Source organism: Arvicola amphibius, chromosome 12 (assembly GCF_903992535.2).
Source record: "Arvicola amphibius chromosome 12, mArvAmp1.2, whole genome shotgun sequence".
NCBI classification, from domain to species: Eukaryota; Metazoa; Chordata; class Mammalia; order Rodentia; family Cricetidae; genus Arvicola; species Arvicola amphibius.
The window spans coordinates 24,693,916-24,813,892 of NC_052058.2; the positions used below are offsets into that span (position 1 = coordinate 24,693,916).

General features: G+C 49.9%; 4 protein-coding genes across 8 annotated transcripts; 2 read left to right on the top strand and 2 right to left on the bottom strand.

The window, feature by feature from the left end:
* Window positions 1-4,665: 4,665 nt before the first annotated feature.
* Window positions 4,666-65,983, top strand: Dnah1 (dynein axonemal heavy chain 1). The gene is given in 93 exon segments (XM_038349101.1): window positions 4,666-4,752; window positions 4,755-4,910; window positions 4,912-4,959; window positions 6,094-6,166; window positions 7,883-7,911; window positions 7,914-7,944; window positions 7,947-8,002; window positions 8,004-8,027; window positions 8,029-8,060; window positions 8,385-8,534; window positions 9,439-9,526; window positions 9,528-9,579; window positions 13,134-13,269; window positions 13,271-13,293; window positions 13,823-13,896; window positions 13,898-14,086; window positions 16,157-16,228; window positions 16,230-16,305; window positions 17,128-17,213; window positions 17,216-17,251; window positions 17,253-17,350; window positions 17,885-18,048; window positions 18,051-18,139; window positions 18,141-18,177; window positions 19,079-19,251; window positions 20,365-20,469; window positions 20,471-20,518; window positions 20,520-20,560; window positions 20,771-20,996; window positions 21,515-21,634; window positions 22,041-22,123; window positions 22,490-22,631; window positions 23,071-23,226; window positions 23,604-23,802; window positions 23,982-24,235; window positions 25,600-25,812; window positions 26,867-27,031; window positions 27,446-27,567; window positions 27,705-27,810; window positions 28,275-28,454; window positions 28,698-28,838; window positions 29,264-29,427; window positions 29,643-29,756; window positions 30,069-30,257; window positions 30,492-30,597; window positions 31,134-31,247; window positions 31,874-32,023; window positions 32,363-32,449; window positions 32,567-32,753; window positions 34,311-34,402; window positions 34,527-34,681; window positions 39,730-39,907; window positions 40,646-40,840; window positions 40,922-41,041; window positions 41,281-41,439; window positions 41,530-41,637; window positions 43,086-43,226; window positions 43,367-43,527; window positions 43,966-44,123; window positions 44,662-44,835; window positions 45,665-45,703; window positions 47,827-48,005; window positions 48,979-49,209; window positions 50,330-50,526; window positions 50,963-51,098; window positions 51,907-52,115; window positions 52,327-52,498; window positions 53,171-53,362; window positions 53,715-53,825; window positions 54,643-54,828; window positions 55,116-55,307; window positions 56,173-56,340; window positions 56,420-56,611; window positions 56,790-56,921; window positions 57,388-57,513; window positions 57,713-57,832; window positions 57,942-58,091; window positions 58,175-58,335; window positions 59,089-59,314; window positions 59,446-59,641; window positions 59,951-60,102; window positions 60,733-60,929; window positions 61,143-61,287; window positions 61,515-61,673; window positions 61,752-61,883; window positions 62,448-62,618; window positions 62,894-63,073; window positions 63,147-63,323; window positions 63,843-64,013; window positions 64,119-64,249; window positions 64,601-64,952; window positions 65,207-65,441; window positions 65,862-65,983. Coding segments are annotated over 93 exon segments (12,771 nt in total).
* A 486-nt stretch (window positions 65,984-66,469) lies between these two features.
* Window positions 66,470-75,174, bottom strand: Bap1 (BRCA1 associated protein 1). Its single transcript, XM_038349051.2, has 17 exons — window positions 75,014-75,174; window positions 74,890-74,919; window positions 74,709-74,763; window positions 73,574-73,706; window positions 73,053-73,172; window positions 72,510-72,571; window positions 72,295-72,437; window positions 71,952-72,030; window positions 71,408-71,531; window positions 70,963-71,110; window positions 70,349-70,530; window positions 69,843-69,973; window positions 68,807-69,285; window positions 68,531-68,691; window positions 68,038-68,130; window positions 67,871-67,943; window positions 66,470-67,709 (listed from the first exon to the last, which is right to left on the bottom strand). Exons 1-17 carry the CDS (start codon window positions 75,048-75,050, stop codon window positions 67,576-67,578), a joined length of 2,184 nt encoding a protein of 727 aa, XP_038204979.1. The 5' UTR covers window positions 75,051-75,174; the 3' UTR covers window positions 66,470-67,575.
* Window positions 75,175-75,227: 53 nt separating this feature from the next.
* Window positions 75,228-91,211, top strand: Phf7 (PHD finger protein 7). Of its 5 annotated transcripts, none has more exons than XM_038350079.1 (11): window positions 75,228-76,002; window positions 77,066-77,175; window positions 78,050-78,102; window positions 79,220-79,311; window positions 87,332-87,433; window positions 87,817-87,941; window positions 88,395-88,554; window positions 89,069-89,175; window positions 89,543-89,659; window positions 90,244-90,365; window positions 90,675-91,211. In XM_038350079.1, the coding sequence occupies exons 2-11, from the start codon at window positions 77,135-77,137 to the stop codon at window positions 90,899-90,901; spliced, it is 1,146 nt and encodes a 381-aa protein (XP_038206007.1). In that variant the 5' UTR covers window positions 75,228-76,002; window positions 77,066-77,134; the 3' UTR covers window positions 90,902-91,211. The 5 variants fall into 5 exon arrangements, with proteins under 5 accessions (XP_038206007.1, XP_038206009.1, XP_038206012.1 ...); XM_038350081.1 differs by having other exon boundaries at window positions 78,053-78,102; XM_038350080.1 differs by having other exon boundaries at window positions 75,991-76,098.
* A 9,610-nt stretch (window positions 91,212-100,821) lies between these two features.
* Sema3g (semaphorin 3G) lies at window positions 100,822-113,074 on the bottom strand. Its single transcript, XM_038349311.1, has 16 exons — window positions 112,943-113,074; window positions 110,933-111,093; window positions 110,764-110,826; window positions 110,411-110,530; window positions 110,046-110,136; window positions 109,815-109,931; window positions 109,509-109,654; window positions 109,205-109,319; window positions 109,025-109,094; window positions 108,607-108,751; window positions 108,127-108,358; window positions 107,947-108,038; window positions 107,065-107,106; window positions 105,398-105,632; window positions 105,005-105,138; window positions 100,822-103,368 (listed from the first exon to the last, which is right to left on the bottom strand). Exons 1-16 carry the CDS (start codon window positions 113,055-113,057, stop codon window positions 102,904-102,906), a joined length of 2,343 nt encoding a protein of 780 aa, XP_038205239.1. The 5' UTR covers window positions 113,058-113,074; the 3' UTR covers window positions 100,822-102,903.
* Between the last annotated feature and the right edge of the window lie 6,903 nt (window positions 113,075-119,977).

The window sequence follows — 119,977 nt, forward strand, 5'->3', positions numbered from 1 at the left end:
GTGACCTACTATCAGGGAGGGTGAGGCAAGTGCAGCTACAGAAGGCAGATGCAGTAGCGAGCTGGGGCTGGGAATGGGGTCAGAGGAGGGAGGTGACCAGCTGAGCCTCCAGAGACCCAGAACCAGTGCTGTGTGCACGGTGCCCTGTGGCCATCTGTCTGAAGCAATGGCTTGAACGCCAAAATCCAATTCATAATCTCACATCCTTTTCGTTGATATTTAGTTGGTTATTGTTGATGGCATTTTGTTGTTGTTGTTTAAGATGTTGTCTCTTGCATCCACAGCCGGGGAATGACCTTGAACTTCTGGTCCACTCACCTCCACCTCCCCACTGCTGGGATAACAGATGTGCGCCACTAGTCTGGAGACAGGCCAACACTCTACCATCTGAGTTAATCTGCAGCCCCAATGGCTTTGTTTGTAACAAGGTTTCGGGTAGCCCAGGTTGACATCAAACTTGCTATGTATTCGAGGATGACCTTGCCTACACCTGCTGTGTGTTTTCACCCCCATTTCGCTACCCATTATTCAAAGTTTCCACGCTGCATTTGGCTGTTTTGCCAGCGAGCCCTAAAGGAGGAAGTAGGGGACGCAGTCTGAATTTGAGAACTAGACGCCCACCTCCACCTTGGCGTAGTGTTAATGATCTCTGCTGTGACTAGGCCTTGAAGAATTCAGACTTCTCTCTGGTGATAAGTTCGTAGCCGGAAGCTCCCGCTCCGCGGTTCCGGATGGTCCCGCCCCTCGCAACGGGCCCAGCGTCCCTGCCTAGAGACAGGAGCGACTGACGACTTTGCTGTACAGGGGAGCCGGTAGGTCCGTAGGTCCTTGAGGCGGCGGGATGATTGGGTCGGGGAAAATTCAAAAAGGCACACAAGTGAGTGAACACGGAGAAGGCACTTTTGCCCACTTAAGAATCACCTTTCCACTCCCTCAAGTGTGGGTCCCCTTACCGAGGCCTTGCGGGTCGGGGCTGAGGCAACAGACTACAGGAGATGCACCTTACCAGCCTTACTGTTAAGTTCTGTAGTTTCGCACACCGTTTGGGGTGCGGATCCCACCCCTGTGAAGGGAGTGCGACCTCAATGCCCTCCTCCCTAAGGCAGGGCTCTGCTAGGATCCCTGCAAGGAAGGAGCCAAGATTCTGGGCCTCACAAGACACCATTCTCTCTCCTTACCTGGACCACAGAGTTCTGTAGAAGATCGACTCTATTCCTTCCTTTACAAACCCTATTCAGGTATTTATCGGTTTGCACAATAATCAGCAAGTGCATTCTGGGGACGTACTGCATACCAAGCCAGTGACTATCCCAGGGAAAGCACCCTGTTTGCAGAGATCAATGTTAGTTGAATATCCATTCGAGAGGCATCAGAGAGCACAGCACCATATAATTTCTCACTATGGCCAATGGTGCAAGAAGCTGTGGGCACAGAGCTAGTTTTCCTCTGCCAGACACATCAGAAGGATGAAGAAAACCCCAAGCCTGTGAGAGAGCTGACCACTTAACTGTACTGTTTGCCCAGTGTTCTCAGCAGAGGCAGAGACTCCCAAGATCCTTCAGAGGATGTTCAAAGCGGTAGAAGTGCGGGGTTCTTTTTGAGTTAGGGGGAATGGGTGGACTCGGAAGTGCAGGTCCCTCCCAGGGACACCTATTTTGCACGCACCTCAGGCTTCTCCAGAAACTTCTCTGGACCCTAGTTTCCTGTTTGTAACTGTTGATAGTCCCTCGGGCAGTGGCTGCTTTGAGGGCCACATTCCTCCCTTCCCAGCCCCACCCTCCATTTATCTGTATCCATTCAACCAAATGGTTGAGCGTGTGCGTGCCTCTTTCGTGAAACCTTGGCCAGGTCCTGGAACCTTTTGAGGGCTCATTTTTCACATCTCTGAAAAAATAAAAGTCGTCTCAATTTCCACGTAAGTTTAAATGGAGATCTTGTATGAAATGACTCTGCAACCATCTCTAGTTCTGGGCCTGCCAAGGACCAAACCTCGCCACCTCTCTTCCTTGTTTCCCCCACCAAAAGAAAGGGAGGGAAAGGAGTTCCCAGGGTGACCAACACTGGAGGCCTCACTGTGAGGCACATGCTCTCTCTTGCTAGCCACATTTCATTCCAGGTAGAGGCCACTGTCACCCACAGAGCTGTGGAAAGAAGACCAAAGTTTGTCTGTCTGTTAAAATTCCTGCACACACTGGGTTGGTATAAGATTCCTAGGCTGGGACAGGACTGGAAGGGATTTGTTGTGAGGGTTGGAAAGCAGAGGGAAATGGGATTCTGCGTCTACAGCCCACCTCCCATCTCCCTTTCTGGGCTATGTCTTGATAAACTCCCTCCACTATCAACAATGCATTCCCCTTCTGCAGCCTCCTCAGAGAAAAACAGCTTACAGAAGAGGGACAGCACATCCACTCAGTCAGACTCCGACCTCCTGCACACTGCAGTTTCCCCAAGCCGTCATTGTGTGTGCTAATCACCCATGCCCCAGCAAAGAAGGCCAGGCATGCTGAAGATACTGGATAGAGACCCAAGGACAGAATGCTTTCCTGTGGAGATGGGACCCTGGCCTCTCCAAGACCAGCTGTCTGTTTGACGATTTTGTTCAAAGATTATGTCCATGGGTTTGCAGAACGAGGAAGCTAGAGCTCAGGGAGTCTTCTTGTCCACTCTGTTGTCCTGAAAGGGGCAGTGAGTGTCACACAGGTAAGCCACACTTGGTATCATCTTTAGTATCTGCCTAGGAGGCATCTGGGTCACCAGGAATAGGTTCAGGTAGAGTTTCCCATAGGGAGGCCTGTCAGGTTTACCTACTTAGAAGATGGTGAGCCTTCACACTGGGTATCTGGGGCTTCTACCAGAGTCCCACCTGCCTTTATTTGTCCTTCAAATGGCCTTGGCCCTTCCAACTCACCATCTTCTGCTTAGGAAGTGCTCAGCTAATGCAATTGTCTTCTGGGCTGCTGTACAACTTTAGTATGTATAGCCGCATCCCGCTCCCCATGGTAATGTAGATGAGACCCTCTGCTACTGTGTAATAAGGAGATGCGAGCCAGTCTCACTGAGAATGCAAGACTCCCAAGACATCCCTGTGTGTGGAGGAGCTGAGCAATGCGACGAGGGCTTTGCCAGCTCAGCCCTCTGGTTTTTGTTAAGATGTCTTTTGTGCTGGGGAGATGGCTCAGTGGGTAAAGTGCTGTGGCACAGGCCTGAGGACCTGAGTTCAGATCCCGAGAAGGGCATGGAAAACCAGGTGCGACGACACATACCCGTAAGTCCAGCACTAGCAGGTAGCAGAGACAGGTGGATTCTGGGAGCTCATTGACCTGCTAGCCTAGCTGAACTGGTGTCCTCTAGGTTCATGAGAGGACCTTGTCTAAAAAATAATAATTTGGGACGGCGGTGGTGGCACACATCTTTAATCCTAGCACTGAGGTGGCACAGGCAGGTGGATCTCTGTGAGTTTGAGGCCAGCTGGTCTACAAGAGCTAGCTCCAGGACAGGCTCTAAAGTTACACAAATGAAACCCTGTTTTGAAACTCAATAATAGTAATAATGTGGCCTATAAAATGCCTTAACAAGTATTTGTCACCGAAACTGATGACCTGAATTCAATCCTCAGAACCTACAGGGTGGAAGGACAAAATGACTCCCAAAAGCTGTCCTCAGACCTCCACACATAGGCTGTGGCACGACACACTGAGTACATGTATAAAAATGTGGAAATGTCTTGAGGAATATAGCTGAATTAAGCCCCTGTCCTCCACATGTGCACACACAGGGAGTACACCCAAGCACATGTGCACACACATGCAAAACAGACATAATAATTTTTCACTCTTCTTTGTTAGACCTCCTCTTATCTCTGTACCCTTACATGAAACCTCTTCTTCACTACACATTTATCTAACTTACTGTAACATTTCTCCTGCTTAAGGATTTCCCCTGGTTGATAATGATTTGAGGTAACTAAAAGGTAGCTGTGGTATAGGAAAGGCTTGAATAATCACCCTGCAAACCCTTGTTCTCAAAGTGGTGGATGTGCCCATAGCCCAGAGACACCTGCTACTCCTCTGTGAAGACAGGAAGGCTTATAGGAAGATCTGTGGGCCCATGGATGGTCCAATCTCTCATCATACTGGCAAGATCATTGCATCTCCTGACCCCTGGGATATGGGGAAATGAACTGGGCAAGCATGGGTGTGGGTGGGTGTGGTAGCCTTGTGCCCACATGGAGCGGGAGGGGGACTAGTCCAGTAGGCCTGAGCTAGGGTACTGGGACTACTTTTGGCTGTATTGAAAGCCTTTGTAGGGAAAGTCCCTGAGGTGAGTGAGCTCTGGTCTCCCCCTTCACCTCCTACAGCAGGGAAGCCAGGCCTTGCTGGCTAAAAGAAGGGGGCAAGTGGGAAGGTGAGGAGGCACAGAGCTGGAGGCATCTACAGTTTCCTTCCCTCAACCCTTGATTCTCCAGGAAGGCCATTGTCATCTGTGGGACTCTTGGCATTGTCCTCTTCTGTTAGCCATGGGTAGTAGACTTGGACTTGGATGTAGAGAGGCAGTCTGTCAACCCACGAATCACAGTGTTACCTGGCCGAGACATAGGTTGTCAAAGTGTGAATGATGTTTATCTTTCGTAGGCGCTGTAGCCGGGACAACTCTCTGAAGAGCAGCATGGAACCGTGTGATAGAGAACAACCAGGAAGGAGCTCTCAGGGCTCAGGGTGCTGCCCACTACCGGCTCTTGGACAACCAGACTATGACCGGAGAAGATACTCCAAGAATCATCTCATCATTTAGAAAGACTATCTCTCATTCCTGACCCCAAACCCCCACCTTTGCCCCTCTCAGATTTAGGGCAGCCCCGGAAGTCACCTCTGACAGGCACTGATAAGAAGTACCCCCTAATGAAGCAGCGTGGGGTTCTACTCTGACATCCTCAGTCCTGGAACCTTAGACCAACTTGGGGTGAGTGTGGCTGTCCCTTGCCAGCTTTAATCCCTTCCAGGTGGGTTCTATTCACTCATCTTTTTGTCCCACTCAGTGTCAATCCATTGGTCCATTTAGCTACGTGACTGTACCTATGTATCTGTCCATCATCCATTTGCCCTACCACCCACCTAGCTCATCCATGCTTCAGGTCACCATTATCAGTTTATTGCTATGCTCTTCCTATACGCCAGGACCCAGGGCTAAGCACTGGAGACAGAGTAAGATACGACATTCACATCCCCGCTGTGATGGCCTTCGGAAGTTCCCCAGTACCAGCTCTGGTTAAGAAGGGGTTTGTGAGCCGGGCAGCGGTTGGCGCACGCCTTTAATCCCAGCACTCGGGAGGCAGAGGCAGGCGGATCTCTGTGAGTTCGAGACCAGCCTGGTCTACAAGAGCTAGTTCCAGGACAGGCTCCAAAGCTACAGAGAAAACCCTGTCTCGAAAAAAAACCTAAAAAAAAAAAAAAAAAAAAGAAGGGGTTTTGTGGACGAGGCAGCATTCTGCTGAGATCTAAAAGCTAGCAATTTACTTGCTGGATATAGATAGGGGCTGAAAGAACATGTCGAGCAGGGAGAATGCAGGTTGGAAGACCCTGGGATCTGAGAGAAGGCGCAGCCGGGGTACAGAAAGTGCATGTAGAATGTAAACAGAGAGATCAGGATGATGCCTGGGGCCTGGAGGGAGATGGGAAGGAAGCTAGAAGAGGGTTCCCAGAGCTCTGTAGGCTCCAAGCAGCCTTAGAGAGATTTTAGGCAGGGAAAGACTGGAGAAAGCAGCGAGGATGCACTGGTACCCGGCTCACCAGTAGTGCCAGAGGGCTCCTGGGAAAGGAAATAGCCAGCGACAACTCCTGGCTTTGCAGTTTCGACACATGCTGCGGTGTTCTCTGGAAGGAACTATGCTGGACTCAAACAGGGCAGCCAGGGTACCCCAGGTGACCTCAGTCTGTCATCCACCATAGAGTTGAACAATGTGTATAAGCTCACCCCCATACTTCTGGGATGCTCTCTGGTGGGCATTTGGGAAACACCCAGCCCTTAGAATCACCCCTGGGTCCTGACTGTCTGTGGGATGTTTGTACACACTCAAGGTTTTGTGCTTTGTTTCAGAATGTGTGTCGTGGCCCCCACATGTCCCAGAATTTGATTCGTAAAGCTGACCTTGACAAGTTTACCCCCAAAGGTCAGTACTGGGAGGTTTGGGCATATAGTGTTAATGGACATTCAGACTATCTCAGGCCTCAGGGGAATGGTCTCTTCCTGCAGAAAAGTCTTAGCTTCTTCAAGGGTGAAATAATATTAGTGAATTATGGAGCTTTGCAAAGACCCAGTTCACAGTAGTGCTTTGTCCTGACCCTCAAAGAAGCTGAGGGAGAGCCTGGCCTTGGGCTCCTGAGGGTCACAATTCTCTCTACTGGTCTAGTTTCAGTAGGGGTTTGAGTTTTCCTCATCCCTCAGAATGACTGTTGGGAAGCCAAGATCATGTTGAACTTTATCTGAAATGGAGCCTGGCACAGGTAGATGCCCGAGAGATCTTTCCTAATGGAGAGAGGACTGTCTGTGGGCTTTCACGGCAATCCTCAGAGCATGCCTGGAAGCAGGGAGAAGATGGCCTTAGCAGAGTCCAGGTAGAAGAAGGGATTTGTCCCCATTGTTTTCCTTCTTCAACAGACAATATATCCCTTCTGTCACACCTGATACCCCACAGTCACAGGCATCCATCCCTATATCTACCCCAAGAAAGGGCTTTGCTACTTCCTAACACTGTTCAAAATAGCTCTGTCAGTCCCCAAGTCTGTGAACCCCTTAAAATGGCCCAGAAATATATCACAACCATGGACATAATGTGTGTTCGTGTAAGGTCTAGCTCATTTTCAACCATCTCACAAGCACTTGGGATTCAGGAAATGGCGCTGAACCACGGGTCTCAGCCTGCAAAGGATGTGAATGGTGCCCCTCCCATCCATGTCAGAGTGGGCCATAGGGAAGGCCAGTGGCTCAGCAGCCTACTCACAGAATGAGAAGAAACATCCCAACAGGCCCCAGGGTGTGGTCAGGCACTGATAGAAATCTATTCAGTGACCCGAGGCCTCAGCAAATCTCAGACACTAGCCCAGGCTTCTGTGCGATCCCAAAGGATACCCCTAAAATTAGCTCATGTCTCTAACTGCTTTTTTACTCCAGAGAGGAGGTGGGGTCCCAGGAGGGAATCACCAGGGTCACACGAACATAGGGGAGAGTGGTAACCACATGGTTTTACTTTTACATTCTTCACCCCCTTTCTTTACCTATATGGTCTTGGTTCATCTGTGTTTCAGAATACCCCTGTCCTGGCTAGGATGATAGGCCAACCTACCTATGACTCTCTTCCCACTGTCTCCCTCTCCCAAAGGTATAGAATGGAAGCCTCTGTCTGTCATTGTCTAAATAGGGGCAGCAACCATTTGATGGTATAAGGGTTCCATAAAGGCCACTCCCTACAGTATCTGAAATGCCTCAGTCCTAGAAACAAGTCCAAAGAACATGTGGGGTTCAGGACTCTGGACATGTAACACACCGTGGGTGCCTGGGATTGAGTAGCAGGAAGGGACCCCACTTTATCTTCCTGTCCAGCCGTAACTGTCACTGTCACAAGGGTTTGCAGCTTGAGCATTGGTCCCCGGTATCAGAATAATTGGTAGCTTGTGAGGGAATGGGCAATGCTGACCTTGGACTGGCATAACAGCCCGCAGTTTCTCATTTCTCCCGACCCTGCCAAACACCAGGCAAAGCTAAGCACTCCACATGGCAGGACATGCCACCCTGCATCCTGTCTGAGGACATGCCTATGGGGTGGCTCAGAGTGGAGCTGTTGGTCCTGGCCTGAACCCTCAGCTGCTCATGTCTCCTCTACCCACAGTTGAATCATTCAAGGTTCCTGAGGGACTTCCCAGGAGCGCGTGGAGCAGCAGCGCATTGGCACCCCACGCGGCAGCATACTCAGACGGACTTCCCGCACCAGGCCTATGAACCCAAGGTTGCAGGTCCCATTCCATGTGCTGCCGGGGCCAGTGCCCTCGGAAGACTGAGATCGAAAGGTATGCCTTGAGGGCTGCAGAGGGGAACCTGTCCTGGAGGGGCAGCATTCGCCAGTCTCGAGGGGTGGGGCACTGCAGACCATGAAGTGACAAGCACCGCAGCAGGTGTATGTTAAGGGTGCGAACAACTCTCTCTTTTTTTAAAAAAAAAAAATAGGAACAAATGGCTTTCCTTGCTGTGGAATTTGGGAGGGTAGCAATTAAGTCAATGAAATGAAGCTGCCAGGGAAGCTAGAAGGGGCAGTTGGGGCCCGGGGGTCTTTACTGACATGCCTGAAGCTACCTCATAAGATGCCATCCCATGACTCTCCCTGCTCTAACTAGGAGGAAACAACAATATTTGCGCCTGGACATTCAGCAACTGTTGGCCAATGAGGGCATCGACTCCAACAAACTCATGCCCAGACATCCAGACCTGCAGCACCCGCAAACCATCGAACAGGGCCATGACCCACTCTTCCCCATATATCTCCATTGAAGGTGAGCTGCACTGCCATGCTTGCTGATATGTGGTGGTCCTGAACCCCAGGGGAAGCTCAAGGAGTCACATGACAAGGGGGACTCTCAACCTCAGCCATAGGCACTCATTTCTCACATGATGGAATAATCACAACTCACCCCAGTGTTTGTAGATCCTGGGTTGAAGCAGAAGTAGCTCCCAAACAAGTAAGTCATCATCTCCTCACTTCTTCCCTGGAATTGTTTACAGCCCATGTGCCTGCTCTGTACCCCCAGCCCTGGGCCACAGGCATCTGTAAGAAGCCAGGATGAAGTGTGTAGTAGGATCCCTGACCCCCTAATTAGAGCCCCTGATGATGGGAGCTTACAAAATGGGGAGAGGAGGATGTAGGAGGGATTTGGTACCAATTTCTCAAGATACAAACAGGGTAACTGAATCTGGGAGGAGGAGAAAGAGGGAGCATAGCCAGGCCCAGGCTCTTGATATCTTCTCCTCCCTTCCTCTGTGGCCCTGTGTATCCCTTGGCTGGAGCCCCTGTGGGAAGCAGAACTGACCAAGGTCACCCTCTGATAGCACCGAGTCTCTGTTGTTTCTGATCAGCATGGATTTGTCAATAAATCCCAGAGCTATCTCTCCCCCTTGGACCTGAGCTCAGTGTTTCCCCACAGGAGTCAAGAGAGCCCACGTCCTCCTCTGAGACCCTGGTCACCCTTGGACCGAGCCTTGAGTGATTTGGCTAGACATATATCCAGGGCAACACCCTTCGTTCAAACACTGGGGGTCAGTGGACGCAGCAGAGGTCTTACAGATCAGTCTAGTACTGCCTATAGCTAGCTACTGAGGCTGCAGAAGCCTCTGACATGCTCAGTCTTGCTTGGCCACTAGGGGAAACTGCTTCATTGGACAGTTGTCTGTTTTATTCAAGGTGTTTGATAATGAAGAGTTTGATTGCCGAACTCCCAAAGAGTGGCTCAACATGGGCTTGGAGCCAGGATCTGAAAACAGGAAAGCCTGTCCCTGGAAAAGCCCTTCTTCCCACCGATGACTTTCTGGGCCATGGTAAGCAGGACTACCCTGGGGTTGGGAAAACTGTCTTGTCCCAGCAACCCCTTGCCAAGACACTCAGTCTGCCCCGGGACCAGGTAACCAGGAGAGCTAAAGTCTCTGTTGAAGTTCCCCAGCTGTGACACAGACCAAGAATCTGGACATATAAGGCAGGGACGCAAAGACCAAGGACAGTGCTGTCAGGAGGACTGGGGATGGACAACAAAGAAACAAACTTTGGGAGGTTAGGAAAGATGGCTCAGTGGGTAAGACTGTTTGTTGCCCAAGCATGAGGACCTGTTTCAGATCCCCAGAATTCAGGTAAAAAGCAAAGTGTGGTGGGCACACCTATAACCACAGTACTAGGGATGTGGGTAGAGAGGGGGAGATCACATGGGCTTGCTAGTGCCAGCCTGATCAAGAGATGGTGAGTTCTGGGTTCAGTGAGATATCTGCTATCAAGGGGAGCAGGCAGAAAGCAACAGAGAAAGACACCTCTGTCCCTCGTGTATACACACACACTCACACACACACACACACGCACACACACACGCACACACACACACACGCGTGCGCACATGCACACACACACACACGCATGCACACACACATGGAAATGTTTAAGGGCACAGTTACAGACCATCCATCCATCCTCCCTGAAATCACTGTTCTTCTGCTCTCAGCAACTTCTCTTCCCTCCTGGGTTTTTGAGACAAGGTCTCTCCGTGTAGCCCTGGATGCCCTGGAACTCACTCTATAAACCAGGCTGGCCTAAAAATCATAGATCCACTTATCTCTGTCTCTCAAGAGCTGGGATTAAGGTGTGCCACACCACCCAGTTTCTGCTCTTTCTCTTGCGTGAACAGTACACTGTCACAGAGTTGCTCAGAGAGGCATGCATACACAGTTTGTCACATACATCCATGGTCACATTCACTATGTCCACACACCTTCCCCCTTCCTGGCAGGTGGTTGTATTCAAACACATTCCCTCCACACTGTCACACATCCACCCCACATCCTCATGTGTCTACCCCACGGTCATATCCTCCACGTGTCCTCATGTGTCTACCCCAGGGTCACATCCTCCACGTGTCCTCATGTGTTACCCCACGGTCACACGTCTACCACAACTGTCACACCCTTTCCATCATATATCCATCAGATGCCACCCACATCTGTTTACTGAGTTTCTGTCCGGGTTCCCACAGTCATTAAGTCCCAAAGAATCACACAGAGGTCTATATTAATGATAAACTGATTGGCCCATTAGCTCAGGCTTCTTATTAACTCTTATAACTTACATTTAGCCCATTATTCTTATCGGTGTTAGCCACACGGCTCAGTACCTTTTTCAGCGGTGTAGTCACATCTTGCTTCTTCACTTCTTCAGTGTCTGCACAGGACTGGGAAGGAATGGGCGTCCTTTCTCCTGTTCTCATTGACCCGCCTCTACTTCCTGTCTGGTTGTCTTGCCTATACTTCCTGCCTGGCTACTGGCCAATCAGTGTTTATTTAAAACATAATTGACAGACTATAGACAATTGCCCCCGCACCACACATCTGTTTACAAAATGCCTATGGTACCTCCATTGGCCTCTAATCTGTGGCCCAATGGGCACAGAAGCTCTCTTCAATTGCCTGCTGTTAGGAGCAGTGGCAGGGTGAACATACATGCACTGTGGCCTGCATGACTGGTCCTGTGCTGCCTTCATAGGAAGGTTCCTCAGGCTGCTCTGTCCCCTCTCTGGGGTGGATGGTGATGTGTGGAGTGAGTAGTTCCAGTTATCCAGGCATCAGGTGGAAGGCAGGACTAGATGAGCAAGAACAGGGCTAAGTGTGTATCCTCTGGGAGGCCCATGGCCATTCTCTGAGCAGGCTACAAATATGTTTCATTTGAAAAATGAAATAATATATTAATACTGGAATCAATTTATCTGAAGCAGACAAGAAGCCCTGAATGTTCCCTTTACTTTGGACTTAAACTACAGAAATGTTTAACTAAATTGATTCCAGTTCTCCAGTTCCTGGCAATTAAACCATAGAGAATGGGACGAATTAACCTTAAATGTGCTGATTCCAGCCTCCTCGCTTCACTGGGGCCTGGCCTTGAGCCAGGTACACTAAAGCAAAGAGGGGGCTCACAGGGAGCATCTGTCAGGGACCTCATATTTTGCCTGGTAGTCTCTTGGGACAGATTTTCCTATAAGTTGAGCCAGATAAAGATTATTTTTTCAAAAAGGAAACATCCCAGGAAGAGAGAAAAGCAAAGTAGAACCAGAGAGGTGAAGGGCACACGGCGGTGGCTTCCTTGATATCTGATGTCAGAGGCAAGTGCCATCTTTCTGGAATTCCAGCCTTCCTTCCTTAACCCAAGCTGGAGAACCCATCAGCTTATTTTAAGCCATTCCATGTGGAGAAGTTCTCTGCAGGCTACTGTGTGTGCATCTTACTTCTTCAATAACGTATTTAATACCAACTATGCTCCAATCTCTGTCCTGAGTTCAAGTCTTCAGCTGTGCTTAAGGTGGGACAAAAATGGCTCCTGGACTTGGGGAGCCGACAGCAGCATAACCAAGAATAGCTGGTTAGAGAGCATGTCGGGCAAAAGATGCTATGTGCAGTAGAGGTAGGTGCTTCTCCAGGGACAAATCATCAGGTAGAGGTCATGGCCGGTGCAAAGGGCCTGAGGTAGAGCAAGCCCAGAAGTTACATGGATAGGCAGATACATGGTATATGAGCAGAGCAGACTTCTTGACCCTGCCCTGCCCTGCCCTGCCCTGCCCTGCCCTGCCCTGCCCTGTCCTGTCATATAGTGGTCAGTGGCTCTATATCCAGAGGTGTCTCGGTCACCTTAAAAAGGTCATCTAACTTCACCCATGATGACCACTTGTGGTCCTGAACAGTTTTATTTCTGATTTTTGTTTTATTTTCTTTATGAATATTTTGCCTGCGTGAATATCTGTGCACCATGTATGTGTGTGTGTGCACCTGGTGCCCTTAGAGGCCAGAAAAACATGTCAGATCCCCTGAAATCAGCGTTACAGACAGTTGAGAGTTGTCGTGTGGGTCCTGGGAATTGAACCTCAATCCTCTGGAAGAGCAGCCAGTGCTCTTGGCTGCTGAGCCGTCTCTCCAGCCCCCAACTCCCTTTAAAAAGCTTTTCATTTTGAGGCAGGGTGTAACCGAGTTGCCACACCGTCCTTGCAGTCACATTGTAGCCCAGTCTGGCCCTGAACTTTTGGCATACCAGTGTGTCCCAGAGTGGCTAGGACTGCAGGCATGTGCCACCTGGCTCTGCACTCCACAGGACAGGTTCTTGTTTGGCAACACCTTTCATGGTTCCCCATTTACCTGTGTCTTTCTCCACTCTGGTAAGGGTTGTACCCCAAGGCCTAGTCTTTCTGGAACCTCCTGTGACTGAGGCTTTCTCAGAGGTCAGTTCATCTGGGAGGAAGCAGATGAAAGCTGGAGCTAGAAAGGGTATCCTGGGAAGAGACACCAGTGTAGCCACCTCTGAGCTCTGCTTCCAACATTGGCTGCCACACTCAGAAATCCTTCTCTTTTAGAGGACCCCAAGAATCAGAACCTGGACTATAGGTGGTGTGATGTTGGCGTCCTGGACTACGACGAAGAAAAGAAACTGTACTTGGTGCAGAAAACTGACAAGAAAGGCTTGGTGCGCAATGATATGGGATGCCCATCATGATGGAGGCGTCACCCCCAACGGTACAAACTCCATGCCTTTCCCGGGTAGATCCCAGCTCAAGCGTGGCCCAGCCTGTGACTATAGCCCAACCCCACCAGCTCAGTTTTACCTAACTGAGTTTATTAGCCAGGTCCTGTCCCCTGACCAGTTTGAAGCAGAAGACCTGGAGAAGGCAGGGGGCCACTCACTAGCCTGTGGGCTGTAAGCAGCTGGCCCAGTAGCTTTCAGTGTAGTATCATAAAGGAAACCAAGTTAGTCATGTTTGCTCTGGAGCATGGACGAAGGGAATAGCCACCTGGATGGCCACCCCTGTGTAACTCCTGCCAGGGCATAGCTCTTTACAATTTACAAGTATTTTCACATGCATCCATTATACCTTATGAGGTGGGCAGAGCAGGAAATGGCATTTGACTGCGAGGAGCGCCAGACCCTATGATAACAATGACAACTTGCTCAGAGGCAACAGCTGAGGCAGAGCCAGCCAGAACCCAGTACTGCAGCCCAGAGTGCCTGAATATGTGTCCCTTTCACCTTCTCACCCACCCTCAGGAAGGCCACCTCTTCTGGTCTCCCAGTACTGGGTGCCGCGAATCCAGCTGCTCTTCTGTGCTGAAGATCCTCGGCGTGTTCACACAGCGCGTGGTCCAGGCCAACGCTCTGCGCAAGAACACAGAGGCGCTGTTACTGTACAACCTGTATGTGGACTGCATGCCGACTGAGGGCCGGCGGGTCATCAACGAGCAGAGCCTGAGCAAGATAAAGCAATGGGCTTTGAGCACACCGCGCATGCGCAAAGGGCCGCAGTGAGTCCGGGTGCTGCAGCCTCCCTGAACGTTTCTATGGGGGGTAGTGTTGCCAGGGCACAGAGTAACCGCTGACATATCTCTGCGGGGGTGATGTCTTAGTTGGTTGCTTCTGTTGCTGGGGTGAAACGCCATGACCAAAGCAACTTGGAGAGGAAAGGGTTTGTTTCATCTTGTCCTTCTGAGCCCATCACTGAGGGAAGTCAAGGCAGGAACAGGAATCCGGAGGCAAGATTGCTGCTTCCTGGCTTGCTCTCATTGGCTTGCTCAACCTGATTTTTTATACAGCTTAGGACCACTTGTTCATGGGTGGGCGAAATTCACTCACAGCAATCATTAATCAAGAAAACATCCTAAACCATGCGGTGGTGGCACACGCCTTTAATCCCAGTACTCTGGAGGCAGAGGCAGGCGGATCTCTGTGAGTTCCAAGGCCAGCCTGGTCTACAAGAACAGTTCTAGGACAGGTTCCAAAAGCTACAGAGAAACCCTGTCTCAAAAAACCAAAATAAAACATCCTACAGACCTTGCCAACAGGCAGTCTGATGGAGGCATTCTTCAATTGAGGTTTTCTCTTTGCATATATCTCTAGCTTGTATCAAGTTGGCACAGGTGACTTGCTGTCCAGTTCCCTCACTGTAGATAGAGCCATACGGACTCATGAATTCTTGTTATGTTTGAAAAGGTTAGAGCTCACTGACGCTTTCTTTCTACTGTCCATGATGACGCATGACCTCCTCAGGCTAACCCTGTGACTTTTTGCTATGCCCTATCAATACTTTGAGTATGCTCCTACTTCCTGGCATAGCAGGAAGTCCTAGGCTTAATTTGTATCTTCCCATATCCAGTCTTGAAACTGCCTTTAAAAAAGAAAAACCTTTTTAAATGTTGTTTTATGTGTGTGAGTACCATGCTCATATGTGTATGCCACATGTGTGTGCCTGGTGTCTGTGGGGACCACACGTGGGAACCAGAGTCCCTAGAGCTGGAGTTACAGACAGTTGTGACCTGCCATGTGAGTGCTGGGAAGTGAACCAGGTCCCCAAATAGGCTCTTTCTCCAAGAAGCCCCTGTTGCTTTTAGTGGGGGAGTTCAGAAGCCAAGACTTAGGCATTAAATGTATTGCCGCAAGTTCCTTAGAGCAGACATGGTCAAGGGAAAATGTTTTTCTGGACACAATTAATCTTATATCTAGCACCTCTACCTCTCCTTGTTTTCTCTGTGTCGATCTGTTTTCTTCAAGCCTGAGCCCAATGATACCTTCAGATTGACTCAGATGCCACGTGGCTCATTCTCACTTTGACATACTTGTGACTTTCTTCACCTGAAGAAAATTGGTTCCCATTGTTTAACACAGTTGGCTTATATGGCCAGTCCTTGACTACACCAAAAGCAGCTTTGAATGGGTCGTGCCAGTTAGGAAAAGATAACTCAGTACAGTTTCTAAATTTCATTTGTTCTGTTTTGAGACAGTCCTGAACTCATCATCCTTCTTCTACAACCACTCCAGTCGTGGGGTTACAGGCATGGGCCCATCACTGCAGTCCTGGGGTTACAGGCATGGGCCATCATCACTCCAGCACTGGGGTTACAGGCATGGACCATCACTCCCAGCTTCTCAATAGACATCCTGGCACTTGTATCCTTTTTCTCTCTTTAGGATGGGAGAATATAGTCAAAGTATTGTGTTCAAAGCTGATTTGATTTGATTTGATTCTTTCTCACCAATAGGATATTTATATATCTTATCAGATGTAGTTTAGCTTGATTATTTAATTTTTTAAGTTAAGATTTGAGAATTACATTTGGAGGGAGAGAAAGGGATGTATACATGCCACAGTACGTATAGGGGTCACAAGATGACTTTGGGTGTCTGTTCTCCTCCTTCTGCTATGTGGATTCTGGGAGTCAAATGCAAGTCATCAGGCTTGGTGACAACACCTTCACCCCCCGAGCCTCCCCACGGGCCCTCGGTTTATTTCTCCTACATATAAGCTATATTTGCATTCATAATTTATACTCTGTGGAGTGTATGAACCCGCTGACCTTCCTGTCTCCCTCTCTGTGGCAGGGTCCTGAGCACTTGAGCAGCCTGGCCAGAGAAGTGAGCCTGGACTATGAACGAACCATGAACAAGATCAACTTTGACCAGGATTGTCTCTTCTAAGCCAGACACATTCTCTTATGTGACTCTTCCCCAGAAAGAGGAAGAGAAGGTACCAGATCAAGGTGAGAGCCAGCGGACTCTGGCTGCCCACCCAGCCAGCTCGCCCACCCCTGCCTCTCTTTCTGTTCAGCCACTAAGGGCCTCATAAACCTAGTACTCCCTTGTGCTCACCCTGTCCCTAGACTTCATTTTTTGGCCAGATACCCAGGAAATCTTGTCCAAGGAACAGTGTGTCTGTCTGTCTGTCTGTCTGTGTGTGCACGCGCGCACGTGCGGTGCGCATACATGCTTCCCAATAATACAGAAGCCATAAGGTAAATCTGTACCAGGAAGCCATTGTCAAAAGTAGACATTAGGATCATGATAGTCAGATCCCAAAGGTATATAAGCCTTTCTTCCTTCAGTAACAAGAATAGAGTTGGCATTGCTACGGCTCCATGGACATGTAGAAGATCAAGTCTCAGAACAAACCCAAGAGTTCTCCTTGCTTTGAGCCCAGCCATACATGTGGAGTACATTTCCTGGTCACCAATTCCTGTGTGTGTTGTGCCTAAGATACAGGCTGGGATGTGGATAGCAGTCAATATCTTCCCTCTTTGGGGTCCCAGGGTAGGCTCCAGACCAGCCTCTGGCTTCATATATCATGGATAGAAGACAGGAAGGGGTCCACTAATGAACCTGGAGTGACTCTCAGGGCAGGTGATTCACTGTGGGCCTTGGGGGCTACTCCCAAAGGCTAGAGCAGGAAAAGACTGGTTCTGGGAATGAAGTGACTCCCCTGGGAAGGAAGCGGTTGTGTCCCCTCCATCAAGTACTCTAGATAAGTCCTGTCCTCAGTTTGTTCCAGGCAGGTCTGATGCTGGCTTTTGCCCCCACCTCTGCAGGGCTGGTGAGTATCCCTAAGTACCCCTTCCGGGAGCAAAAAGAGGATTTCACTTTTGTGTCCCTGCTCACTCGGCCAGAAGTCATCCACTAGCTCTGAGCAAGGTGCGAGCTGAATGCAACAAGGGTGACCTCCATGTCCCTGTTCCATTCAAGCCTCTCCAAGTACAGCCGCCTGGAGGAATTTGAGCAGATCCAGTCTCAAACCTTCTCCCAGGTACCTGAGCATCAGAGCATGGAGGAGTGGGGCCTTGAGCCCTTATGGGAACAACACAAGCATCAGGGCCTGCTGGAGTGGGGCAAGGGTGGAGCAAGGATGGAGCAAGGGTAGAGCTCGTCTTGCAAGGCAAGGAGAATCAGGGTGGGCTTCTGTTCCAGTCCCTCTGAGCCAGCCCTGGTGGCCTTAGGGCAGATCTCCTATCTTAAAGGAGCGCAGGAACCACACCCCAGGGTGTGAGAGCAGGCTGCAGCCTCTCTCCACTCAGTTCGGTCTTCCTTTCACATCTGTGTGCTCCCTGTCTGCCTCCTCCTCCTCTATGTGTCTGCCTCTTTGCCATGGCTGTTTCTGAGTCCCTCCAAGCAGCTCTGGACCCCCAGAAGTCACACTGAGGGTATTGGTCCACAGAGCTTGGCCACAAGCTGTAGGGGATTCCCCCTCCATTGTCATATGGGTCTCGAGTAATCTTTGAGCATAGTAGTTGTGGACGATGGGTCCCTGAGGTGGCTTTTTGATGGCATCTGTGTCTACTTCAGGTGCAGGATGTTTCTCAAGGATAGCTGGATCAGCACACTGAAAGTAGCCATGCGAAGCAGCCTCCGAGACATGAGCAAGGGCTGGTACAACCTTTATGAGACCAACTGGGAGGTCTATCTCATGTCAAAGCTGCGCAAGCTGATGGAGCTCATCAAGTACATGCTACAGGACCGCTGCGCTTCCTGGTGCAGGACTCACTGAGCAGCTTCTCGCAGTTCATTGGCGATGCTTGCTGCAGTGTGCTTGACTGCACAGATGACATTGCCCTGGGGCGAAGACCTTGTCAACAGCCCTACAGGTGGGTCCTGGTGGGCAGAGGCACTGGGGAGATGACTTCGTTGGGCAACTAGTGGCCGGGTATCCAACTCACCAGGTCTTGACATCAGAGTTTGACCTCTCTAGGTTACCTAGAAGTGTTACACTGTGAGCTCTGGCTTACATTCTGGTGATGATCATTCATGCAGTCCCCTTTGAGTTGCTTTGATAAAACTAACCACTTACCATGAACCAGATGTTGGTCTTAGGGGGACTCTGAGATGCGTTTTCACTGTATCTTACTTCAGCGTAAGGCAGGCATGGCAAGATATCTAATAGTTGCTATCATTGCCAATTTTTATGATGTACTCTGGGGGAAGGGCCTTTGCCTGGGGTCAGGGAGGAAGTAGCATCTGAGGCATGAGGACACTAGAGGCAACTGAACAAAAGCACCAGGAGTAGAAAAGACTTGGGACAGCTGAGGAAAGACAGGCTAGCAAGTGTGGCTGGAATATGGAAAGGGAGATAGGCCTGGTAAGAGGAAATGGAACAGGCCAGGGGGACCAGTCTAGATCACCAAGAGCTTCTCGGGTTGTTACTTATTTTTAGTAAGTTGGAAGCTATCAACAGAGCCCTCAGTGGATCAGCAAGGCTTTGATGTGCCTCAAACTTCTGAAGCCGAGGATAGCGCGGGCTCTCAGAAAGAACATGGGGCTCTAGCAAATGCCTAGGCCTGGACAAGCTGTCCAATGACCTCAAGACCAAGGTAGGATGGTGTCACCTCTGTAGTGGCCCAGGATTTCTGGGGCGAGAGCCAAAGGACCTTTCTAACCAGCCCCAAGTTTTCTTTCTAGTTCATTGGGGTTTCTGTAGGGAAAGAGGAACAGTGTTACGTAAAAGGAGCTTGAGATCCCAGTTCTGGCAGGAAGGCCAGGCCTTCTCAGTGAGCCCCAATTATGCCTACAGGCCTCGGAAGAATCCCCTGTTCATCGTAGACTTGGTGCTGGACACCTCAGGGGTACACTACAGCACGCCCCTAGAGCAGTTTGAAATGACTCTGCTCAACCTCTTTGACAAGGGTATCCTGGCCACCCACGCTGTACCCCAACTAGAGAAGGTATGTGCTGCAGGCTAGGCCTAGCCTAGCCGCTGAGAGCCACAGTGCATTCCAAGGGCCAGAGTAGTGTCGTCACCACTCATGGGCAGTAGCTGTGGCTCTGAAATTCATAATATCTCCTTTCATTCTCGCCACAAATGGAACTACAAACATTGCTGCCTTGTAGACCCTGGAAAAGATGAAACAAGTTGTAGTGAGGAGCTGAGCAGGCCTGCTTTTCATCCTGCCTGGCTCCCGCATAGCTAGCTTAGCCCAGAAATAACAACACACACAACTGTATTCATTTAAACACTGCCTGGCCCATTTAGTTTCAGCCTCTTACTCACATCTTGACTAATCCATATCTAATAATCCATGTAACAACCACAAGTGGTGTCTTACCGGGAAAGATTCAGCAATGTCCTGACCTGGGCGGCTGGCTCCATCGCGTCTGTCTCAGAGGAGAGGCCATGGCATCTGACCGAGCCATCTGCCTCACTTCCTTCTTCCTGTTCTATCTACTCCACCCACCTAAATCCTGCCCTATCAAAGGCCAAGGCAGTTTCTTTATTAACCAATGAGAGTCCTCCATCACAAGTTAACCCTACTTACTACCAGGCAGCTAAGTATTAGGATGTCAGTTTGATTCTTGCACTTACTGGGTAATCCTGGCCCCAGCCACATCTGCCCTGTATCCCACCCTGGGTCTTCTCCACCTTGAGTGTCAAGCTAGATGGAGTTCCACAAACAGCTAGTATCCAGGTGCAAGTCCCACAGCTGCACAGCAAGCTGCACACAGCCCACTCTCCAGGCCCGAGAGCCTCTGTAACCCAAGTCCCTTCCTGTACCTCCTGCCGTCGGTTAGTGCCATCAGCAGCCTGGTTGCCTCTTTTGCTCCTATCCGTGGCAAGTCTGAGTCAGGCCAGGAAGAGGGGATATGGTCTCACAATAGCTTCTTCATTTGTTTTCATCCATGGTCATTCCTCAGGGCATGTCATTGCAAGCCTTACCTCACTCCTATGCCCACATTGCCTGTGCTTGCCCACACTGATGCCCATTCAGTCTTTAGGCCACTCTACCAACCCACTCCAGGGGCTCATTCAGCTCTGCTTTTTCTTGTCCTTTTCCTTAAAGCTGGTGATGGAGGACATCTTTATCAGTGGCGACCCTCTGCTGGAGTCAGTGGGGCTTCATGAGCCACTGGTAGAGGAGCTACGGGCTAACATCACCAATGCCATGGCGCAAGGCCATGATCCCACTGCAGGCCTACGCTAAGGAGTACAGGAAGGTACCTGGAACTCAACAACAATGACATTACCGCCTTCCTCAAGTATGTGCGTGAGTGCATGTGTCAGTGTGTATGTGTGAGCATGTATCAGTGTATGTGTGCATGTTCAGTGTGTATGTGTGAGCATGTATCTGTGTGTATGCATAGGTCAGTGTGCATGTGTGCAGGTGTGCGTGTCTGTCTGTTTGTGCATGCATCTCCTCCCATCCTGCTAACCACCCTCTGCTCTCTGCATGTGTTTTCTACCTTCAGGACCTATCAAATCCAGTGTCCATCGGCAGAGGAAGTTCGGGAAGTGGTCATCACCCACCTGAGGGAGAAAGAGATCCTAGACAACTCGCTGCCCAGCAGCATCGTCATTGGGCCATTTTACATCAATGTGGACAATGTGAAGCAGAGGCCTGTCCAAAAGCGCAAGGCCCTGGCCACTTCTATGCTGGACATCCTAGCCAAGAACTTACACAAGGAGGTAGACAGTGTAAGTAACAACTGGCCTGGCCCCAACGACCACGGCAACACACAAGCAGCCTTGCATGCATGGTGCACGCCCACTAGTAAGATGCTCCAGGTGAAGACTGGGGTGTCTTCGGGGGCCTGGGTCAAAGAAGGGACCTGGAAGTCACCCTTGCTTATGCCTGTCTGCATTCATCTGTCTCCATATGCTAATAGAAGGTTGATACCGCCGTCCCTAGACTTTTAGAAACCTTCTGGACAGCCTGGGCTGAACTGTTCCGTAGAGCTGAGGGTTTGCAAGTACAGATGTGTCCTGGGTCCTGAGGAGACTGAGAAGGTGGAGCACACAGGTGACGCCTTTGCCTCAGAAGAGAGCTCAGCAATCTAGTGAGCCTGTCAGGAGCCTCTCTCTTGGAAGCATGGCAGAGTGTGGCCATGGTAGAATGACTGACTTCCAGGTCCTGGGGTCCTTGAAGAGAAACAGGCCCCAAGGTAGGCAAGGCACAAAACTGTCCCTAGAGCCCTCCAACCCTCGCCCACCAGATCTGTGAGGAGTTCCGCAGCATTAGCCGCAAGATCTATGAGAAGCCCAACAGCATAGAGGAGCTTGCTGAGCTCCGAGACTGGATGAAGGGCATTCCTGAGAAGCTGGTAGTGCTGGAGGTAAGGCAGGCCCACCAGTGCTGGCTGTCCAGGAAGCTGGGGGTGGATGATGCATTAGGGGCCCAGGGGCTGAATGCCTAAAACTACTGATCAGAACTTGGGGGCTGGGACAGGCAGAGGCTGGGGGAGCAGAGCCAGGTAGTGAGGTAAAGCAGGTATCCAGGGACTGGTAGGAGCCAAGGGTTATGTTGGGGTTGCTGTGGAGATTTGGGCAGTCAGGAGGTCTGAAGGCATAGGTCAGAGGATGGGAACCAGAGATATGATGGCCATGGCTCTTAGAGCCCTGGGCCTGGCTTTAAAATCTGTTGAAGCTTGCCCTCTTGAAGAAAGCACCTTCTCCCTGCCCCACCCCGGCCACTCCAAGTAGCCCCTCCCCAGCACAGTTCATCATCCCCTGCTCATACAGGAGCGAATTGTAAAGGTCATGTCTGACTACGAAGTCATGGACGAGTTCTTGTACAACCTCACCACAGACGACTTCAATGACAAGTGAGCAGGGACCATTGTTCCTGACCCTGGAGGGTGGGCGGGCAGCAGGAGCGGCTAAGCCGGTAGACGTCAGACATCCCAGTGCGCCAGGTCAAGCCAGATCCAGCTGATAGCATGTTTCTTTCATCCTACTTCTGCTCACACCTACCGCAGCTCACGCCTACCCCAGCTCACGCCTACCCCAGCTCATGCCCACCCCAGCTCATGCCTACCCCAGCTCACACCTACCCCCAGCTCACGCCTACCTCTGCTCACACTCTAGCTGCTTAGGTTTGGGGCCTGGGTGCCTGCAAGGGTGGCCCTTTCTTTCTAGCCTATCATTTCAGCCATGGCATTTTCCCAAGTCCTAATCCTCTTCCCTGCCAGATGGGCTGCCAGCAACTGGCCCTCTAAGATCCTTGGGCAGATAGAGATGGTGCGGCAGCAGCACATTGAGGATGAAGAAAAGTTCCACAAAATCCAGCTCATGGACCAGAACAACTTCCAGGAGAAGCTGGAAGGACTGCAGGTGGGGCTTGGCTTAGGGCTCTGCTAGGACCTGCTCCCACGCATGCATGCATGCACGCACGCACACACACACATAGTTGTCCTACGTCTTGCATTTAGGAGATGCCATGTCAGTACATGATGGATGACTGGATGGACAGATTTGCAAAAGGGCTGGGAGAATGAACTGAAAGGCAGAGATGCCTGAGTAGAACATTCAGGAAATTTAGCAATAATGGACACAATGTTCTCGATTGTATGACTGGCATCCCAGTGGGCAGGAAGCACAATGTTCACAGAACCACGTTCATTCCCCAGTCTTGTAACAGCCTGCCTGTGGCTCTGGCAAATGGCTCAGCACAAAACAAATGCTCTGGGCCAGGAGTCAATACCCTGGGTGTGTGGAGTGCATGCTCGTGGTAGGACTCAGATGCATTTGACCTTTTCTCCTTGACCCACAGCTGGTGGTGGCTGGCTTCTCCACCCACGTGGAGATTGCACGAGCACACGAGATTGCCAACGAGGTGCGGCGAGTCAAGAAGCAGCTGAAGGACTGCCAGCAGCTGGCAATGCTCTACAACAACCGCGAGCGCATCTTCGGCTTGCCGATCACCAACGTAGGCCTACAGTGGGCGCCTTGCCCCACTTCCCAAGGTTTCAGGAAGCAACTTAGATCTGTAGCCATAGCAGAGCCCAACTGCTCTAGGGCGATCCTCGGGCGTGCTGGGGTAGAACTGAGCTGGCCAAGGGATAACGGTAACCTTCCCTGGCTCTCAGGATGGGAGAGCCAGTAGAAACAAGCAGGAGGCTTCTAAAGGTCATCCTAGGCCTTGGAAGCTCAGCATCCAAAGCCTAGATTTGGCAAGAGAAGGGAATGGGTCCATGGTGCAAGAATGGGAAAACAACCAAGAACAAGGCAAGGAGGACCTGACTGGTAGAGATGGTGTGGAGGAGTCCCTGTGACATCCTGACAGCCTACCCTCTGTCCCTGTAGTACGACAAGCTCACAAGAATGGTGAAGGAATTCCAACCATACCTAGACCTCTGGACCACAGCCTCAGACTGGCTGCGCTGGTCTGAGAGCTGGATGAATGACCCGCTGTCAGCCATCGATGCCGAGCAGCTGGAGAAGAACGTCGTCGAGTCCTTCAAGACCATGCACAAGTGTGTGAAGCAGTTCAAGGACATTCCAGGTATCTGAGGACATTGGCCAGTGGGACCCGTGCGAAGTCGGGGCTTGATAGGGTTTGTTCTTCCCTGCCCAAGGCTGGTCAGATGGCATGATATTCAGCCAGCCCTTCCCCGGAGCCCCCGCCAACCTATCCGCTTCCCTAGACTGGCTAACTTACATGTCCTCCCACCTACCCCACAGCTTGCCAGGATGTGGCTTTGGACATCCGGGCACGTATAGAGGAGTTCAAGCCATACATCCCACTGATCCAAGGCCTGCGCAACCCTGGTATGCGGAACCGGCACTGGGAGATACTGTCCAATGAGATCAACATCAATGTCAGGCCCAAAGCCAACTTGACCTTTGCCCGCTGCCTCGAGATGAACCTTCAGGATCATATTGAGAGCATCAGCAAGGTGGCTGAGGTAGCTGGCAAGGAGTATGCTATTGAACAGGTGGGTACTCAGCCCCCAGAAGGCCTGATCCCATCTGGCCCCTGCTAAACAAGCTGGTCTCGAGTTCTTGCAATGAAAGCCATTTGGGAGGATAACAGCAATGGTTCCATCCCTAGGGTGAGGGTACATCTTATTAAAGGTTAATAATACAGGTGGAGGGCTTGGCATAATACCCACCACTGCTATAGTACTCATAATACCACCACTGCTACAGTACTCATAATACCCACCACTGCTATAGTATTCATAATACCCACTGCTACAGTGCTTAATAATACCACCACTGCTACAGTGCTCATAATACCCACTGCTATAGAGCTCATAATACCCACCACTGCTACAGTGCTCATAATACCACCACTGCTACAGTATTCATAATACCACCACTGCTACAGTGCTCATAATACCACCACTGCTACAGTGCTCATAATACCACCACTGCTACAGTGCTCATAATACCACCACTGCTACAGTGCTCATAATACCACCACTGCTACAGTGCTCATAATACCACCACTGCTACAGTGCTCATGATACCACCACTGCTACAGTACTCATAATACCACCACTGCTACAGTACTCATAATACCACCACTGCTACAGTGCTCATAATACCACCACTGCTACAGTGCTCATAATACCCGCCACTGCTACAGTGCTCATAATACCCACTGCTACAGTACTCATAATACCACCACTGCTACAGTATTCATAATACCCACTGCTACAGTGCTTAATAATACCCACCACTGCTACAGTATTCATAATACCCACTGCTACAGTGCTCATAATACCTGCCACTGCTACAGTATTCATAATACCCACTGCTACAGTGCTTAATAATACCTGCCACTGCTACAGTATTCATAATACTCACCACTGCTACAGTGCTCATAATACCTGCCACTGCTACAGTGCTCATAATACCACCACTGCAACAGTGTTCAGTTTCCCTCTTGGGAGTAGCAAGAAGCTAATAGCATTATCATCATCTAACAGATGAGTACAGAAGTTGAGAATGTAGCCAAGCTTGATGCATGAGTTTAATTCCCCACACTGCTAAAAAATTAATTAATTACAGAACCTTAAGGCTCAGGGAAGTCCAACAGTGGCCAAAGTAACACATTCTTTAGGAGTGACCACACTCCTAATGGCACCCAGCTGCCTCCCATGCTGCCTGCAGCTGTATGAGCTCCAGTCAACCCTGAATTCAGGCAGAGGCCCACTGGGAACCTGCTGATTTGCCAGTGGGGCCCATACGAAGGCCATGGCCTGGCAGGGTCCATGATTCCCTACCCAGTGCTGTCAGACAGCATAGCCGCAGCCCTCTCCAGACACACAGCTCTGACTGTTCCCTATCTCAGGCTCTAGACAAGATGGAGAAGGAATGGTCATCCATCCTGTTCAACGTGTTACCCTACAAGGAGACAGACACCTATATTCTCAAGAGCCCAGACGAGGCCTCCCAGCTTCTCGACGACCACATTGTCATGACCCAGAGCATGTCCTTCTCGCCATACAAGAAGCCCTTTGAGCAGCGCATCAACTCATGGGAGACCAAACTGAAGCTGACCCAGGTGGGCCTTCTTCCTTTGGTGCCCCCACAAAGGAACACTGTCCACCAAGTAGCACTAAACTATTTGGGTGTAGCCCATTGCACCTTCTCCCCCAGCTCCTGGCTCGCTCGCTCTGACAAGCCTCCATCTGGAAGAGGGTGCCAGAATGGCTCCAGTCATGTACAGGTCTAGCTACTGGAAGAGGCCGTCAAGGCTGTAGAAAGCGTGAAGCTTAATTAAACAATGTGGCTGCCTAAGTTTGGGACAGTCTGGTCATTGGAACTTCATGCGTGGACACTGTGAGGCCCCCGGGCGCCTCAGGATCCTTTTCCAGTCTGTCCTGAGTCTCATTTCCATCCCATTTGTGATACTTTGAGGAGAGAGGCCAGGGTGCTTGGGACTACAGCTCTCTTGGGCTTTCAAGACCAGAGGCAGGGGCTTCCCACAGAGCCCTAGAGAGTAGCCTCTTCCTTCCGTCCTTCTTGGATGATCTACATATGCCAGTGAAGGGCAGAAGTCAAGTCAGGTGAAGGGAGACTATCTATACAGCATCCATCACAAGCCTCCCTGCTGGCTCACACTCTCCCCCAACCTGTAGTTCCAGCTCCACTTCCCATGTCCGACTCATCCACACCAGCCTGCAGGGTATTTCCAATGAGACCCTTGCTCAGCGCCCCTTAATGGGGCTTCCCACATACTGGGCCCTTAGTGATCCGGGAGCAGAATGACCACTAGTGTATTCCTCAAGAACAGAAGGCCCTGTCCACTTGCCCTGATCTTGGTGCCCATTTAAGCCTGGCAGGGACCTGAAACAGAGCTAAGCATGGTGCTAATCATCCATCTCTCATGAGCAGAGATGAATGAATCCGTCTGCACTGATGGGAGAAGATGAGGTAAATCCCAGGTGGGGAATTAGGAGGGAGAAAGGAAATGGTTCCGTGTGATGTCATCCAGCAGACACTGGCTCTGGTGTGGGGTGCTCTGCCCTGCACTCTAATGGGGTGAAGTGTCTCCATCATGAATACTAACTAGAGCCCCCAGCTCTGACAGTGCACACCCTGCCCCGTCTTCCCAGGAAGTGCTGGAGGAGTGGCTGAACTGCCAGCGGTCCTGGCTCTACCTGGAGCCCATCTTCAGCTCTGAGGACATCACCCGGCAGCTGCCTGTGGAGAGCAAGCGCTACCAGACCATGGAGCGCATCTGGCGGAAGATCATGAGGAATGCCTATGAAAACCGGGAGGTGAGCCCCAGGGGGCTGGGAGGGCAGCTAGCATCCCTAGGGGACCCTAATTACATTGCTGGGTACTTCTCAGTCTTTTCCTCCCTAAACAAGAATTAAGGACCAATCCAAAGGCTTCGGCTGTGGCTCGTGTTCTTGGAAGTGGACTCCTGGTACCACAGATGCCCCTCAGAAACAGAGGTCTTAGCATTTTAGAGATCCTGCCCAGTCATGCAGCAAGACAACTCCTTACCCTTATTACTCTTCTTTCTTTTACTATAGCATGGTTCCCGGGCTGATGGAGGCAATCACTAGCCCAGGGATCCATTTCCTGCCCCTTACCCTCCCTGAGGGTGCCTGGCTGGCATGGGTGCTGTCTGCTGAGCCCATCCTGCTCACTCCTACTCTCTCCCCGGCTGGCTCTGGTTCCTGCAGGTGATCAATGTGTGCCCTGACCAGAGGCTGCTGGACAGCCTGAGAGACTGCAACAAGTTGCTGGACCTGGTACAGAAGGGCCTCAGCGAGTACCTGGAGACCAAGCGGAGTGCCTTCCCCAGGTAAACACCACAGCCTAAACCACTTGGTGGGCCCACTAGTGCTCCGCCAAGCCAGTCAGCACCAAATCAGGCTATTGGGGCGGCCAGGGCCCAGCAAGTCCACCTGACCTTTTTCATCACCCCTGTTCCCCTGGAAGATTCTACTTCCTGTCAGATGATGAACTACTGGAGATCCTGTCGCAGACAAAGGACCCCACAGCCGTGCAGCCCCACCTGCGCAAGTGCTTCGAGAACATTGCCCGGGTGTGTAGCTCGGCCTGAGGCTTGGCCAGTGCACTAGAGTACTCTCCGGAGGAGACCTCTCTCCTCTCGTGCCAACCCCTCTTAGAGATAAGCTGACAAGCTGGCCCTCAGAGACTACCTGGGGCTCGTGGGAAGGAGGTTATAGCTAAAGAACCCACCTCTCCCTTTGAATCTGGGAGCCCTGTGGCCCTAACTCAGCCAGAAGCTCCTGTCCTTCAAAATCCTGAGATCTCTGAGGGGTGGAAATGCAAAGGGAAGCTTAGCCTCATCCCCAAGGGCTTAGACACAACCTGGGAAACTGCTGTTGGAGAAGGCCCACGGAAGGCCACACACTAGGGCTGCCCCTGCACAGGCGGAGTTAGCTCCACAAAGGGGCAAGGGTCTGGCCAGGTCAGCCTAGGGCTGAGGCCAAGACCTCTGGCACATCAGAGTAACCCGCTCCTACCCACCCCCGTTGCCCTCAGCTGCTCTTCCAGGAGGACCTGGAGATCACACACATGTACTCAGCAGAGGGCGAAGAGGTGCAGCTGTCCTTCTCCATTTACCCCTCCAACAACGTGGAGGTGTGGCTGCTGGAGGTAGAGAGCAGCATGAAGGCCAGCGTGCGCGACATCATTGAGCGGGCCATCAAGGCCTACCCCACAGTAAGTGCAGCCTTCCCGCTCCAGCAGCCTCCATAGCGCTCCCTCATCCACGCCTCTCTGCCCCAGCCCACCTCCACCTGCAGAGGCTCCGTGCCTGATAGCTGCTGCCTTCCTGAGGGAACACTGCAATCCAGAGCTCCACAGGCCAAGGCACAGACGACAGTTCACGCGAAGACGAGGAGACGGGGGGGGGGGGGCAGGGCTGGCAGCGCCTGAGCCAGGCTACCGATATTGTCTTTGCAGATGCCCAGAACTGAGTGGGTTCTGAACTGGCCAGGCCAGGTGACCATTGCTGGCTGCCAGACATACTGGACATTGGAGGTAGGCCAGGCGCTGGAGGCTGGCGACATCAGTAGCAAGCTGTTCCCCCAGCTTTCCAAACAGGTAGGCTTGAAGAAGATCAGTGCCCCCCCCCCACATCCCAAAGCCCCCCACCAGTTCTCCAGCCTGGAAGAGGGGAAAGGTGAGGTCCACGGCGCAGATCAGATTCTGTGGCGCCAGCAAGAAGGGACCTAAGGAGGGCTCCAAGACTGGGCACTGCCTCTCTCCTAACGGCCTTTGAGGCTGTCACTGGGCTTTGCCTGTACCGTCCCTTGGACGACCCATGCTCCATGCCATAACTCCAGACTCCCTTCCCAGCCCTGAACACACTGACAGCACAGCAGCAGGTGCTTTGTGCTCTCCCTTGGCACAGTCCTTGCTCTCCTCCCATCCCAGACCAGCACAACTCCCAGAATATAGAAGCTGCCTGTGGCCGAGGGGCTCCCTTCAGATCTCAGATCTCTATAGTGATTTCCCCATTCTTTCAGCTCAGTGACCTGGTGGCTCTGGTGCGGGGGAAGCTGTCGCGTATGCAGCGGGCAGTACTTTCGGCACTCATTGTCATTGAGGTCCATGCCAAAGACGTGGTGAGCAAGCTGATCAGTGAGAACATAGTCAGTGTACATGACTTTGAGTGGATCTCACAGCTCAGGTGAGGGCATGGAGGGCTACCCCAGGGCCAGAATGGGCAAGGCTGGGGCAGGAACGCTGGCAATCAAATGACATGTGTCCTTGCCCTCGAAGCAGAGAAAAGATAAACAGGGATATTTTTGTGCCTTTATTCTCTAAAACCACCCCTTTTTAACTGTATACCTCCTCAATGGCCTTTGGCTCCAAGTCCAGAAATCCATGTCTCTGCATTGCTAGGTACTACTGGGCAAATAATGACCTGTACATCCGCGCTGTGAATGCTGAGTTCATCTACGGCTATGAATACCTGGGCAACAGTGGGAGGCTGGTGATCACACCCCTAACTGACAGGTGAAGGCCCCTCCCCAGTTGGGCTTTGAGTAAGGGAAATGGATAGCCCCAGGTCAGCCCACCCAGGGGGTCTCTGAACAAAGTGTGGCCAGGTGTAGCCATAGGACAGGAGAATTACACACAGGTAGCAGACCCAGGCTCCAGTCCTGACCCCTGGCAGTCAGGGCTGGCACACCTGCCCCTGAGAGAGGAGTGAGAGCTACTGATCCACGGGGCCCTGACGGGGGAAGTGCCTCAGGTCTGTGGAACAGCCCAGGAAGGGAATCACCCTGGATGGGTGTAGCCTGTGCCCATCTCCTTTCACTCCCACAGGTGCTATCTGACCCTGACTGGAGCCTTGCACCTCAAGTTTGGAGGTGCACCAGCCGGCCCAGCTGGCACAGGGAAAACAGAGACCACAAAGGACCTGGGAAAGGCCTTGGCCATACAGACGGTTGTATTCAACTGCTCTGACCAGCTCGACTTCATGGCCATGGGCAAGTTCTTCAAGGGTCTGGCCAGGTGAGACTGGGGACGAGAAGGCACAGGGAGCAGCATGGGAGAACACCGGCTAAGAGGAGCTCACGAGGGACAGGGTGAAGCAGCAGGAGTCAGAGGATCAGCTCAGGGGGCTAGGGTTGGTGCAGCCAAGGAGTATAATTGAGCTTCCTCCCCAGTGAGATCAGAGGGTTGTTGGAAGGAGGTACCAAGTGTGCACTGAGCGCATGCCCTACCCAAATGCCTTGTTTGGCTTAGTGCTGGGGCCTGGGCCTGCTTTGACGAGTTTAATCGGATTGACATCGAGGTGTTGTCTGTGGTGGCACAGCAGATCACCACCATCCAGAAGGCACAGCAGCAACGGGTGAGCATTGGGCACCCTAGAGGGATGGCACTGCCCCCCCCCCATCACCCAGAGTGCTTTGTCTAGAAGGGTTTTATAGTCAGTTCCAAACCCCACCTCCTTACCTCAGCCTGTGGTGAGGTAAAGGGAGCCCTGTCCTACACCCTGGCTCGTACGGAAAGTCCAGGGCCCAGCCTTGTTCAGGGTAGCCAAGGATCTTGCCCAAAGGACAAGAACTGAGAAGCTGACACACCCCCACTTGAAGTCATGCCCTAGGTTCTGTTCTGGGCTGAATCTGAGTCAATTTAAGTAAATCTTAAGGGGCCAGTCATAACTGAATAGTGGATGTAGAAGACGAGCAGCTGTGTGGAAACCCCTGAGGAATGGGGCCAGGGCTTAGGGGCCCATGGGGAATCATTGAGACCTAAGGTCTTAGGCCAGATCCCAGGAGATCTAACCAGGTCAGTGGCATGTGGGAGGAGCCCAGTCAGAGGAGGGGAAGGTCTGTGCATCTTTAATCTCTTTAACGTGGGCCAACCCCTGAATCCCACCTACAGGTAGAGCGCTTCATGTTTGAGGGTGTTGAAATCCCCCTTGTACCATCCTGTGCCGTGTTTATCACCATGAACCCAGGATATGCCGGCCGCACAGAGCTTCCTGACAACCTGAAGGCAAGTTCAGGCCCAGAGTGACCAGAAGGTAACAGAGCTCTAGCCTGGACCCCCTTGGATGCTAAGCCTCTGGTTCAAGAGCACATAGCTAGCTGCCCGGTATGAGGAACTGGGATTCTCTGTGGTGGCTCTCCTGTCCCGGGAACCCATTGGACCATACCCAGCTACAGAGTGGGGGCCCTGGGCTCGTCTTCAGGGCATGGGGGGAAGTCTGGGATTCCTTTCGGGTAGAGGGCAGAGCATCTGACAGAAGGTGATAAGGTGAATGTGTGAGAAATGCCATGGAGAAGGGATTCATCCATACAAAGCAGTCATTTCTTTTTTTTTTTTTTGGTTTTTTGAGACAGGGTTTCTCTGTAGCTTTGGAGCCAGGCTGGACTCAAACTCAGAGATCTGCCTGCCTCTGCCTCCCCAGTGCTGGGATTAAAGGTGGCAGCATGCACCACCACTGCCCGGCTGCCATTTCTAGTAGTAAGCACCGCACAGCCACTGTAGAGAGGAACCCTTGATGTGGCAGGTGTGGCACAGAGGAGAACCCCAGCTATGGATCAGATAGTTCAGAGAAGGACGAAGTCCCTGGGTGGACTGTGATCTGTCTGCCTTTTACATGTGTGTTGTACATCCAGGCACTCTTCCGACCTGTGGCCATGATGGTCCCCGACTATGCCATGATTGCTGAGATCTCCCTCTACTCCTTTGGCTTCAATGAGGCCAATGTACTGGCTAAGAAGATCACCACAACCTTCAAGCTGTCCTCTGAGCAGCTCAGCTCCCAGGTAAGGCCCTGGTTAGTTCCACAATCTCAGGCTGAAGCATTGCCATCTACTCCAACCTCCAGAGCTGTTCCAAATTCACCTTTTGTGAGGGAGAGATTCAGAATGGGCACTCCTATATGCTAGAGGCTTGTAGGGCTGATGAAGTAGAAGGCACCAAGGCAGCCCAAAGAAGGGGCACCTAGCCCAGGCTCCATGTGCAGACCTGTGGGGAAAAGGACATCTCAGCTACAAGATAGGAGACGAGGCGTGGCCAGGTTCCGTGTGGGAGGAATGCTGACGACAAGGCAGAACACCGAGAAGGACAGCACCCACACGTGCCCTTTCCTGTGGTGCCAACAGGATCACTATGACTTTGGGATGAGAGCTGTAAAGACTGTCATCTCAGCAGCTGGGAACCTCAAGAGAGAAAACCCCACCATGAATGAGGTGAGCTCTATCCACAGAGCTCCCATGTCTTGAAAGGGCTTCAGGAGGGTCCTAGCCCTGGAGAAGCACACAGCCCACAGCCCACCACCCTGAAGCCCTTACCATCCCCTCCTACAGGAGCTGATCTGCCTTCGGGCCATCCGGGATGTGAATGTGCCCAAGTTCCTGCAGGAAGACCTCAAGCTCTTTGCAGGGATTGTGTCTGACCTGTTTCCTACGATCAAGGAAGAGGAGACTGACTATGGCATCCTGGACCAAGCCATCCGCAAGGCCTGTGTGAAGAGCAACCTCAAGGATGTGGAGGGTGAGTTCCAGTCCCGGGATTCCTGCAGACCCTGGTGTTCCAGTCTGAGCAAGTGCTGGCTCCAGCCACCGTGGAGTCCAGGGTTCAGAGACAGGGACAGGGTGGTGCTGTCTCAGGGTCCCTCACCACTGACCAAAGTACCCCTGGACTTGTCTTTACTAGTGTTCTCCAGGTGATGGGCAGCATGCTTCTTTACCAACACCCCACAATTTAGGTCCTCTACCCATGGCAGGAGCCATCCCAACCCAAAGTCCCCTCTCTAGCCTTGCCTCGTCCAGCAGTGAATGTTTGTTGACTGTCTTAGTTAGGATTTCTATTGCTCTGACAAAGCAATGTGACCAAAACAATTTGGGGAGAAAAGGGTTTATTTCATCTTATAATTCTCAGGAAGTTAGGGCAAGCGCCTGAAAGCAGAAACTAAAGAAAAGGCCATGGAGGGCGCTGCTTACTGGCTTGCTCCCGTGGCTTGCTCAGCCTGCTTTTTGTTTGTTTCTTTTGTTATTCGAGACAGGGTTTCTCAGTGTAGCCCTGACTGTCCTAGAACTCACTCTGTAGACGAGAACTGTCCTTGAACTCAGACAATCCACCTGCCTCTCCTTCCAGAGTGTTGAGATTAAAGGTGTGCACTACTAGCGCCCATCTGGCCTCAGCCTTGCTTCCTTAGAGCACCCAGGACCACAACACAGGGGTGACACTGCCCACAGTGAGCTGGAGCCTCCTACATCAGTCATTAATGTACCACACACTTGCCCAGCCTGGTCACCACATGTCTATGTAGCTTGTACTCTTGATCCCTACAGTTTCCTGGCACAGCTGCTCCTTCTCCTCCCGGTACCTCCCAGAAGGTCCTTAGGGGTGGGGACCCTCTAAGGAAGGCATGTCTGGCCACACAGCTCTCCACTAGGGTCTCGATCAGCTGATTTGCTCGTCTCAGCCCACCAGGGCCCCTACCTCTGTGCTTCCTGTGGCTTTCTGTTCCTTGTGTAGTGTAACTCTCTTCCTTGGCCACCTCCTGCACTTAGATGCAGCAAGCTTGTTAAATCAAGCCCTGGGCTCTTCTCTCCCCCCACAACCTTGGGCCAGCCCCCATTGTTTGCAGCCTGTCCTTTTGGCAGGAACCCCTGGGCCTGACAGAGCCACAACCACCCCAACACCTTGGGGAAATGTGCTCTTTCTGAAGGCTCCAACCAACTGGGATTCTGACCCTTGCAGTTTACCTCACACTGGAAAGCACTTGCTCAGGCTGGTGCTCTCAAGAGGCTGGGTAGTCACTTCAGGGAAGGAGTTCATTCTGAGGCCCATAATGGCTGACCACCCAACTAGATGATGTTAGGCAATGGTAGCAATGATAACACGGGCTGGCATCTAGAGAGGTTCTTCTGTGTGCCCTGTAAACCCTGTGCTTGGGGCTTCCCATGCCCCTACCCAGAGGACAGGTGTTACTGCTTTCCCCACTTTGCAGGGAGTCAAGTGGCACACCTAAGGCCACACAAGCTGGCCTCAGAGACACAATTCAGTCCCATCCTCTAAGCCATGTTCCCCCGCCTCGTCCCCTAGGTTTCCTGATCAAGTGCATCCAGCTCTATGAAACCACGGTGGTACGGCATGGCCTCATGCTTGTGGGGCCCACAGGCTCTGGCAAGAGTAACGTAAGCAGAGGGCCTGGGAGGGTGTCTCCAACAAGGGCATCAGCCTCTGCCTGTACCCCATCAGCCTCTGCCTCCCCGCCCTCTGAGAAGCCTGGAGGTTCACTTTCTGGTGGTGACCCCACAGTGCTACAGAGTCCTGGCTGCTGCCATGTCGTCGTTGAAAGGGAAGCCATCCATTAGTGGCGGTGTGTATGAAGCTGTCAACTACTATGTGCTCAACCCTAAGTCCATCACAATGGGCCAGCTCTACGGGGAGTTTGACCTGCTCACCCATGAGTGGTGAGTGGCCCCCAAGTTGCTCCAGGGATACACTCTCAGGCTGCCTGCAGTGGCCATTGGGAATTTAAGCTCTCAGCAGAAAGCCTGGGGTGATAGCCGGCATTGCACTTCCTCCCTCAGCGACTTTCCTCGGTTACATCATTTGCTCAGTGGGGACCATAATGGCAGTGTTGCTGTGGAAGGAAAGGAACCTAACACATGAACTGTGCCAGGATGGTGGTTGGCATGGATGGACGCTCAGCAGATGGCTGTCTTTACCCTGAGAAAGGTGAAGAGGTCATCCAGGCCCTGCTCCCAGGCTAGGGCATGTATTTTTAGGGAGAGGAGTGTAGTGAGGAGCTGTGGGCCGGCTTCCCGCCGCCCAGCTCACAGCCACCGGCTAGCTTTATCCGAAATAATTACACGGAAACTGTATTCTTTTAAACACTGCCTGGCCCATAGTTTCAGCCTCTTATTGGCTAATTAAGCCATATTTAGTAATCCGTGTAGCACCACGAGGTGGTCGCTTACCAAGAGATATCTTAACCTGCGTCCATCTCAGAGAGGAGAAGCATGGCGACTGCATATGGTGACTGCCTGAAGCGTCTCCCCAACTCTGCTTCCTTTCTCCCACAATTCTGTTCTGTCTACTCCGCCTACCTAATTTTTTGTCTCTTAAAGGGCCAAGGCAGTTTCTTTATTAATAATGAAAGTAACATATAGACACTCCTCCATCATTTCCCCTTTTTCTGTTGAAACAAAAAAGAAAGGCTTTAACTTTAACATAGTAAAATTACATGTAACAAAAGAGTTATCAAGCAAGAATTACAGTTACAATATTTAAATCTATTTTATCTTTTATCATAACTAAGGAAAACTATAGCTATTGAACCATTCTTCAACTCCATCAAAGACTCCAGAAGGATATAATACTACCTAAGTAAACAAGAAATAAGTAACTTTTAAACTCTAGAAATGACAGAGATAACTCGCTGCCTGGACAGTCACCCAAAGTTCCTCTGTACTGTTGGGGCATCCATCTTCGGCCTTCAGGCCCATAGTGTCCAGCAGACATTTCCATGAAGCAGGAAATTCCAAAGACAGTTCAGTCACTTTCTGCTGTGTCCAGCAAAACATCTCGCAGACTCCCTCATGAATCAGGAACCCCAAAAGACCATCTCACCTTTAGGCAAGTTCAGCAGTCCTCTCTCTGCCGGTTCTTTGTGTCCAGTTTGTGCAACAGTCCAGGCAAGAGCAGTTTCTTGCCCAAATGGCTATCAAACTCCATAAGGAGCCTCTTCGATGCCCATCCTCCTCTTGAAGTAGATTGGTGCTACCAGGAGCAGACGTGTCTCATTGTCATGAAAAACCCTACGTTATTAAAACATTAAATGCCATATTCTGCAGTCTTTGAAAGATATGAAGAATGTCTATCTGAAATATATCTATGCACATCTAGAAAATCTAACTAACATGACTACAAGCTTGACTATTATCGATGATTATCCATTAACAACCTATATTTCCTAATTATACATTACATTCTTAAATGAACTACACAATCACAATACCTTAATCAAGAACAGAAATACATATACATATAACAAAATTGACCTTAAAATCTATACCAATGCAAATTATTCATATCTATATCATCTCCCCCTTTAAATGTAAAAACATTTATAAACAATATTTGGGAAAATGGGCGCAGTTATTTCTCTCCAAACTGCTTCCTGCTGAGTGGGGGCGCTGTTATTTAGGTCTTTCATGGTATAACCTGTCTGCTAGGTTCATCTCAGTTGGCAGTTGAATGAAGTAATTTTTTGAGGGTGTTCTCATCAACCTATCAGGAGGGCATGGTCTATCATACCATATTGGGATAGAAGCAATCCACAGGGTGTCATCCTCTGTGAAAACAAAAGAAGAAACTCTTTTCCAAATCATCATGTTCTTAGATCCAAATTATGAAGTCATACCATTAAGATGTCCATTCTGGTCTAGCCTGGCAGCCCATAAAATGAAATGTCTCTCTGTATTTAGCTCCTTTACAGTCAAAAATTTCAAAGAAAACACAATAAAATATATGATCCAGACTCTCTGTGAATTTTCCATTTTTATGTGGCTTATTTTTACTCTATCACTTTACTTTATTCTATCTCTTTAAAGACTTTACCCTTTTTTTAAAGGCATTAACTTTATTTTCTATATTTTTTTCTTCTCTCTCAAGCCTACGTACATTCATCCAACATTGTGACTCATTTAAAAGTCTTTATGTCTAAATCTGTCCTATTGTGAATCTGTAACTTTTTTACTATCCAGGAGCACTTTTGATTTGGACCTTTAAATCGCTAAGCACTTAAGAATCTAAGCTGTGACACTACACTCCTGGGTCAAAAACAGGAACTGCAGGTTTGCCCTGCCCAGTCCAACATGGCGGAGCCACTTGTGCCCCTGAGCTGCAGAGCATCAGGCTGCTCTGAATGTTGGCTCCACCTCTCTCCAATTTCAAAATGGAGGATGTACCATTTTGTGCTAGCTCTGGGGCCGCCAGGTAGGAGCCGCACTCAGCATTTTAACTCTGAGACTGAGTGTGCGGCACAGAAACTCTTTTCATCCAAGTTACAATAAAAGCTGACATGCAGAGCACCACGCAGTCTAAAAACATCTCTCTGTATGGCGGCAGGAATCCGCCATGCTCTTCCGCCTGCCTAAGCCTGTAGTGAGGAGCTGTGGGCCGGCTTCCCGCCGCCCAGCTCCCAGCCACCGGCTAGCTTTATCAGAAATAATTACACAGAAACTGTATTCTTTTAAACACTGCCTGGCCCATAGTTTCAGCCTCTTATTGGCTAATTAAGCCATATTTAGTAATCTGTGTAGCACCACGAGGTAGTTGCTTACCAGGAGAGGTCTTAACCTGCGTCCATCTCAGAGAGGAGAAGCATGGCGACTGCATATGGCGACTGCCTGAAGCGTCTCCCCAACTCTGCTTCCTTTCTCCCACAATTCTGTTCTGTCTACTCCGCCAACCTAATTTTCTCTCTTAAAGGGCCAAGGCAGTTTCTTTATTAATAATGAAAGTAACATATAGACACTCCTCCATCAGAGGAGTGGGTCTGGGCGAAGGGCAGCTGAATGGAAACCTCCTTGAATGCTAAAAACCGAGGATCTTAAAAAAAAAAAAAAACCACAAACAACCAAAAGTCCTGAGCATCTTTTCCATTCTGTTTCTCCAAAGCCACCACTCTCCTGCTGGAAGTATCTCCTTAGCTGTAGTGCTCCGTAAACCCGGTAAGGGGTGGGCACTAATGAGGAGAATCACTTCCTTTTCCGGTGTGCACCTGCTCCACTTCCCCAGTTCTGTGCAATGGTCTTTCTCATGCCTACCCCAGACTCATGTGAGCCGCCATGGGGTCCACAGGCAAGCCAGGGAAAATGCCCCATTGAAGACAAAAGGTTATTATTGAACTATATCTTCCAAAGAATGCTAAAGAAGATTTTATTCAGGACCATAACCATAAGTATAGGGACTGCTGGGGCGTCATCTCAGGGTAGGGACAGAACAGGCTCAGCTCCAAACACAGCATGGGCCAGTGTTCCTAGCAGTGGGTAGAAAGCTTCTAAGAGGGCACGTGAGGGGAAGGGTGTTCCTGACTAAGCTGACCTCACAGGATCCTTAAGATGGACCAAGTGGTCAGACCTCACCTGGAGAAGGAGAGGGATGGGGACCGTGAACAGGTGTTGAGGTGGGCAAGTGTGTGGGGTAAGGACTTGTCTAGATGACTTAGCAGGGCTGACTGCCCAGGCAGAGTTTATGGACGGTGCACATGTGGGCCTCCGGGACTCTCAGGGACTAGAGCCTCTTTCTCCAGCATATAGACCTTCTGAAAACTGAGCCTTTCTTGGATTCTGAAAACACACTTGGCCCTTCTCCTGTTCTTCCCACCTTCCAGAACTAAATGTACCCCCACCTATGCTGTTGTGCCCCACCATTGGGTCTCCACCACTGACTTCCATTTAATGTGACTTCTATGGGACCTCAGCAGGGAGGGAGGGATAGAAACGTTTTCATTATACCATGTTACACCAAAAAACCAGTTTTCTCATTGTAATTTTTGAAGAAGTAGAGATATGAAAGTGTTAAAAAGATAAAAACCAATAATCACAATATGTAAGTAATATCCAAAAAAATTAAAGATAGCTTTAAGGAAATCAATTGGCAGGTCATAGATTTGTAAATACATTTGTATCTATATGTGACTTTAGAGTTTTGTTCAAAACATAGTAGAACCCTGGCTGTCCCTACCTCACGCCATCAGACATTTCGCTTTCTGTAGATTCATTTCCCTGAGGTCAAGCGCAATCTGTAAATATTAAATGGAAAGTTCCAGATATGCAGAATGCATTTTAGATTGTACGTCATTCTGAGTAGTGGGAAGAAATCTTGTACTGAACCATTCCACCCACCATGGGAAGTGACTCAGCCTTTGTCCAGTGTGGCCACGCCGGGTGCACTGTCACCCCGTTAGCACTTATTAGGCACATCAGTTATCACATTGACTCATGGTCACTCTCCTTAGATTTAAATAACCCCTGTTTTAACTATGCCCCATAGTATAAATTTTTACTACAATATCCTGTTAACAATCGTTCTGTTCGTTAATGTACCTAAATTATAAGTCAACTTTCTCATACTTATTTATAATAGGATGAAACAGTTTATATATAGTATTATGTACTATACACAGTTTCAGATAGCCACAGTGTAGGGGTAGGGAGGATCTTGGAATATAGCTCTTGAAGATAAAACAATGTTTTTAAGTAAGAAACCTGCTTGTTTGTTTTTTTCAAAATTGACCAATGCTTCAGTAACTGCTTAGCAAACACTCAAAAACTACATCATATCAGTGTATGAAGACAATATGATGAAACCCATTATTAAACATAACTAATATATGCTAATAACTTTTTTTAAGATAAGAGCCAACTGGGTGACCAGGTTTCCCTGGGAGCCATTTATGCCCACACCTCTGAGTCCCTGGCACCTACAGCTCTCTCCTCGATGGTTACAGGACAGACGGGATTTTCTCCTCCCTCATCCGAGCCGGGGCCGTTGCTAATGACACCAACAAGAAATGGTATATGTTTGATGGGCCAGTGGATGCCGTCTGGATAGAGAACATGAACACAGTGCTGGATGACAACAAGAAGCTGTGCCTCAGCTCTGGGGAGATCATCAAACTCACAGAGGTATGCTGGCTGCCCACCCACCAGTCTTTTCGGCAGCTAGTTGAGCCTGGATGGCAGCATGCCCCTCCCAACCCCGAATTCCCTCCTCTAAGCCTTGTCCTATGCAGCTATCTTTCAGAAGACCTGCTTCCTATGGTGTTTAAAGCGTAAGGCCATGACAGTTGCCCTACTGTCCCCTGGATTATGCTGCTGCAAGCCTCCCAGGTCCACTCCACTTTTGGCCTTGTCTACCCCATCTGCACTATGTATTAACCCAGTTCTAGCAATGTATGCAGGGGCTGAAGACTTGGTAGCACAAACCTGGCCACAGGGACCTGCTTGTTCTGTGTAGCTCAGCCCTGAGAAAGCTATGGCCAGCTATGGCCTGGCTATGAGAACATTTCAGAATGCTCTGACTCCTGAGAACCTGTAGCAGCTTATGTGAACCCATGTGTAACGGGAGCTCAGAAACAGAGGCCATATGGGGTCTTATGGGGTCCCAGGCCTCGAGGAATTTCACACTGGCCAGAAAGTCTAGGACTCCCCAACTCCGGCTCTCCCTCAGGACTCTGTGGATGGCCACATTACCAGATGAGGATCCAGGGATCCCTGAACCGCAGCCCCAGCCCTATTCCATTCAACTGCTGCCCACAGAGCCTCCTGGCACGGTGGGCAGACAGCTTCCCAAAGCCCCATGTCCCTTCCCCTTACTTGGGGGCAGGTAGCTGGTCCACTTAACATGTTGTATCTTGACACCAGGCAATGACCATGATGTTCGAGGTACAGGACCTGGCAGTGGCCTCACCTGCCACAGTTTCCCGTTGTGGAATGGTATACCTGGAGCCCAGCATCCTGGGGCTCATGCCATTCGTTGAGTGCTGGCTAAAACGCCTCCCTTCCATAATAAAGCCCTATGAGGAATATTTCAATATCCTCTTTATCAAGTTTCTGGAGGTAGGTGAAGTTGCCCAGCCAAAGGGGTGGTAGAGTACTGGTCACCGCTAGCCATGAGAGCCTGGCGCTTGTTCCCAACAGAGTTCCATCACCTTCATTCGAGCCACAGGGAAGGAAGTGATTGCCTCAACCAACAGCAATCTGACCATGAGTCTCCTCAAACTACTGGACTGCTTCTTCAGACCTTTCCTTCCCAGAGAGGTACAGTCCAAACAGTGAGGCTGCAGGATTGGTCCCTCCCAGCCCCTGTTCTCCTTGCTTGGGCTGCAAAGAGCCTATGAATATCATCACCAGCTTCCTGGAAGAACACAATTGACTCCCCACAGATCATGTGCACACCCCATCCAATGCGTTGTAGGGAAGCAAACTACATGATATTCCCACTTAGGCTTCCCACTACTGCCCCCGACTTAGCCTGATGCTGTTCCCTTTGTTCCCAGGGCCTCAAAAAGATACCCTCTGAAAAGCTGAATCATATCCCAGAGCTGATAGAACCCTGGTTCATCTTCGCGCTGGTCTGGAGTGTAGGCGCCACAGGGGACTACCTCAGCCGCCTCAACTTCAGCCAGTGGCTAAGGATGAAGATGATAATAGAACAGGTGAGAAGCGGTAGGCCCAGGCCAGGCCTCTGGGGCCAATGGCAGGCCACTCACCAAGACTCACGAGGCCGCCTCCCTGGGTCTTGATAGGCGAAACTACTTTTCCCAGAAGAAGGGTTGGTGTTCGATTACAGACTGGATGACGCTGGGATCAGCAGCACCGAGGATGAGGAGGATGAAGAGGAGGAGAGCAAACAGGTGGCCATGGGCCTGCCCAGGAATGGGGGAGGGTAGAACCCTAGCCCCTCAATGTATAATGGCCACTTCGAGAAAACCACATTGAGAGTCACCAGGTCTGAGGCCGTGGACTGTTTCTATCACCGCCCCGAACTTTACAGTCTACTGGGTGTTCACTATTATGTTCATCTTAAAGACGTGGGAATTGAAACACAAAATAGTCCTAATCAGCTAGGCAGCGGTAGAGCTGAACTTGAGCATGGAGTTTGGAGGCTCCAGAGTGCCCACTTCCCATACAAATGTTTCTTCTGCATCGGTGCTAAGTCCAAGGACCAGCCCACTTTTCTAGTTAGCAGCCCCCATTTTCCCCAGAAGCAAGCTTCCTAAGGGCCCAGGAGCATGCCTGGTATCCAGCTTTAGTGTCTCCATCTTAACTGTCAGCCAATCCGAGCTTCTGAGTCCTCTATTATTCCAGGGAGGTGACAGAAAGTCACTAAGTAGTGTCCTGCTGTGGAACTTCAGGGTACATTTGGGTCTAAGAGTCAGAACTGCCACCAGTGGGACATGTTGGTCTGGCCAAAGTGAGCCCTCCATCAAAGGAGTTTTGCAAGGGCCATGGATAAGGGAAGTCATGAAGCAAGGACAGCGAGGAGATGGGGTGAGGTAGCCCCTCCGCATCCAGCTGTCAGTGCCCTGGGATCTGGTGTCCCCACTCTATTAGCTTAAAAATAAACAGTGAGCACCTTTGCATCCCTGGGTTAATCAATTCCCAGAGCATCTTCTTGCCAAGACCTAGGGACTGGCTGTGTGTGGAACACCACCACTCAGCGTAAACAGAGACTTGCTTGTTTATTCCTAGCCACCCAGACCCAAATAATCACACAGCAACTATATTAATTACAACACTGCTTAGTCTATTAGCTCAGGCTTCTTATTAACTAACTCTTACATCTTAAATTAACCCATTTCTATTATTTTGTATTTTACCATGAGGCTTGTGGTTTATTACCTCTTATTTCTTGGACAGCTACATGGTGTCTGCCTCCTTCAGCAGTTATATGGCATCTCTCTGACTCTGCTTACCCTTTCTATATATATCCCTTCCAGCCTGGTTATATTCTGCCCTGACATAGGCCAAAGAAGTTTTGTTCATTAACCAGTAAAAGCAACACATATACAGAAGGACATCCCACATCAACTCAGCAGCTGCAGTCAGGGAGTCCCCACCTGCTCAGCTGTGTTCAAAGAACCTCTATTTCTGGTCGTTTGTGTTGGAAGCCTCCCAGCCCATACAAAGAGCAGACCACAGTAATTCCTATCTCTCTCGGCAGTAGCCCTTCCCCTAGATGTCCTTGCCAAGACCCAGAAGGACAATACCTCGTCCTCCTGCTGTACTTAGCAATGGGGCCACAGTCCGGAGTGGAATGGGAAGGGATTTCAGACCCAGCCTGAACCAGATGTGCTTCCAGGTTGCCTGGGTAAAGTGGATGGACTCCTCGGCTCCCTTCACCATGATGCCAGACACCAACTACTGCAACATCATCGTGCCCACCATGGACACCATGCAGATGTCCTACCTGCTGGGCATGCTGATCACCAACAATAAGCCTGTAAGTTATCCCATCATGCCCTGTCCCAGCCCACCCAAGGCTCAGGTTAGGGCATGGCTAGTCTTCCACACCAACCAGGTGGTGGTTCCCTCTGCATTAGCCCTGTATGTGCCCCACCTTCCCGATCGCTACTCTCCCAGGTGCTGTGCATTGGGCCGACAGGCACAGGGAAGACACTCACCATCTCCAACAAGCTTCTCAAGAACCTGCCACTGGAGTATATCAGCCACTTCCTCACCTTCTCAGCTCGCACTTCCGCCAACCAGACCCAGGACCTCATTGATAGCAAGCTGGACAAGAGGCAGGACACCTCTGGTTCCTTCCCCAGCCTAACTGAACCAGCTGCCTCACCTCTCCCACCAAATTCTGCCCCTGGCTTTGCCTGAAATGACCCAGCAGAAGCCAGAAATTCCACTAGGGGTCCTAGGGTGCTTTTCTGATCTCTCCTTGCCTCTTTTGGGATCCTCCTAGTCTTTCTGTGGAGCTTTTACTGGCCACTAAGGCTGGGCTGTGAACTGCCTTAGAGATAGCTATTATCCACCTTTCTCAGAAGTAGGACGCTTCTTAAAGACCTCAGATACAGATCAGCTGGTTCCAAATGTCCCAAGACAGAGGGCTGGTCATAAGGTTTGGCAATTTAGAGAAGGCTAACATTTAATAAGGTGCCATTCAGCTGCCTCTTGGATTCTCAGAAGACCTGGTGCCCATGGGTTCTGGGCTCACACAACCCCTCCCACAGGCGAAAGGGTGTGTTCGGGCCACCCCTAGGGCGCAACTTCATCTTCTTCATTGATGACCTGAACATGCCTGCCCTGGAGACATACGGTGCACAGCCACCCATCGAGCTGTTGCGCCAGTGGATGGACCACGGTGGTTGGTATGACCGGAAGATCATCGGTGCGTGCTCCCCTGGGGCAGCAGGGAGTGGGCTGCACGTGCTGGGTGAAGAGTACAGGAGGTGCAGGGTAGAAAACGTTTCAGAGGCCCTCCCAAAATATTTTAATTCCTCTTAAAACTGGAGGTCAAAGAAAAGTTTCCGTGCCCGTTAACACATTCCTTATATCAGCGCTGCCATACATTGCATTTTTGGATGCATATGTGTTTGCATATGTTTGCACGAGTGTGGGCACATTTGGGCGGCTTTGTGATGAGTCTTTCCCTTGATCGCTGTCCACTTAGCTGAAGGATGGTCTCTCGCTGAACTCAGAACTTTCTGACTCAGCATGTCTAGCTAGCCACCTTACCCCTGTCTCTACCTCCTAAATTGCTGAAATTACAGACACACTCACACCTACCTGTCTTTTATGTGGGTCCTGGCATGTAACTCTTTGGAGCCATTTCCCCAACACCATAAATTACAGTTTTAACAAACATTCTTACCATGGGCAAGGGGCTCACAGAAGTCATGTCTGACTGACTTCCTACTCCCACTTAGGAGCCTTTAAGAACCTGGTGGACATCAACTTTGTCTGTGCCATGGGTCCCCCAGGGGGAGGCAGGAATGCTATCACTCCAAGACTGACACGCCACTTCAACTACCTGTCTTTCATCGAGATGGATGAAGTCAGCAAGAAACGCATCTTCTCTACAATCCTGGGATGCTGGATGGGTGAGTATAGGGTCAGGGCAGGAGAGGCCATGGACAAAGGCAGAGACCACACCAAGGCAGTTGTCACACCACAAAGACAGCAGGATAGCACTGGGCAGGAAAAAGGCACTGAGCCACTGAGTGCAGCCCCAGCTTTCCAGATTTAGTAGGCAGTTACGGCTGGCAAGTTCATGAACCTCTCTGAACCTCTGCTTCTTTACCAATGGGTGCTAATATTAATACCTACCCCTCCAAGTCTTGAGAGTTAAGGTATGGCACATAGAGCCGAAAATAAAGCCATGGAGCAATTCTGCATATTGCACACGTGATAGATGCATATCTCCATATATGCATCCACTGACATAGAGACATGTGCTAGTGTTTGCCCAGAAGCTCATATGGAATGACTATAACTTTTTTTTTTTTTTTTTTTTTTTGGTTTTTCGAGACAGGGTTTCCCTGTAGTTTCTAGAGCCTGTCCTGGAACTAGCTCTTGTAGACCAGGCTGGCCTCGAACTCACAGAGATCCGCCTGCCTCTGCCTCCCGAGTGCTGGGATTAAAGGCGTGCGCCACCACCGCCCGGCGACTATAACTTTTGTAGAACAAGAAAACCCATAAAGACCAAAGGGACAAAGTAGTCCTGCTCCATCCTGGGGCTCCCACCCAGCACACCCCACCATGGAATGCCACTTGGCACCATGCTGGGCAGAGAGTGCTGGAAGTCAAGCCTTCCATCTGGCCTGCGCCACCCTGCCAGAGCAATAGGCCAGAGCTCTCCTTCATATACGACTGGGACAGCGGGAGCCTCCACCTAACTCTGAGCCTTGTATCTGCCCCTCAACCCTGCAGATGGACTCCTTGGAGAGAAAAGCTATCGAGAGCCCGTGCGTGAGTGTGGCCTGGGCCTGGGAGGGTGTGGGAAGAACGGGACAACCCTGGACGGCTCTAGCTGCTGTGTTAACACTGGCATCGAGGACCAGGGCGGGCCCTCCTGGGGCTCACATGCAGCTAGAGCTCGAGTCAGCATTGGCACTGACTGCCCCTCGGGTTCCTCTGCCTGTCTTAGAGCCATTCCATCCCTCAGTGCCTAGTTAGTGTCACACTGGTAGCAGGAAATGGAAGACGAGTCGACAAAGAAAGGAGTCCAGTGAAATCTGCTGTCCAAACGAGCCATGGTCAAAGAAAAGCCCGCCTTCTCCAAAGAGCAGGCGTGAGCAGGAAAGCGGGTAGTTTGAAGTTAGGAGGCAGGCATCCCCCTGTGGCAGCCTCAAGCAGTTCTAATCTGTCAGTCATGGCTCCTGTCACTTTGACTAGGAGGGAACTTCCTAGGCTAATGCAGGCCAGACTCCTCCTCTTTGACCTGGTAAAGGATGAGTCACACATCCCAATCCCAGTATTCCCTGTTCTACTGGGCCACTCTGTCAACATATAAAGATGTGGATGTGGTGCCATATGCCTTTCATCTCCACACTCAAGAGGCTGGTGTGGGTGGATCTCTGTGAGTTTGAGGCCAGTCTGATCTACTTACTGGGCTTGAAGACAGCCAGAGCCACATAGTGAGACCCTATCTAAAAACAAAACAAAAACTTATAAGCATGTTCCAATTTCTTTTGTCTTAACCAAAACACAAAATTATCTATACCAGCCAGACCCCTTCATCATTGTCTCGCCTCTCCGCTCAGCCTTATAAAAAACACTGAAGCGCTCTCCTCCCACTGGCACTTCCCTATCCTCCCTGTCTCCCATCCGGTTACCTCTCGTCAGCAGTAACAAGAGTGTAGCCATACCAGTAGTCAAACCTCAGGCCTCTTCTTCCAGCCGCGTCTCCCAGGCCCTCCTCCCTCCCTGGGTGGACCAGTTGGCTTTGTGCTGCTCTCTCTGATAAACTAGCCAAAGGAAGGAACAGCTTCTTTTTGCTCATCCTTCCAAAGCTTCACCCATGATTGGCTTGCTCTTTGCTCTGAGCCTGTGGTGAGGAAAGCACCATGGCACCAGGAGGACATGGTACAGCCAAGTTGTTCACTGCGTGGCAGCCAAGAAGTGGAGGCAGATGAGAGGATTTCAGGGCAATGTATACTCTTTAAAGATGCTGCCCACACAATCTTCTTCCTCCAGCCCGGCCTGCTTCCTTCACATATTCATTATAGGCCCCATTCAGTAAGCATTCATCAATTAATTAGCCGACTGACGAGGTTAGTGTGCTCATGATGCAATCATCTGCCAGTGGTTGGGTCCACCAGCTGGGGACCCAAGCTTTAAATCACAGGCATTTTCAGGGAGGCGCTTCAAACACAAACAGTCATACAAGGCTCCCCATCCTGGACTAACTAGATTTTGACCTCTTAAATATACTGTCCTCAGACAGTCTTATCCTGGCTCAAAAGTAGAGTCATCTTTATGTGGCCAGCATCCAAGTTCACACCCTCAGCTCAGATTTCTCCATAAATATCTAACTCCACATATCTCAGACGTCAACTGTGTATCTCAGACCAAACCTGTCCAAACCCAAACTCCCAGATGCCCCGTCAGTGCCCTTCTCTGTCCCCTCACTTTGGTGGTGACGGCTCCATCCTTCCAGATGCTCCCCAGAGGCTGGTGAGCCCCCAGGTCGCCCTATGCCCACCATCGAGCCCACCACTGAAGCCTATGTAGGCCGAGTGATCCTTGCCCATATGCGACTCAGCACTGCTGTGTTCAGCTCTTAGCATAGGCTCAGCAGGCAGGAAGGGCCCAGCCAGTACCGAGCCCACTGACACCCACAATTCTGTGATTGCATCTCAGCACCCTCACACAGCTGGTTGTCAGGAATGTGGATGTCAATTTAGAGCACACAGAACAAGAGATCTCTGTTCTTAGTTAGGCACAGCAGGAAAGCTTTGCAATAGAGGAAATATCTCAGGAGGGGTCGCAGCATAAGCAGCATCCAAACCTAAGGCTAGCAGATGGGTCCAAAGGAGCAGTTAGGACCTGTAGAACCTGCACTGGGGCACTCCTGTCTGTGTGACCCACAGCTGGGGCCCCCAACATCGTCCATTTGACGGAGCCCCTCGTGGAAGCTACCATCAGGGTGTATGCTACCATCACCTCCCAGCTGCTGCCCACTCCAGCCAAGTCCCACTACACCTTCAACCTGCGGGACCTCTCCAAAGTCTTCCAGGGAATGCTCATGGCTGAGCCAGCCAAGGTTGAGGTGAGGATCTGCCAGGCCTCTCCCCCACGCCCAAGGTGCCCTTACCATCCTCCCCAGACCTCTCCTGATTTTAGGCCTTTCTACCTAAACAGTCCCCAGCCATGATCTATCTAGGCCCTGAAGAAACTGGAATACAAAGGGTCAGGCCCACCAGAGCCAGACATTAGCACAACGAAGCCCATCTCATTAGTCAGACTCATGTCCAAAATTGTGACCATGTGACCATGGTGAGGTCTTGCAGAGAACAGGACAGGAGAAGGAAAGGGGGCCGGAGAATTTCTAGTAGAGGCCTTACTTGCGAGAAGACTTGGGGAAAGGTGAACAAGGCGCCTCTGAGAACTAAACGTGCGGGCGTAAGGAGCAGGCAGTGGATGCACGGGAGTCACAGCGGGCAGACTATGGGTCCAGAAGGAAGCCCAGATGGGGAGCCACATGGAGCCACTGGCTAAACAGCCAAAGTGAAGCTAGCCCTAGGAGGTGGGGTGGATAAGACAAAAGTTGGTTCTGGCCTTGCTGGGTTCATAGCAAACCTGAAACTTCCTTAGTGTGCCCAGTTACCCTGAGGGGCACTGAAGTAGAACAGTGGGCAATGGATCCAGAGAGAGAGAGGCAGGGCTTGCCGAGCAGTGAGATGCGGGGTGTGGGAAGATATCAGGGGAGTGAAGTACCCTTCCCAGGCATGGAGAGTGGAGGTTTAAAGAAAAAAGTGACAACTTTAGGATGCCCATGACCAGCTACTAGTGCTGGGTGTCTGGTGGACACTGAGAGCTAGGGATAGGGTGGCCCAAGCAGCACTCTGAAATTCACTTGGTCTTCAGTTGGCCAGAGGCACATCTTCCAACAGCTCTTGCGTATGACTGGCTCCAAGTCAAAGGAAGGACTCTAGTCCCATGAAGCAAGTCCCTACCCTCTATCTCTCCCCCTGGTTCTCTGGGCCTGGGACAAGGCAGTCACTGACACCAGGCACTCACAGGACAAGGTGCAGCTGCTGCGGCTGTGGTACCACGAGAACTGCCGTGTGTTCCGGGACCGACTGGTGAACGAGGAAGACCGCAGCTGGTTTGACGAGCTCCTTGAGACCCACATGGAGGAGTTAGGGGTGGCCTTCAACAAAGTCTGCCCCTTCCAGCCCATTCTTTATGGGGACTTCATGTCTCCAGGCTCAGATGTGAAGTCCTATGAGCTCATCACCAGCGAGAACAAGGTGAGTTGATGCTCTGCTCTGGTAGGTCCAGGGGCCCCAAGCGTAGTGCCTAGAGAGTCCAAAAGTCTACAGAGGATGCGTGGAAGACCTCAGACCCTCTCTTATCACCATTAGTGAATCGTTGTACTAGACTAGAGTGTCAGAACAGCAGTTGACTTCTCTGAGTCCTCATTTCCCCCTTGCGGGTTTAGTGAGGCAGCCCATCTGTGAGAACAAGCCTGAGTTCATCTGGACACATCTGCAAACTTGACATACTGTGCCCATTTGAGATGCTGTCATTCTCACTCATAGAGGGGCAGGAGGGTTTTAGTGCCATAACTCAGTTAGGACCTTGGGAGAAAAGGTTGAGGTTTTCATCAGTGGTCTCCACCAGTGGCCTCAAAGCTGCGATGCTGAGGTGGACATCCTCTCCTAGTTCCCAGTGATCTCACCAGGGCTGCTTCAGACTGGTGTGTTTCATAGGCCAGGCTTCCCTTAGGCAGACCTGACATTCCCTCCACACACAGAAGAAGCAGAACTAGCCATGGGAGGGGTCAGCTTTCTATCAAAGTGGGCCTGGCACACATCATTCCAACGTTCCAACCACCGAACCTATGTATAGCTAGAGCCGCCACAAAAACAGTGGCAGGGGATTCCTACAAGGGCCTCCCCAAACACTTCCAAGGTGGAGCTGACTAGATTCCAAAGAAAGCAGCACTAGTGGGTGGACCCAAAGCATCTACTTGGACTTTATGAATACAGAGAGTCACAGATTCCTCGTGAAGCATGGTGAGACAAGCTATACTAGTATTCCACATTGAGGGTGGGTGCTGGGACTGTCAGAGTATAGAGACTTGGCTAGGGACTGTTCTAGAGAGTGTAGAGACTTGGCTAGGGGCAGAGCTAGCATCTGCCTAGGGTCCTTCCAGCATTCAAGCAATAATCTGGGCTAGTTTATCAGCACCTGAAGACAGATAAGGCACAAGACTGACTTCGAGCCCCCAGGAGAAAATCTGCAACTGGCCATATCATAGAGTGCTCAATCACTCACAGTTCTGGGTCTGAACAGAGAACAGGAGGGAACTGGGGGACCCTTCCACGGCGGAGAACCTGACACCCCCCACCGTTTCCCTGTCCCCAGATGATGCAGGTGATTGAGGAGTACATGGAGGACTACAACCAGATCAACACCGCCAAGCTGAAGCTGGTGCTCTTCGTGGACGCCATGAGCCACATCTGCCGCATCAGTCGTACTCTGCGCCAGGCGCTGGGCAACGCCCTCCTGCTGGGCGTGGGTGGCAGCGGCCGCAGCTCCCTCACTCGACTTGCCTCCCACATGTAAGGGACGATGGTGGGCAGTGGGGGGCATGTGGCAGACTATTTAGAACAGATGCTTTTCTACCATGGGAGAATCCTGGTGTGGCTCCAACACAAACCTCAGCATGTGAACTTCTGCAAATGGGACCTGAACCCCAAGAAGATGCAGCAGCAGTGCCCTTTGTTGATGTGAAGGGAGGTCAGAAGCAAGCATCTCAGAAAGATGCCTAGGAGACGTATCCATGGGCCTTCTCTCAGAATCAGAGTGTGGAGGGTTGGGGATTAAAGGGACAGGCTACAGGAATAGTAGGCAAAGGTCAGGAAATAAGAGAACCTGCAAGTCCACCCTGGATAGGAGCAAGATAACCATGTGGCCAGCTGGGGTATGAACACCCACCATCCGTCGGTGCCTGGCCTCGGGCCTCTGACGCACCGTGACCCAAACTCCTGCCTCCAGGGCTGAGTATGAGTGCTTCCAGATCGAGCTGTCCAAGAACTATGGCATGTCCGAGTGGCGTGAGGATGTCAAGAAGGTTCTGCTCAAGGCTGGCCTGCAGAACATGCCCATCACCTTCCTGTTCTCAGACACCCAGGTGCAGCCACACAGCCGTGGGCAGGGCTCAGGGTGGGCTGAACAGAGTGTCCCCAAGGGGTATCCTATAAGTGGTCAGTCCTATACGCTCAACTCCCTTATACATCAGGACCAGGTGGGATTATGATTGGATTGGTCAAGAGAGGAACCAACCCCAGCCTCTTGGGGCTCATGGAAGGCAGAGGTCCTTATTTATGCTCTAAGCATAAAAAGGTGCCCTGGCACAAGATAGCACACCACCCACAAGCAGTGGCTTCCTACGCTAAGGATCACAAGTTTGCTCCTGGAGGACAGGGAACCCAGAGTTCCACTCTTTGGAATATAGAAGGCCTTAGAAGTCCTCTTTCCTGGTCTCTGAGTAGAGGCCACAAGACAAACACTGTAGCACTCCAGACTGGTTTTTCAGTACAAGTACCAGGGGACCTAGGCTCCAAGATCATACTCCAACCCTAGACAAGTCCCTCTCCTCCTAGACCCATCCAACCCCTTCATAAGGTCAAGAAAATGAGATTTCCCTCTAACACAGGCCAGAGGCCTCTGTCAGTTGCCATGGTTTCTTCCTGTGGCAAAGTAAGGCCTGGAGGAAAGTGACTTGGGATCAGGAAGATGTTACACCACCACCCAGGACCTGGGGCCCTGCCAGATCTGAATACAAGCCCAGGGCTTATAAGGCCACTTGAGTGACCTTGCCCTAGGTCTGTATATGGGGCTGTTACAAAGGTCCAGGAAGACTGTTCATGGACTGTGATACATGGGGGGGAGGGGGGGTGGCTTCTGTAAAGGCTTAACTCCTTCCCCTCATCCTCCAGATCAAGAATGAGTCCTTCCTAGAGGATATTAACAACGTTCTGAACTCAGGTGACATCCCCAACCTCTACAGTGCAGATGAGCAAGATCAGATTGTCAACACTATGCGTCCCTACATACAAGAACAGGGCCTGCAGCCCACCAAAGCCAACCTCATGGCCGCCTATACTGGACGTGTGCGCAGCAACATCCACATGGTGCTGTGCATGAGGTACAGTGCAGCTGTCACTAGGTCATGCTGGGGCCTCAGGGATGCTAGAAGGGTCTTATGAAACCAAAGGTGGCCCCAGGCCTGGCCACCATGCCATTCAGACCAAACTACTAGGCTGGTCTGGCTGCTGTGCCACAGGCCTATAGATGGGCTCTGAGTCCTGAGTGTCCAGGTCAGTGTACTGAGCCTCATGTGGATCCTTCTCCCTCAGTCCCATCGGAGAGGTCTTCCGAGCTCGCTTAAGGCAGTTCCCCTCCCTTGTCAACTGCTGCACCATTGACTGGTTTAACGAGTGGCCAGCAGAAGCCCTGCAATCTGTGGCCACCATGTTCCTGAACGAGATCCCAGAACTGGAATCTTCCTTTGAAGTCATTCAAGGGCTGGTAGGTGTCTTGGTGAGACACAGTCTCTTGGGGAGAGATGTTTCCCTTCGGGTAGAGGCTCAGGGCCGCTGAGGCCTGGATAAGAGCCCTACCGCTGGCAGCAAAGCTTTGGCGAAATGGCATTGCCTGTCTATGCCTCATTTTCCCCATTTGTGAAATGAGGCCTTGCATCACATGGGGACCTAGTATTCTATAAATGGCTAGCATCCCCCTTTCTTCCAGGAGCCCCCGACGCCCCTCACAGACTGATTGCACAAACAGGTTAAGCCAGATTTGTCTGCTTCAGTCTCAGAGAACGTCAGCCTTCTGAGGGCCAAGAACTAAGACAAACCCAACATTTTCCTGTCTTAGACCCAGCCTCTGAAGGGATGCCATCTTAGGGCTTTCAGAGAGAAGAAGGCTCAGGGAACTGTGGCAAGGGCTCTGGGCCACAGCTTGGAGACCCCATGGTCAAAGCCAGCTCTGTTCTTGACTAGTATGGGCTTTGGGCTTTCCATCTGCATAAAGGGTTACCTAGACCTGGGGGTTTCGAGGACCTTAGGAAACAGTGAATCTGAGGTAGAGGAGTTATGGTGTGGCCCTTTCTCGGGACCAAGACACAGTGACTTCGTGGGTATCCAGTACCTGGCCTTTGCTGAAGCGCCACAAGTCTCCCTGGTCTACCTTTCACAGATTCAAGTTTGTGTATATATCCACCAGTCTGTGGCCAAGAAATGTATTGAGTACCTGGCAGAGCTGAGCCGCCATAACTATGTGACCCCCAAGAGCTATTTGGAGCTGCTCAATATTTTCTCTATCCTCATTGGACAGAAGAAAATGGAACTGAAGACTGCCAAAAACCGCATGAAGAGTGGCCTTGACAAGGTAGGCCCGAGGAAGGCCTTATAGGGATAGTGGCTAGCAACTGGGTTCTTCCTGCTGGGCATAGCAGGCTTGGATGCCAAGGTGACCCAGGATTTTAGACTGTAGCCTGAAGTGCTGCAGAGGACGGTTTCCTTCTCAGCGAGAGAATAGAAAATAAGCGTGAAGAGAGAGGGCAAGCAGTGGTGCCCACAGCTTCTCAGGGAGTAAGGCCTCCTCCACTAGTAACCACCAAATGCCGTGGGGGCCGTGAATGACAGTGATCCAACAGGGCCCCCTCCTCACAACTTGGCCTCTCTCTGGTCCTGTAAGACCTGTTGTTTTGTTTTGTCTTCTCTGCTCTCCCCTACCTCAGCTGTTACGTACTTCTGAGGATGTGGCCAAGATGCAGGAGGAGCTGGAGATTATGCGCCCCCTGCTGGAAGAGGCTGCCAAGGACACCTTGGTCACTATGGAGCAGATTAAGGTTGGGGTGTTCCTGGACCCACCTCCTCTCTGGTCCTGTCTGAGGATGCTCAACCTCTCAAAACATCAGATGGCTAGTCCCTGGCTTTCACACATCCTCTAGCCTTTGTCTACTTCATTTTCCTCATTCACCAGTTGTCCATTTTCTTTTTTTAATTGCATTTTTATTGATATTTATTGAGCTCTACATTTTTCTCTGCTCCTCTCCCTGCCTCTCCTCTCCCCACTTCAATCCTCCCCCAAGGTCCCCATGCTCCCAATTTACTCAGGAGATCTTGTCTCTTTTGACAAATACTTAGGCAGAACTATTAATACTTTAAGCCAGGCACGCCCTTGGCAGGGGTTCTATGAAGAGCAAGGCAGATGAATCCAAACAGGTCAAGCAATGCTGATGGGCACATGTCAGACTGAGTGGCAGGACCACCACCGGCAGATTCTGCACAGAGTCAGGGTTTACAGCAAGGGTCCAGTCCTCCCAGCACACATCACCATTATTACCATGGCAGCTTTCTGCCAGTGTTTAAGTGTCCTGTTCTCTAGAGTCAGAGTATTACAAAATGTTTCCCGAAGAAATGGGGAGGTACATCTTTGCATCGTATGTGATGGCCATGTGGGCCAATTGGGCTGGGACACCCAAACCTAGAAACTCCTAAGCCCTGATGTAGGCACTCAAGATACAGAAGGAACTCCTGGCCTTCCCAGGTCTCTACAACCTATTGCAACTAAGAGAGAAAAGGTGACCATCTCAGCCCTCAGAAAGGGGAGATTTCTGTCCTTGCCACTGGCCACTAACTGGATCCCCTATCTCCCATTCCAAGGTGGACACATCCATAGCCGAGGAAACCCGGAAATCAGTGCAAGCAGAGGAGATTAAGGCCAATGAGAAGGCCAGCAAGGCCCAAGCTATTGCTGATGACGCACAGAAGGATCTGGATGAGGCACTGCCAGCCCTGGATGCAGCCCTGGCCAGCCTTCGAAACCTCAACAAGAATGACGTGACAGAGGTGGGGCAGCCGCTCGTCTCCTCACACTCACTACCATGTCTCTCTCTGGTGTCCTCTTAGGTCCTATGGTGTCCCCAAGCCCACCCCCTGCATATTTTTTGGTAACTGTGTACCAATAGGTAAGAGCAGAATGAGGGCCAGATACTACCTTCTTGTCCCACTTGCCTTGTGCCATCCCTAGTCAGTCCCAAGGCTCTAGGACCTATGGCAGTAAAGACTTGGTTGGTGGGACCCACCTCGCCCAAGGGTAGGACCTTCCCTTCTACACCTCTTGGCATGGCCCATAGGTACGTGCCATGCAGCGCCCACCCCCAGGAGTGAAGCTGGTCATAGAAGCTGTGTGCATCATGAAGGGCATCAAGCCCAAGAAGGTACCTGGAGAGAAGCCAGGCTCCAAAGTGGATGACTACTGGGAGCCAGGCAAGGGGCTGCTGCAAGACCCAGGCCGCTTCCTTGAAAGCCTCTTCAAGTTTGACAAGGTAACCATGCTAAGCATAGGGGTAAGCCCGTGGGTAGGATGCAGTAGGATGGAGAAGTGCCTGCCACACCAGTATCTTCAGGTACTGTGGTCTTGTTCTTCCTCTACCTGTCCTGCCATCAGCTGCAGCAATGTACCCCTGGGGGACATAGAGGTGTTTGGTACCGTGGGAATAGAGCTGTCCCACCCCTACCCCAAGTAGCTGTCAAGTGGAATGACAGCTTCTCTCCCTCCCCAACAGATGTCTGAGGAAACTGGGACCAGGCCAGTAGGATGTTGCCCACAGTCACTCCAAGGCTTCACAGCCTGGAGATCCCCACCCGCATTGGTCATAGTCAAGAGGTTCACTGCCTGTTCTATGTTGTCTCCCTCCCTGAGCTTCAGCTTGCTCTGGCTATCGCTAGATCCTCTGCACTATCCGTTTGGGACTTTTCAGTGTCCGTGGGTATCTGCTCTCTTGAGATGAAGCCCACAACCCCTTCAGTGAACCCCTCTCCAGTCCAGAAGTTCACTGAATGCCAGTTGCCTGGCCTACATGGGCTACCCCCTGCCATCACACATCATAAGGCAGTGACCAGTGTCACAGCAACTGGACTCCCTCACAGCTTCCATAGGCCTCCTCCTACTATTCCATTAGATGAGAAACCAGACACCCTTCTCAGAGAGGCACTCAGTCCATGAGGGCTCACAGCCTGAGCTCTGACTCCCCTAGGCTTGCCTTAGCTCTGATCCTTGAAGAGCCTGCCAGCAGCTCAGCTCCCAGGCCCATTGTCAACACGGAGGAACAGCATGGATGTGGGAGGCTCTCTGGCAGGCACCTAAGATGCAAGGAAGCAGTGTCCTGAGATCCATGATTTTTACCCTAGGACAACATTGGGGAGGCAGTTATCAAAGCCATCCAACCATATATCGACAACGAGGAGTTCCAGCCAGCTGCCATCGCCAAGGTGTCCAAGGCCTGCACATCTATCTGCCAGTGGGTGCGCGCCATGCACAAGTACCACTTCGTAGCCAAGGCCGTAGAGCCCAAAAGGGTAAGGACTATTCAGAGCTAGAAGGGGCCAGCTCCCCTACCAGGTACTGGCTACGAGCTGGCCCTCTTCCTGCCTGCAGCAAGCCTTGCGGGAAGCCCAGGATGACCTGGAAGTGACACAAAGGATCCTAGAAGAGGCAAAGCAGCACCTGCGTGAAGTGGAAGATGGCATCGCCACACTGCAGGCCAAGTATCGAGAGTGCGTGGCCAAGAAGGAGGAGCTGGAAATGAAGTGTGAGCAGTGTGAGCAGCGCCTAGGCCGAGCCGATAAGGTATGTGCCCCTCTCTGACAGAGCCAACAGGCAGGACCATCAGGAAGAGAAGAGCTTCTTTCCCTGGGCTCTCCCTATCCCCTTCTTAGCAGCTGATGGCCAGGGCCAGAGTGGGCAGATCCAGCCCCAGGCCTCAGCCCAGCCTCCCAGAGCCCACACCATAAGATTGTTTTTACAGCTCATCAACGGACTATCAGATGAGAAGGTTCGCTGGCAGGAGACTGTGGAGAATCTGGAGAACATGCTCGACAACATCTCTGGTGATGTGATGGTGGCTGCTGGCTTTGTGGCCTACCTGGGCCCCTTCACGGTAAAGAGCCCCCACCCTACCCCGGATCAGCTCTATCCATCCCACAAAGAGACCCTCCCCAGAGGCCTTCTCTCTGTGAGGGCAACCTGTGGAGTGCCTCTCCATCCCTCCTGCATGTAGCATGCGGATACTGAGCAGGTGCAAGTTGTGACACAGGTCAGAAGAGTCCCCCTTGGAGTATAAAAAGGCGCGCACATGTCACCTGTGCCAGATGCTGCTCTCAGTGTCCCATTTAATTCTCACAGCCATCTTTAGGGCAGGCACTGCAGGCGTGACCCCTTTCAAAGACAAGGGTTCGTGGTTTGTAGGATCCAAGCAGGCCTGAAGTGTCTGTAATGTCTAGCTCCACGTTAGCTAATGCACTGAGCTTTGACTTCTGCATGCCTTTACCAAGAAGTGTTGTAGCTGGAGGTGAGGAGGAGCCTGTGTGTCTGGTGTGGTGGTCTCAGGTTTTACATCTCTCCAGGGCCAGTACCGTACAACCCTCTATGAGCAGTGGGTCAGGCAGCTCACAGTTCACCAAGTCCCGCACACCTGCAAGCCCACACTGATTGCAACCCTGGGAAACCCGGTGAAGATCCGTTCCTGGCAGGTAACTCTCAGGAGATGTCAGGATATGGAGCTGGGCTGAGAGCCTTCTGCCTCCTTTCTACCCCCTTTACCAACTAACTCATGGATGCCTCCTCTCTGCCCTCCTGGGTGCAGCAAGAGGGTAGTGAAAGCAGCTAATATCCCAGCCACCTAAGCTCATATAAGAACCCTGACCCAGCATGGCACCTGGATTCCCACAGATTGCTGGCCTCCCCAATGATACTCTGTCAGTGGAGAATGGGGTCATCAATCAATACTCCCAACGCTGGACCCACTTCATTGACCCTCAGAGTCAGGCTAACAAATGGATCAAGAACATGGTAAGCAGACCTAATAATACTGCCTCATCAGACAGGCTCAGCCAATTCTAGGGAAGCACCTGAGCCTTGGGCTGGCTCTAAGCTCCCATAATCCCACCTTCCCCTGTAGGAGAAGGACAGTGGGCTAGATGTGTTCAAGTTGAGTGACCGTGACTTCCTGCGTAGCATGGAGAATGCTATCCGCTTTGGCAAGCCATGCCTTCTAGAAAATGTGGGTGAGGAGCTGGATCCAGCACTAGAGCCCGTGCTGCTCAAGCAGGTAGGCCTGTCGGGGAAGGGGCAGCTATGGACTGCAGGTCCAGACACTCTGACCACAGTGCCCGCTCATCCTGCCTGCCACAGACATACAAGCAGCAAGGGAACACAGTGTTGAAGTTGGGAGACACAGTGATCCCCTACCATGAGGACTTCAGGATGTACATCACCACCAAGCTGCCCAACCCTCACTACACACCAGAGGTTTCCACCAAACTCACCCTCATCAACTTTACATTGTCACCCAGGTGAGCCTCCACCTGAAAGAACAAAGCACCAGCTGTCCCTTCCCGCCATCTGACCCTTGGCCATCTCTTGGCCATCCCTAAGCTGCGGGGACTCAAGAGGTCTGTCTTTCCTGCTTAGTGGCCCCATCAACTTCCTCCCAGTTACTCTGGTATCCCAAAGTGCAGACCCTCCATGGGCCCCTCTTACTTCATTTCCACCTAACAGTGTTCCTCCCCCCTGCTACACACCACACAGGCACACACAGGCCTGTTGCATACTAAAGCCTCCATTTGAGTAGCTACAAGCAGTGGGAGGGGAAACCATCCTCTTTATTTTTTTGTGCATTGGTGTATTGCCTGCATGCATGTCTGTGTGAAGGTGGCAGGTCTCCTAGAACTGGAGCTACAGACAGTTGTGAGCCCCCATGTGGGTGTGGGAATTGAACCCAGGTCCTCTGGAAGAGCAGTCAGTGCTTTTAACCACTGAGCCATCGCTCCAGCCCCAAAAGAGGCACTCTTTTAAGCCTTATTTTACTTGATCATTCATAGCCCCTTTTGCCAAAGAACTCGGGATCTAGCTGGCCATCCCCTGCTATTCAAGGTCTTGCTGACAGCCATTGGTTTGAAAGCAGCCCAGCATCAATCCTACAGATTGAGGGTAGGCCTCCCAGGCTGACAGTGACAGTGGTACTGAGCTCTTGATAGCTAAATGTAGGCTTACATTGAGCCCTAGAGTTCCCCAGGTACTGCAAACATGGTCTTCCACCCCGGTAGTGGCCTAGAGGACCAGCTACTAGGCCAGGTTGTGGCTGAGGAACGACCTGATCTAGAAGAGGCCAAGAATCAGCTGATTGTCAGTAATGCCAAGATGCGCCAAGAGCTGAAGGACATTGAAGACCAGATACTGTACCGTCTCAGCTCCTCTGAGGGTAACCCTGTAGACGACATGGAGCTCATCAAGGTGCTGGAGGCTTCCAAGATGAAGGCTGCTGAGATCCAGGTTGGAAACTGCCTTCGCCAACCTGAACCCCTCCCCTACTTGCCCCAAACCTGCTTCAATCTACGTGTTTGACCTATTGCTCTTTATAGCCTCCCTGGACCGAACACCTTTCCTTTTTCCCCTCTACCCAGGCAAAGGTCAGGATTGCAGAGCAGACAGAGAAGGACATTGACCTCACACGCATGGAGTACATCCCTGTGGCCGTCCGCACCCAGATCCTCTTCTTCTGTGTGTCAGACCTGGCTAACGTGGACCCCATGTACCAGTACTCCCTGGAGTGGTTCCTCAACATCTTCCTCTCAGGCATTGCCAACTCAGAGAGGGCAGGTAGCTCTGTTACACTGACACAACAGGCCCACTCTAAAATGGATGCAACACTTGTGGGCACGTTTCTATGGTGGAGCAAACATAGGAACCCTCATCTCTGTTCACTTTTATATCATACACTCATGATCCCGGAAAAGACACCACCTTCCATCCCTATCCTACTTAGAGCCCTTTCCTGGAAACACTAGCTGTCTGGGGAGATGCACAGAGTACCCTGATAGCTGCTGGGAGACTTTTGAGGCTGGGCTAGACCCTGAGATTCTCTCTCCAATTTCCCCATGCTCTGTCACCACTTCTCCTACCCCTTAGACAACTTGAAGAAGCGTATCAGCAACATCAACCGCTACCTAACCTACAGCCTCTATAGCAATGTCTGCCGCAGCCTCTTTGAGAAGCACAAGCTGATGTTCGCCTTCCTGCTGTGTGCCCGTATTATGATGAATGAGGGCAAGATTAACCAGGTGCAGATGCCGGCAGGTGGCTCAGGGCCTGTCTGTCTGAGGGTTACCCTATTGTGGGCCTGAGAACTCAGCATAGGTATTACAGGAAAGCCAGGAATAAGGGCATAGCACAAGTAAAGGGGACAAAGGTCTTTGGAAGCACAATTCCTTGCTTAAACACAACAGGGAATTCTGGCTTATTATGGCCCAAATGATGTTCTGAACACTAGTCTTCTGGTTTTTCTGTTTTGTTTTGCTTTGCTTTGCTTTGTTTTTCGAGACAGGGTTTCTCTGTAGCTTTGGAACCTGTCCTGGAACTAGCTCTTGTAGACCAGGCTGACCTCGAACTCACAGAGATCCGCCTGCCTCTGCCTCCCAAGTGCTGGGATTAAAGGTGTGCGCCACCATCATCTGGCAAACACGGATCTTCTAAGAGCCTTAAATGTGCTGCTGAGCAGAGATTGTCCCAGGGACAAACTGTTCTGAGCCTCCCACACTTGTTTAGTCAGGAGCTCTCAAGGGCCTCATAGCCAAGAAAGGACAGAAGAGTAGACACTAGTAGTAGTAACCCAGTTTCTCGGGTGAGGGGCCTAGAGACACAAAGGAGCTGGCTACACGGTGTAGGCACCAACCTGACCTGTACTCTGCTAGGCTGAGTGGCGCTACCTCCTGTCTGGAGGCTCCATCCAGACCATGACTGAAAACCCTGCACCACACTGGCTATCAGACAGGGCCTGGAGAGACATCTTGGCACTTTCAAACCTGCCAGCCTTTGCCATGTTCCCATATGACTTCGTGAAGCACCTCCGAAAATTCCAGGCCATCTTTGACAGTGCTGAGCCTCACCGGTGAGCTAGATCCCAGACTAGGCTACCAGGAATACAAGAGAAAACCCCAGGAACAGGCTTGCCCAGAGGCCTTATCTGAAATATTACCTAGGACTGCCTTGCATCTATGAGAATGTCTCCCTGTGCCTCTAGCCCTGTTCTCCTTCTGGCAAAGTTCATGGGCCAGTGGCTTCCCATTGGCTGGCTCTCAGGGAGATGTGGGCTTTGTTGCAGGGAGCTCTTGCCTGGCATCTGGAGCACATACCTGGATGATTTCCAGAAACTGCTTGTTCTCCGTTGCCTGCGTGGGGACAAGGTTACTAATGCCATGCAGGACTTTGTGGCCAACCACCTGGAACCCCGTTTCATTGAGCCCCAGGCAAGTGCTGGTCTCCAGGCAGAGCTGATATCCTGGGTCTCAAGGACTTGACGGCCTTAAGGACTACCTTGCAGCCCTGTCCAGGCTAGAACTCTTGAATAAGGACGTTCTAGGACCCAGAAGGCCTTTCTGGAACTGCTCCAGGAACCTCAGGAGTCCTTGCCCTTGCCCCGAACCCTCCTCTTATCAACCCCATGTGGTCTCAGCATATCTTCCCATCCTTCCAGACAGCCAATCTGTCTGCGGTGTTCAAAGAGTCCAACTCCACGATCCCCCTCATCTTTGTGCTGTCACCCGGCACTGACCCTGCTGCTGACCTCTACAAATTTGCAGAAGAAATGAAGTTCTCCAAGAAGCTCTCTGCCATCTCCCTGGGCCAGGGACAGGTAAGGGTAAGGCAGAGAAGGAGGAGCAGGCTGGGGAGGATGAGCAGCTGTCACCTACTCAATGTTCCTATTCTCTAGGGCCCTCGGGCAGAAGCCATGATGCGCAGCTCCATAGAGAGGGGCAAGTGGGTCTTCTTTCAGAACTGCCATTTGGCACCAAGCTGGATGCCAGCCCTGGAACGTCTCATCGAGCACATCAACCCTGACAAGGTGCACTGTGCTGCCTGTCATTGGGTCCTTCTCAGTGAAAGGAGTAATTAAATCACCCATCAAGGACTGAGGCTGCTTAAATGAGACAGGCCCACAAAGCATGCAGCCCAAACCCAGATGCAAAGCATATGTATCACGATGCAACTAGATTAATCTGGACTTCTGCTGTTGTTTGTCTTTGTTTTTCAAGACAGGACAGCCATGGCTGTCCTCAAACTCACTCTGTAAACCAGGCTGCTCTCAAACTAAGAACCACCTGCCTCTGCCTCCCAAGTGCTGGGATTTAAAGTGTGGGCCACCCATGCCTGACTATTCTGGATTATTAACTAGATTATTATTGTCCCTCCAAATTACTGAGTCTCAGGGGGTTGGTGACTTCCCTAAGGTTACCCAGCACAGACTGGTGATCCTAGAGTTTGCTAAGCCCTGTTCTTAGCCAGTTGTCCACATAGCCATATATCCTAACCAACTCAGGGAAGGAGTAAGTCAGAGCAAGAGGGTGTTTCTGGATAGGAAGGAACCTTAGCTGAGGTCTTTGTGTTTATGAGGTGCTGTGACTACCAGGTACATCGGGACTTCCGCCTATGGCTCACCAGCCTGCCCAGCAACAAGTTCCCAGTGTCCATCCTGCAAAATGGCTCCAAAATGACTATTGAACCACCACGTGGTGTCAAAGCTAACCTGCTCAAGTCCTACAACAGTCTCAGTGATGACTTCCTCCACTCCTGTCGAAAGGTGATGGCTCAGTGGCTGAGAGCACTGGCAGCTCTTCCAGAGGACTTAGTTCAATCCCAGGATCCACACCAGACAGTTCACAATGACCTGGGCCTTTAGCTCCATGGGGATGACATCTTTGGCCTCTGTGAGCAACAGCACTCATGTGCACATACCCACATGCTCATACACATAATTAAAAATAATTTTCTATTTTTTAAGTGAGGTACATTCTAAGCTCCCACCTACCTGTCCCACCCCTTCCTCTTATGACCCTGTCCCTTTCTGTCCTACAGGTTGTAGAGTTCAAGTCATTGCTGCTATCTCTGTGCTTGTTCCATGGGAATGCACTTGAACGCCGTAAATTTGGGCCCCTGGGCTTCAACATCCCTTATGAGTTCACAGATGGAGACCTGCGCATCTGCATCAGCCAGCTCAAGATGTTCCTAGATGAATATGACGACATCCCCTATAAGGTAGGCAGGGGGCAGGTTGGGGGCCACCGACTTGGGCACTTTTACTAAGGACCCTTTCCCACCCACCACACAGGTTCTCAAGTACACTGCCGGAGAGATCAACTATGGCGGTCGTGTGACTGATGACTGGGACCGTCGCTGTGTCATGAACATCCTAGAAGACTTCTACAACCCTGCTGTGCTCTCTTCTGAGCACAGTTACAGTGCCTCCGGCATCTACCACCAGATCCCACCTACCTATGACCTCAACGTGAGTCCACAGGAGGAGGCCAGCGGGGCTCCTGGGGTCCCATGGAACCTTGACGCAAAAAGGGCACAGGAGAAAGGAGGTGTAGCCCTGCCTTCCAGAACACCTTTCTATGAAACTTCCACCCACAGCAGAGACAGTCACACCTAGTGGAGACAGGCTTCTGTGGGGGTAGGCAAACCCTCCTTACCTATTCCACATATCACTAGTGGGTGGTGATGCAAGCTATGTGTGGGGTAGAGACGCTCCCTGAGGACATACTTATAGGGCGATGGAGGAAGCATCCTGAATTGAGGTTGGGTTGGGTGAGCAAGAGGGAGCATGTCAGGTTTGAGCAGCTACAGAAACAAGTAGAGGGATGGCAATAAATGGCTGAGAGGAAAGCAAGAACCACAGTACAGCATCACAGACACCATTGCAGTTCCGGAAACAACAGGAAGGTGAACCGGGGAGGGTGACCGTGACTCCGAAGGTTGGCGAGAACAAGCCAAGGCCTCCAGTTTCAGACCTCTTGCTTCCTAGGGCTATCTCTCCTACATCAAGAGCCTTCCACTCAATGACATGCCTGAGATCTTCGGTCTGCATGACAATGCCAACATTACCTTTGCCCAGAATGAGACTTTCGCTCTGTTTGGTGCCATTCTCCAGCTGCAGCCCAAATCATCCTCGGTGGGCGGCCAGAGCAGGGAGGAGGTAGGTAGTAGTGGAGGAAGGCCAGACTGCCCCATCCTGCCTGCACCTGCAAGTAAACTCTTCAAGGTAGCCAGTCCAGTCCTCTCATCTTTTTGTCCCCTGCAGTTAGTAGAAAATGTGGCTGAGGACATTCTGTTCCAGATCCCTGAACCTGTTCACTTACAAGAGGTGATAAACAAATTCCCTGTGCTATATGAGGAGTCAATGAACACAGTGCTGGTACAAGAAGTCATTAGGTAATTTCTTGCCACACCTTAGCCAACCAGTCAGGGGCCACTGTGCTATAAAAAAAAAAAAAAAATGACAACAGGTATTGCTATTAGCCAGATGTCATGCTAAGTGCTAACTAAACATCTGTCTTCTAATTTGGCTGCTTATTTTCATTTTATAGATGAATAAGCTAAGGCCTAAGATTGACTGTCTTAAGTCACATATTCACTAAGGGCCAGAGTTGGGATTGTACCCAGAATGCCTCACCCAGTTCCGCATTTAACTTGTATTCTGTCATTGTCTATGGTCACAGATGGAAGGGCATAGAGACTGCCACAGAACCCCAGCCCACTAATACCTTGCCACTGATCCCACAGGTACAACAAGCTCCTAGCGGTGATCACGCAGACACTTAGTGACATGCTCAAGGCACTCAAGGGGCTAGTGGTAATGTCCTTAGAGCTGGAGCTGATGTCCACCAGCTTGTACAACAATGCTGTGCCCGAGCTCTGGAATACCAAAGCCTACCCATCACTCAAACCACTGGCTTCATGGATCATGGACCTGCTACAGCGCCTGAACTTTATACAGTCTTGGATCGAAAATGGCATCCCCCCTGTCTTCTGGATCAGCGGCTTCTTCTTCCCTCAAGCTTTCCTAACGGGCACGCTGCAGAACTTTGCCCGAAAGTTCGTCATTTCTATTGACACCATCTCCTTTGATTTCAAGGTCTGAACACAAGAGGGAGGGGATGGTACACTACAGTCATAATTACTTAAGTTTGAAGCAATCCTGAATAGGAGATGAAAAGACCCAGGCCAAGAGCCCCAGAGAGATTCAGAGGGAAGGGCAGACTACAGGTGATGGGCAGACTAAAATGGGAGATGGATGACGGGCAGACAGCAGCTTTCAAGAGGGAATTTGTGCCTTCTGATACAAATCCCAACCTTGCTTCAATGTGGTTATCTGTGTGCCCACCACAGGTGTTGTCCAGGACCCCGTCAGAAATTGAGGAAAGGCCTGAAGTAGGGTGCTATATTCATGGACTGTTCCTGGAAGGTGCTCGCTGGGACCCATTGGATTTCCGGCTGGCTGAGTCACGGCCCAAGGAGCTGTATACAGATATGGCTGTTATCTGGCTCATGCCAGTAGCCAACCGAAAGGTTGAGACCCAGGACTTCTACTTGTGCCCCATCTACAAGACTCTGACCCGCGCTGGTAAGGCAACCCAAGCAGGCCATCCACACTACAGGTAAAAGTCTAGTCAGTTTACATGGACCCAGGATAGCTGCCTGGGAAAGCTGATGGGGATCTGGGCCAGTGCAGAGTTCAGTAATTCCCTGCTTGCTTGCCCTCCTTACTAATCTATCGTGCATCCTAGGAGTCTATGGGCCCAACTTCCACCAGGGGCTCAGAGGAAGGAAACAGGGAATGTAGTGGTGGTGGCAACTTCATCCTCAGTGCCTTAACTCTAGGGAGGCCTGAGCCCTCATCAGATCAAGTCACCAAGGAGCTTTTGGGCCCTGGTCTCTTCCTATTCCCAACTCAAGTTTGTCAAACTCATTGTTCATGTTCTTCCCTCCTAACCCAGTGGTGAAAGGGTAGAACCTAACCGTCCCTCTTTCTTGCCTGCTTCAGGAACATTATCAACCACAGGCCACTCAACCAACTATGTTATTGCTGTGGAGATCCCTACCAACAAGCCTCAGCGACACTGGATAAAGCGTGGTGTAGCCCTCATCTGTGCCCTGGATTACTAGACCCAGATATAGAAGGGCCAGGGCCATTAAAGTGTTTCAGTAAGTCCCGTTGTGCCTTGGCTGTGTACAAGAGGCCTCATCTACAGGACCACTGTAGGGAAAAGGGATATAGCAGTCACAACAGAGAATTGTCAGTAAGGGATTGGTGGGAGAAGGGGCACAAGGCAGCTCCGGCCTGCTGTACCTGCCCAAACGCAATAAGGGATGAGACATGCAACCTCTCAGGTCCCAGTTCCTCTCCAAGAATTCACCGGTTAGATCTAGGGGCAGCTCTTGGTCCAAAGCCCCAGGACCCTTTCAGATTCAAAGCCATCAGATCTGGTGAGAGCCAAGCATTCTCACCTCAGTACCCTACTTGTCCACAGCCCATCTGAAACACTACCCCAAGCCTACCATCACAAGCAGTCATTCCTGGCTATCAGCAGAGCTTCCGGCCGCAGTCATACCCCTAGCCCAGCCCACAGACCTCAGGACGGCAAGCAGAGGGCCATCTCAGCACGCTTTTATTCACTCACTGACCAGTATTTACAGAACTGCATGGCAGGACTGCAGGGCAGGGCTGCCGCACCATCTCCCCCACAATCACTATATACAGATAAGGGCCTGCTTGGATCACCTAATCTAGCAGAGCACAGGGCTGTTTGGGGCTGGAGCTTGAAGCAGTGCTGAGCTTATGACCCACTGTCATCAAGCCCTATGGGAACTAACCCATCTTGACCCTGTCCCCTACCCTGAGTACCCTGCAAGAGGCCAAGGAAGCTGACACAGTAAGGAGAACTGAGTAGTGCCAGCTTCATTCAAGCAGCCCTGTCTCTGATATCCCTAAGAGGAGGGAGACATAGTAATACTGAGGGGCTTGGGTAGAGGCTCCTCTGAGCCCCAGAGACAGTGATTAGGAGCCCAAGGTTGGCCCATAGTCAGGGCCACAACACTAAAGGCAAAGAGCCCCAGAGCCTTGCTTTGACAGATTAGCAAGTGTGGATGGAACCAGAGCAGTCTGCATGCCACTGGGACAATTCAACACTTCTCTCCACTATAGCTGTGGGACCCCGGTAGGCTGTGCATCCTACTAGGACACCCCATGCCCATTCCAGCTCAGCAGCCAGGTCCCTGAGTTTGGCTCTCTCCCAAGAGGAATTCACAACAAGGACAGGCTAGTAGCTGGGGCTAGAGCACCAGGGCCAAGGCCTTCTCAGTTTCCTAGTTGGGACCCTGGTGTCATCCCCAGCAGGAAGACAGCTGCTGGGAGAGAAAGCAGAGTCAGAAAGCTGGCCATGATAATATAGTGGCAAGAAGGGCAGGAGCCCAAGAAAACAGACATTTCCAATAGGTAAAATGTATATCCTGCTGCTCCATGGATGGTCGTGGAGGCCATAGCACCCTCCAATTCCAACAGCTGCTTCCTGCGCATCATGGGACTGACTTGCCCTGCCAGGCCCCAGAGCACAATGCAGGATACACAGCTCCTTCCCACTCCCAGGGCCTGGGCCCTTGCTGAACTATTCATTAATACTGGGAAAAGAAGAGTGGGGCAGGGAGGGCCCTGGTAAGGGCTTTGTGGCAAGAGAGGCTGCAGTTAGGGCCAGAGGTCCTCACTGGCGTTTGGCCTTGTAGGGGCGAGAGCGTTTCCGCCGGTCAGGCTTCCGCTGTTTGTGAAGCCGACCGATGCTGACCCCTTGGCGGCGCCGCACTGAGATGTTCTGTTCCACTAGGTTGGCCAGCATACCTGTGGGAAGCAGAAACTCCTAAGTAGGTGGCTGGCTTCCAGGTTCCATGTGCTTTAGCCTTATCAACCTCAAAAGAATTCTTGAGGGGTGTGCATGGGGAGTTGAGGGACATGACACTCAGCAGGGGAGGACAATGAAGACACAATAGAAGCCCCCTCACCTTCCTGAGCCAGCATGGAAATGAAAGTACAGATAAACTCGTCATAGTTGTGGGTCCTTCGCTGGTCATCAATCTGTAGGAAAGAATGTAAGTGACGGCACCAGAGCTCCTCAGAGCAACTGTCCTTGGGAGAAGACAGAGGGACAGGCAGTAGAGGGATTACTCACCTTGAACTTCTTCCTTTTCTCCACTTCCTCTTTGAGACAAGCCTCATAGTTTGCAATCTCAGCTTCCACACACTTTAGTAGTGCTAGCAGCTCCTGCCAGAACCCAACATTGTACCTTAAGGGTCTGACTGGCACCAAAGCTCCATTACCAAAAAGCAGCTAGAAGCAAGGGTGTACAGTCATAGTCCAAGGGCTACTGAGGCCACCCAACCCAAAAAGGCTGTCAGGCACCTGGCTGGCTCTAGCCACCAACTTTCACAACAAAATTCCAAACAAGAACCCAATACCAGCAGGGCATGGTGGCTCACACCTTTAATCACAGCAGGCGGATCTTTGTGAGTTCAAAGCCAGCCTGGTCTACAAAGCAAGTTAGAGGACAACAAAAGCTACATAAAAGAGAAATCCCATCTTGAAAAAAAGGATCTAGTACCTAGGCAGTGTGGCCCTGGGTCTTTGCCTCTACTATGAAAAGAAAGCTGAAAGAGAGACTCACCTTAGGTGAGTACTTCTCTCCGCTCAATGGCTCACTGGGCCTGTTCAGCACAGACTTGTCTCTGCTGTCTGTGGCTTCCACCACCTCCTTCTCCTCTAGGCTGCTGGACCCCTGGTTGCCTTGGCTTGATCTGGTAGAAGGTGAGGAACCCTTGCCACCCTCTGGGAGAAGACATAAAAAGATGCATCAGAGTACATGATACTTTAGTAGTCACCTGGCCACCTCCCCCCTTCTCCTCGGGTACACCTAGTGGTCAGTGAGGCACCCAAGGCCCACCTGTGAGTGCCAAGGGGCTCAATACACCATCTTCAGCAAGGTGCAACAGGCCTGTGCTAATGACAGGACCCAGGTCACGGACAGCACGGTTGTAGCGTATGCAGTCAACACGCAGAAGGCTGTCATCCTCTCCAAAGAGCACCTTGGAGATGTGAGAGGTGACAGGGCTAGAGGGCCGTGTGGGGTTGGCCGAGCGGATGGGTGAGCGCAAGGGTGAGTTGAAAGCACTGCCAATCTCAGAGGCTGTGTCCGTGCTCTCATTGCTAGGAGTGGGTGAAGGCTGCGAGTGTGTGGGCACAGCCACAGCTGGACTCCCAGCCCCACTGCTAGTCTTGATGGACAGAGGAACTGAAAGGTCTTTCTGAGACTCCTGAAGTTTCTCAGTTAAGACATTGATGGTGTTGGGCTGCAGCACTGACAGTTGCCCATCTGAAGAATTGCTCAACGATCCTGGCTTCCCTGTCCCCTTCCGCTTGTATCTGTGGGGTTCAATAAGGTAAAAAGAGGGAATGGACCAGGTGACCACACCCAGCAGTGTCCAGAATGGCTCAAATATATCCTCTTCTCCCCAAGCCAATCTGGAAGCTCCTACACTTGGTCCAAGCAATCTGACCCAGCAGTGGCACCCTAAGTGCCACAGTACAGACAGGCCTCAAAGGACTTCTATTCTAGCTAGCTCACTTCTAATCTTCCAATGCTACATTCTCCAATAAAACTGCCATCCTACTTAACAAACCATCTCTCCAACCTCTTCTGCTACCCCAAGTCTTTGAGGTCCAGCTAAAAGATCACCTCAACAAGACATGTCTTGATATATGGTAAGATGCTTACCTCCCCCCTAAACCCACCACAAGTTCCTGAAGACTTGGGGTTTGCCCTTCAGGCCAGCCTCCTAGCCTCCTCCAAGGTCTCGCATTCTCTAAGTGCCTAGTGTTCTCTGTGGAAATGCCTTCTCAGAAAATGCCTTCTCAGATACAGGGTGGAATACACAGAATAGAACCCGAGGCACCCAAAGCGTTTTGGAGCTGGGACTGACCTGATGGCAGAGCTGGTGTTCTGTACCTCATCCTCATCATCCTCATAGTCATCCTCATCATCAGAGTACTGTTGGGGTGGTCGGACCGGACCACGGCTGCGGCCCACACCTGCTGCCAGGTCTTCCTCCTCCTAGGGCAGAAAAGCACAGTATCGAGGAAGGCTACTCACCTAAACTGGGCACGGCATTGCAGCTAGGGAAGAAGGTAACTTGGCTCTCAGCTGTGCAAAGTACTTCTAAAAGAAAAAGAATGCCCTGCCATATGCTTTTGTTACCAGGAGAAACCATCCCATATAGAACCAAGGAGTACACCTATAGCTCACAAAATGGATTTAAAGCCAAAGGAGCTCTCTTGGCCACCTTAAGGCTATGCTATTGTGCTATGGTGGGGACTATGAGTATCAGAGAATAGTCATCAAGGCCCAAGCAGAGTCAAAGAATAACACTGGGGACCCAACACTGTTGCCTCTCATAAGAAAACTTGCCAAGGTGCTTTTTCATCTTACCTGCATAGGCGATTTGGCATAATTGTGATTGTCTAGAAAGGCTGGCAGTCGCTGAACAATAGGGGCAGGGTTTGGGGGAACCCCATTGAGACTCCCTGGAGGCTTCACCACCAGCTTAGATTTGCTGGGAGGACTGTGGGTCGGAACTTGTGGGCATGAACCAGCCACCTCCTCTGCACCATCTGAGACATGGCAGAGTAGACAGGACATTCAGGTGGATCCTTAAGAGAACTTTACAGCAGTCTCCCCAGTCTAGTGACAGTTGTTTCCCCAGTGAAGACGGCTAACAGGACAGGCCACTAAGCTCTAAGTCATGGTTCCACAATGAGATGGTGAAAAAACAAGGCAACAAGAAAGGCAGCCTATAGAAAAAATATTGGGGAGTGGGGGAGGAGGACGGGCAATACGGAGGGGTAGGGGTCTAAGGTCATGACAGTCCCTTACCCTACAGGTGTCCTTTAAGAAAAGCTCACACTACTCTCCCTCAGTGTTTTGAGGGGAATTTCAGACCTCTTGCTGAAGCCCCTACACCACTGCCCAAGTACTTTCTTAAAGTGCTTGGGCCTCCCATGTCAAGCTATCCAAATGGCTGAGGCCCCAAGTCCCTCAAGTACCTGTGTGAGTGCACTCAGAAGCCGCTGGGGCCCTGCCTGCCTCCAGCCCAAGGGGGGACTTGCTGCTTGCTGGCTTGGTCTCCTCGGGCAGTTGTGACTCTTGAGATTTGTGGGTCTGAATCAGCTCCGGCTGTGTTACTCTAATCAGCTTAAAACACAACTCAAAGCTTAGAGGAGAAATGGTAGAGCCAGGTTTCCATCTCAGACAGCTAAGGGTTCTGACCTTACTCATTTATTTGCTAGAAAGTAAAAAGGTCAAACCACGCTTCTTTTTTAAGAAGCTTCCCACCTCTAAGTTTTGCCACCCCTGCAAAGGAAAAAAATGGTCAGTTAACCCTGAATCTACAAGACCCCGTGATTTGGGAATTAGAGACAGACACTACAGTGTTGGAGAGACAGGAAGCAGAGCATATGGCTGGCATGGCGAGGCAAGAGACCCACTCACCTGCTGCAGGGCCTCCAGGACTGTTTGTCGGTTCACCTTCAATACATGTAACCTGGCCTCATACTTGATCCTGCGGTCAGGTACCACAGCCATCAGGTTGAAGCGGATGTCATGGTATGGTTCCCTGTAGTCACAGTGAAAGCCATCAGAGCAGTTCCCACCCCAGCTCTGCCGACAGACTGAGGCAAGTATCTTGTAGTTGAAGGTACAGGCTCTAATCCTATAGGCAGGCAGCAGCCAGTCACATACTCAGAAACCTGAGATGTACCTTCCATGAACTATGTGAGGGGCCTGTCAGGAAGTGAATTAGCACACTTGTGCCACTCAGCCAGCCCCCAAGGCTTGCCCTCCTCTAGCCCAGCCCAGAGCAGGCCACAGGCAGCCTAGGTAGGAAGACAAGGGGTTGGAAACCCAAGACCCAAGCCTGATCTTGCCAGATATACCACATGGCCTTACAATTTACAGAGCATCTGGCACCTCTCTTTCCCTCCTAAAGGAGACACAGTTCCAGAAGGGCACAACAGGGCAAACTGAGGGTCTGTACCCTGCAGTAGCGAGGCCAATTCGTTCCATGATGACCCGCCGGGCTTTATCTGTCCACTCTTCATCCTCTCCCCAGGGCCCTAGGAGAGAACAGGATGAGGAATCAGCAGGTAGGCAATCCTGAGATGGTGTGACCAGGGATAACAAGGAAAACAGATTACTGTGGTTGAGCCAGGTACAAGCTGGTCATGTAACTTGGAGCAAGATTAAGTCATGGTCAGTTAGATGTCTTTGGTACCCACCCAGTTCATGCTACTGAGTCTCAAGAACCTAAGGGCCCTGAGACCCAGATAACCAGAAAGAAGCATGACAAATCCAGCAAGCCACTTCCTCAGGATGCCTACCATGATCAATAGGGTAGACTTTCAACCCATCCAACTCAAAAAGCCGCCCTGTGATAGGCACATAGCTAACGAAATGGAAAGCCTCCATGGTCCGCACTGCACTGAGGCCATTCTGCTTCTCGGGAAGATGACGTGGTTCTGGCCTGGAAAAGGACAAAGTCAGAGACATCCTCCACTGCCCTTCCCCCATATCAGCACCCACAGCTCTCACCTACCTGGCATGGCTATTATGTGCCTTGGCCAGCTCAGGAGCATTTCCAATTGCATATCCTTTGCTCTAAGAAGAGAATAAGGCTACATAAGAACAGATTCTTAAGTGAGCCTCTGGGTGAGGGCAGAGTTCCAGAGAGCAGGCTTAGAGGCATTCCAGGAATCTCAAGCAGCACAGGTAACTTTCCTAAAGGGCTAGTGGTGGCAGATGAGAGCACAGGCCCTCCCAAAGGGAGGAGCCATACTGGCTTTGCACAGTAATCAGTGACTACTGGGGAGCAACACAACCTGCTACAAAAAGTAACAGGAGAAAAAGTCCTGATGTAGGTGACTTGAGTTTCTCCTTCTCTACTATCATCTCCTTTCTTAACAGCAAAGTCTAAAACCAACCACCTTCCCCATAATTTATGAGTCAAACAGATGTTAATTATCATTTGAAAAAGAAATGGCCAAAGAGTACCAAATCTCATGCAGTAGCATTACCAAAGGCTCTGAGGACCAGATGTGCCCAGCCAGTTGTGAGCCATGATTAAGGCACTACAGCATACCTCTGGGCTGAAGCCTTTGGTGAAATCCTTCATTCGACTCAAGGTGGGCCCCAGATCCACACTGCTGCAGTTCAGGAGCACACTCAGCAAGGCATGAGTGGCGCAAGAGTTGGGAATCAGCTGTAAATCAAAAATAGTCACTCATATACCCCTCACACACCCTTTACCGTAAGCTTCCCCAAGCCCACATTCACTGAGAAGACTACAAAAAGATGTCAGCAACCCTCATCAGTTTCCTTTGTCTCGCTCAGTCTTTCCTCATATGACACAGACCAACTAAGTACCAAGTATCTAGGGACGTAGAGAATATCTCCTGAGATACCATCTACTCTAAAGGTATTCCCTTCAATGAAAAAGAGCTAGGTTCTGGTTTGCCATGGGGTTTCCATAACAACTACTCCTGGTACCAGTCTAGCTCTTCTTCTTGCTTCCCCCACTGTCACTTTCCAAGAAAAACCAATTAACAACCAAAAACAAAAAACAGCATCCTGCCCTTCGAACTAGCTCAGAACTCAGCAGACCTGGTGGGCAAAGAACATGTTATTCACAATATCGTCATCAATCACAGATGTATCATCCACCAATGTAGAAACCTTGCGGCGGGACCTGCGTTCTTCGATCCATTTGAACAGGAAGATAAATCCATATACAGGCCTAGAGAAGGAAGAGGCAGGTGACAGTCAGCATCCCCTTCTTTCTCTCCCTAAGTCTGTACTGGGGGTTGGGGACTAGTGCTCTGAGCCCCTCACTCTTATCAAGACTGAATCCAACATGAGCCTGAGACCTCACACCCAGAAGCCTCTCCCAGGCAGTCAAGTGTGAGCCTGATGCTCTGAAAGCCCACTCAGTCGCAGTATGAAGTCTGGGCACGAGAAGGAAATCTGGAGCCAGTGGTCCAGGGAGCACCAAGGTGGAAACAATATAAGGCACAGAAACTCTGGTGAGGAGTCCGCACCAGCTCTCATTTGTAGACCTTAGCCTCAAGCCCCCAAACCAGGGAAGCATATGTACTTCTGAACCAGTCCCTTCACTTCTAGGGAATAAAAGCGGACTTCTTGGATCATTTCTGTCAGCAGACTCCTCTAGTATACAGATCACCAAAACTAGAACCTGAGTTTAGGTCCCTGAAAAGGGCCGTGTCACACCAACCAATCAATGCAGGTCAACTTCGTTTAGAGACATAGTCTCACTATGTAGCTTAGGCTGGCCTCAAACTCAAAGAAATCTGCCTGCCTCTGCCTTCCGAGACCTGGGATTAAAATGGACGCACCACCACACCTGGTCAGGACAAATTCCGCGTGGTGATGAAAGGCACAGCACACGTGGCCATGTAATTAACGGACTGTACACTTATTTTTTAAAAAGGCGCTGTGCAGCCAGAGGCTTCTAGCTGCAACACCAGAAAAGGCAGCCGAACCGTACTCCAAGAGTGGTTAGGGTTAAAACGTGGGTTACTACTTCCTGAGGGGAAGCGCTGAGGGAAGACTGGGAATTAAAAACAAAAACAAAAGTCCAAGGAAGACACACACAAAGAGCGAAGTTTTCTTATGTGACACTTATGTGACATTTTATACTACTACTGCCTCCCTTGAAGGGGTACTATTCCACTGCCCTCTTCCATCCCCCCCCCCCGGAGGTAAGGGCCCAACCACTCACCCCTGGCATTTACTCTGAAGATCATAGATCTCCTCCACCTGCACCCCTTTGACACCTATGATCAGGAAAGAAGAAGTCGGCAAGGCAGCCCCAGGCTCTGCAGCGAGAACGGGGGGGAACCCACCCACACACACACACGCCCCCTAACAGCCAGGTCCCAATGGTCAGAGGCTGCTCTTACCGAAATCTTCCACCAGGAGGGTGAAGAGGCCTGGGTGGGACAAGAGGAGGAGGGATTGTCAGGCAGGAGCGTCCGGGGCCCATCCGGCCTCCCCAGCCCCCGGCCCGCCGGGGCCCCTCCGTACCCGGGTCACTCTCCAACTCCAGCCAGCCCTTATTCATCTTCCCGCGGGGCGGCCCCTCAGCGCCATGTCCAGGCCCTGCCAACCCCGCGCCGCTCCCAACGGGAGCGCCCACTGCACTCGGGGCTCCTCAGCCCCACACAGACAACGGGCCGCGCCGCGTCACTAGCCCGCGCCGGGAATACGACGTCATCACTATGCGTCGACTCTGGCCCGAGACTGGCCTTCCGCCGGCAGAACCGTAGAGGCGGGCTCGCGCGCACAGAGGCGAGCACGCGCGGGGGGGGGGGGCAATGTCGGGCGCGCGGCCGTTAGTGGTGCTCGTTTTGACAACTGTCCGCAACGCTGAGGGCTCCGCGGGCCACATCGTCCACGTGACCCAGCCCCCGTTAGCGCGTTCTTCTCCTCCGACGGCGCAGTCACCACGCGGGGCGGCCGCCCGTGAAGTAGCTACCACGGCTTGTGTCAACGAATAAAGCTCCGGGACAGCGGCGCCCTCAGCGACAGCTGGGTGGGCAGCCTGAGCTGGCAGTGGTGACTCGTAGCTTTCGTGGGGAGCGAGAGGCGGAAGCAACCTCCAGCCTGGCCCCGCACCAGCTGCCCGGCAGGCGTGACCTGAGCCTGGTCTGGCATGCGCGGAATGCTCCTTGAGCCCCTCTTCTGGCTGTTACCTTCGGGGGACGGTTGTGACCACACCGACACGTATTTTCCAAATAAATCGTTTATTCTTGCGGCGGCGGAGCCGAACACGTTACTATAAGTTTAATTTTCTCAGCAAGCATTTACCCAACACTTTCAAATGGTGAAACAATTTGGTAAGCGTTTTGAGTGAGCATCCGCCGGATTAGGAAGTCACGGACTGAGCAGCTTGCTTTTACCACGTCCATCCTCAACTGTTTTTGAAGATTGTCCCATCTTACAACTACCAGTGTGCACAGACTTCAACTCAAGTAACGTCGTGGTCTAGCGATGCAAAGGACTGAAGTCTCAAGGTTTATCTCTATTCTAACACGGTTGGGTTTAGCGCCAACCACTATGAAGTGGTTAAAGTAGATTCTCCCCCCACCCCCCCCGAGGGAAATAGCAAGGTTAGAGTCACATTTCACTCCAGCCTGTCCACGTTTAATAAGAAAACAAACCGACGTCAACTCTGTAACTGCATCTCCTGTGTTGGGAAAACCTAGCCTGAAGTTTCAGTGGCTTGTAGCAGCTAGCATTTATATCCAATAGTTAGACGTTCATGAAGATATTTATTATCCCCAGTCTTGATTTGAGGCTTTGGGTCATGAAGTATAGTATGTCTCTAGAATGACCTAATTCACTGAACTCTTTAAGGAATGTTACCCTCCTTCCCCTTACTAGACATAGCCCTTCATGGGGTGACTCCCCTGACCCCTTATCATCGTAATCCTCTGGAGACTTTGTAATGACCACTGAAACCTGGGTAACTTTGTAAGCTTTTTACACTGATGACAGGAGTGGGTGGCATTTTACTCAGGTTACATCTAGACAAGGATGGGCAGGCCAAACCTCAGTGGCCAGTTTAACCTGGTAAAGTGGATGAGAGCCAAGGGAGTGGTCTTTACTGTTAATTCTCCCTCAACTAGATGGAGTCGTGGCTTGTAAGCTTCCAAGTCTCTCAGAGCCCTTTTGCTAGGAAAGAGCTACCGCATCTAACTAGGTAGAAAAGGCGCCCACACTTGGGTACAGAAGGTACATTTTTCTTGAGTGTTGTCCCATGCACTTAGTTAAAACAGAACCGTTTAACTTCAAGTCTCACTTTGGATCACTGATTCTGACCTTGGCCGAGATGTTTATCTCACTGTACCTCAGTCGCCTCAACTTGAAAATAAGGGTGATAATTGTGCCTCAGTGTGTGGTAAGTGCCGAGAACGGCTCTTGACGCACTTTAACCTTTTTGCCGTTACTGGCATTAATATTAGATATACCCCTTTTATTGAATGAGTTGAAAAGTGCACTATTGCTTTGATCTTGATGAACTTGATAACCAAATGTAAAAATCAAATTGCTAATCTACCTTATTTATATTTATAGTTGGAAAAACCTGTGCTGTCTTCATAATAGTACGGAAGAATTCTAGATAGGAAAGAAAGAAAGAAGCGAATGAAGACTGTAAAAGAAACGAAGGAATGTCCAAGACTGAGGTAGAGTAGGTGACCTGGAAGAGTGGGAGGGGGGGAACTGCAGTGGCCATTGATACATGTTGCATTGTCTGTTCCCTTTGGCTAGGGTTAGACAGTATCAAAGCATACACCAGTCGTCCCCCCCCCCCAAAAAAAAGTAGCCCTCCCCGCCTTCCCAGTGCTGTCCCCAGTGGCAGAGTGACAGCTGTGGGACCGTTACTACTTAAATCTATCACACCAATGCTGCTTGTTAACTGCAAGGCCTGAGACAAATCACATGCTTCAATTTACTCATCTCAAAAGCATGCTTATAATAGCACTCCCTTGGTAGAACACGCTGCAGGTCTTTATAATAGTACTCCCTTGGTAGAATGCGCTGCAGATCTTTATAATAGCACTCCCTTGGTAGAATGCGCTGCAGATCTTTATAATAGTACTCCCTTGGTAGAATGCACTGCAGATCTTTATAATAGCACTCCCTTGGTAGAACGCACTGCAGATCTTTATAATCGTACTCCCTTGGTAGAACGCGCTGCAGGTCTTTATAATAGTACTCCCTTGGTAGAACGCGCTGCAGATCTGTTGAACTAATTCATGGTAAAATACCAAAAATAGTGCCTACCACTGGGAAAGAGTCAACTTCAGTCTCATTGCAGTGCGTTGTGGGTAATTGGCAGAAGAAAATAAAAGGAAGGTTACTCTTGAATTCGTTCAACCCAGGCAGTATACACACTATCCTCAAATAATTTAGTATATTTTATACTTTAAAAACGAAATATGAAAAGCCTTTAGAGAATTTGGTCCCTAATCAGATTATAGTGGCATTTTAAGGGAAAGTCAGAAGACTTGTCAGTAGCATCATTCAAGTGGTCTTACACTTTTTTCTTTTGCATAGAAGATCTGCCAGGACTAAGAAGGTCACCCCGAAGACGCTATCTTCGGGCCCTGGTAAGAGAAATGAAATGATGTTCAGTTGCTTCCAGCCATTAGCAAAGAAGGCCACTCCAATGGGGCAGTGAACTAGCTCCTTTCATTATCAACCCCTACTTCTTCCCCAGATTCTCTTGAATTCAGTGTCTGACTCTAGGCGGTGGTGGCGCATGCCTTTAATCCCAGCACTTGGGGGCAGAGGCAGGTGGATCTCCATGAGTTCAAGGCCAGCCTGGTCTACAAGAGCTAGTTCCAGGACAGCAAGGACTGATAGACAGAGAAACCTTGTCTCAAAAAACCAAAAAAAAAAAAAAAAGAAAGAAAAAAGAAAAGAATAAAGAAAAAAAGAAAGGAAGAAAGTAGTTTTAAAGTTTTATATCTGAAGTTCAAGAAAGAACTTAATTGAAGCCAGTTGAGAACAAAACAGTATAAAGTATTATTCTCAGCTTATGCTTTCAATGTGACCAAAATTATATCAAGGCCTGATAAATACCTAACAAGAATTAACCTCTGTCCTTGCCAGAATTACTCTGTTCCCGGTAGAAATGCTCCCTGGCTACAGTGCTTTAACTTCTGCTTTGTTTTTGCATAAAGGTGATGCAAAAGTGACATGCATCAATAGAAACCGTACTTCATGTTTGGGGTCTTGATGGCTTCCCAAGCTAATGATATCTAGTACAGTATTCTCTCGCAGTGCTGGGCAGTGGCACCAAGGCACAGCTCCTGGTAAGCCTAGTAAAAGAAAACAACCAACTATTTGCAGTGTACTGTGCTGCTAAGCTATAGTGCTCCATAGGCTACACATAATAAATGCGCTTCCAACTTAGGGTGTTTTCAAAAACCCTTTGTAAGTAAAGGAGCCTCTAGACACTTAGATGGTTAGGCCCACTTTTCTGGTTTGTTTGTTTGTTTGTTTGTTTGTTTTTGAGACAGGGTTTCTCTGTAGCTTTACAACCTGTCCTGGAACTAGCTCTTGTAGACCAGTAGACCAGGCTGGCCTCGAACTCACAGAGATCCTCCTGCCTCTTCCTCCCGAGTGCTGGGATTAAAGGCGTGTGCCACTACCCTCCGGCCACTTTTCTGTTCTTAATATCAACTTGAACCAAGCCTTTATTCTTAATGTTCACTCTTCCAGTTTGCCTGCTATGCCATCAAGAACCTGGTGATCCTGAAAAACTAGGAGACTTTCTTCAGAAAGACAGTCTTTGTGTGCACTATTTCTGTCTTGTGAGTATTAAGGCCCTCCTGCCCTATGTGTCTTATAGCTTTTGTTAGACAGGTACTTCTACATTTAGCCTCAAATTTACAGCTGCTTGTTTTTCCTACTTTTTGATCTTTTTAAAATTACTTTTTAAAATAATAAATGACATGATCTAAAATCCTGACAATATAAAGCGTAAAGGCCCTCTTCCTTAAATCATGTTCCCTCTTCCTCTCTGCCTCCCAGAAACCAATGCTCACTTGGATTGTCTTTCTAGTTGATTTTCCCCAGTATGCTTTTTTAACAAATGTAATCTGAATACTATAAAATGAACCAATCTTAAGTGTACAGTTGGATGGATTTTTCAAAGATTTATTTTTATTTTATTGTTTTGCCTGTATATATGTCTGTGCACCATGTATGTGCAGTGCCCTCAGAAGCCAGAAGAGAGCATCAGATTCCCTAGGAGTGGAGTTACAGACAGTTGTGAGCTGCCATGTGGATAACTGGAACTCAAACCCTTGTTCTGCCCAAGAGCAGCTAGTGTTCTTCACTGCTGAGCCCCATCTCTAGCCTTTGTTTTTTGAGGAATTGTATATCCTCATGTAATCACCATCCACATTAAAATAAATAACCTTTCGGTCATCTCAGAAAACACACCTCACGCCCTCTTCTAGGCAGTGCCACCAGAGCAGTCATTAGAAGGACCAAGAGATTAGTTTGCCTATTTTACTCCATATAAATTAAACCATACAGTTTATATTTTTCTATTAGGTCCCAACCCCCAAATTGACAGTCTGGGTCCAGCTCAGGCTGGACTCTGAGCAGGTAAAAAAAAAGGATTGTTACTTAAAATCAGCATTCCTCAGAAACCTTGTAAAGTGGGTTTCTGTTTGTCAAGAAAAGCCATTGCTTCCCTTAGCTGCACACCCCTCCCCCCAGCCGCCTACCTCTGGAAAGGGCATCTAGTTCCCTGTGAACTGGAGCAAGCCTCCAGCAGACCAGAGCCCTGTGCTGGTTCCAGGCTGTTGCAGCCAGCTCACCGAAACCACAGCTCTTCGTCACTGGCTGTTCTCTATCACACGAGAGATGCCATGCAGCTGTCTGATATTTCCAATGAACGTTTCTCTGCGCCCATGCTTACATCTAGTGCAGAACCGAGAGGAAACATGGGGTCCCACCCTAAAGGGGCTATACCTCTTCTGACCAAACTGTTGATTTGGCCCTCCTGGGTGCAAATCACTTGTTTCTCCTGACTCCTGCCACCTACCATGTTTGACTACAAAGTTCAGAGTCTGCCTCTCCAGCCATTTCCCTCCTCCACCTCCTCTAGTCACTATCTTTCAGGTTAGTGTCCTCTCCAAGCTGCCTGCTCTGGCTCTGACTCGCTGGAGCTCAATTCAAAAATCATACTGGTATGCCAGACTAGCTTCCCACACCCTCCTGTGCTCCCCATCAGTGTGGGCAAAGGATACCTGTCCACTAATCCTGCGCATCTCTCTGACAAGTCTTGATGCCCTGGGGATGTCTTCAGATTGAGATTCTGTCTGTCCTATGGCATTTACCCCTCTCTTCCACCCTCCCTGTATCTCCATTCCTATGCTATTGAAATCCTCCCCCTGGCAAGATTGCTATTTCAGCCCACTTTCATAAATCCCACCCCCTCCACCCTGCCGCCTTCTGCCCCTGTCAATTCTATACTGCTGCCCTTTTAAGGACGGCTCCCTTCTGAATTGTCTCCCTTCTGACTTGGTCTTTCTCCATCTTTACTTTGCCTGCCAGAGCCTGAACTAACCATGGATTCTTATCAGACTCTTATTACTCCTCTCTCCTGCCTCCTCTAATCTTGTTCCCTCCTCAAACTCAGAGAATCCATAAACCATTACATCTGGTGTTGAAAATTTTTTTTACCAACAATGCTTGAACATGTTAAAAGTTATCTTTTCAACAGTTGGTGGAAATTTGATTTGCTTTAGTTTAGTGGACTTTTGTGAATAAAGCTGCTAAAAACATTCATGTGGAAGTCTTTTTGTGACATGCATTCTCCTTCTCTGGGCAGATGCCTAGCAGTGGGATTACTGAGTATATCTAAGTATCCATGTGTAAAGTTGCCAAGTCATCTTTCCAAAGTTGCTGTACCAGTTTGCACACCCATTAGCAATTTAGGAGAGTTGCAGCTGACAATTTTCTTAGCAAAACTTGCAGTCAGTCTTTCGTTTCAGCCTTCCTACTGGATGCTACTGACATTTTACTGTGCTCTTAATTTGTGCTTCTTTGAGGAATAAAGATGTTGAGGTATTCATGTGCTAATTCACATATCTCCTTTTAAATCTGTTTGAATATTTTTGTCCATTAAAAGAAACTGGATTAGCCGGGCAGTGGTGGCACATGCCTTTAATCCCAGCACTTGGGAGGCAGAGGCAGACGGATCTCTGTGAGTTCGAGGCTACCCTGGGCTACAAGAGATAGTTCCAGAACAGGCTCCAAAGCAAAGCTACAGAGAAACCCTGTCTCGAAAAACAAAATAAATAAGTAAATAAATAAAACAAAAGAAACTGGATTATAAACCAGGCATGGATGGTACACACTTTTAATCCCAGCACGTGGACAGATGGACCTCTGTGAGTTCAAGGCCTGCCTGGTCCACAAAACGAGTTCCAGGACAGCCAGGGCTGTTACACGGAGAAACCCTGTCTCGAAAGAAGGACAAGGAAGAAGAAGAAAAGAAACTGGATTCTTTTGTCTTGTTGGACTGTAAGAATTATTTATATATTCTGGATACAAATCCTTTTTCATATACATATATATTACTTCTAATAGTGCTTTGAAATTTCTTTTAAATTTTGATGTATTTATCAGTTTTTCTTTTGTGGTTAGCACTTTTTGTGTGTCCTAAGTGGTACTTAAATACCACTGAAGTACCTAGATGTCTTTATCAAAATCAATTGGCCATATATTTATGGATCTAGGTAATCTATCTATACCATTAGTCTATATTTGTTTATTCATATACTAGCACTCCACTGTCTTAATTCTTATGGTTTTATAGTGTCTTAAAATTAAATATGGTAAATTTTACAGTCTTCTGGATATCAATTCCTTTCCTTTTTTTTTTTTCAAAACAGGGTTTCTCTGTGTAACCCTGTCTGTCACGGAGCTCTCTCTGTAGACCAGGCTGGACTCAGACTTAGAGATCCGCCTGCCTCTGCCTCCTGGGTACTGGAATTAAAGGCATGCCTCACCACCACCCAGCTCAATTCCTTTCTGTAGTTGGCTTTTGTTTTGTTGTTGTTGTTCGTTGGGGGCCCGCCACCCAGCACCCAAATAAACACACAAAGACTTATTCCTACTTTTGAATGCCTGGCCTTAGGTTGGCTTGTTTCTAGCCAACTTTTCTAGTTTAAATTATCCTGTTCATCTTTGCATCTGGGCTTTTTTACCTTACTCCACATCATCTTTCTATACTTCTTACTCCTTGGCTGGCTGGATGGCTGGGTGGCTGGGTGGCTGGCCCCTGGGGTCCTTCTCTCCTCCTTTTCTCGCTCCTCAGTCTTTGCTCTCAAGCCTAGATTTATTTGCTTTTTCTATTTCTTCTGTCTGACTGGCAGTCCTGCCTATTTCTCTCTCCTGCTTAGCTATTGGCCATTCAGCTCTTTATTAGACCAATCAGGTGTTTTAGACAGGCAAAGTAACACAGCTTCACAGAGTTAAACAAATATTCCACATTAGCAAATGTAACCCATCTTAAATTAATATTCCACAGCAACTTTTCCCCCATAATGTTCAGCAGTCCTAGTGAGAGGATAATATTGTATAGTTCTTTTTGGGGTGGGGGACTCTTGTTAGTTTTTGGGTTTTGGGGTTTTTTTGGTTTTTTGGGGGGGGGTTTTCTTCAAGACAGGGTTTCTCTGTAGCTTTGAAGCCTGTCCTGGAACTAGCTCTTGTAGACCAGGCTGGCCTCGAACTCACAGAGATCCGCCTGCCTCTGCCTCCCGAGTGCTGGGATTAAAGGTATGCGCCACCACCGCCCGGCAGTATTGTGTATTTCATGTTAAATGGTTTTCTAAATATTTTGTTGCTGAATTATAGAAATGCAATTTTTTGTATATTGATTTTTGTATGCTATAATTTTATTACATTCACTTACCAATTCAACAAAATTTTATTGATTTATTTATTCATTTAATTTATTTGGGGTTCTCTGGATCTCTGTATATATAGTTAATGTCATGTTTAACTGAAGACAGCTCTGCTTCTTTTCCAAATTTTGTCCTTTTCTTAAAGATAGGGTCTCATGTAGCTCAGGCTGGCCTTAAACTCATCCTGTAGTTTGAGTATGACCTTGAGCTTTTTTCTTGTGTGTTGGGGGGAGTGAGTGTACGAGTGTACAGATTCATATGTATGCATGTGTGTTCAGTTATGTGCATACATGTGTACCTGCGGAGATGAGGTTGATATCAGGTTGATATCTCTATTTCTCTCCATCTTGTTTTTTCAGACAGGATCATGGAGCTCACCAATCTGACAAGAATGCCTGACCATCAAACTCCAGGGATCCTCCTGTCTCTGCCTCCTTAGTGCTAGGATTACAAGCACACATCACCATCCCCACATTTTATATCCATGATGAGGATCTGAACTTAAAGTCCTTATGCTTGTGCAGCAAGGCTTACTGACTAAGCCATCTCTCCAGCCCTGACTTTGAACTTCGATTCTCCTGTCTCTAACTCTCAAGTGTTGAGATTACAGGCATTTGCCACATGCTCAGTTTGTTTGTTTGAAAAGTGATTTTATATGTATGAGTGTTTTGCCTAAATGAGCATGCCTGGTGCCTGAGGAGGTCAGAAGAGGGGGTTGGATTCCCTAGAACTGGGGTTATAAAGGTTATGGGCCACCATGTGAATACTGGGAATGGAGCCTTTGTCTTCTGCAAGAGGAGCAACAAGTGCTTTTAACCACTGAACTATCTCTCCAGCTCCCTTGCCCAGTTTTTTTTGTTGTTGTTGTTTGTTGGTTGGTTGGTTGGTTGGTTGGTTGGTTGGTTGGTTGGTTGGTTTTTTGGGGTTTTTATTTTTTGTTTTGTTTTTTTGGTTTTTCAAGACAGGGTTTTGTAGACCAGGCTGGCCTCGAACTCACAGAGATCTGCCTCCCAAGTGCTGGGATTAAAGGCATATGCCACTACCACCTGGCTCTTGCCAAGTTTTTAATGTGGTGCCAAGGATTGAACCCAGGACCTCATACTTGCTAGGCAAGTACTCTACCAACTAAGCTACATCTCCAGCCTCTGGTTTTTTCTGCCTTTTATTTCTTGTTGCCTTTAGTAGCTGGCTAGTTTTCTATGCCTTTCTTCCAGCATTAGGGGACAGTATCTAGTTTTTCATCATTAGAAATATATTAACTTTAAACTTTTTTCATAGATATGTTTTGTCAGATTGAAATCCTCTTATTCCTAGTTGCTGAGGCTATCACAAATGTGTACTAAGTTTTGAGGATGATTTTGGCACCTATTGACATGATCTTGATTTTTTTCTCTTTTGTGGTTTGTTATGCCAACTGGATTATCTGATGTTAAACTAATCTTGCATTCTTGGTACAGGCCCTTCTTGGTCATGCTTGGTCATATTCTTTGAATATGAGGTTGAATCCAACTTACTAATCTTTTTATTTATGTCTATCCTCATGAGAAAAAGTAATGTATGATTTTCCTTTTTCGTAAGTCCTGCTAGATGTTAGGGCTTGGTTAATTCTGGTGTGTTAATAAGCATATACATTTTAACATAAAATTAAACATATACAAATGTTCTGTAGGGTTTTCTTTCCACCTCATGTACTTTGGAGATCTCGCCATATACAACATATAAACCCGGTTCTTTAAGTAAATGACTGGTGTTTGAGAGTGTGGATGTTCCCAAAATATGAAATTCCTGTTAAAGAATATTTAGAGCTGGTCATGACGGTGCACACTTATAATCTCAGCACTTGGGACGATCGTGAGTTCAGAGTCAGCCTGGGTTATATAAGATTGTCACAAAAAATAAGTAGATCTCAAGAAAAATGTAAAAGGATGGGCTAGAGAGATGACTTGGTGTTTAAGATCACTAGGTGCTCTTCCAGAGGACCTGGACCTGGATTCAGTTCCCAGCACCGACATGGTAACTCCAGTTCTAAGGGACCTGACCAAACACACATGCAGGCAAAACATCAATGCACATGAAATAAAAATAAATCATTTAAAAAAAAGCTTGGCATGATGGCACATATCTTTAGTCCCAGCACTTGGGAGGCAGAGGCAGGCAGATCTACATGAGTTTGAGGCCAGCCTGATCTGCAAAGCAAGTTTCAGGACAGCCAGGGTTGTTACACAGTGAAACCCTGTCTCAAAAAAAAAATTTAAATGACATTTAAATTGTTTCTGTTCTTTATTGATTTTGTTTGTTTGTTTGTTTGTTTATAAAATAGCACATGCTTGGCCAGGCAGTGGTAACACACAACTTTGATCCCAGAACTTGGGAGGCAGAGGCAAGCAGATCTCAGTGAGTTCAAGGCTAGCCTGGTCTACAAAGCAAGTTCCAGGACAGCCAGGGCTGTTACACAGAGAAACCCTGTCTTGAAAAAAAATAAAGAACACATGCTCATTGTAAAAAACATGACTAATATTTAAAAATATAACTAAAACAAAACCACTCATTATGATAAAACCATGGGGTAGTGATAAAATGTTTTAAGCATTGTTAGGAACCGATAGCTATAACCCAAGTCATCTAACACCATAGGACCATCTCTCTATAATGTTCAAGTAGGATTACCTGATAGACTTGGAAAACTGAGGCAGGAGTACCACAAGTTCAAGACCAGCCTTGACTGCACAGACTGTCTCAAAAATAAATTGGGGCTAAAGAAATGGCTCAGTGCTTAAAAATATGGTTTGGTTCCTAGAATCCTCATGGCCTTTCACAGCGTCTGGAACTCGAGTTCTAGTGGCTCTGACAACCTGTTCTGATCACACATACATAAAGACAAACACTCATACACACTTTTAAAAATCTGTAAAATAGTTAAATGCATAACCCAAGTTCCCATTACACATTTTATAACCACTGCAAGAAGCCCACTGTACTAATATTTTTGAAAAGATGAGCAGGATGACTCAGTGACTTTAATAGAACCATATAACTTTTTTTTTCCTTCATTACCCATAGAATCATCTTGGAACACTTTTAAAGAAACAGCCCTTTAAAGTATGCTTTCAGAAGTGCAACTCCTTAGTCCGGGCGGTAATGGCACACACCTTTAATCCCAGCACTCAGGAGGCAGAGGCAGGTGGATTTCTGTGAGTTCAAGGCCAGCCTGGTCTACAAGAGCTAGCTCCAGGATAGCTAGGACTGTCACACAGAGGAACCCTGCCTCGAAAAACCAAAAATAAAAGGGGGGGTTGCAACTCCTAACCTTTTCCTGTTAATGCAGAATGGCCACTAAAGAGGGGATTTTAAAATTCCATTTACCTCCCTGTTATACTCTGAGAAAAATATTCTTTAAAAAATCCTGTACCAAATAGGGCAAGACTGTGGGTTCTGTAGGCCAAGTGTGAATGCCAGTTTTGTCATTCATTGCCATGTGATTGCAGCCATGTCACTTGCCACATCATGCTCCAGTGGCCTCCTCTGAAATTAAAGCCACAATAGCTTCTGTGTCGTGTAGTTGTTATAAGCATGAAGTGAGTCAGTCTAGAGAGCACATGTCCCCTCTGATCACATAGTGGCAGGAACAGCCCTTAGCAAATGAGGGGCGGTACAGCACTGCATAAAAGTACTGGTTCTGAAGCCCAGCGGCCTTTACCAAGGTATGTTTTTCCACATTGGGTTGTTCAAAGACTTAATGATTAGAAAGTGCTGGAGTATCCGATACAAACTATTATCAGACTTCATTAAATGAGTTGTCCCATATACACCAGTGTGTTCCACCGAGCTCCATTTCTTTGGCCACCGTCACCCCACTGTACCATTTCACTGACAATCTTACATTGACAGCCTGGTTCTGCTCCTCTAGATCCTATCTAGCAAGTTGCCTCAGAAGGGCCAACCCAACAGAGGTATCCATGGATTTATGCCCAAAGACATCAGAAAGGAAGTATCCCGGGCTTCTAAGAAGGTTAGAATTCCTTGAAACGGGGACCCTGGAGTAGGTAGGCCTCTTCTCATACATGTTTCAGAATCATGTGTGTCTGTCTGTCTGTGTGTCTCTGTCTGTCCCTGGGAGTACGATAAGCAAGCACTTTACCACTGAGTTACACCCTAGCCCCAGTGCTCTTATGTCCCATCTCTTTGGGATGTTCCCTAAGTAAAGAGAGGAAGCAGCACCCTGAGAAATGGAGAGCAATCAGTGAAGCTGAAGTTCAGCCCTAGGGTACCCTGGACCACGAGGGAAAGAGGATAGCTGCTGCTTCCCAGAATTCCCAGTCAGTAGAAAGAAGAACCACAACCTCTGTTTGTCTTTCTCGGGTCACAAAACATTTTCTGGAATCTCATTTGCAGATCTGCTTTGTGTGCAAGAAAAAGGGAGCTGCTATCAAATGCCAGAACAATCAGTGTGCCAAAAGCTTCCATCTGCCTTGTGGCCAAGAAAGGGGTTGCCTTTCACAATTTTTTGGAGAGTACAAGTAAGTGAGGAAGGAGGAAGTTGGGGTGCCCTTTTGTAACCTGCTGTTTAGACACCACTGAAATCAGAACCTAGTTCTCACAACACTGTTGATTCTCCATCAAATCTGTCCCTCCACTTAATAATGGGAAACAGTGTCTTGACTTGGAAGTTTCACAGGGGTTTCTTCTTGCTTCCTGCCCCTTCCTTAAATTACAAACAGCTGGGGTTCTTAGACAGCTGCGCATAACTAAATAGGGCTTTAAGTAATGGGAAGCCATGGAGACAGTAGTCAGAGCTTTGCTCAGTGGGTAAGCAGCCATGAGAAGTCATCTAGAGGGTCTTTTACCTGCTTTTCTGAGGGTCTAGCTATTCACTGGACACCAAGAAAATAGCTGATTGCCCTTCCTGGGTCAGGCAGCAGGGAGTCTGCATCAGTGACAAACCAGAAACCAAATCCCTTTACCCACCACAGATCATTTTGTGGAAAACATCGCCCAACACAGAACATCCAACAGGGGAGTCTGGGGGAGGAAAGCTGTGTCTTGTGTTGCGAAGACTTATCCAAAACAAGTGTTGAGAATATCCGGAGCCCATGTTGTAGTCAAGCTATCTACCACCGAAAGTGTATCCAGGTGGGCTTCCTTTGCTCTAGAGGGATCTCTCATGATTGCCCTGGCCCTGTGCTTGGAACCAAGGCACCTGGGAATGCTCAGGCATGTCTAAGCTTCAGAACTACACACTGCAGGCCTGTATTCAGGAACTGCTTCTGGGTCAGTTAGGGAATAATCAGCCCAGTCTCTGGTTATCCTTGGCCTAGGGCCTCATTCAGGATAAGATTTAGACTAGGCAAAATCATCAGGATTGCCAAAAGCAAATGGGTATTTCCAAGAGTAAGTCAAAGAGTTCAAAATCCGCCTCACTGCTGGGACGAAAGAAAAGCGAATGTATCCAGCACCTGACCCCTGCTCAGTCAGCACTGCTGAGACCCTAGCCAGAAAAGACAACCGAGGCACTCCTGGGGACTCTTCAAAAGTGGTCTGGTCACAGGCCTGACACCTGAAGCATCACCTAGTACACCCAAACTGCCCTTTCTGAACTCCCCTGAGGTGGCCTGATGGTTTTCACAAATGCCCTCTTCTCTTACAGAAATATGCCCACACGTCAGCGAAGCACTTCTTCAAGTGCCCCCAGTGCAACAACCGAGAGGAGTTTCCCCGAGAGATGCTGAGAATGGGGATTCACATTCCAGACAGGTAGCAAGAAAGTCTGTATAGAGGGCCTGAGCCAGGAAGTGGGTTGCAAGGGTAGTTCAGAGACTGGCAACAGCTGGGCGCTGGTGTGCAGTGAAGTAAGAAGAGTGCTTTTCGATCATCAAAGAAAAGGGAGGGGGAAGTGGGCAGAAGGCATAGTCCTGAAAAGGTGCTTTGAAACAGAACAGAAATCTCTGGGGATGGAGACTGTGATCTCCAGGGTGGAGCTAAGGTCCTTTGCCCACAGCCAGACCACCCCCAACCTTGTTGGCAGTGTTGGGCAGCCTTTGAACTCTTGCTGTGCTTAGCTTGGATTCTCAAGGGTCACCAGGAGATTATGTGTCCCTTACAACTTCTTCTCCCCCTGCAGAGATGCTGCCTGGGAACTCGAGCCAGGGGCTTTCTTGGAACTGTATCAGCGCTATAAGCATTGTGATGCTCCCATCTGTCTATACGAACAGGGAAGAGAGAGCTTTGAGGATGAAGGGTAGGAAAAAGCTCCGGGGCAGTGCCATCTTAGATCTTGGCAGTGTTACTAAAGCAGGGCATCTGCTCTTGTCCACAACCCTCTGGATAAACCCAGTTGCCAAGTTCCATTTTAGATCAGCCCCTGACTTATTCATGCACAGACAGGCAGGTCTCCTCTGTAGGGTCTGCTGTTAGTGTCCACTGGAGAGGCACCTGTGCCCACCTGTTGCCTCCCAGGGTCATGGGGTGTAGTAAATGTGTATAGTAAAATTAAACTAATTTAAAGTGCCCTTGGGGTTGGAGGATGACTTAGTTAAGAGCACCAACTGCTCCTTCAAAAGACCCAGGCTCCATTCTCACCGTTCTCATAGCAGCTCCCAATGGTCTACAATCCCGGTCCCAGGGGATCTGACACCTTCTTTAGCCTCCATAGGCAATGTATGCACGTGGTACATGTACATGCATGCCGGCAGAACACAAAAACTCATAAAAATAAAATTCCCAGGAAGTTATCCTCATGGCTGAGGCTGGATGGTAGGTAACATTCAAAAGTGACAGTTGGTGTCCTGATTGACCCTATACCTCTCCATGACTCTTCCGTAGGCAGTGGCGCCTCATTCTGTGTGCTACATGTGGATCCCATGGAACCCACCGAGAGTGCTCCTCACTGAGACCCAACAGCAAGAAATGGGAGTGCAGTGAATGCTCACCTGCTTCAACCATGGGTAAGAACGGGAGTGGGAGCTAGGAGGTAGTGGTGAATGCAGTACACATCTTCAATTGAAACACTCAAGTTCAAGGCTAGCCTGGTTTACAAATTGAGTTCCAGGACAACCAGAGCTACACAGAGAAACCCTAGGATAGGAATAGGGACTTGTCCTGCCTGGGAATGGAGAAAGCATGTCACAGAAGGGAGCTTTGGATGGGCACTGTGGCTTTGGAAGGGAAGCAGCTGGTGAGGGGTGGAAGGACCTATACACAGGAGAAACAAAGGTTGAGTTTTCCTTCCCTCCTTTATCTTTCTTTCACCACAGATTATGTATCTGAAGACTCAGCTGACGTCCCCTGCTGCAGCAGTACCTTCCAAACCCAGGAGCAATTCTCCAGGGCCAGCAACCTGGAAGAGAGTCCAGGCTCTTCTTGGACTGAGTGGATACAACCTTCCCTATCAGAAAAGCCTGAGTCCTCTGGTGGCAGAAGAAGACGCTCCTGGAGATCCAAAGGAGTCAGAGTCACTAAGAACTGCAAAAAGTCCAAGTAAAGCTTCAGAGGAGCTGCTGCCAAGGACGGTGGAGTACCAGACAGCACTGCTGCATCAGTCTGGAGAGGTAGCACTTTGAAACCATAGGACAAAGGGGACAGCAGTGAGATTAGTAGCCAAGAGAAGGGCTCTTGGGGAGGCTGGGAGCATAACTGAGTGAGTCTATGTGCCAGCAGCTGAGCATAAGGGCACCTCTACTCTTTCTCCCAGTTCTTTTCTCCCTTCACAAAGACTCTTCCGCCCTAGACGGTTTGCATGTGCCTCCTCCCGCTTCACTTGTTTGTTATTTACAAATAAAGTTGTCTCTCCAGTGATGGCTCCTTGTGAGTTTGCTCTGGAATCTATCTAGTACACTAAGGAATCTGGAGAATAAAGGAATAAGAGAACTCAGCTTTCTGGTCCCCAAAATGAGTCACTAAACTATTGAACATAGAGCACAGATGTTGTTTGGGAAGGAATCAGCTTGCAGGGTAACTAAGATCCTAGGGGCACAGAGTGTGGCCCTCAAGCAAATAAGCTGAGATTAAGTTCCAGACAATGAGCCAATTTAGCAGTCCACTTGGTTCTGAGAACAGGCCCTTGTGGCAAGGCTGGGGGTCCCTGCACTCAACGTGCTTATGTGGGGCAGAAGGCTTCCACTCACCCTAGCCTGTGTGGTCTTAGCTCTATAGCTAGAGAGAGCCACTCAAAGCCCCACTGCCTGGTGGCAGGAGCACTTTTGACTAGTATAACGAGAACTTGCATACCACAACATCCACATTAGGCAAGGCAGCTCGGGTGGGAATCTGGCAGAGAGCCTGGGGAGAAACTGAATAGAGCCTATCTTACATTTGTATGTTTTTAATGACTTCATGGGGCTTGGGTTAGTGGAAGAAACTCAGCATTGCTACATTCTGAATTCCCAAGGTTCCAGTGAGTCATTGTCACTAACAGTGGAGGACAGTGCTCTCATTTCAAATATTGCTAAATCTTGCAGACTTAGATCCAAGAAGTATATGGTGATTGCCCTCAGATTTGACTAGATTCACTTGAAATCATAAGTATTGTTTTGTTACTATCAAAATAAACAGGAAAGTAATATATTTTTAATATGTAAAGGTATGTATTTTTAAATCTGTAATAAATTCATTTAAAAATCTGCAGTTCCTAGGAGTGGAGTTCAGTGGTAGGACACATGCTTGCCATGTGCAAGGTCCTGGCACGGCTCACCATCCGGCACTTACATACTTATGAAAGTCATTAGACTAGTAAGGCCTAAAAGGATAATAATGAAAACCACTCCTAGCTCACCCTTCTCTATTTCTAGTCCCACTTCCTAATGGCAACCACTGCCATTTTAAAGCAGTTTCTTGATTTAGAAGTATTAGAAATTATTGACTTCTTATGTTACAGTGGGCTTAGCACCTTAGGAAAGTCCCATTTTCAGTCTTCTGTGATAATTTATATTATCATGACTATAATAATGTGATTTACTATTGATCCAGACAATACATTATGGTTTAACTTTTCTGCCCCTAAATTAGTAACTGCCCTTTTTTTCCCTTGGGTTTGGGGGTATGGGTGGAGAGGCATTGTCTTGTTTTGAGGCAGTATCTCGATGTGTAGTAGCCCTGGCTGGCCTAGCACTTGCTATGTAGGTAGACCAGGGTGGCCTTGAACACACAGAGGCCTGCATCTCTCTGCCTCTAGAGTGCTGCCATTGAATAAACTGCCTATTTTATTTACTCTGTACCTATTGCTAACTTCAGATAGTATATCATTGTCGCTGTGCCTCTTTTCTGGGAGGCCCGCCTTCTATAGCCGAGCCTGAGCTGGCTGCCCCTGGGCCTTCTGAACAGCTACTATCCTAGGGCTTCCTGGAACTAGACCCTTTTTCTTCATTTTCTACTTCATAGGTTTGATGGGCAGGATGTGTCTTGTTCCTGCCCATCTTGTTCTGACCTGGAACTCACTGTAGCCTAGGCTGGCCCTAAACTCTCTAGACTGGCCTGAGCCCCTCAAGTGCTAAAATGACAGGTTTGAGCCACTATTATGGTAGGTGACTTTTTGTTTTGTTCTGTTTTGTTGAGACAGAGTTTCTCTGTGTAGCCCTGGCTGTCCTGGAACTCACCCTATAGACCAGGCTGGCCTTGAACTCACAGAGATCAACCTGCCTCTGCCTCCCAAGTGCTAGGATTAAAGGCATGTACCACCACCGTCCAGTTTTAACAAACTTTTTAAAGATTTATTTTATGATTTATTTTATATATATATGAATGTTTTGCCTGAACGCATGTCTGTGCACTGCCCCAGGGAAATCAGAAGTGAGTAGGCTCCCCTGGAACCAGAGTTACATACAGATGGTTGTGAGCCTCTGTGTGGGTTCTGGATCCTCCAGAGGACCAGCAAACATTCTTAACTCTGAAACGTCTCTCTAGCTCCTTAAACAAAATTTTAATTTTAGAACAGTTTACAGGGGGAAAGTGAAGATGGGGAGAAAATTCTCACATATCCAAACCCAGGGCTTCTTCTTGCTGTTGTCTTAGCTTTGTGTGGTTAAACTCCTCACAGCAAATAAACCAGTGCTCATACATAATAATCCACTACAGGCCACACATTATTCAGCTTTTCTTGTTTTTTTTTCCTATACTTTTCTTATGTTTTATTTCTGATTTCTACCCAGGATACTTCCATAGTACCAACTCATCTTTTTGTCTTGTTTTTTGTTTTTGAGACAAGGTCTCACTATGTTTCCCTAGCCCTAGATCCACCTGCCTCTGCCTCCTGAGTTCTGGAATTAAAGACAGATGCCACATGCCCCACCATCTTGAATCATTTTCAGGTTCCTCTTGGAGGTGATAGTCAGATTATTCTGTGACAGTTTTGCGGAGTAATATGGAATATTTTCTATAGTGTCCCTAAATAGGGTTAATCTCATGACTTCTATCATGATTAGAGTGGGGTTATGAATTTTGAAGAACACAGAGGAAAAGTTCATTTTATCACATGAAGTTCCATGCTGTCAGCATGACCCAAGGCAGCACTTGTCAGCTGTACCCCTTGACGTGCAGCCCACAGGTTGGGGGGCTTACGCACCCTTTTCTTTGAGAACATATGTGGCATTCTTCTGCATAAATTTACCTATTTTCTCTCACTTATTTATTTACTCAATCCTTTTTATTGTTTATATTTTAATGTGTATTTTTCATTTTATCACTAATATCACCATGGGCTTGGAAATGTGTATATTATACTTTGGGTTTCAGTTCAATATGATTTTTCTTGTCTAGATTCTTCAAGTCTTGGCTTTTAAGTACTTCTGTGTCCTTTTCAAACATCTCTATCATTGCATTTGTTTTGTTTTTTAATACATCCTTAACTTCTGGAATTTACTGTGCCCCAAGACTATCTTGTATATTTGAAATGCTTTTTTTGGCATTGGCATAAGAACAGACAGAAGGACCAATGGAACAAAATAGAAGACCCAGATAGCAATCCACACATCTTCGAACACCTGATCTTTGGTAAAGAAGCAAAAAATATCAAATGGAAAAAAGAAAGCATATTTAACAAGTGGTGTTGGCATAACTGGATATCAACATGTAGAAAAATGAAAATAGACCCATATCTATCACCATGCACAAAACTCAAGTCTAAATGGATCAAAGACCTCAACATAAAGCCAGCCACACTGAACCTTATAGAAGAGAAAATGGGAAGTACACTTGAACACATTGGCACAGGGAACCACTTCCTAAATATAACCCCAGGTGCACAGACACTGAGAGAAACAATTAATAAATGGGACCTCCTGAAGCTGAAAAGCTTCTGTAAAGCAAAGGACACCATCAACAAGACAAAACAACAGCCTACAGAATGGGAAAAGATTTTCACTAACCCCACATCAGAGGTCTGATATCCAAAATATACAAAGAACTCAAGAAATTGGACACCAAAAGATCACATAATCCCATAAAAAATAGAATAAAGACCTAAACAGAGAACTCTCAACACAAGAATCTAAAATGGCTGAAAGACACTTAAGGAAATGTTCAACATCCTTAGTCATCAGAGAAATGCAAATCAAAACAACTCTGAGATTCCATCTTACACCTATAAGAATGGCCAAGATCAAAAACACTGATGACAACTTATCCTGGAGAGGTTGTGGGGTAAAGGGAACACTCCTGCATTGCTGGTGGGAATGCAAGCTGGTACAGCTCCTTTGGATGTCAGTGTGGCGATTTCTCAGAAAATTAGGAAACAACCTTCCTCAAGACCCAGTAATACCACTTTTGGGTATATATCCAAAGGATGCTCAATCATGCCACAAGGACATGTGCTCAACTATGTTCATAGCAGCTTTGTTTGTCATAGCCAGAACCTGGAAACAACCTAAATGCCCTTCAATTGAAGAATGGATAAGAAAAATGTGATATGGGCTGGAGTGATGGCTCAGAGGTTAAGAGCATTGCCTGCTCTTCCAAAGGTCCTGAGTTCAATTCCCAGCAACCACATGGTGGCTCACAACCATCTGTAATGGGGTCTGGTGCCCTCTTCTGGCCTGCAAGCATACACACAGAGAGACAGAATATTGTATACATAGTAACTAAATAAATATTTAAAAAAAAGAAAAAAGAAAAATGTGATACATTTACACAACGGAGTACTACACAGCAGAAAAAAATGACAGCTTGAATTGTGCAGGAAAATGGATGGAGCTAGAAAACATTATTTTGAGTGAGGTAACCCAGACACAGAAAGACAATTATCACATGTACTCACTCATAGGTGGTTTTTAAACATAAAGCAAAGAAAGCCAGCTACAAACCACAATCCCAGAGAACTTAGACAACAATGAGGACCCTAAGAGAGATTTACATAGATCTGATCTACATGGGTAGTAGAAAATGACAAGATCTCCTGAGTAAATTGGGAGCATGGGGACCTTGGGGGAGGGTTGAAGAGGAGGGGAGAGGCAGGGAGGGGAACAGAGAAAAATGTAGAGCTCAATAAATATCAATAATAAATATATATTAAAAACAACAAAAAAGAAATGCTTTTTCATAACAGAGTGTCTATTGGAACAAATTACTAGTAGATGTACCTATTCAATTCATGACTGTTTCATAACTGAGGCCCTCAACAGATGATTCCTTTGTGAAGGACAGAAATAAATGTTCAATGGAATTCTCCAATGCATATGTTCCCCCTATGCTTCTTCCCTTTACTGGGGCCAGAAACCTCAGGGCTTTATTTTGCTCTCCTCCCTGATCAGCCTCCTTTCTTGTCAGTGCATCTGGTTTTCACATTTTTGCCCTCCCCTATGCCACTGCCAGTGTTCAGCTCAGACCCACCCTTCCTTCCATCAGTTACAGTATAAAACATGATAGCTTTGTGCTTAGGATTGGTATCTGTGGCCTTTCACAGACAGTGCCCCACCCATGGGCATTCTGTCCTGTTCTTTTCCAAACTTCTGGGCCTCAGGTCCCCAGAGTGGAGAACCCTAACTTTCATCCTAAGCATGGTGAACTGAATGCATGGCCACCTCTTCGTCTCTGAGTTCTCACTTCTGGTCTCTACTTGTTCCCTTGCAGCCCGTGTCCTCTGTCAGTCCTACAGTTCTGGGTCTGTCTCTACTCTGGAGTGGAAGCCCCTTGCAGGCAGAGACCTGTTTTGCTAGCTGTTTGTTTTTTTTTTTGTTGTTGTTTTTTTGTTGTTGTTGTTGTTTTAGATTTATTTATTTATTATGTATTCTGTCTACATGTATGCCTGCACACCAGAAAAGGACACCAAATCTCATTACAGATGGCTGTGAGCCACCATGTGGACGGTGTGAATGGAACTCAGGACCTCTGGAGGAGCAGTCAGTGCTCTTAACCTAGCCGTTCTTGGTGGTGGTGCCTGGCCCAGCCACCTTCTGAGGAAGGTGGCTATCTACTCACACTGGGTTTGATCATGTTGTTCTGGTATTAAACACCAGAGGTCAGTGTTAGCACGTTGAGGAATGAGATTATGAAAAACTTCCTTCTGTTTGGGGAATTACACTTAATTTTAATTAATGTGCCTCACTTGCTCTAAACACATTAGTTCAAGTTTATTCATGAGGTGTATTATGTTAGTATTAGAGATGAATATTAAAGCTAACAATGACACTACCATTCAGGTCAGACTACTTGTTTAGTTCCTCTAGACTCAAAATGGCCTTCCTAACCCTGGCTTGCCTCCCCCGCCACCAGTCGGAATATCCAGTCCCAAGGATATTTAATATGATTCTATTGTTCTTCTGCATTGCATTTCTACCTTATATACATACACACATGTGCACACAGGCAGACACCCACACAACTAGTCTGTGATTGCGTGGGCAAGACAAGAGATGCTGTGAATCACATCTCCACTGACCCTGATGTCAGCCCACCCCGTGTTCCAGCATCATGGAGGCCCCCAGATGTAAAAAAAAAAAAAACTCCATTTTGACTAAGCAAGGAAACCACATTTTAAAGGATTATACATCATGAGGCCCCAGATGGAGGAGTAAAGCCTGACTCCTCCCCCTTGACCCTGACTTTTGACCCTAGCCTGCCTGCGTGCCTGATAAACAGGAAGGCGTCCGCGCCATCAATGTCCATCCGTCTAAGTGCATCTGAAACCGTCTGGGCCATCAAAGCCTTCCCTAGCCATCAGGATCAGACTAGAATGGACACCATCCTCAAGGAAACAATCCCCCATTGTGTTCCGCTGCTTGGAAATGGTGGATTTGTAAACAGGTTCTTACATTTAGACAGATCCTGCCCTGGCTTTGTGTTGGGGTGTTGTTTTTTCTCCCCTGAACAATGTCCTTTCCATTTGGAACAGCCGTTCACACTATTGTCCTAGACCCTTGGACTACAGGAAACGGCCGAGATTCTTATCAGCCGAGGCGGGTGGAGGTGGTAGGCACAATGAGATCATGTCCACCGAGCAAGCCACTGTTCTGCCGGGGCATTCCTCTACATCTGTGGAGCAGCGCTGCCTTGACCTCCCAACAGGCCAGTCCATTTGAAGGTAGACACCTGGATTCTGTTCCAGAACTTTTTTTTTTAATTCACCTTGGAATCCTAATCAGTCACAGCTCTCTGATGGCCCTGATTGTTCCTCTCTGTCCAATGGTATACTCCTGGGAAACAGATACCCTTGTTAGATTAGAGCCTCCGAGCCTATTCCTCCCTGCAGTTCCCCATCAGTGGGCTAGGCTACCAGCTGGCTGGAGGCCTCTAGGAAGAAATCCCAGCATCCCTTACAAGCCTCCCTGGAGACTTCACAGCAGTTCTTACCTCCGACAGAGAATGGTTGAGGAACTAGAAATTTCCTTAATGAAACTCCATCAAAGAAAGTGAAAGGCTTCATTATAAGGCAGCCTTGGAGGAAAGGGGGCCCGAGATGAACAGACTGGGTGGGGGTAAGTGGGCGCGAGGCCATTGCTGCTTTCCTAGTCTCCAATAGACCAGAGAGGAAGGTGAGTCCGGAAAAGGAGCCGGGTGGGACCCCCAACAGTCCCCAAGCTTATCAGATATCGTGTCCAAATCTGGACTCCTAAGTTTGTAGTCTTAGAAAAACATGGAGATTGGTTTCTGGTGTGTGCTCAAGCTTCTCCTCACGGAGTGCACCCTTGAGCCCAGGACTCAAGTGGGGCTGGGCTGAGTCATTATTTCAATGAAAACTGGACTATTTCTGAGTACCTCTCTCCTACTTTTAAGAAAATAGTGTCCAGGTGGTGGTAGCACATGCTTTTAATGCCAGCCCTTGGGAGGCAGAGGCAGGTGGATCTCTGTGAATTCGAGGCCAGCCTGGTCTACAGAGTGAGTTCCAGGACAGTCAAGAGATACAGTTTAGAAAAACTAAAAACAAAACAGACAAACAAAAAACAAAACAAACAAACAAAAACAAAACATGGTGCTACCTAGAGAAGCCTCTATTTCCTGGGCTGACCGAGTGTGCAAATTGGTCTTCCAGGGAGCCAGGCTGCTGCCAGCTACAGAGAGGATTGTCTTAAAGGAGACAGTCTCTTGGTAACTTCTATATGTTCACTCCTCGAGATTCTTGGGATGTCTAGGACCTGACCCAAGCTTAACTAAATCAAAGAGAAGCATAGAAGCCATTTGAGACAGCAGAGAGGCTGCTCCCTCATTCTGACAAGCTCCCCACCCTCCCTGAGAAATAGCTCTGCTCAGTTCAGGACAGTCACAGCCTCTCTGCCTCCCCACCACCCACCCTCACACAGAGACAACTGGAAGAGGCAGAAGAGGCTGAGGAGGCAGGCTAAGGGTAGGAGAATGGAGACAGAACAGGAAAGACCCCAGACCCACAGTTCCTCTGCTAGTGGGTTTACAGCTCTGCCTCCAGGGTGAAGGAAGTGGAGACCAACTGACATCTGGGAGTCAAGATCTCCAGTGTTTACCAACTTGGGAGGCAACGATTAACAAATTAATCTCATGTGTAAAGGGAAGGAATTAATCTAATCAGCACTTTTAAAAAATGTGCTCTTCAGAACATTAGAAACAAGATGTTAGCAGCCCTGGGGAAAAAAAAAAAAAAAAAAAAAAAAAAAAAAAAAAAAAAAAAAAAAAAAAACCAAGAGACAAAGGCCATGGCCATGCCACAGTAATGAGGAGGTGGGTGAGAGGCCATTGCAGGAGTCCACAGGGGAGTAGCCCCCAGGCACGGGGCAACCATGAACACAGAAATCCTGCAATCTGACAGACCACGGAGACCAGGAGGTCATGGAGGGTTTCCGGGGATTAGCAATTCACAGGACACAATTTTGGCAACACTTGACTAGTTAGTCTCTTTGTCTACACCTCCTTTTAGCTCTAAACCTGTTTGGGAAATCAGGAACCAGGGGCCTGGACAGCAGAGGAAGTAAGAGAGACAGAGGAAAAAGCTGCAAGAGAAAGATAGAGAGAAGGTGAAATTACTGAGGCCGGAAATTGGGCTTGAGCTAAGAAGTGAGGGGGAGGGAAGATGGCTGACATCTTTGGGAACGTGGGTGGCAGTGACAGCTGGGAGCAGGGGCTGCGTGATGTGGCCAAGGGGAGAGGGGGGCTATGGGGGCCACATCTGTACTCTTTGCTGGGCCAGTGCCAAGTAAACGCAATGGCAATGTCTCTAGTCAGTGGGGATGATGGTTTGAAGTGGGGCAACGGAGCATCAGGTTCAGTGAAGCCTAGGTGTCTGTAGAGGGGCCCAGGTTAAAAAGAGCACCTGGCTCCAGAGTCACCCTACAAGATGAGATCAATGGCTGACCTGCTTTTGCTACTCTCCAAGGGACCTATCCAGGCTAGATGTCACAGCCAGTTTCCTGGGGAGGTAGGCTGCTGTCCCCGTATGTTTTGAAATGTTTGTGTAGTTTTTTTTCCATCTTCCCCTAGCATCAGTGTGGACTTTGGGAAGGCTGTCACTGGAGCAATGGGGATCATGGTCAGAAAGCCTTCTGAGCAGGCTTAGTAGCTCACTCTCAAGGCTTCCCCTCCTCCATAGAAGCTGTAGTCTAGCCTGACTGGGCATGATTTTGGTGGCCTTAATATACATTAGTGTATGGCTTGTAATGAAGGCAGTACCAGGCTAAGAGGCAGTGTTACAAATGTCAAGAGTTGTGAAAAAGGAATGGAGCCGCCTACGTGCCTGTCTGCCCATTGCCAGCTTCTCCTCCCCCTCAAAATCTTCTGAAGTTCCAGAAAGGTCAATTTTATAAGCCCTCAGGACAGGATTTTCCTTGTGTATTGAGTAATCTTTTCTTTATGAGCAAAACCCTCTGACTTCTTCCACTGTCGTACACTGCCTGTCTGCTAGAAAATGCCATCTCTGCTGACCATTTCCGGGAACACATAGTGTTCTTCCTTCCTCCTTGGTAGCCCACATCCATCAGTTTAGTACAAAAACACACAGATACAGTCATGATATAATTGGGTGATATAAATATTTTTTTCATCCCTTTATGGCTCCGCGGCCCTCATCAGAGCTCAAAAGTAACCACAATAAAAATATCAATAGCAATTTCAGTAAGCATACTTGGAAGACTCAGAAGCCAAAAGGCCCATTTCAAAGCACTAGCACAAACACAGTTCACACATAGTGTTCCCAGGTGCTCGTACCACAGTACCATGGGGAGGGCTGCTGTCGACAGGAGCTGTCCTATTCCCAAGCAGAGGGGTACATTGTTCAGGATGTCAAGTTCTTTCTCCCTGTGTTTTCCAGAGGATCCTACCCAGAGCTTGGCAAAGTAGACTCAGTCCAAAGGCCACTGAAGGCTAGGTTGCCACTTTGTCTTCTTAGGACCTCCTCCTTCTAAAGGGTCTACCCCCTCCATTTCCTCTGTCTGCACATCCCTTCTTTCCCCCAGCTTCCACCCACTCCTCTCGCCTCTTGTTTAATCCACCAGTATCCCAAGGGGTGGCACCCACAAGTAGAAGGGAATCTGGATTTGGGCGGGTGGATTTCAGGGCTGTTTGCCAGATGAGCAAAGTGGAGAAGGGGTGCACGTTCAGATCCCAGCACTGGGGGAGGGGGGAAGATAGAGGAAATAAACCCAAGGTTTGGACTTTCAATAAAACAAGAACCTCTATCTTGCTTTCTCATCTCCTCCCCCCACCCTCTCTTTTCTTTTTCCTTCTTTTCAAAGGAGGGATCTCACACTTGCCCTCTTGTCTATCTTGTGCGTCACTAACTTGCTCACCCTCGGGCTGGGAATAGCTTTTCATTTCATTGTCCTCCCTCCCCCACTCCGCTCCCCAGCTGGAGAGACAGCTGACGGCAAAGCCTCTCCCCTCCAGCCTCCGCCAGATGTGCCCTTGCCACTCAGCCTCTCCTAGAACAGCAGGACTGCCACCAGCTTTCTTCTCCATGGTCTCCATTAAAAAGAGAGAGAATGAGAGCTGGGCTATAACTCAGCAGCAGAGCACTTGTCCAGCATGCATGAGGCCCTGGGTTTAACCCCAAGTACCACGAGAAACATGGGAGTCGTATAAATGAGCCATCATGACTACCCTATGTCTAGCAGAAAATATAGACTCAGGGTTGGAAATGTCTGGCCTACCCAGTAACTCCTGAACCAATTGATGTCCCTTTGATTCTTGAGGACACCTGTCATGGACCTGGCAGGGACCCACCCCTCTCTAGTTCCTTGTGACCCTAGACAAAGCCCAGCATGCTGGCCCTGCCCACTGGCTGCAGTTCTCAGGGAGCCTACTTCTACCCTCACAGGCCTGAGTGTGCCTACCTCACTGTTAGAAAGTAGCCCGTGCCTCCTGCAGCTGCTTTCTTCCTCTCTCTCTCCACCCCACAGACCTCCTCCTGATGGTGAGGTGCGGACACCCCACAAACGTGGCCTGACAGTTTGGGACCTGGTAAATGGGTACCATGCTGGTGTAAAAGGGGAGCCAGGCCACCTCCAAGCTCCAGCAATCCCTTCCTCTGTAAGTATGAGAGGGTGATGGGCTGAGGCAGAGAAACATCTAGATACCAACCACAGAGGCAGGTGAAGAGCGCTCCCCTTCCTCCTCACTTTGTCACCTTCTCTCACACCTCTGTTGGGGCAAGAGCTTCTTCATGAGTGCCATCTTACGAGGCTGCTTTCCCCTTCTCTGGTGACCTGCCAATACACCCCTCAGAGCCACCCATACACCCACTCAGAATGGCCATTGTTCTGCAAGCTGAGAAAGAACCACCCAACCGTCTTGCCTCTGGGCACAACGGGAAATGTGCTCCGGAAGCCACACCATCTCTGAGAACAAATAGCAGGCCCCTTGGGACATATAATCAAGGGGTGCCAGCTCCAGTCTGGGACTGAGAACACAGAGAAGGGCAGGGGGAGGCTGAGGTGCACGGTCCCTCCCACCAGCCTCTAGTCTTTCCTGTAGGTGGTAGAGAATTCCATCTCTAAGAGATAACCAGGTGCCCTGGCCTCCTCTGCTCTAGCTGGGTGGGAGGGAGATGCTGTTGAGTCCCCCAAAGCCCAGCATGTCCAGCCCCTCCTCAGCCATCTCCTAAGCAGCTTCTACCTCCCGGGGTGTCCTGTTGTGCTCAGCCAGCACCCGACTCTTCACCTTCTTGCCCAACTCCAGCCCTGCCCAGCCCTTGCCCTTAGCCTGTTTTCCCCTGCCCCGGGAGGAGCCTGAGCGCTCCCCAACACCCCTACACCATACACGTTCACAGTACTCATCCACACGGGGCAGGTTTGCAAAACCAGCGAGCTGAAGGATGTCCTTATACCATGACTTGGGTGAGGCGGAGGCCAGGCCTCTCCAGGCTGAGGGTTCCTCTAGCCTTGGCTCCCGAAGGAACAGGCTGTCCAGCTGCACAGCTGCGATCACCTCCAGGGAAAAACGAACCACAGTCTGGGAGAAGCCATGCTCCAGTGTGGTGCAGGTATAGTTCCCTGCATCCAGGCGGCTGAGCCTCCGGAACAGCAGCCCCTGCTCTGTTTGCACGACTCGTTCATCTGTCTTCACCTACAGGGCGGGTAGGAGGGCACAGGAGACATTAGCAAGCAGTTGGGGAGGACGTTCATCTCATTTTCTTTGCCCTGCTTTTCTTTTTTTTTTTTTTGGTTTTTCGAGACAGGGTTTCTCTGTGGCTTTGGAGCCTGTCCTGGAACTAGCTCTTGTAGACCAGGCTGGTCTCGAACTCACAGAGATCCACCTGCCTCTGCCTCCCGAGTGCTGGGATTAAAGGTATGCGCCACCACCGCCCGGCCCTTTGCCCTGCTTTTCTATATTTACCACCCTTAGGTGTGTGTCTAATGAGGTTTTACTCCGAGCTAAGGAAAATTCTACAAACACGCACATACACTCACTCACTCACTCACTCACACACACACACACACACACACACACACACGAGCAGTCATGCTGGCCCTTCCCTGTCTCCGTCTGTCCTGTTCACTTCTCCACAGTGTGAGACCCACAGCCCAAGCCTGGGGTGGGCTAAGTGCCCACTCGAGTGTGGGAGGCAAGAGCTGGCTCTGAGCCCAAGTTCTTCTACTAACTAACCCCGTCTGGGCTTTGGTCTGTGCATCTGCACGCTGAGGGTAAACCGCCTGGGTGGTTAGCATTGTGTAACCTCATCTTGTTGCTCCCCCTACTCCAGGGAATCTCCTCAGTGCCCAGCCCTGCAGCTGGTCCCAGGCTTGCCCTCCCTGGCTCCCAAGCTGGAGGAAGAGCCCCTCTTGTAATTAAACCCCTCCTTTTTTTCCCTCCCCATGGGAAAACCCTTCCCAACTCTGCTCTGCCTCACACCCCAGACTGAAGCCATCTTGGGGGTGGATGAACCTTCCCAGTTGGGACCAAAAGAGGGCTTGGCCGGACAACTGGCTTCTGAGGAAGAAGCTGAGGGCTAGGTGTTGGGGACTGTGAATCCTCAGACCCTGAATTCTCTATGACCCCTTGCCTGCCGGAGTAAACAACTTGTTTTCCTATGCTTGTAGCTGCTCTGAGCACAAGACCTCCCTGATGGCAGGGGAATGGTTTCAGGTGGGCTTGCAGCTGAAGGATCCCAAGAGCCAGGGCATGACCATTGGTCAGAGAAGGCACTATATAAGCTGCCCTGGAACAAAATAAAGTTGGCATTCTTGGCATTCTTGTTTCAAGGATGACCCGTGTCTCTCTGAGTGCATGCGTGCATGCATGTGTGCACATGTGCGTGTTTCAATCTCCAGCCCCTTGCCCAACTCGCGAACTGACTTATGGTAGGCAGGCTGTATGGTCCAGGTAGGCCTGTACAGCTAGCAACAGAAGGTAACATAGTGGTCAGGGACCAGGACTGAGGCAGAGAAGAATTAAGAAACACTGGGGAAGAGACCCTTCGAAGCTGAGCCATGTGTTAGCACGACAACTTGCAGACCACCTTGGACCCCATTCCCTCTCTCCAACCTTTGCCACACCCCTCACAGACTAGAGAGGCTGACTGTAGCTACATCCAGCCTAGGTACTCCCAGAAGCAGAAATATGGAGAGGTCTTTATAGGTATACCCTGGGGTATAATTTTTCTCAGGATGATCTTTGCCAGTTCACCCCAGAGTTCCTTTCTAGAGCTTAGGGTTTGGAGTTCATGGAGGGAAGTGGATCTCAAGGCGGGGTCTCCACTCACCTGGTCAGTCCCCTCATCCCCCGGTCTCTGTAAGAACCAGCGCACTGCAGCCTGGGGAGACTTGGGCAGACACTCAAGGAAGGTGCTGTTGTACTCTGTGCCAAAGACTCTGGTCACCAGTCCTGAAGCTTCCTCTGTAGAGAGGACCAGGTCAGGTCAGCATGGAAACTCAGGGACCCCAGCTCTGAGGACCACAAACTAATTGGCATCAGATACCCGTGTGATGAGGACTTAGACATTCATCACCCTCAAGCCATTCTCAGTGCGAGAAGAGTGTAGCCCCACAAATAGGGAAACCGGGGACTTTATTACAATAGGACTTTTCTAAGTCCATACTTCCCAGGGATGAAGTCCAGTTCACAGGTTAACCCACATCCCCAGCCCACCACTCACTGTCGTGGTTCTGGCTCTGGCCCAGACACTGCAGAGCAGGGTTGCCATGCCGGATGTCCTGCCTACGAAACCGGCGCTTGCCCAAACTCGGGCGGTAGCGGGTACAAGATGAGCCATCCCAAGCACAGTATGGGTCCCGGGCCAGGCAACACTCAGCACAGGCACTGCCGTAAGTCTCGCACTGGTGAAGCTGCAGCCGGGCCACGCCCAATGGAGAGCCCACGTACAGCGTTTGCTGGGGAAGGAACACAAGAAGAGCCGCAGTGAACTAGGCTTCACCAACAGGCTCTCAACTCCCAGATTTTCCCAAGACCCATCAGTTTCAGGAAGACTTCCAGACGAGAGATGATGAATGTTCTCCAGATCATGTGCTAGGCTGTGAATGGATGGTGGTGGCTAGTGGCTTTTCTATAAGACATCTTCGGAGCTAGGCGGTGGTGGCGCACACCTTTAATCCCAGCACTCGGGAGGCAGAGGCAGGCGGATTTCTGTGAGTTCGAGGCCAGCCTGGTCTACAAGAGCTAGTTCCAGAACAGGTTCCAAAGTTACAGAGAAACCCTGTCTCGAAAAATAAAAAACAAAAACAAACAAACAAACGAAAAAAACACAAACAAACAAAAGACTTTTTCAGCCTTCTTTGCTGTCAACCTTTGCCAGCTACACCTAAGGGACTTTGGGTGATTTACCTCTGACTTCAGAATTGTACCTTACAGGCATGGCCAAACTTCTGACTTTGTGATATAACACTGTCATCTGCAAAGCTCATATATGAGCAACTGAGTTATCAAAAACAAACTAGGGGAAGGAAAAACCAACTCGTGTTTTAAGTTAGTTCATAATTTTGTGTTGGGCCATGCTCATAGCTGTCCTCAGCCCCATGTAGCATGTCCACAGTGTTCCCAGTATAAAAACTGAGATTTGGACCAGTGACATGACTCTAGAGGTAAAGGTACTGGCCACCTCGCCTGACAATCTGAGTTTGTCCCCATGTGCTAAGAGGACAGAATCCACTTCTACAAACAATTCTCTTATTTTCACCCTCCATTTGCCATGATAATGTTCAGGGTCCTGTAGATTCAGCCTCCTGCTCACTGCAACACGAGCTTGGCAGGATAGTTTTTAAAACTTTAAGAAGTGAGGGTTTGCTCCCAGAGGCTGGGGAGACAGCTCAAAGGACCCAAGCTCAGTCTTCAGAAACTACATGTGAAAAAGCAGGGTACAGTGGCCCCACCTGCAACTCTAGGCTGGGCAAGCAGAGACATGTGGCTCTGGGGATGGCTGGCCAGACACTCTAGCCTAATCGGCAAGCTCCAGGCCAAGAAGTTGTCTCCAAGGTGAGCAGCACCTGAAGAATGACACTAAGGAGATAGATCCTCTAGCCTATAGACAGACAGACAGACAGACAGACAGACAGACACACACACACACACACACCTAAGGGCATACAGCATACCACAAAATGGAGTAACCTTTTTTGATTAGAAATCTGGATTTTATTTCCAAGGCTCCCCCAGGGGCTTCTGTGGCTTTATCTGAACACATGACACTCTGCTCCCTGCTGGACTTGGCCTTAGCTGCGAGACCTAATCAAATCTGATGGGCCCAGCTCTCCAATAGAATCCAAAGCAAGTTTAGGAGAAGGGACATGGGGAAGGGGTGGGCCTTACCCTTTTGACAGAGATCTCCATCTGGGTGATGGGTGTTGGTACCTGCAAAAGGGATGGGGGCTTAGGATGGGCTGTTGAAGACTGTGCCCAGTATCCCTGCTTTCAACATGCCCCAAACCCTGTGTAGGAGCCAGTGCCCTCCACCTGATCACTGTACCTCCTGGCAGCAAAGGATGGGTGGCGTTGGGGAAAGGTGGTGCTTGCCTGTAATCTCAGCACTTGAGCAGTCAAGGCAAGAAGTCAAAGCCAGCCTGCTCTATATAGTTAGTCTCAGTCTAAGCTAAGCTACATAGAGACACGTGATCCCCAAAATGAAAGCAAATGCCGGGTACGGTGGTAAACACCTTTAGTCCTAGTGCCGGGCAGGCAGAGGCAGGTAGATTTCTCTGAGTTTGAGTGCAGACAAATAAATAAATATACAGCTGGATAGTCTTTTCCTGACATCCAGAAATGTCCCCTCACCCTGGCTGGCCTACAGGCCAAGTGGGAGACTCGGCACAGAGGTCCAGCATCCCTTCCCACAATGTTCCCCAGCTGTGAACCAACTGCCCTAAATCATTTGCCTCATATCCAGAATCAAAACAGCCTCCCAAACAGAGTCAGTCCCTGTCCAGATATGTGTGGGGAGGAGAACTCTTGGGGACTTGGAGTCTCACCCACTTTATCACTGCAAGTTGAGCCTGATAAGGCTTTCCCTCCCCAGAAAGCACCAGGCACTTGAGTCTACGGTCCACTTGCTACCTTAGCTCTCCCAGTAATTTAGAAGCACCCCAGGGCCGCTTCAGCAGTCTGTGCCATATTTTGAGCTTCTCCCTTGGGTTCACTCCCCTGGAACCTACCCCAGGCCCGAGGGTGGGAGGTAGATCCCTCCCCATTGCTCACCTTAAACACCTGGAGCTCCTCCAGCACCACTTCTTCAGGTTCAGCCAAGCCACTAGCATGGAGGGCCATGACTTTGAGCACAGACCCTGAATCTGGAGCAGGGGAACAAGGGTTAGTGAGACAAGAAGGAAGGAACTACCCTATCCCCACAAACCTGGCTACCTCTGTTCGCCCTCCTACCGGTCCCTAGGAAGATGACATCGTAGACCCCATCCTCGGCCTCCACTCGGTCCACCACAATCTGGCGCAGCTGCTGAGACAAGTGAGTTTTGACCAGGACAGGGCGTCCACGCCTGGGCCTCACAGGCTGGAACATGAGTGGGTGGTCTCGGACAAACTGCAGCACCTCATCTGGGGAGTCCTTGGTGCTGCCAAAGGGTCGCCCAGGCTGTGCGGTCATCTTGCTAGGGCACTGCAAGTGGCAACAAAGGGGACATTTGCAGTCCCCAGGATGGCATTGCCAGGCCTCTTTCCACCTCCATGGGGACATGCACATAGCAGAGGCTCTCGTCCCAAGCCCTCTGTAGACCCGGCCCACAACTACCATGGGATGGATGTAAACCTGAAGCTTTTCCTACAGAGAAGCGCTCCTACCCTCTACCCCTACCACCTGCACCATCTACTTAGAACTCCCTCGCCTGGTCCCAAGCAGTTACTTACTACGCCAGGACGGGGGAAGGGCACCTTGCCCCCATAAGGTTCCCACTGATGCTGAGGGCCATCTCGATGGGCAAAGGGCCCATTGAAGACCTCCCAGATGTCTACCATGTGGTACACACAGACGGCAAAGCCCTGGAACACAGCACTGCCAAGGACAAACAGGGACAATCAGGCCAGGCCAAGGGAGTTGCAGGTGATACAAACTGCCTCAGCAAGTGACACGGAAGATGACAGTGTCTAGTGAAAACAAAGACTGGAACACAGAGCAGACAGTAACGAAACCAAGGTAAGATGAAAGAATAGTCACAGCGTCACCGAGTCAGGGAGAAGAGCCACGGAAAGACTGTGGCATGAGGGCAGAGACTCAATAGAGAAGCCAGACTGGGGTGGCTGAGTGAGGGGCGTAAAGCGTGCCCACCTGACGGTGCTGAACAGCGCATACACCTCAAGGTTCTTCCCTGACTTGGGCCACAGCAGGAACACGTCCTCTGGGACACAGAGAGAGGCGTCAGCATCATAGCAGCTGCCAGGGTTCTGACTTACCTGCTCAGAGCCCTCCCTACCCCCAGAACCCAGTCCTGGTTGGCCATTCCCTTACCTAGTTGGTCAAAGTGAGTCTCAGCCCCACTGGGGCCAGGCACAGAGCATATCAGCCTGGCCTTGAGGAAGGTACTCCACTTGTTCACCAGTACCCGCTGGCCACCAGCATCATTCTGGGGAATGGGAGGCTGGAGTTAGCTTTATGTCCCATGAGGAACTTCCTGTTCCTCGACCCCAACCATAGGGAGAGGGATGGATTTCAGCACTGTATCCTTGCCTCAGTTTCTCTACTGTGGAGGGACAGTCTAGGAAGAAGGTCACAACAGGGATCTTGAACCTCACCACCCCACCACAGCGCTTACCACACAGACTCGGCCCACACGGCTGATGGTGACGTGCCCTGGGCCACCATCTGGTGATGGGACAGTCTCAGAGAAGAAGAAGTACACCTTGTCATCATCCCGGTCAGAGTTATCCGGGATCCGAGCAGCCATCACAAACCGGGGGTCTGGGAGAGTGACAGGGCAGTGGTGTGACTGGGGAAGCCACATGACTCCCCCACCCCAGGAGCTGGAGGTGTGGCCTGTCCACCTTGTGCCACCTTCTAGCTATCTTCTGTCACCACAGAGGGATGGATCCCAGGCAGCCTTGCCTTCAGGGGGCCTCACCATGCAGGATGCTCTGGTCAGAGTCAGAACGCAGGGCTGGTCTGGTACCCCCACTTCGGAAAATCATGGCCTCACGTCCAAGGAAATCAGCAGTGAGGCCTGTGTACAACTCTCCACCTAGAAGGGGCGAGACTCAGGAGAGAGGGCCAGGCCCAGCAACCAGCCCATCCCTCCCCAGTGCCACAGGCCAACTCTCACCCTCCCGGCACACTCTGGCTTGGTGTCACCCACCTACAAAAGTGCTGGCGAAGGGACGGCTTGGCTCGTGTGGGCAACGCCCCCTTCCATTTTCCACAGTGCTAGGTTCCAGGTGGAGCACATGCTAGAGGCAAGAAAAGGGCACAGAAGGGTGTCACCTGAGAGAGAAGCAGGCCTCGACCCAGGCAGTGACCCTGGCGTGCAACTGGAGCATAGGGTGGGGGTGGAGGAAGAAATCCTCATCCAAGGCCTCTCTGATGGGGTCAGCACCCCAGCACAAAGGCGCCTTTCAAGCCCTTACCCCCTCCGTCTTCCCCTGGTTCAATGGGAAGCGTTCAGACAGCAGGGAGGAAATGTCACTGCTTCCCAGTCTCTCGTGGGGCCAGGCCCAGGCTCACCTCCCCACGATGTCCCACTGTGATGAGGGTGCAGATGGGCTGGAAGGCGCCAGTGCCACAGGCCAGCAGGTGGGTCCGGTTGTGGGGTTGTAAGACGCGCACAAAGTTGGCACACTCTGTCTGCGGAAGGGAGGCGCCCAAGGGTGAGGAAGGAGTGCACCATGCCCTTGGGTTCTAAGGCTCAGCCCTGCTTCGTATCAGCTCTGAGGACTTGGGTGAAGGTCACATTCTTCCCAGGCCTCCCAAACACTCAGGATCTGCTCCAAAGGCTTCAAGCAGAGGCACCAAGGGAACGGCTGCAGGCCATGGCCTGGCAGTGGGTAGCTGGAAAGGCTCTTGTCAACAACACTCACCGAAGGATCTCTTCCCTTCCTGACACACTCTGCCCTCTGTCCTGGCTGTGGCAGCCACAGGACCTGAAATACAGCCGGTGATTCAGTGTCCTTCCACTCATGGTCTCGAGTCTCCCTCTGGCCTCCCATCTGGAGGTCCACCACTTTCGCCCCTATCGGTCCCACTCACTTCCCGGGGGTCTGGCCATGCCTGATCCAGCCTCAAAGAGTAGATGGCATCACGGGCTCCCAGAAAAAGGCGATCCCGATACTCATCCAGGTACATGACTTGGAGGTCTAGGGAGCCCCGTGGGCCCAGAAAGATGGCAGAGCGGTTGGCAGACAGGAGATCTAGCAGAGATCAAGGGGGGAGGGTTAGGGTCTGCTACTCAACCTACTTCCCCAGTCAGATAGTGCATCTGGAAAATGTTGCCGTGCACAAGGTTGCTGGAAGGCTTTTGGGACATGGTTCTTGGGGCAAATAGTACAAGCAGCTCTCAGCTCCCACCCAAGCTAGTCTAATTTACCTTCATTTTTTTTTATTTTAAAGAGGTCCTGGAGATCAGACCTAGGGCCACCTTCCATCACATTCAGCACCCAAGCATTCTACCACTAAGCAAATTCCCAGTTACCCTCCCTCCTCCATTCTTCAGACTCTTGATCTTTCAGCGGACCACTTCCCCGGATCCTATCTGCACCTTGCTAAGCGCGCCTGGGGAAGACAGCCCCACCAACAGAAATTATGTAAACAAGCTCGACAAAAAGCTTGGAGAGTCAGGAGGAAGGTGGTAGAGGGTGAACATCTGCAAGACCAGCTCCACCGGGAAGGGGGACAGGTTCGGGCAGAGGGAACAACACAGCACAGGGCAGATTGGGCACAGCCAGGCAGAACTCCAGCCTCAGAATTGTTGGCAAATGACATTCTCCCTCACAGACACTGTCCTGCCGGCTGACCCCAGAGATGGAGGGATCGAGGGCCCCAAGAGTTGTGGGTCTTGATATAGTTCCCTGAGGAGGCAGGAGTGATGCCTCAACAAAGAGCTGGTGGACTTGGCACTCTTGGGAAGGCCCAGAGCAACCCTTTGCCTAGAGCTCCCCCAGCACTCCACGCCATCCCCAAACTCATTGGTGGCCTCTTCAGGAAGCCCTCCTTGGTTAATATGGACTCTTCGGTCTTGCAGGCCATTTCTAGCAGCCTGATCTCCCCTCAAAACTGTGGCTCCCCCTTGGTCTCCACAGCAAGCTTGGACCTTCCACCTTCTAACTGAGGTTCCCAGAGGAGGGTGATTCTTCCCCACCAGGGCAGTCTGCAGGGCTGGTGAGATGGCTCAGCGAGCTAAGACCCTTGGTACCAAACCTGACAATCTGAGTTTGATCCCTTGGGGCCTCAATTCTGCAACTTGTCTTCTGACCTCCACATGTGCACCTGGACAACACATTCTCCGCCCCCCCTTCTCTCTCTCTCTCTTTCCCTGTCTCTCTCCATCCCCATCTCTCAAAATGAATAAATAAATAAATAAATAAATGTGATTCATTTTTGGTGAAGAAGAATCTGTAATGAAATCTTAGTCTTAAGCATCTTTCCCCATAGACCGTCAAAGGAGACAGTACCACACAGGTAGATTAGAATGGGAGGCCCCCTCTGTACACATGCGCGCGCGCGCACACACACACACACACACACACACACACACACACACACACACAGCCCGCGCTGGATGGCAGAGGGAAGCAGAGGCTCTCCTGGACCGTAGGTGGAGAAGGGATGATAAAGTGAGCTTGGATAATAAGCCAGGGCAGGCTGCAAGAGGTAGAAGAGGCTCCTCCCTTCCCTGTGGCTCAGGACAAGGGCTAACTTCTACCCACACCCTTGATGTCCACCCAGACCCTCTCTATACGCTCCCTTCTGCCTGTCCCTCTGTCCCCCTCCCAGCTCTGGGTCACTCAGGATTTCCATCTCCCTCCCTCCCTTTGCAGCAGCCTCCTCGGTTTCCACCCTGCATTAGTCTCCCACTTTGGCCATGGCTCCCAGGATGCGTCTCTTTCCTCACACAGTCATCCTTAGCACCATTCAGGGGCTGACCAAGGGATCTACAGAGCCTGGCTCTACCGCTGCTGCCGCTGGCTGGCTGAGGGATGTCCTAGAGCCACAGACATTCACAACATGCACACACACGAACAGGGCAGCCCTGGCCAGTACCTCTGTAGGAGAGCCGTAGACGGGGCACACTGGGGCTGGGACCAGGACTGGGGCTGCCCCCATGGAGCAAGAGGCTCCCCAGGAGGCAGCAGATGGCCCAAGTCGAGGGGACCATGCTGGGACCCAAGCTCTGATCCAGCTGCTGGATGTAGTTTACGCTGCTGCCGCCAGGCCTGCTACTTATAAGGCAGTGGCTCCACCCAGTGCTGGGTGGGAGGGCGGAGAGGCCAAGGGAAGCAGAGGAGCTCCAAGGCTGCCATCTACCTGCAGTTTCTCCAGCTATCCCAGTTGGCCCATTCAGTGCCTGTGTGGGAAGCCAGCCCGTTCCCCTCTTAGAAGACTTCCCCCTAGCTGAGGTGCCGATAGTTTAAATGAAAACAAGTACCCAGGCTCCTTGCGACAAAGGGGCAAGACAACCTGAAAAAGAGTTCAGGGTCAAGTGGGGGTTCTGCCTTGGCTCCCTGCCTCTCCAGAGACATCGTTGACCTCACTGCCCAGCTCTCCTGAACTGCCGAAGTTGCTCCGGGTAGAGAGCTCATTTCCAACCCAAGAAGCTCATCCTGGCAGGGGCTTAAGAACCCACCGCACTTCTCAGACCTGCACTGGTAAGAAATAAATTCCTAAGGCAGTAGCTCTCAATCTAAGGGTTGTGACCCCTTTGGTGTCAAAAGACCCTTCCACAAGAGTTGTGTGAGACCATCAGAAAACACAGATAATTAGCCAGGCCGTGAAGACTCATGCCTTTAATCCCAGCACTTGGCAGGCAGAAGCAGGCAGATCTCTGTGAGTTCGAGGCCAGCCTGATCCACACAGTTCCAGGACAGCTAGAGCTATTACACAGAGAAACCCTGTCTGGCAGGGGGAGAAGGGGAGGGGGCGGGGAGACCACAGATATTTGCATTACAATTCATAACAGTAGTGAAATTACAGTTATAAAGTAGCAATGAAAACAACTGTATGGGGGGGGGGGTCACCACAACATGGGGAACTGTATTTAAGGGTCTGCAGGTAAGGAAGGCTGAGAACTACTGGCCTAAGGTCACCTACACAGAGTTCCCCAGGCTCCAGAGCCCCACCCTGAATCTATCAGGTTCTGCCTCATCTCAGGCTTTCTCTGAGGTGGGAACAAGGTTTATTGGAAACCCAGGGGACCTTCCATTGTCTTGCTTCCTTCAGGCCCCAGAATTTCAGAAGCCCAGGGGCCAGAGCACAGTGAGTCGGTGGAGAGTTCCCAAGCCCACGAGTCCTACGTGCCATGGTTCTGTCACGAACTCTGCTGAATACAGGAAAGGAGTGGAGGGGAGATACAGTGAGGAACTGGATCTGGGTAAGTGGGAGCCTCCCATGCCACCATTTCAGAGCCTTTTCTGTCCCTGCCATCCCCAGCTCCTACCTCACCCCACCCGCCACCTTCCTTTCAGAATCCACTACCTAGAAAGTTAGAGCTTCCAGGATTCTAGAAATGCCTGTAGGGTGGGCCTCTAAGATGGAGTGGCCTGTGCTCTCAGAAGGTGGGCGTCAGGAAATTTAGGAGCAGCTGTTCAGAGAGGTACTGACTCTGATCATAGCAGAACAGGCTCAGCTCAGCCCTGGGGCCCTCTTTTGCTTCTGGGACCCTATCTACCCTCCCTATCTCATCTCTGGAAAGGAAACAGATTAGCCCTTGGCTCGGCATGAAAAGGATTCGTGGCTTAAAATTCCACCTCCTTATTCCCCTGGGCTCTAGAACATTAATACAGTGTGGGGGCTTTTTACTTGGAAGCAGACCAGGGGCTGCTCAGAGACACTAACAACCACCCCCATCCCACCCCTGCCTCGGTTTCTTCTGAAGAACCCTAACCTTTACAACCTGGGTCTGCTTTCTCCTGAAGCCAAGGGACCAGTCATCCTGGATATGAACTTACACACTGAAGAATGGTTTGTCTGTACAGGGACTTATAAAGTGGACTCTATCCTGGAAACTCAGTAGGGTGGAGACTTCTGCCTCTACTTTCCAGGAGAAGCATTGTGATAAAGCCCAGGCTGAGGCTTTATGCCATGCTTGAGATTGAGCTGGACACGTGATAAGTTGAGACTGTGGGCAGGGTGCCTCCTTGGGCCACCACGTTGGAGGTCTATACTCAGCCAGACCCTAGCTGTGGCCTTCAGGGCAGGCACCTGGGGTGGCAGGGGCACTTCATGTAGTAGAAAGAACCTGTGACAGAGCCTGGAGGCCCATCCTCAGCTGTGTGGACTCGGTCAGGTGTCTCACTCTTTCGCTCGCTCTCTCTCCATCCCACCCTTTCTCCTTTTCCTCCTCAGTTTCCCAGTCTAGACTGCAGGAGACCGATCTTTCTTAAAGGACCCCTCCTGCCAGCTGCAGACACAAAGGTACCCTGAAGGCTCAGATCGGAGCCTCGCACAGACACCTGGTGCCATCTAATGGACAAAGGTGGAACTTCATGATAGATCAAAAGACCCAATCTGGTTTTGTGCTGGCACCGCCTCAGTTGCCTAAGACACCGCAATGCAAAGACACGGAAGCAGAAAAGATGCTCCGGTGAGTTCTTCTAATGGAGAAAAATCAAGGGAGGCTTCCTGGAGAAAGCCCTATCCTATCAAAGGATGACACAACCCCACAGTAGAGAGGACAGAAATAAGTGATGCATGCAAGTGACATGGTATTAAGTGGTGGGCGCTTGGGGTCCCTGGGTTGATTCATGTGTGCTCAGGTAGCAGGTGCCACCAGATGGGTACATGCATGGTTGTATAGTCCAGCCGTTCCTGGTACAATTCTGAATCAGTAGTGCCTGGAAGAAAAGGTTCCCCTTTTCTGTCCTCCACTCCCATGGCGTTTTCTAGAACTCCCTTCAGTGAGTGCGTCCTGATCTTCATATCTCCCAGAATGGTTGCCACCTCTGACAGCGGGTGAGGACAGCCAGGGTGAGCAGGGACATTCCTGCTCTCCTTCCAGCTCCTTCCTGAACCCCAGGCAAAGAGGCAACTGTGTAGCAGGCTAGGCCTCCCTCCTCTTTCCAGCATAGTGGGCCCGACTCTGTCCCCTCTCCAGTAACTGCCCATCACCCTCTCTCCCCACACAGACTTCAGGCGCTCTTCAGGTGCTCACTAAGAAGGCCATGCCTTTCTGTGTGCATCTTAGGACATACCCTCCAGCCGGGCAGGGGTGGCACACACCTTTAATCCCAGCACTTGGGAGGCAGAGGCAGGTGGATCTCTGTGAGTTCGAGGCCAGCCTGGTCTACAAGTGCTAGCTCCAGGACAGGCTCCAAAGCTACAGAGAAACCCTGTCTCGAGAAACAAAACAAAACAAAACAAAAAAATCTTGGGCCCAGCACTGGACAACGGTGGCCTAGCCACCCAGCCTCTGCATCGCCCTCGACCGGTTTTCTTCTCTCCTCCCTGGTCTTCCGCTGCTGTTTGGCTGTTGTCCACACCATTCGCCATCTGACTTCTGTTCACTCTCTTCAGCCCCCTCAAATCTGGTTTTCATCGTACTGCCCCCCTGGGACCCTCCCATCCAGATAGCTAAGGCCAACTAAGGCCAAGAGGGAGGAAGAGGGAGGGGAGAAGGGGGAGAGAGAGGACTCTAATTCCAAACCCCTGGAGCCAGTAGCTGTCATCCAGGCCTGTTTCTTTCAGCCATCGACTCTTACCTGTGTGTCCTATCCAACTGTTCGTGTAAGGCCCAGGCAGCCAGTCTCTGCCACTTTCTCTGGGGCTCTCATTTATGGACAAACCTGGGAAAGGTTCCCCGCTGTGCTGACACTTATGTTCCTGGCTCTCACTCTGCCCCTCTTTAGTGCCCATCTGTGCATCTTCCCAGCAGGTGTTGATGTTTCATCTTTCCTGTAATCAAGTCATCAAAACAGCCCCACCTTTATCCTGAGGAAACCCACCCAAACTCTGAGAGAATCTACCAAGGAACCAGTCTGGGGCCTGGAGAGGTGACTCTCTTGGTCTAGTGCTTGCTCTGCAAGTATGGAGACCTGAGTTGGAACCCCAGAACCCACGCAACTAAACAGGTGTGGTGGCATGCTCTTGTAATCCCAGCACTGGGAAGGCAGAGTCAGGATGATCCCTGGGGTGCAATGCCCCGTCAGCCTGGCTCATCTGTGAGTGCTCAGGGTAAGTGAAAGATGCTGGACAGTACCTGAGAAATAGCACTCTGAAGCTGATCTCTGGTCTACACACACACACACACACACACACACACAGAGAGAGAGAGAGAGAGAGAGAGAGAGAGAGAGAGAGATTTTAAAAAGAACTTGGACTTGGGAGATGGTACAGTGGACCAAAGTGCTTGCTTTGCAAGCATGAAGCCCTGAGCTTGACCTCCAGGATCCTCATCAAAAGTCAGGCATGGCCATATCTGCACCTGCAATCCCAATGCTGGGGGCAGGGAAACATAGAAGGACTGTTGGGGCTGCTGGCCAGCTCAGTCTGTGAGAGAACCTGTCTAAAGGAATAAGGCAGAGTAATGGAGCAAGACACCCAGTGTCTTTCTCTGGCTTCTGCATATACCCAAAAGTGTGGGTACACATACACACATGTGCACATGCACCCAAGAGTACACACAACACACACACACACACACACGAGCCTGTATCCCTGCCAAATCATCAAGGTCTTAAAAGATGAAGAAAAGCACTCAGTAGACAGAGGCAGGTGGATCTTTGTGAGTTCGAGGCCAGCCTGGTTTACAAGAGCTAGTTCCAGGACAGGCTCCAAAAAAAGCTACAGAGAAACCCTGTCTCGGAGAACAAAAAAAAAAAAAAAAAGAAGAAGAACAAGAAGAACAAGAAGAACAAGAAGAAGAAGAAGAAGAAAGACTGAGAAAGAGACTGATAAGGAGCCAGGAGAGCTAACATACATTTTATATGTTATACACATACACACTGCTGGCAGGCCTCCTGGTTCTCTCTCTTGTAGCCCTTTTCCCTCTGCAGCTCCAAGAACACCTCACTCTGTATATAAGCTGAGCTGTTCAGAAGCGTGTGATGTATATTGTATCACTAAATTGTTGTGTGTTGTTTAAGCTTGTAGAAAGTGGTACCTGGAGCCAGGCAGTGGAGGCGCACACCTTTAATCCCAGCACTCGGGAGGCAGAGGCAGGCGGATCTCTGTGAGTTTGAGGCCAGCCTGGTCTACAAGAGTTAGTTCCAGGACAGGCTTCAAAGCTACAGAGAAACCCTGTCACGAAAATCAAAACAAAAGAAAAATGGAACCTGGGGGTCAGGGAAAGTTCTTTTGTACCAGACTCCAGTATGTTTATTTTAAATATTCTCCAAAATGTCTCCTGTGGCAGACTTGCCCCCTAGCTCTGCAACAGGAGAGAGATAACTAAAACAGTCCAAGAATAAAAACACTTGAGAACAGTCAGAAGGTCAACTGTTTCCAACTGATAGTACTGTTATTTAATTCTAGGATTTACAAATGTCTGCAGCAGTGTGGGGGTCAAGGTCATCACAAGGGAGCCCACGGAAACAACTAACCTGGGCTCATAGGAGCTCACAGACTCTGGACCGACAGCTGGGGAGCCTGCATGGGACCAATGTGTGTGTCTTCAGCATGTGTGTGACAGTTGTGTAGCTTGGTCTGTTTATGTGACTCCTAGCAGTGGGATCAGGGTCTGTCCCTAACGCTTGAGCTGGCTTTTGGGAACCTATTCCTCATACTGGGTTGCTTCTCCCAACCTTAATACAAGGGGAAGAGCTAGTTCTACCTCCAGGTGATATGCTGTGCTTTGTTGACACCCATGGGAGGCCTGCTCTTTTCTGAACAGAAACAGAGAAATGAATGTGGGGAAGGGGCAAAGGAAAGGCAGGGGGAGGAAATGGGAGGAGAGGAGGGAAGGGAAACTGCAATAAGGATGTAAAATAAATGAAAAAAATTAATTAATAAAAAGAAAAAAATGTCTGCAGTGAGGATGAAGGCACTGGGAAGAAAGCTCAGCTGGGCCCCGCTGGCTGCTTCAGCTTGGCCTGCCGTTTCTACTGCTATTGTACGAATCGACTCGAAGTTATCTATCTGCGGCAACTTGTTTGTCTACTCACTGAGATGGTCTCCTCCACCTCAACTCTCCGCATTAGGAACACCACACACTCATCTAAACAGGGTTGCCCCAGCTGATTTCTGCTGGATGATTATAATTGGATGGTATTGCCTTCTGCGCATGCTCTCAGCCCCACTGAGAGAGCATCTCTGCTGGATGATTTGATGTGCTGCTAGCTACGGCTTCTCTCTGTCTGTGACTATTTTTTACTTTTGCTTGCTACATATTTAATAAACTCATTTATAAACTGTAGATCCTTCTCTGAGTACTACAGAACAGGGGGCCAGGCACTGCCCACCTCCCCCTGAGGTAACTGGGGTTCAGCTTCTGTCCCAACGCTCATTTCAAGTCTTCCCACTTGCGCCCTATAGTTGGTCCATTGGTGCTTTTAGGGGCTCTGCTCCAGACCTCCTCTTCCAGGAGATATTCCGACAGGACTTAATGTCGGGGCACCACACCATTCTGCTTTCCTCATTGAATGCCTTTGCCTTTTCATTTCTCACAGTTGGCTAGAAATTCTGAGATTAGGAACGAGGCCTTGCTCTGACGTGCCACAGCATCTAACCTTTATGTACCATAGAAAGGGTATGTGTGCCAGCTCCCTGAATGATGCCCTGCCAGGCTTCACCATCCACTGAGGCTCCTCCTCCTCTTGGACATCATCCTTGCTGGGGCACTCTGGATGTCTTCATAGGACCCCCACTTCTCCAGTTTCCAATCCCAAAGGCAGGCCTGTGGGGACCCGTCTCCACTCTTCCCATGGCTCTGCAGGGACTGAGAGCTCCTGGCAGCTCTCGCTTGGCCAGAGGCATGTCTAGAATTCCAAGACTCTCTCCGGAATGTGCAGCCTGTCTGGAGAAGGCTTAGGCTGCAGCACAGGTGCAGAGACAGCACAATAGCAGGGCTGAGCTAGGACAGCTGCTAACATTCTGGCTGGAGCCCGGCAGTTGTTATCAGCTGTCTGTCCTGAAAGCATTGCTACC

Bases quoted from the DNA above. Each gene is read 5' to 3' on its own strand.
- Bap1 (XM_038349051.2), bottom strand. From the start codon at position 75,050: ATGAATAAGGGCTGGCTGGAGTTGGAGAGTGACCCGG. The intron at 73,173-73,573 runs GTCTGCTGAGTT...TTTGATTTACAG, and splicing joins ACATGTTCTTTGCCCACCAG to CTGATTCCCAACTCTTGCGC. The intron at 72,438-72,509 runs GTAGGTGAGAGC...GTCCTTTTCCAG, and splicing joins GCACATAATAGCCATGCCAG to GCCAGAACCACGTCATCTTC.
- Phf7 (XM_038350079.1), top strand. From the start codon at position 77,135: ATGAAGACTGTAAAAGAAACGAAGGAATGTCCAAGACTGAG. The intron at 77,176-78,049 runs GTAGAGTAGGTG...TCTTTTGCATAG, and splicing joins AAGGAATGTCCAAGACTGAG to AAGATCTGCCAGGACTAAGA. The intron at 87,942-88,394 runs GTAAGTGAGGAA...TACCCACCACAG, and splicing joins CAATTTTTTGGAGAGTACAA to ATCATTTTGTGGAAAACATC.
- Sema3g (XM_038349311.1), bottom strand. From the start codon at position 113,057: ATGGTCCCCTCGACTTGGGCCATCTGCTGCCTCCTGGGGAGCCTCTTG. The intron at 108,039-108,126 runs GTAGGAGGGCGA...CCCCTGCTCCAG, and splicing joins TGTCATCTTCCTAGGGACCG to ATTCAGGGTCTGTGCTCAAA. The intron at 107,107-107,946 runs GTGAGCAATGGG...TCCCTTTTGCAG, and splicing joins AGGAGCTCCAGGTGTTTAAG to GTACCAACACCCATCACCCA.